At 41.8% G+C, this 144,179-nt stretch overlaps 2 protein-coding genes and 1 long non-coding RNA gene across 3 annotated transcripts; 1 reads left to right on the top strand and 2 right to left on the bottom strand.

The window, feature by feature from the left end:
• Positions 1 to 25,161: 25,161 nt before the first annotated feature.
• On the bottom strand, positions 25,162 to 78,620 carry LOC125638717 (cytosolic phospholipase A2 epsilon-like). Its single transcript, XM_048854799.2, has 22 exons — positions 78,478 to 78,620; positions 75,806 to 75,867; positions 74,365 to 74,483; positions 71,948 to 72,020; positions 54,468 to 54,604; positions 50,790 to 50,921; positions 49,699 to 49,739; positions 48,756 to 48,798; positions 47,672 to 47,735; positions 45,859 to 46,019; positions 45,636 to 45,719; positions 41,401 to 41,438; positions 40,539 to 40,674; positions 39,648 to 39,784; positions 38,547 to 38,769; positions 36,180 to 36,294; positions 34,566 to 34,703; positions 32,398 to 32,505; positions 30,008 to 30,199; positions 28,984 to 29,150; positions 27,842 to 28,028; positions 25,162 to 25,400 (listed from the first exon to the last, which is right to left on the bottom strand). Exons 1-22 carry the CDS (start codon positions 78,618 to 78,620, stop codon positions 25,162 to 25,164), a joined length of 2,739 nt encoding a protein of 912 aa, XP_048710756.1.
• Positions 78,621 to 82,685: 4,065 nt separating this feature from the next.
• On the bottom strand, positions 82,686 to 125,103 carry LOC125638809 (cytosolic phospholipase A2 epsilon-like). Its single transcript, XM_048854964.2, has 20 exons — positions 124,879 to 125,103; positions 124,480 to 124,552; positions 117,000 to 117,136; positions 115,997 to 116,128; positions 113,309 to 113,349; positions 109,599 to 109,641; positions 108,918 to 108,981; positions 106,457 to 106,623; positions 106,235 to 106,309; positions 105,480 to 105,517; positions 101,281 to 101,428; positions 99,598 to 99,734; positions 98,638 to 98,860; positions 97,200 to 97,314; positions 94,187 to 94,324; positions 91,790 to 91,897; positions 90,589 to 90,780; positions 89,884 to 90,053; positions 86,892 to 87,078; positions 82,686 to 85,203 (listed from the first exon to the last, which is right to left on the bottom strand). Exons 2-20 carry the CDS (start codon positions 124,505 to 124,507, stop codon positions 84,956 to 84,958), a joined length of 2,391 nt encoding a protein of 796 aa, XP_048710921.1. The 5' UTR covers positions 124,508 to 124,552; positions 124,879 to 125,103; the 3' UTR covers positions 82,686 to 84,955.
• On the top strand, positions 122,437 to 122,761 carry LOC125638810 (uncharacterized). Its single transcript, XR_007357295.2, has 2 exons — positions 122,437 to 122,535; positions 122,627 to 122,761. It is a non-coding gene; the product is annotated as an uncharacterized LOC125638810 (long non-coding RNA).
• Positions 125,104 to 144,179: the final 19,076 nt, after the last annotated feature.

The raw sequence follows: 144,179 nt of genomic DNA, 5'->3' as shown, positions 1-144,179 counted from the left end.
ATCCACCTTATAGTGCATTCATCCAGCCCATACTTCTTTAACTTGCTGGCAAGAATACTGTGGGAGACCATGTCAAAAGCTTTGCTAAAGTCAAGGAACAACACGTCCACCACTTTCCCTCATCCACAGAGCCCGTTATCTCATCATAGAAGGCAATTAGATTAGTCAGACATGACTTGCCCTTGGTGAATCCATGCTGACTGTTCCTGATCACTTTCCTCTCCTCTAAGTGCTTCAGAATTGATTCCTTGAGGACCTGCTCCATGATTTTTCCAGGGACTGAGGTGAAGCTGACTGGCCTATAGTTCCCAGGATCCTCCTTCTTCCCTTTTTTAAAGATGGGCACTACATTAGCCTTTTTCCAGTCATCCGGGACTTCCCCCGATCACCATGAGTTTTCAAAGATAATGGCCAATGGCTCTGCAATCACATCCGCCAACTCCTTTAGCACTCTCGGATGCAGCGCATCCGGCCCCATGGACTTGTGCTCGTCCAACTTTTCTAAATAGTCCCGAACCACTTCTTTCTCCACAGAGGGCTGGTCACCTCCTCCCCACGCTGTGCTGCCCAGTGCAGTAGTCTGGGAGCTGACCTTGTTCGTGAAGACAGAGGCAAAAAAAGCATTGAGTACATTAGCTTTTTCCACATCCTCTGTCACTAGGTTGCCTCCATCATTCAGTAAGGGGCCCACACTTTCCTTGACTTTCTTCTTGTTGCTAACATACCTGAAGAAACCCTTCTTGTTACTCTTAACATCTCTTGCTAGCTGCAACTCCAGGTGTGATTTGGCCTTCCTGATTTCACTCCTGCATCCCCGAGCAATATTTTTATATTCTTCCCTGGTCATTTGTCCAATCTTCCACTTCTTCTAAGCTTCTTTTTTGTGTTCAAGATCAGCAAGGATTTCACTATTAAGCCAAGCTGGTCGCCTGCCATATTTACTATTCTTTCTACACATGCTTTGTCCCTGTAACCTCAATAAGGATTCTTTAAAATACAGCCAGCTCCCCTGGACTCCTTTCCCCCTCATGTTATTCTCCCAGGGATCCTGCCCATCAGTTCCCTGAGGGAGTCAAAGTCTGCTTTTCTGAAGTTTAGGGTCCGTATTCTGCTGCTCTCCTTTCTTCCCTGTGTCAGGATCCTGAACTCGACCATCTCATGGTCACTGCCTCCCAGGTTCCCATCCACTTTAGCTTCCCCTACTAATTCTTTCCGGTTTGTGAGCAGCAGGTCAAGAAAGGACTTTTATGTAGGGACTGTCCAGGTTGGCCGATGTACATAGCAGAGGGGCATTGTTGGCACATGATGGCGTATATTATATTGGTGAACATGCAGGTGAATGAACCAGTGATGGTGTGGCTGATCTAGTTAGGTCCTGTGATGTGTCGCTGGTGTGGATATGTGGGCAGAATAGGCATCGAGGTTTGTTGCATGGATTGGTTCCTGAGTTAGAGTTACTGAACTGTAGCTCACGAAAGCTCATGCTCAAATAAATTGGTTAGTCTCTAAGGTGCCACAAGTACTCCTTTTCTTTTTGCGAATACAGACTAACATGGCTGTTACTCTGAAACCTATGGTGCGGTGTGTAGTTGCTGGTAAGAATATGCTTCAGGTTGGTGGGTTGTCTGTGGGCGAAGACTGGCCTGCCTCCCAAGGCCTGTGAAAGTGAGAGATTGTTGTCCAGGATGGGTTATAGATCACTGATAACGCGTTGGAGAGGTTTTAGCTGAGGACTGTATGGGATGGCTAGTGGAGTTCTGTTGATTTCTTTCTTGGGCTTGTCTCGCAGCAGGAGGCTTCTGGGTACGCATCTAGCTCTGTTGATCTGTTTCCTTATTTCCTCGTGTGGGTATCATAGTTTTGAGAATGCTTGGTGAAGATCTTGTGGGTGTTGGTCTCTGTCGGAGGGGTTGGAGCAAATGCGGCTGTACCTCAGCGTTTGGCTGTAGACAATGGAGCGTGAGGTGTGTCTGGGATGGAAGCTGGAGGCATGAAGGCAGGCAGAGCGGTCAGTGGGTTTTCATTATAGGGTGGTGTTAACTGATAGGTTCATCAGCTGCTATTGTTAGTATGCTCTATAAATATCTTCGTTGTGTTGTGAATTTGGAGGAGGGGCTTCTAGAACATAAGAGGCTGTAGCTTTTGATGCATGCGTGACCAAAATGCATGGATCTGTGAAGATACCCAGAAAATGTTTTGGGGCCTACTTGCTCATACTGTCTCTAGCAGAAGCTTGAGTTGTTTACGATGTAACTGCACACTACAACACACATGAACAAACCATGTTTTACAGTTGCAAAGTAGCCAAACAAAATAGAAGAAATATAGACTAGGGAAGAGGTCACAGCTTGGATTAGACAGTTCCAAGATTGGTGGGAGATGTGCTGGACTTTAGCCAAATGAATAGGAATTGTGATTTTGAAGAAACAAACAACGCTTTACCTTGAGTTAAAACAACACCCTATTGTTTGTACAAACATGTCAGTTTCCTATTTGTATAATGAAAGACCCTATGAGGATGCGCCATTTCCTTACAATAAGAAAGGGAAAAATCACAGGGAAAAGCAAGAGAAGCTAAGAATGTTTATTAGCTGGGAGAGAGGGAGCTACAGCAAGCAACAACCAACTGCAAAATGCCCACTTTAGGGAAGCAAGGGCTTTTCTCTTCCAGATATATAGGGCTAATTACCAGAAAGGCAAGCTGGGTGACCCTATATTGGAGACAGTCAGAAGTTATCAGGCACTCACAATGTATATAACAGTAGCCTCTATGTGCCGGATGGACAGGGATACAGGGGCAGAGTTATGGTTAGAATCTGAACTGTAGGATTTTCCAAAATTATTGTGTTTACTGGTTCATTTTGCTTTTTTAAACTGGACCAGCCTGTTAAGATTGTTTTGAAGGATGCAGAGGAGGGAGACAACCTTATATCTGCTTTAACAATTTGTCTGTATCTCTACTTCCATCTCTCACTTTCATTTTTTCTCTTTTCCATTTTCTTTCCGATTATCTGGTTTTTTTTCTCCCATTTAATTCATCACCTCTCCATCTGTCTCTCCCACTTTGTCCTCTGTTTTTTCAGTACTTACCAGGTCTTCTATGTCTCTCCTTTCCATTATCTCCTTTTCCAAAAGACCTTAGTTTTCCACCTCTGGCTCTAGGCTCTCTCTCATAACTATTTTCCTCCCCAGCCCACCTCAACCCCTTATTATTTCCCTCCATTGCCAAGTCCCCTCCATAACTCTCTTTTTCAATTTTCTTCAGGTATTGCTTATCCTTTCCCCCTCTTTCAGGTCTCCTGCCATTCTCCCCTCCATATAATTTTCTCCCTTGGGTCTTCCAAGTCTCTCTCCCTCTCTTTTTCCCCTTGCTTCTCCAAAGCAGTGGGAAACCCAGAATGTGCAAGTCTGAACAATGTGAGAGAGGCCAATGGTCAAACGGTAGATTTGGAGTCATGCACAGAGGTGACAGATGAAGTCACCAAAGTGGATGAGATCATTCAGAGATAAGATATGGTGGAAGGAAAGAAAAAAGCCCTGGACAGAACCCTGTGGGACATCAGTAAAAAGGAAGAGAATTAGGTGTTGGAAAGCAAGTTGAAGGTGAGAAATCTGAGGTAACAAGACACTTCAAAGAATTTGGTCAAAGAGGAGAGAGATTGGGTGGTAGTTAGAGAGGGTTTTCTAAAGATAGGAAAGAGTATGGAATGTTTGAGGAGAGGAAAAGAAGCCACATGATAGAGAGAAATTAAGGATGAATAATAGGGGAAGGATGATAAATGGTGTGAGGAAGATCAGGATGTGCGAGAAGATGTTACCTGTTAGTCCACCTACCAGAAGTTGAGAATGGGGAAGCTGTTTCTGGCTGAAAGGGAGGCACTTGTGCCCTCCCATTGCTCATTCTCTCTCAGGTCGCACGTTGGGGTATTATATGCAGGCAGATGGTTTTACATTTTTAAAAGTTTTAGTGTGAAAACATAACGTATTGTTTCCAATGGCATCTGTACAGGTGTCACAAATTCCAAATGGCACCACAGACAGGCTCAGAGCTGGGTGCTGAGAAACTTATGGCCCACCTCACTCTTACTGTTAATAGCCTTTGCATCATCACTCTTTTCATGACTCTTTTCAGTATATAACAAGAAGGATGGAAGCAAAATGATACTATGGACCAGTGTGGACATAACTATAGTACAAGTCGCTTGTAAATTTCTTTATTTTCGTCCTAATCCATGACAGATGAACAGTTACCCAGAGCTATCCTCTGGGATCTCTCACAAACTAAGAAACAAATCCCAATGGTCACGCCACCCCCACCGCCCGCCCTGAGATCCTGCATGAGAGAGCCTGGAAGGTGATTAGAGGGATGAGGGAGCATGGGTGATGAGTGAACGTGCAATTGGGGGAGGCTAGCCCCCCATCCCCTCCCCCTCTGCCCAAGGTCCCTCCTCCACTTCTGCCCCCGCTTCCCCCACCCGAACCTAGAGCACACATACTCCCACCCCATAGCCACACACCCCAGCCCTAGCGCACTGAGTGGGCACCACGGCCGGAGTGCCCCCAGTCTCAGAGCACCCAAAGCCCCAGAATGTTGGGTGGGTGGCATGGTCCCAGTGCCCCCAGCACCAGGTGGACAGACAGGTGGAATGGCGTGGCTCCAGCCCCAGCCCCAGGCCTGCAAGCAGTGGCTCCAGCCTGCCTGCCCTATCCTCTTGGCCACAGAAAAACGGGAAGGGAACTGGAAGCAGGCAGGAGGAGGCCTGGGGACAGAGCATGGGTGGGCCCACACCAGGCTATTTGGGGAGGCACAGCCTTCCCCTGCCTATGTTACCCGCCATCTATGTGAGGGAGCTTGGCACAGCCAGGGAGGGCAGGGGAGAAAGCCCGGGGATGGTATCAGTGGCAGGAGGAGTCTGGAGGGCGGCTGAGTGGGAACCTGGAGCAGCCTCCGTTTAGTCCCATCTCCCAACTAGCTTCCACGGTCCATTCCCCATTCTGTCTCCCCTTTTACCCCAGCACCTCCGTTCTCTTTCCCCTTTCAGTGCCCCCTACTCTGTCCCTCACCTCCCAAGTTCCCACACCACCATCTCCCTGGTAGCAACATTCATTGACTGCCTTCTCTTCTCCAGTGTCTGGGCACCAGAAGGAACAGCGATAATGGAGGCAGACAGGCGATTTCAGATTTGGTGCCACAATGGTCCCTGAGAAATGGGAGGAAGAACTACATTTGTAGGCCTGCCAGATGCCTGAAATTGCAGCTGGGGCACAGGCGCAAGATGCATGACACTTGTCAACCCTGAATGCGTGCCTCTGCACTGAGACCTCGCTAGCCATTACCATGCTCTTCCTGTCATTTGGCCAAGCCCCTGCCTCATCAATCACTGCAGCTCTCGGAAGGCAGGCAGATGGTTGGTATCCGTTCCTTCTTGTTGGTCACATTTCTTGATACTTCATTCTACCCTCAGCTTGACTCTCAGGAGCCCCCTCAGGCTCCCTGGGGATTTGTCTTAAGTACAAATGATATTGTATTAGAACATGACTTTAAGGAGTCATGTTAACACGCTGCTGACCACTGCCTCGCACAGAAGGCAGACAAAGGCCAGTCACATTCAGCACTGTGTCAGCTAATTGTGGTTGAACCTGCTATCAGTGGACTTTATGACTAGCTGACATTTTACTAACCATGACTTGTGATCAGGGCAGGGATGAAGTCATTGTCAGCATAGTGTTGGTGAGCCTGACTCTTCAAGATCATGTTCTAACACAATACAATTTTATCGGGAACAGTACTATCAATCATAAGAGATCAAAAATCATGAGTCAGACCCTCAAAAACCATGAGATTAAAAAAACCTTATGATTTTGGGCCCACTATTTTTTGTCTGCCTTTTGATTTTTGAGCTGCCCCTTCTGATCCCCAGTGTGTGTGTGGCAATTAGTGGTGCCCATTCTCCCACATTTATTGGGTGAGGTGATTTTGGTCCCTGGTGCAGGAGCTCTCACCCACACATTTGCCCATCCCCATCAGTTTTCTAGTGTAAGCTCATCCTTAATACAGCTTTGTTGTACAGTTGAATATGTTAGTTGCCTTGTAATGTCTCATTTTTAAACAAGTTTACAGTATACTAAATGTATTCTTTAATAATAGTTTTCAGTGTTCCATATTTATTGCGCATATCCAATGTTAAAGTAGATTGAATAGTCGTAGTGCATTTATCTTCACTTGACATCTGTACTTTATAAATGTGTGTAATTAATTTTGAAACAGTTTGATCTGCTGATTTTAAAGATATATTAATGTGTACTATATTTTCTAAACATCACGAAATGCTATTTATTAACTTAAAATAAATTTAAATCTATTTCTAAATTGATTCAGTAATACAAAAATATTCTAAAAGTTTGCATTGGTTCAGTGAAGCTCAGTCAAGGTGTCCATGATATTGGTCATACTTTTGTTAACTTCGCTGGGATCTGGGATAACCACTTAGCTGAGATGAACTGCAATCTAAGGAAAATCCAAGTAGTCTGTGCATCTGAATTGATCATTCGACAGCACACTTTGGCCCCTCCTTATGGTAAAAGTTATACAAATATCTTTCAAAAAATATTAAGGCACTTGGAATGGCATCTGTTTTTCCTGTTGTCTTTTCTGTTTGATTGTTGTACGCAATGCCTGAAGACAGGTTTCAGAGTAGCAGCCATGTTAGTCTGTGTTCGCAAAAAGAAAAGGAGTACTTGTGGCACCTTAGAGACTAACCAATTTATTTGAGCATGAGCTTTCATGAGCTACATGAGCTTTCATGATGCATCCGATGAAGTAAGCTGTAGCTCATGAAAGCTTATGCTCAAATAAATTGGTTAGTCTCTAAGGTGCCACAAGTACTCCTTCTCTTTTTGCGAATGCCTGAAGAGTTAGTTATCTGTTATTCTGCATGTTGTAGCTGGTCAGAATCACCAGCTTGTCAAAATCCTCTTCCTTTTCCTGAAAGCTTTTTTAGACAATAAGGAGGAAAGCAACTGGTCCTGAGCTGTGTGCCCCACTCACTATGTCCAGTGACAGTACAATGTATTCAGAACTGCCTGCCCTGGCTGAGGGAAGCTGTAGTGATGTTGACAACAAGCCAGATAGCACTGTCTCTACCCCTTTCCCACTCCACCTCCTCTTCCTTGTCATGCTATTTCCCTGTTTCTGATAGTGCTATCCTTATGTCTCTCTTTCTTGGGGACTAGTAGCAGCAGCAGTGCCATTCTTGCCCATAAATCTCATGCTGTCACTGCCAGGAGCTGCCCAAGTCAGGCTGTGAACATGTGCCCGAACTTCCAGTTGTACATGTTACACAAGTTCACTGAACAAAGAAGTGTGCTGCCCTTGATCAGCTGTCTACCACATAGGCTTGGCCCTTTCTTTTCAGTTTTTAGTTTGTTTAAAGTTTCCCAGGAATTCATCTGTGCTTATTACAAAAATTTTAAAAGTGAAAATCAATGTAAACAATTAATGTCACGGTTTTCTGGGTAAATATCGGGCTTAGTATTAGGGGAACTGGAGGACAGAACAGCATTCAAGTACTTCTGACATGGCAGCTCAGTAACCTGGACAGCCCATCTCTTCTTCCAGAGGAGGCCTGGAAGCAGAACAGGTGGAGGAGGCAAGGGCTTCATCTCATCATGCTTCCTTCTCCATCACTTCTGCTTCCTGGAGCCACTATCTTTCCTTCCAGAGCAGGGAGTCAGGTCCAGGGGGATCCCCCTAGGGTCTGCCAGGTTACCAAGGCACCATCTTTCCTTCTAGAGTTGGGATCAGGGTTCAGGGAGTTCCAGCACTTCCAGGTGAAAAACTGGTAACAACCAAATAATAGCTTGTGCAAAACCCAGGACATTTTCAGTAAATAAATAAATAAAAACAGTAAGATCTTAAAACAAAGGTCCTTAGACATAGACTACAGAAGAAATACCAGGCCACCTCCATTGGCTCTGAATGGAGGCAGTAGTGAGGGGACCAGAACCATGTAATGCAGCACACTTGAGCCAAGAGAAAGAGCATCCTCACTCAGCTAACTCAGCCCTGTCATTCACGGAGCCAGACTTCCATCACCTAGATTCCTGGAGCTGGGAAATGAGGATCCAAGGATGGAGCTACAGAGCTTGCAAATCTTGTAAGGGCAAAGATACCCAGCCAGTTAATCACGGTCTTTGCATTACTGAATTTTGTACAGAAAACTGAAAGTGTTGAACAGTTTTATTATCAAGTGTGCCAGCAAATATGGGAACAAATTGGAAGGGGCAGGGAGGTAGCAGAGAGAGAATTCAGTGAGTCAACCTGAGGCCTTACTGGCAATGGGTGGGACACCCGTGACCTTGGCAATATACCCAGTGGTAGCATGGAATCTAGTGCACATGACAAAGTCAGTGTTTAACGCTAGAAGGAACCACCAAACCATCTAGTCTGATCTCCTGCATCTCACAAACCACCAACTCCACCCAGCACCCACATATTAAACCCAACAACCCAAATTAGACCAAAGAATTACAATTCACAGGAAACTAAACTGTTATGTCTGTCAGCTTAGAAAGCACCAGCCACAAGAGTGATTGGCCAGAGCTCAGTATTTCTCTATTTACTGACATCTGCTTTCTGCTGAGCATGTATGGAAGGCATACCTGTGAGGTGGAGAACTCTCATCCTCATATGAGAGTTCTCTGCCTCACAGAAGTCAAAAGTCACAATCCTCGCTTACATTAGCACACTATTCTAATGCTTCTCTTACCATCCAGTTACCTACAACTGTTCTCCCACAGAGGATAGTTAGCACAGAGGGGAATGTGGCATCCTCCCATATTGGACTATGAGCCTCTACTATTTCTCAAGGTCCACCTCCCTCTTTTGGCTTTTAAATATCAACTTTGGGCTTTTATGAGTTCTTTAAGTGTCATTCCTAGCCTAAGTTGTGCTGTGCCCAATGCCCACTCAAGACTGCATATGTCTATCTGCTGATATTTCAGCCTTTGCATTCATGAAGGGGCACAGTGCAAAAGAAGACAGTCCCACACTTATCATGAAATATTGTAAGTATATGAATAAAATCTCAGGACTGGATGACTTCTTCTCTCCTTTCTGTCTGCACTTGTGAAGCTGGGTGAGTTACATATCTTTTAGCTCATCCCGCTCATGAGGTATGTATGTGCTGAATTTCTTTTGCCTGACTGCCAATGCTGTGCTGCCTGCTGCCCATCTTCTAGCCACTTCCAGTCACATACTTCTGTCACTGTTGTGCCTTCCTTAATCTGAGTACCCCCTGCATCTTTGCCACTATTCTCATGAAGGAGACACTTGTAATTTATAAAAATAGAACAATGCTCACTTCTCTTGCACTTTGCCTTTTCTTGTGTCTTCTCACTCCCCCGCTCATCACCCCTCAGCTTTTAGCCTTTTTAGTTCCAGATTTAAGTTTCTCCTAAGATTCCTGAATATCTTCCTAATAATGACATTCCCAGAGACCTGATCAACATTTGAATATTAAGATATTCACACTTCCCTAATGCCTGCTTTCACTGGTGTAGCCTTGTTACATTTTACCTGTAATATAAGGAGACACCTTAGTGTTATAACCCTGAACTGTCATAAGGTGGCACCTGTCCCCTGTCTCTGCCTCATCTACTCTAAATCTCTCTCCAGATCTGATTTGGAAATCTCTCCCACCCCAATCCCTTTCCTACTCCTCTTAATTTCTCTGTCCTATTTGCCATTCATTTCTGTAAGAGTTTTGGATGCAGTACGTATGAACATCAGTTGCATTTTTAAAGACCATTACTGTTGTGCTTAATCATGCTGATGTGTATTCACCTGCCCTTTAATGCTAAATAGCTACTACTCAGGGTTAGAAATGGGCAGTAGGGGAGCTATAATGTAAGTAAGCATCTTAAATCCAGAGACCTGGGATATGAACGGGTGTGGTGGCAACTCCGGCATTATGCAATATCAAATCAAGCAGAGCTGCATTAAAACCCAGCAGCTGCCTTTCATCTTTTACTGGCAGTTGCGTGCTTTACCAGATGCCAAAACACAACTGATTTCATCACAGTAGCAAGATTAAAAATGCAAATGAATCATGATAAGACTATGCAAAATATTTTCGATAAATGATGAAACTACTCAAAATTTCCATATTTTGTAACAATTTCAATGATTTTTTGCTTTAAAATACAGTAGGCCCATTCTGAGTTAAGCTTGACTTTGAAATTCAAGGTTCCAAATTTGACTGATTATGTTTCAGATGTGAAAATACATTAAGCTGGGGGGGGTGTTTGGAGGAAGGGGAGAAACAAACTTCATAGATCAGAATTGCCTGAAATGATGAGTGAAAACTGTTTGAAATGTAATTTCAATATTTTTCACCATTTAGCACAGCCTTAACCACTATTTGAAAAACTTTGATGACATTTCAAATGTTTGATTTTTTTTAAGTTTATGCTGCTTTTAAAAAAACTGCATACAGTTTTCATGAAAACTTTTGGCAACAATATTTAATCTACATATTGATCATTTTTGAGCAGCTCTATAAATTAGTACTAGTGAAGACTCCTTGCCTCTTGAACAGGAATCAGTGGGCAGGACTGCCTTGCACGCCCTCCACGCAGGGCTACAGCCCCTTCCCTGTACAATTGCCAGCGCTGATTGAAAGCAGGGAAACAGGCTACATCACCCTCTACTCACGCACATCCACTTACCATCAGTAAACAGACAAGAAGAATTTTAATATAGCTTTCAGATTCCTTTGTTAAAGATTCAAGTCAGGAAATGAAAAATATCAAACTTCTCATAGTAGTGTTGACTTAAATTTGGTGTACACACAAAGTTGCACTGGTTTAACTAAAGATGTGATGTTAAACCATTTTAGTTAAAACATGTCAACTTTGTGTGTGAGCACCCACATTTTCAGTTTGTTATGTATTGCAGAGTTCTGTATTGACAAAGCATAACTGCCTCAGAGAAATGGTCACTGGAAAAACTAGGTTTCAGCAGGTGCGGAGGCGTGGGATGGAGCTGTTGGAAAGTGAGAAGGTGTGGTAGGCAGTTTGGAACTGTGAAATAAACTCTTTAGTTTGATGTTTCTGCTTAACATGGTCAATATTAACAATGCTATCATTAGTATTACTATTGTTAATATTAATAATAATGATATTTAAAAGTCATCTATATATTTAAGAGTTAGCACCTCATCACCTACTTGAGATGACCAGAGCAGTTCACACTTCTCAGAGCTATCATTTCAGGCTGTCTGAAGACTCAGGGCTCGTCTACACATATAGTTGTTCCTGATTAACTTCACGTGTAGACACTCTTATTCCAGATTATGAGAGTCACACATTAGGAGTTGAGCAAATCATTGGGTTTTCAGTTCAGTTGCCAAATTTGCGGGGGGAACCCCTAGGAAAACAGTCTGATTGTTTTTGTTGTTTTTGTTTTGTTTTTTGTTTTTTTGTTTGTTTACTTGCCACAGCAAGAAACAGAAATTTTTTGTTTTGGATAGAAACAAAAAATACACTACACAAATACAAAACAAAACAAAACAAAAAACCCAAAATGAAACTACATTTTATCTCCTCTTTCATTTTCTTTAGTTTTCATGGTGGTTTTTGATCCAAATAAATTTTTTTCAGTTTCTCATTTTGTTTTGGGGTTTTTTCACACTTTAAAAAAAATATGTACAGTTAAATTCCTAAATGAAAGGTAATAGGTAGAATCGGCAAGTTTTTAAGAGCCACCTCTCTAGTTATCAATATACAGCGCAGGCAAATGTTTTACTTGTCACAGATCTAGCAAGTGCTCTAATAAGTCTACAAATGGCTAGAAAGTTTAATTATTGTTTCACAGGTATATCTGCAGGCCAAGAAAGGAAATACAAGAGAAGAGGGTATTTCTTGTTGGGTCTGTAACTACTATTTGCCAAATACTTCTTCTCTCACTTCATTTCAGATCTTTCCACAGCAGATATTATTTGCTGATTGCTAAACCGATTTCTGCTGTAGCTTCCCACGTTAATATTAATTTCACAGGAGGAGAAGTTCTTTATCAAGAATCTTTGTGTCTCTTCCTCAGTTTGCCTCTTGGTCTTTTCCCATTCCATGCTTTCTTTGGGAGCCTATTATCCATGGGAAGGTGCAGATGTGCTTCCGTAGAGACTGCTTCAAATTGTTTGAGCAATCTCTTTGTGCATGATTTTATCTTGCCATTTTATGTGCGTAACAGCTTGAAGCAGCCATTTGTGAAATATTTTCCAGTTCTTCAATGTGCAGGTGCTAACTTGCCTGTATTTTGTAAAGAAAGGCAAGAATGACTATAGTATGACAAACATAGACCTTGGTAATGTTTTGAGTGATATTCTGCTGTGTCTAACCCAGATGGTACAATTTTCAGAATGAAAAATAGGTCATGAGAAATTCCAAAATTTTGGGGGGGAAATTCTGTTTTAGAACAAAAAGGAAAAGTTTTGAAATTTCCTGTGGCAGGAAATTTAAAAAAAAAATCATTTTGAAATAATCAAAAGGAAATTCCCTCTGAGAGCCCAAGCTCCAAGGTTCCTGGCTCAGCAGTGGCTCCCAGGGCTTCCACATTCCCAACTCGACATTCCAAGACCAGCAGGGACCACTATGACCATTGATAGAACTTCCTGAATAGAACTTCCCCAAAATAATTCTTAGAGCACATCTTTTAGAAAAAATCCAATCTTGATTTAAAAATGGCCAGTGATGGCAAATCCATCACAACCCTTGGTGAATTGTTCCAGTGGTTAATTATCCCCATTCAGGTACTTCTAGAGTCTAGACTAATCAAGTCACTCTTTAACCTTCTCTTTGTTAAGCTAAATAGATTTAGCTCTTTGAGTCTATCACTACAAGGCATGTTTTCTAATCCTTTAATCATTCTTGTAGCTCTTCTCTGAACCCTCTCCAGTTTTTTTCAACATCGCCTTTGAATTGTGGGCACCAGAACACAATATTCCAGAAGTGGTCACACCAATGCCAAATACAGAAGTCAAATAACTTCTCTACTCCCACTCGATATTCACTTGTTTAGGCATCCAAGGATCACATTAGTCTTTTTAGCCACAGCATCACACTCAGAGCTTATGTTCAGCTGATTATCCACCACGACTCCCAAATCTTTTTCAGAGTCATTGCTTCCCAAGGTGGAGTCAGTGATGGTTTCATGTTTTCTTTCAGGTCATTAATAAAAATGTCAAATCGAGTAGGGCCAAGAACAGATCCCTGCAGGAACCCACTAGAAACACACCCATCCAATGACAATTCCCTTTACAATTACATTTTAAGATGCATCAGTTAGCCAACTGTTAATCCATTTAATGTGTGGCATGTTAATTTTATATCTTTTTTTTTAAATCAAAATGTCATGCAGTACCAATTCAAATGCCTTCCAGAAGTCTAAGTATATTACATCAACATTACTGCCTTCATCAGGCAAACTGTAATCTCATCAAAAAGAATATTAAGTTAGTCTGTTATGCATAAACCTATATTGACTGGCATTCATTACATTATCCTTTTTAATTCTTGATTAATCGAGTCCTGTATCAGCTTTTCCATTATCTTCCCCAGGATCAATGTCAGACTGTCATGCCTATGATTACCCAGGTCATCTCATTTACTGTGTTTAAATATTAGCACAACATGAGCTTCTTCCAGTATTCTGGAACTTTCCCAGTGTCCCAAGGCTTATTGAAAAATCAACATTTACAGTGCAGTGAGCTCCTCAGCCACCTCTTCTAAAATTCTTGGCTTCAAGTTATCTGGGCCTGCTGATTTTAAAGCGTCTAACTTTAGTAGCTGCTGTTTAACATCCTCCCAATGTACTAATGGAATGGAAAGAGTGTTATCATCATCATCATGATATAAGGCTGGAAGCCCTGGAACTCCTGGAGCCTCTGACCCTGGGATAGACCACATGGCCACTTGTCATGGACCCTGGAAGCCCTGAGGTCCCAAATTAAAGGCAGTCTACCTGGCAGGCTGCCGAGGAGCCAGGCAGATGAGCTGGCAGGAAATCAGGAGGGTTTCAAAACCTGCCTGTGTTCCATTGAAAGAGTCATTGAAATCTGCACATTCCTGCAAAAGATTTTGATTTCAATGAATCAGCATTTTCAGATGAAAAAAATGTTCCATTGGAAAGTTTCTGACCAGCTCTAAAAACAGGTCTTATATAAATGTACCTTGACCAATGAGGCACTTATATTCCCTGGTTATGAGACACATCAATTTTTGAGCACCAGAGGTAAAGTCATTGCCTCTCTGTCCACAGTACTCCCTATTACACTTTGTCTGACATCAATTATACAAAGTTAAAATAAAATATGAATTTACATAGTTACATCCTTCTGAAAATGCTCAAGAAGCAGATCAGATGAGAGAGAATACACATTAATATCTACCACAAATCTGAACAGCTGAAGCCCTGAATCTCAGCATGCAGCTCCATACACAAGCTGACTGTTTGAAAAACAGCAAATCAGAGATGTACAGGCAAGCTACACTGCAGCAAGACTGACTGGATAGTTAATATATTTAGCTCAGCTCCTGCTAACTGTTGAACCAGTTCCCAAGTATACAACACTAAGTATATGTATGGGAGACAGGCTTTGTCATGGAGCTATATTACCGCTTACACAATCAGATCTGCAAATAGGAGGCAATAGGCAAGTACAGTCACCAGGCACAAAAGTCAGGAGGCAGTTCTATGAAAGGGCAGTTGTCACCCAGCAAGGGACTGGTCCGAAACCAATTGTCTAATGTTCCTACAACTTTCTCACTACCATAACAGCAGGGTACATTCTTGCCATGCAGTGAGGCACTCACAAAACATGCCACTTAGCAGAGAGTTCTACAGGATGATAGACCATTAGCACAGGAGGCCTGTGTCAGCAACCGGTGCATAAATGTGTGCCTATTCAGTGCCTATTACACACACACACACATACCCTTGCTAGTATGTCAACCTGGAATTACCATGCTAACATCACCAACAAGTACATGGACTCCACAGAAGACAAAGATGGAAAGTGGAAAGGAATAGTCACAGTATTTGGGCCTAGAACTTAGACACCTAAGCCACCTTATTATCAAAGAGAGGTTTCCACTTGTGAGTCACAAGCAAAGCTAAGTGTCCCCAAACAGCTTGGACTTAGGCGCCTATCTCCGCAAGAGGGGCTCAGCTTAGGACACAGCCCTCTCACTGGTGTCTCTCACTGACTTGTTTAGGTGGCTCCCCTACTAGTGTGCTGAGTTTTGTGGATCACACTCTAAGGTGCCTAAGTCATTCCTTGTGAAAATGAGAGCGGCACATGCCTCATGCCACACAAAGTGGTGGCGGTGCCAATGTTCCTCTTGTAACGTTTAGTTCAGTGTCTAGAGCACTCGCCTGGGATATGGAAGACCTTGGTTCAATTCCCTCCTCAGCTTGTTGGGGAAAAAGGAATTCACAAGAGCCAACTTTCCAAAGTGCTGGGGGGGTGCTTGACCCCCAGCTCTGCCCCAGGCCCCACCCCCACTCCACCCCTTCCCCTAAGGTCCCACCCCCACCATGCCTCTTCCTGCTCCTGCTCCACCCTCACCCTGCCTCTTCCCACCCCTGCATCTTCCCACCCCCACTCCACCTCTTCTCACCCCGTTCCACCTCCTCCCCCAAGCGCAGTGTGTCCTCGCTCCTCCCCCTTTCCCCCCCAGATCCTCCTGCACACCGCAAAATAGCTGATTGCAGTGGGGAGAGATGCTCAGGGAGGATGGGGAAGGTTCCGATTGGCGGGGCCCGTGGGCAGGCAGGAGGTGCTGGTGGGAGGGAGGGGTTCTGAAAGGGGGACTGCCAGTGAGTGCTGAGCACCCACCGTTCTTTCCCCCGTGGACGCTCCAGCCCCACAGCAGTGCTCTAATGGCTGGGCTGTGGGATATTCTGATTTGGGGGTGGAGGGGCTCCCTGAATCGCTGTGGATAAATAGTGAAAGAGTGATTGGCTCCCAGAGGTTGTAGTTCAGGTGTCTCATGGCCCCATTCTCCTTTACGGGCCAGGTTCCTCAGCCAGACTGCATCTCCCATGATGCACCACAGCAGCTCAGTAGGAGGGTAAACCATAGTGCCGCATGGGAGCTGTAGCCTGGCAGGAAGCCTGGCCAATAGAGTAGAATGGAGGCATGAGGCACTGCAGTGGCATTTCTCAGTTGAAATTTTCAGTTTTAAGCCAAAAGTTTTCAGCTTCCGAGCTTGTGCCAAAAAGTCAAAATATTCGGTGGGGACAAAAAAGCCATCTTCTGACCAGCTCCGCTTCCAAGTGAAATTTGGGGCTACCAAAGAACAGAAGCTCATCAGCACTGATATAAACCAAACCAGCTGACTGGCAGTGAGAGCTCTAAGACCTCCAGGTTTGGTGAGGCTTCCTCCTCCATAAGATTTAATTAATCAATTAATTAATTAATTAACGTGTTGAGTTGGGCTGAATTTATCCAAAGATCTCGTGCATGAACTAATCAGCTCTGATGGTCCACAGGAGTTGAAAATGGATTTTAAACCCTCAAAAAACTACAAACCCAAATATAGCTGGAAGCAAATGCACTTTGTTTCTCTCAGTGAGCCTTGGAAGAACTATTTAGGAGGAAATGGGAAGACAGGAGAGGTCACATCATTACTGAAGCATATAATTAAATAGTAGCAGACTATAATCAGGCTTCCATTGTCATCACTGGAGGCAGCACCACACAGTAGCTAGTGCTGACTGAGCTGGAGGTAACAGTCACATCACTCATGGATGCCAATCTGGTGATGTGATCAGAGAAGCTTGGAAATGTATTGGGACTGATTTTCATTGACACCAACACCCTTTCCACCATTATGACAGCATAAAGTGACCTTAGTGTGCCTGAGAAGTCAACCCAAAGTCAGTAGGTGCTAATCATGCAATGAGCCAAAATTTGCAGTTACACCCCATACCACACCTAGTCAGGTCACAATTTGGACCTTGGTTAATTAGCCCATCAGTTTAATTGGCGATACCCAGAGTTCATTCACTCTGGGCTAAAAGCACAGAATTTAGTGGATTATAAGAGCTGTTCATTCGGATTGAAATATATTTATTTGGATGTATTTTCAAGATGTTCTTTGGTATCCAGAGCTAACGCATCAAATTTTGGACCTACTGCATCCACCAAGATGTTGAGAGCAGCCAGAGGTGCTGGAAGGACTGCAAGAGGGGGGAGATTGGCCCAGCCAGCCCTTTATGGTGGGCAAGACAGGCTAAATTTGAGTGAGTGGCAATGCAAGCTGGTGCATGGGGTCACTATGCCACACAAATTTGGCCAAGCCACCCCTCCATCATGAGGGAGGAATGGCCAGGCGAAGGGAAAGGGCTCCATTATGTCACCTGGTTCCAGTCACAGGTTACAAAATGGCTTCTAAAATACATAGGAGACAATTGTTAACAGGCCTATTTGAGGCCTTCTAACGACCCACATATCTATTTCTCCCCTCCCCGCCACCACCCCCACCTCAGACTCTTATGTCTGAGTGTTCCTTGGACGTTTCCTTTAGGATTTCCCTCTACCAGCTCAACCTCAGCATATCTAAGCAGTCACTGGTTTGGGATAACACACATGAGATGCATTGCAAGTTAGCAAACCAACAAAGTGCAGTTTCAAAGGCTTGTGCCCTTTCCTTTCCTCCTTCTTGACCATGAGACAGGCTGTGGAATGCTCAGGGTGAACTCCTGTCCCACTTCAAGTTAATGGCAAATATTCCATTCGCTCTAATGGGACCAAGATTTCATTCTTGTCTACGGGCAATGCTGGCATCTAGCCAACATTGGCTCTTCTCTGTTAGTGTCACCACAATGCCTTGTAATGCTACTTCCCACTATTAGGATAGTGCTATTGCAGATCAGGGACAGTAACCAGAATGGACCAAGATGTACTGGGGGCTTTTTCACATGCACGTCTTACTTCACCATTTCCCTTCCTTCACAGCAGAGTTACTTCTGGCCACAGGGTGGCGAGAAGAATTTGCTATTGTGGTAGAGGTAGAGGCTGACATTTTTAAAGCATATTAAAAACAAGGTGTGTAATAATAAAACTCAGGATTTGGCTGGTGTAAGAGCTTGTTAAAAATCAGCCACCATGTCTTGTTCTTACTGAAGCCAATGGCAGTACTGCTATTGGGAGTTTTGGTATGGACTTCAATAGGAGCAAAGTTAACTTTAGTTAATAAAAAAGCTTATTATAAATTAAGCCTGTCACATTAAAAAAACCCTCAGGATTGGACTAAGAAGAAGTCTATAAGAGCTCAGGCATTAGCAAAGGTAACACAGAGGCAAGTGTGATTTCTTTTTAAAAGTCATCTTTGACTCCTAAAATGAAAATCTTTTTCTCAGGAAAAAGGGTTGCTAAATACATAAAAGATTATGTGAACGAGACTGCTCATATGTTTCATTGGTAGCTTTTCAAAAGGATCAGCGTCAGGTGAAGGTTTCCCTCCATGAACTAAGACAGTGATTGGGTGAGAAGTCCCAGCTGAAGTTCCCAGTACTAGCAGAAGTATAGCTGTTGCCTCCAGTAACTCCATGCCTCATTCAGAAACAACCAAAATGAAATTAGCTTAAAGGACAACATCCCACCCTCGTTAGCTGAATGACTTTGCTGCATTTGAATGCAAATGAAAATAAAATTACATGTACACCATGCAAACTCCCCGGGAGTAATAATGCCTTATTGCAAAAAGACAGTCTTCCCATACTCCAGTTAAATTCTCGTGTGTGGGGAGGTCTGCGTTGGGATTCTGAACGAAAACTACCTAAAACATTAACCCACAGGAAACAAGCTTGTAATCATCAGAAACTGTGGACCACATTCTTCTTTCTGATCAGCCCCTTTGTGCTACTCAGGTAGCACAAGGGAGCTGAAATCTCTCTGTAACTGGCCAACAGAGAATTCCCTTAGTGGAGGAGAATTCTTAACTGGTGCCAAGCACTCCTGCACTAATATCTTTCAGTATAAAGGAGTCTGAGGAGAGGGAGGGGCTATTCTCCACTCCACTGAACCTGAGCTGGCATATGGCTCCTTATCAAACAGCTTTGACAGGCCTTTTCTGTTATTTTAAATCTCTCTGAATGGGGGAAATTGTGTGAAATTCAGGTTTCACAAGATGAAATATCATTGAAAGCAAAGGAAGCTCAGGGGAGTATACTGGCTGGCAAAGTATCATGAGTGCAAACTAAGTTTGAATCTCCAAACTCCAATAATTTATTTTAACATGGGGTCCACATCAGATCAAGTAGTTTTGAAAAGAAACTGTTGCACCCCAGGCAGTTTTTGTAGGAACAGCACATATGCTTATGAATGTCTTGGCACTGTCACAGAGCTGTGCCTTGTAAATCAAAAGTAGCTTTTGATGGCAATTGTACAAGTGTCAATGAACCAGTTTGTAAGATCTACAGAACCTTTAAGGTGGCAATTATCTCAGAGCAAAGTACAGTGTCCCATCTCCGACCGTTAGTGTCGCAGTCACAGATCGGCTACATGCCATCGTAGGCAGTCCCATCATACCATCTCCTCCAAAAATTTAACAAGCTCAGTCTTGAAACAATTTAGGTTTTTTGTCCCCACTGCTCCCCTTGGAAGGCTGTTCCAGAACTTCACCCCTCAGATGGTTAGAAGCCATCATCTAATTTCAAGCCTAAATTTGTTGATGGCTGGTTTATATCCATGTGTTCTTCTGTCCACACTCGTGTTTAACTTAAATAATTCTTCTCCCTCCCTGGTATATATCCGTCTGATGTATGTATAGAGAGCAATCGTATTTCCCCTGAGCCTTCGTTTTGTTAGGCTAAACAAGCCAAGCTCTTTGCATCTCCTCTATAAGGTAGGTTTCAGAGGAACAGCCGTGTTAGTCTGTATTCGCAAAAAGAAAAGGAGTACTTGTGGCACCTTAGAGACTAACCAATTTATTTGAGCATGAGCTTTCGTGAGCTACAGCTCACTTCATGATGAAGTGAGCTGTAGCTCACGAAAGCTCATGCTCAAATAAATTGGTTAGTCTCTAAGGTGCCACAAGTACTCCTTTTCTTTCTATAAGGTAGGTTTTCCATTCCCCTGATCATTCTAATAGCCCTTCTCTGTACTTTTCATACTGGAAGCGTGTAAAGGTGGTATAAAGCCAACTTTGCAATGCCCTCTTGAGACGTGTTGTGTAATCCTGTGGCTCAGGCAACACGCTCTGTATTAGACTCAATAGATTAAAGGGAAACTTTTGAATAATAATCTATATTGAAATATATGTATTTTCTAAATGTAGATACTTTTATTTGAATTACACACACACAGAAACTTCTTCGAGTGCTGTTTGAAAATGACCTCCCTTCCCTGTACAGCTCAGCCTTGTCCTTCCTCTCTGTGCCAGATTCTTTTCTTGAGTTGGCCAGTCCCATCCTCCAAACACATGCAGCTCTTGTGGGTTATCCCTCTCCCCTACACCATGTAGCCACTGAGCAATTCCCACCTCGCTCCTGCTTCCAGCTATTCCCACAACCCTTCAGAAATACTTTCCTTTATTTATTTTGCCTGGAAAATCCAGTTAATTTTTCAAAACAAATTCTAGTAAATATTTTACAGAAAAAAAAGCTGTTTCTCAATGGGCCACATTGCAGTCTGTGTTCTCCTGCACAAAGAGGACTGTAGGTGCATCACTTGTAAGTAAAAAGGGTTATGCAGATGCATACAGAGGAAAGAAGCAACATAGTGTACTCCTGGGTTACCTTGTAGAGCTACTGGCATCCACCCAGCATCAGCAATTCCTCTTTCATGGATCCTGGAGCATTGGGTCAGAGTTGGAGACTAGCCACTGAGGAGCAAAATGCTGCATATATAGTTTGACGCTAGTGTAGTTCAGATAATCTGCAGTGCATGTACACACACACACGGCATTCAGTTATACTCATTACTTTCGGAGCTACAAGGAACCTTTAAGGAACAACTGAGATACACTGCTCCACCTTTTGCAGATTTCTTATTCTAATTATTTTTACAGAGACCAAGCTGCAAGGGAATTCTTCTGTCTGTAGCACAATGACAAAAAATGCCAGAATGAATGCTGAAGTGTGCATACTGATAATAATATACACACGTGCATATGCATTTGTGACTATGGTGTCTATATATGTACTGGCTGCGGTTTTCAAAGCAGCACAGTAAAACTAATAGAAGATGTGTGGCTGAATCCCCTGCACTGCTTTGAAAATCTGAATCTGTATTTGCGTATGTGTATTGAAAGCGAAGAGGCAGAGACGGTGAGAAAAATTAACGTACGCCTGGGAAGGCTGCAGAATAAAAAATTAAAGTTACAAAGTTGTTTTGAATCAAATATTTCTGCTTTTGGTCACTGGTTTTATTTTTAATTAAACAACTGAAGACTTCAGTAACTTCAACTGAAGAAATAAATAGGCAAAGCATGTTTGTGCATGCATGAAAACTCCCAAATTTAAAAGTTGTCAGCAAAAAAAACAAAATAAAAAAAGTTTTCAGTTTTTGATTAAAAGGCAAAATTTTCCATGAAAAGTAGATATTTTCTGTGGACAATGTGACAATTGCAATCCCGATATTCCATTGGCAAATAGCTTCAGCAGAAAATTGGTTATTCCTTTTCTGTTCAGGCTGTTTTAAAAATGTTCAGGCTTTCAGTGTAGAGAGGAAGGATGGTCCCATGGTTAGGGCAATAGTCTAGGATACGGGAGTTCTGTTCTCTGCTCCGCAGACTTCCTGTGTGGCCTTGGCAAGTCACATAGCCTTTCTGTGCCTCAGTTTCCATTTTATAAATGGGAATAAGAGCACTTCCCTACCTCTCAAGGGTGTTCTGAGGACAACTACACTGAAAATTGGGGGGTGCTCAGATACTACAGTAGTGGGAGCCATATAAAAACCTGAGACAGTCAGGAAGCAGAAACAATTTCACATGACAGGTGACCACAACACCAAAAATAGCAAAAATGCTAAGAGCCAGATTCTGATACCACCCATGTTTAGTCCTGTCATAAGGTGGCCATTTCTCAGGTGCCCCCTCATGTCCTCAGGATGGCTCTGCTTCAAGGTCTCTCTTCCGGAGTCCCCAGTAACTCCTAGCAAGCTTTCCAGGTAAATTAACCCCTCAAGGGCTATTTATATAAATTATAAAAGTCTCACAATCATAATCCAGAATTCCCTAGCACCCTCCATCTTCCAAGTCCCAACAGTCCATCAACACACATATATGGCTCTGGCATCTCTCACTCCATTTAGATGTTCATATAGGCCCCCAGCGTCTCTCACCACACCTCACTTGTATGACTCTGATGTCTTTCACCACTTCACTTTCACCAGGGTAAGTGGGACAATCTTCATCACGGCCTTTCAAAGCTTTACCAGTGAAATAGGTCAGGAACCTTGTGCTGTGAGTAGAAAGATGGAGACAGGTAGCAAGGACCCAGTCTGGGGAAGAGGGGGCTGGAGTTAGGATTGGATAAATTAGCCTGTCATCTGAAGAGGAGGGGCTAGTCAGCAAAGGCCAGGAAAAGCATAATGTGGAACTGCAGGAAAATGTATGAGTTTATGCATTGTCTGTTGGATTGTTGCCATCTTGGTGGAGGCTGCAGCCTCATGGTATTTGGCATGCAATTTAATGTCCATCACATTCATATTTTGGTTACAATTATCTTTTAATCAGAGTTCGTTGTACACTAGATGCATGCATCAGTATGTGATGTTTGATTATTACTACCTTCTTTTCTTCAAGCACTTTTGTTGCTTGTGAATAATACATGAGTGTTTACAGAGGTAGATAAATGATCTTGTGTAGAAAACTCAGATTCATGTGTATCATTATAGCTGCTTTTTGATTTTTCAAGTGTGCTCCATCTCCTATTTCATGCTTACACACACATCATTTAATGTACTCACAGGCAGGGTATTGACTCAACTGTTCTTCGCTAAATGCAGTTTAGTTGTGATCACGGTTTAAAACACATTGTTTTGACAGTGTTATGAAAATTAATGGTCACTGCTTTTATTTTACAGAAGTCTCCTCAGCTGTTTCATTGCACATGCTCTGTGTCAGTCTACTGGATCAGCAGCTAGTCAATGACATATAGGACAGTATAATTATCAAGCTGTCATTTAATTATATACCAGTACACTTAGTAGCTGCATTTGATATTACATGATTGTATAGCAGCTAACCCTCCTGGTGCAGTCCACAGCTTACTGGTATTTTACTCCTTTCCCCTCTTGTGTATATGCATTAAGATATGATCTTAAGTAAAATGAACACATACTAGTTGTTGCCATAAGATTCCTGCTTCTCTCACTGTGCTGAACAAGAGCTAAGATGAGGTTGATCAAATTTCACTTTGGGCGGATACCTTCAGCACACACCCACATGAACAGGAAAAGAGAGACGCTGTCGGAGGCTGATGGTCTTCTTCAAACATCACAAGACTGGTCTGACTAATAAGCATGGGCGTAATTATAAACTTAAAGGCCACCATCAAACAAAACATTCATAAAAACAACAGGTGAAGGGCAACGTGCTGATGAAACTGTGAGGAAAGTGAATCTCCTTGATGCTCTATGCTACATTGAGTATAGCAATTCATGAAAGAATACACTTGACAGAGCTGTTTTTAAAAGGCTGGATATTATTTAATTCATGTGATAGGGAGAACAAAACTGAAACAAATGAATTTAATCAATAATGTCATATGATCCTCTTATGAATGGCGAGGATTTTATGGATTTTGTTAACATGGATGTCAGTGAAACAACAGGAGATTTTATAGCTGACAAGGTACTAGGCACTCTAAAGAGAACAGTTGCTGAAAATAGACAGATAGATGAGGAGGAGTTACACTGATTGCCCTATGCACACAGCAGTATCTTTGCATTTTCTCCAGAACAGTGAAATGGAGCCAGAAAAGTAGACTAGTCAGTGTGTGGGTAAAACTATTTGACAGAGAGTCAATTCACAGAGCAGACATTCCTGACTTAAACCAGAATTACTGAGGTTTTAAAAGATTATTTAAATGCTCGTTTACTGTGCTGTCATTTTTATTATGGCTTTTAAATGTGTATATTATGTATAGTATTTCATAAAATACCATGAACTGTCCTTTACTTAAAACAAATACCTAGGTCATGACTCAATTAACTCTATTTCCAGGAATGGCTACTTAATTGGAATGAATCAGAATCCACCAAAGCATCCCAAGTTAAACATCTATTGGTCTGGCCAAACATTAGAAAGCTTTAGTCACTCCCAAGTTGCAGAAGATAGAGCATTCAGGAGGATTAGAGCAACAAGGTGGGTGAGGTAATATTTTTTTACTGGACCAACTTCTGTTGGTGAGAGAGAAGTTTTCAAGCTTACACAGCGCTCTTCTTCAGGTCAGGGAAATGTACTCAGTATCACAGCTAAACACAAGGCGGAACATATTGTTTAGCATCGGTAGTTGACACATATTTCAAGGGATCATTCAAGGTAAAGTAACATGTTAGCACCTTACCAGTCAGAGGGGGGAAAGTGGCAGTGGGGGGAAGCTGGAGGGGAGAAGGATAGTGAGTTATAGATTGTTGTAATAAGCCATAAATCCAGTATTCAGTCCTTGACATTTACTGTCTAGCAAAGTTATGAATTTAAGCTCCCAGGCTCATCTTTCAAAGGAATTGTGCAGGTTTCCTTTGAGGATGAGGGCTGAGAGATCAGATATGGAATGATCGCTTTGTGAAAAGTGTTCACCACAGGTGATCGGGTATTTTTGTCTTTATAATTTTTCTGTGTGAACTCATTCAAAAGTATAGTGATTGTCTGGTTTCACCCACAAAGTTGTTATTGGGGCATTTAGTGCACTGGATAAGGTACATCACATATTGTGATAGGTATGTGTAGAACCCATGGATCTTGAAAGAAGTGTTGAGGGGGTGTTGATCATTGTAGCAGTGGAGATATGTCTGCAGGTTTTTCATCTGTTGTTGTGGCAGGGTCTGGTGCTGCTTTGAGTTAGTGTGTCCTGGTCCATGAGGATGATGATCTTGGAGAGATTGGGGGGTTGTTTGAAAGCCAGAAAAGGGGTTTCAGGAAAGATGTCTTTCAGGAGGATGACTGTGCTTGGGATGGGGACTGGGTCTGAGATTGTTTTCTCCTCCTCACCGCTGCATGCAAGGCCTGAAGAATCAAGTTTTCATTGTTCTGGATGTTGTAATTAGTCAGTTTCAGCAGCTTGTTGAAATCTTGTGCCTTCAGTGAGACCTCCCTTGTCGAATATGGGGAATAGAAACTGGAGACATCAACTTTGCCCAGTTCTATTTCTGATGCACTGCGTTCCACACCTGGGGAATGAAAAAAACAAAAACAATGGGTTTCACTACTGAGGCCCTGTTATACCCTATGTTATAGATCCATTTAATACACTGTGTCAAGAACAGCCCAGAGGGTGCTGACAGATTTAATTGCCAATCCAGTACTTTGATCTCTGGAACATCAGTCTCAAATCTGAAACCTAATGTGATGAGTGAGAGAATGAAGGTGACTGCATTGCTGTCAGCACCTCCTACTGTCCATGGAAAGTCATTTATAGGGGCCTTACAGGGGACTGCATGTCCACCACCCCATCTGGAGAGGAAGAGGTTTCAATGACAGTGAGGAAAAAATAAAATGGGACGTTGAGAGCAGGAAGAAGTAGAAAACTGGTATCTCCAGAAATTATCACAAAAAGAAAAATTGTGATTCATCCAGTAGTTTTGCAACACAAACAACCACCTCCTCAAACAGCCCACAGTACAAAGGACAAACAGCCTCCTCCCATGTCTGCTTCACCCCATAAGAAAAACCTTCCCAACAATCATCTGAAATCAATTTAAAAGATATGCTTTGCACTGCACTCTGAAGGCTGTTAAACTTGGACTTTGGAAGATGTCAACAAGGAGCACTTTTTCTCCAGACCTCAGTTGTGTGTGTAGAACCCACAGACACATCCTAAAGTCCTCAAGGTTTTATAAATGAAACCCTACACCTTGAATTTCTCCCACAGTGCATAGGAAGTGAGTACAATTCACAGACAACAGGTATAATGTGCTCACGTGAGCTCACTCCACCAAGCAGATGGCCCACTACATTTTGTACTTGCTGAAGTTTTTGAGTGGTCTGCAAAAGTATCCCTGAGCACAGCACAGTGCATTAGACTGAGCAGGAAATGACAAAGTCATGGATGATGGTCAGAGAAAGGCCATGTCATCTTAGCTAACTACAGACACAAAAAATAGTGGTACATACCCACATTCATATGATTAACATATCCTTTTTCAACATGACAGTTACCACTACTCCCTCATAATCCATGAGTAGATGACGGTCCAAAAGTATCCTAAAACTGTGAATTGTTGTGGCCAATAGAAGGAGCCATGGAGATTAGTATAGGAACCAAATTTTGTTTAAGGGGAAAAATTGTGAAGGCATACAATTGTTTTCTATGTCATCACTTGACACTTAATACCAGTTATACAGCAAGGTGAACAAAAAAAAAAAATTTCAAATGCTTAATCAAGTCTAATGATTCTGAATTTGCTCTGGTTTCCGAGTGGTAGCCATGTTAGTCGATATCAGCAAAAACAACAAGTAGTACTTGTGGCACCTTAGAGACTAACAAATTTATTTGGGCATAAGCTTTCGTGGGCTAACACCCACTTCATCAGTTCCTTGGATCTATTGCAAACTCTGCTAATCAGTTTCACCTCCTTCTTATCCAGATCCCTGTCGGAGGTAAACCCTGGAAAAACAAGAAAACTGCAGTACCCAAATCTGATGAAAAAAGTTACGTAAAGCTGAGTAACACCAACACATGGAGAAAATACAACCTCAACTGCCTCACCTTTTCCCACAGCTGCCTCAAGTAACTTACATGTTGAACACATGGTTTATACTGAAAGCCTAGCTCTCAGCCATCCAAGACTTAAATAACTTGTGCTGGCATTCCAACTTGTTCAACAAAGGCCTAAAAAACAAGTCATGGAATTAAAAAATATTGTAGAGGTGCCTGAACTTATATTAAACTGAATGTTTTCGTTAACCTTAATGGTAAACTTTTGTGGTCTTGATTTATTTACACTAATACTTGGTGAGATAACACCAAGTTTGAGTCAGACTGAGGTAAATGTGAGACTAAAATAAGGGAGGTTATATGGGACAAATGAGGAGAGCTGGGTGAAATTTTGCAAAGAACCTTTTTTTCAGTGAAAAATTCAGACTATAACACAGAAACATTTCATGAATTCGCATCAAATTCGCTGAATTGTTCATATGGGGGGGGGAAGTTCTGATATTTTTGAACGGAAACATTTTGATTCAAAACCATTTTTATTTTAAATGTCCTTTATTTTCATTTTTTAAAATTTTAAAATAAAAAAGCTTGAAATTGAAACAAAACATTTCATTTCAGATGAAACATTTCATTCAGCTTGCTTTTTTTTAAAAAAAAAAAAACTTTTCAATTTGTCACAAATTTTGAAAAAAATTGGTTTTGGTTGAATCCAAAACCAATTTTTATTTTTGCTTTCTGTGGAATTGCCAGAATTCTGAAAAATTTTGCCCAAACTCTATAAATGAGTGATATTACTGGCTGAAAGTGATCATTTAGAAGTAGTGATGTTGAAAGTAGAAAAAGGGACCCAGCCAAGAGACATGTTTATTAGTATGAAATAAAACACAAAGTTCTAGAGAGTGAGCAGGCTGCTCATGCTCACTGTAATGCAGTGACTGACTGCTGTTTACTTACCAGGTGCTATGTATCTTTGGAAGCTGTCATTCACGAGAGGGAAATAAAGCAGTATGGGAGCACCTGGGTTCTCTGCATCTTCAAACATATAACACTCCTTTAGATTCTTCCTTTCTTCCTCATTCAACACAGGCTTAGGAAATGGGATACCTTGCTCTGAGAAGTACGTAGAGGCCCGGTCCAGAGGCTAGATCACCGCAGAACAGAACAAACATTAGAACCAACAACAAGACAAAAGTCAGGACAGGATTGTACTGGTCTGCCAATAGGAATGCAAGTGACTGGAGACACATGGGTTACATTAAACGGGTTGCTGACAATACATTTTACTTTGTTCCTTGGAGGGCTGTCCAAAAATAATCTTACTGCACAAAACAGGAAACGTTTAGTATAGATTGTAAAGACCATTCAAAATTATACTATTCATTTAAAGACACTAGTGGCCAAGAGAGTTGTAAAACAGGAATTTGACTGGGAACAACACAGCAAGAATTCAAAGGAAAGAATGGTGTTACCAAAGATAATGTCTGCGTTCAATTATAGATGGGTCAGGGAGGTGGCCTGCAGATCTGGTTTAGACTCCGTTTCAGAGTTTGTGTTTGAGGACAAATCAGAAGTAGGACTCTCAGTCAGAATCTGATTCTAATGCACTGAAATCTAGTGAGCTGTTCTCATAAAACAAGTCTGACATTTAAATGGGAACACAAACAAGCATGTGAAGAATTTCTCCATTCATTAAATCACCCTTGGATAACTCAGGAAGTAAATAAATAAAAAAGACCAAATAAAGTTTTATCAATCACATGTGGACTGAAAATGAACATTCAAACCCTAATGGCTGTCAGAGAGGTGAATTTATTCCTTAAAATACAGGACAGGTTTCTGTCATCTCAACCATCACTACCCCTTAGTGTCATGCCACACAATGCCTTAATTAAATGTGGCGCATAGACCATTGTTCCCAAAACAGGGATGCATGCCACTATCTACAAAGTAGTTCAAATTAGATCAAGATTTTTCCTTCTGGAATCACCTTTCTCTTCTAATGTTTAAAAGTAGGAAATTACTAACATTGGCTAATAAAGACTTACAGACAAATGGCCATTACTGAAGAAAACAAAGGAGAAGCTGACCGCTCTTACCATTGTCTGTGATCCTCCACTGTAGTTTAAATGCAGAATGACGTCCACTTTCCTCTCTGGTCTCATAAGTGGTGGGTAACTGGTATCAAAGAAGAATGCAGTATCTACCAGCTCCAGATGCTCTGCAGTGTGTCTCAGTTGATTAGGCAAAGAGTCTAGCATAGTGTCTGAAAGGTAAGTATTTCTTATAAATGAACCACTGCAGGAGCAGATCTGCTACCTCTTGAATTTCAAGGGTCAGAGAGAAAAGAGAAATACAGCTCCCTTCCCTCCCAAGAAATGCACAATTTCTTTTGCTTGTGACAGCTATACCACTATAGCTTGTCCGTAGTTCTCAACATTTTTTGCACTTTGACCCCATGTTACAAGAGGGGAGAGTTTCAGGACCCCACCTCCTATCATTTCAGGACCCATTTTTATCTAGGCATAAAGAAAAGAAAAGCTGTTAAAATCTACCTGGAGCTATGGAACTCCCTTTCCCACTCTCCCAAAGGGCCATGACCCTCAGACTGAGAATCCATGCCTTGACATGGGTCCTCTCTGACATAGATGGTCATTCCATTTCTGGCATCCTCCTATTACTTCACCCCAGGCACTGGCTCTAGTAGCCAGCCTCTCCTAGGTTGAGAAGGCATTCCTTCTGACTGTCCATTCAGTCTCTTCTGTCTGGTCATCAAAATCGATGAATCATGCCAAACCTGAGAGAGCTTTTCCATGTGACCTACAACAAAATGAGTGGGGTCCCACCACACCAATTCCACTAAGCACTTTCAGCCCCAAACAATTCAATAGATGAATTGAATAGTTCTGTTAAAAATTAGCTTCAAGTTTTGCGATTTGGGGTGAAGGGATTAAAAAAATGAAGCTAATTAATTCTCCCTGTCCTATTCAGGAAAAAATAATGCGTGAATTAAACATAAAGCCCATTCAGTTCCCTCCAAGACAAACAGGTTTCCCTCACTAAATTTCAGACCCCCAAATTATCTCAAAGGAAGCCTCTCAAAATTGAGTGGCAGGACTATACCTTTCCATTTAGAAAACTGCTCATGCTGTGTGTACTCATTGTGCATCTGGAAACCCCTTAAGAAACTGTGGTACTTTGATACCGCTGGGCGATCCGTTAAAATATCTCGAAGTGCATTGGAAATGCCTCCTGCAGGAGTGTACATGCAAGTAGCCATCTCATGTGGCCTCTCAGGTAGATCAGGCTCTTCCTCTGAAGAAAGGTGGTAGAAATATCATAAATTATTCATGTTTTCGGGGCAGGTGAACGGGGAGATGTGGAATAGTCTTCTGCAATAGTAGTAATAATAATAATTTATTATTTATATAGTTTTCTAAATATGCACCTAAGGTCTGGATTCAAAGCCTGCTGAAGTCAATGGGAGTCTTTCAACAATGGGATTTAGATCAGGCTCTTCATGCACCTTCAGAATAAGGGCCGAGATTCAAATTAGACAACATTGTCATGATATTCTTTTCCTTGGGGGAAGCAATTGAAAGAACTGGCCCCGATTATTTCATCTCCCTTGATCTGGGTTTTCCGAGGACCCTTCGTGACACAGTTTCACTGCCTGTGGCGTATACTGGATCCTCAGACAGCTTCTGGGTGCTCAGGTAGCAGCAGCAGCCAAGAATACTTTTTCCCGTCTACACTTGGCTCTAAGGATATGACTTTTCTTTTGGATCTGGAGCTCTCTATTGGTACCCATTTTGTCAGCTCAGTACTGGATTATTGTAATGTATCTACATGGGACTACATTTCAAATTGATTCATAAAATTTGTTTAGTACACAATTTGGCAACCTTGAGCTTAGCAGTCTTTCCGACAGGGGTACATTACTCCTGTGCTCTGCATAGATTACCAATTTATCTTCTGTTTCAATTTAATGTGTTGATTTTAACCCTATAAAGACTAGATTTTAAAAAGTATCTCGGTGTCTAACTCTCATTTCAAAATCTGGCCCCAAATGGCTGTGTTTACCAGAGAGATTGCCAGTTTCTTAATAAGATAATTCTGCAGTGAGATCAGTGGAGGCCCTTGAGTTTAACCATGAAGGAGCTGCAGGCAAAGCATGATCGGTAAAGGGCCTTTAACTTTGGAACTTGCTTCCTCCCTTGGTCTAGTAAAGCTGGTGAACACTGCAAAACCTGTCTGTGTCCAAGCTTTTTAGAAGGGAGAATGCTGGGGAGATTGAAGGTTGGTTTAATAGGGGTGGAATCATTATTATTACTATTAGACTGTTGAGTAAGGAATATTCAAAATTTGTTTTTGGTTTATGTCTGGGATTATTGTTCTCTTTAACATACATGCACACAAAACTGTAGAAGGGCTCATCTGTAAAGGTCCAAATAAAATAGATATCTATACATTACAAAAAATAAAAACAACAACATTCAAATCCAGTAGGCCTAATGCCCATATTAATAGTTTCCTGGACCCAGTAAAACTAACATTTCCCTCACCTGCTCTACTTACTCCCACAGAACCCCAACACTAAGGGCAAGTCTACACTTAAAACGCTGGACCATCACAGCTGTAGCACTTCAGTGAAGGCACTGCTAACACCAACGGGAGAGGGTCTCCTAGTGGCATAGGTACTTCACCTCCACCTTCACAAGAGGTAGTAACTATATCAACAAGAGAAGCCCTCCCGTCAACATAGCGCTGTCTTCACCGGGGGTTATGTCAGTTTAATTGGATAGCTTGGGGGTGGATTTCATATGCTCATGAACAACATAGTTATAATGACAATTCCCTAGCGTAAGACCTGGCTTAGGAAAACTGGGGAAATAGACTGACTTTGTAACATGATCTCAAAGCCAGCAAATGCAGAGAAAAGGGGAGGCAAATTGTAGCATCAAAGACCCCTCATTGAAAATGCCCTGCTATCAGCCCCACCCATTTACACCCAAAGGTGTTAGCTTGTGCAGTCCAGCTGACCTTAGTTGCTGCTGTTTCACACAAGGAATAAGGTAGTGTCCAAGGTAGTCCCGGGAAAATGTTTAGAGTAAAAACCAACATTTTGAATTGTATCCGGAAACAAACTTGGGGGGCTAGCAGAGATTCCAGAACAGAGGCAAAATATGCTTTATGTGGGAAGCACCACTAAGTGCTTTCCTGCACGAACACTAAGTCCAGTAGAGGAAATTGTTCTTCCCAGTCTTTTGAGACTGCCTCATTTTCATTAGGCCCTACACTATGGCAACTCTCCTTCACCTAAAGAGTATCTTATTATTGCTGCTTCAAGATCAACCAAAGAGAGTGCTGCTCCGCAACACCAGGCACGGCTTACCCTTCCCGGTCCTGCCCTGGCCCTGAGACTGAGCACACTGCCAATGTGGGTATAGTGCTCACATCAGATGAGCATGCAGGACCAATCAAAACAAAATGGAAGGAAAAAACAGATGTACCTATTTCAGTCACTCTGTCTTGGGTCCATCTGTGCCAGAAGTCCTCTGAATTGTCAGCTGCATGCCATGCATCCAAGAGATTCTTGGAAAATACACTACTCCACATTCCTATCAAGGGGAAGAGATTTAATAGCAACTTATGAGTCCAAGTGAAGACTGAAGCATTTGTAGTGAACACGACCTTTTGTCCCTCCCCACAAATCTGTTCTAATTTGCTTTCTCATTTCTTTCTAATTTTAACATATAGCCCAGGCTTCTACAACTAGATTCCTGGAGCAGGAAAACAAGAATGTAAAGCAAGTCTTTCCTGAGGGTACAAAGTCTGCAGATCTTGTATGAGTGAAATTTGCAAAGCTGATTTGCACCCATATTTATAATCACTGCAAATTATCAAAATAAGACACCTCTGAAATTGGACTATCCCCTAGATCCAAATATTGGCACATTCCTCAATCCAGCTTTTGCTCCTCAGCTGTTGGAACTCTGTATTTCAATGAGAGAGATGGTTCAAAATTGGTAAAAACTACACAGGATATTTCAAAGTTGTTTCCACTTCATAGGGTTTGACCTGGAACAATTGCTTTTCTTTTTCCCTGAAATATATCTTTGACAAACTTTGAATTTTAATTTGTCCCCTTTCTCTTCTTTTTCTCCCTTTTTGTCACTGAATGCAATAGAATAAAAAATCTTCAAAGTCAGGGTCTCCCATTCCCAACTTATTTTGTTTTTTTTCTTTTGCCATTCTGTAACTTTTCCAAAGTGGAAAAAGTCTTGAAAAGTTACAGTGTGGCCAAAGGAAACATAGAAAAGTAAAAAAAGTGTGTGGGGTGAGGGAAGACCCTAGATATCAGTCATTCTACTGAATTCAGTAGCAAACAGAAATGGGAGGGTGGAAAAGTGGGAGGGAACATAGTTCAAAATATTTAGTTTGATAAAAACCCAGAAAATTTAAAATCACCTTTTTTCAAAAGTCTTTATTTTAATAGAAAGGCATTTTAATAAAAAAAAAATCAAATAAAAACTCTCTCTAATCAGCACTAATTCATGGAATCAGCCACAGAGGTTGTCATTAGAGCTCAGTGGGACATAGTTTTCCCATCCAACAAATATTTTTGAAAGTTCACATTTTTTTTCCCATTTCTGAACGTCAAAGATCTAAAAAATATTTACAAACCAAAATTTCAAATTTTCCCCCACTTTAGGTCAATTGAAACATTTTGTTTTGATAATTTTGAAATTTTTCATTTTGATTTCAACTTTTTTCTATTATTAAACTTTCTTTTATTTCCCCCCCACCGAATTAGATTACATTTCAAAACAAAAATCATTCTGAAGCAGAGAACCAGCATGTTTTGTTTTAAAAAAATGACAAAACGCTTTCCCATTTTGACAATTTCCACCTTTCCCCCCCCCCCCCCCCCTTGAGTCAGGAAAGTTGTCAAAACTGACCCTTTTTCACAGTTTCAGTTTGGACAAATCAGTATTATTCAATGAAAGCAATTTGTTAAAAAAATTCTGAGGTGCTCTTGTTCTTATCTCTCTAACTGCCAGAAAATGGCAGACTTTCTATATCTCTATTTATTCTCTTTTTTCAAATTTCTGTGGATATATAATTTTCTTTTATACCTTGCTTCTCCAACTTCTTTCATAACCCCCCTTTGCTACTATATGTTGTTTATTCATGTAACTATTCTTTAAATTCTTGAAGAGCTGTTAGCATACAGTTTGCGTAAAAGACATTACTACCGGGTTTAGATATGCTGCTAGTTATTGGGCTAAATTTTCAATATTATTGTGCTGTATTCCTCAGGGTTATAAATTAACAATAGAACTATGCCCTAAAGGGCTGAACCTCAGAGATTTGGAATATAAAAGTGTGTGATATGTTCTGCAAACTCAGGTGTTAAAGATGTATAAAATCTCACATCTACTCTGAATCTATCATTTGGAATCACAAGAAAATGAAACCAAGTGCAACTGTTTAGAACTATTAGGAAAATTTAGAATCACATTTAACTTTATCTGCTGCGCATTAAGATATAAAAACATTTTCTTCAGTTGATACTGCACCACTGCTGCCAGTCACAGAACAGTGGCTTGCCAGGCACTGATTTCCATAGCTATTAGTATTCTTATTAGGTAAACACTTTCCCAAGTGAATAAGACACCTTGCATGAAGCAGATCCGAGATTCTGGGAGCTTCTTCATCAGCCGGCCCATGAAGAACTCACTTCCAAAATCCTCTGCACGAATAAAGGCTCCATATTTCAGGAATCCCACCTCATAGGGAGTGAACTCCACCCACTCTGCAAACAGAGTCACAAATACCTATTTAACTGCAGTGGGTAACTAGTCATGGTGTTAGCTAGCAGGTAAAGAGAGTTAAAAGTAGAATAAACCTTCTGAGCTTCAGCTTTTCAAGGTGAACTATGTTATAGGAACCACCACTGTTTGCGACTAGCCATTTTTATTTACTATGAGTGCCACTGAAGGACATGGAGAGTGACTTGGGACTTAACAAATGGAGGGGGTAGCTCTGTCCTCAAAATGGACCACACAGTGGCCTTAATTCATTTTCAATTTACATGAGCTTTGTCACTGGAGGCACAAGGTCCACCCAGTTTGGGGGTTGGCAGTTCAAGGAACCCCAAACCCCTCCACGGGGGAGCCTGCAGTCAGTCACCCAAAGTAGCAGAAGAGAAGCATGGCTAGGAGCAATGGGGAGGAGTAATGAGTCAGCATGTCCCCATGGCAGCCTATAGTGACAGGGCTCCTATGCAGCTCCAACTGACAATTGAAGTAGCTCTCCCCTGACAGGACCTGAAGGTGGGCAGCATTGCAAACACTGGGGAGCATCTCCTGGGGCATAGCCACCCTTGCAAAGAGAATGGATGGGAACTGTCAGTGGAATGGGATTAGTGCTCTATGGATATAAACATTTTATTTCAAATGGGTAAAAGGTATATTTACAATTAATCTGGCAATGGTCAGAACAAACACTCATGTACCAAGTAAATGAGAGAGATACATATAGGGTGATATTTGTCCCCATGCAAGGGCCAGCAAGAGGTCTATGCATCACTTCAATCCCATGTACACCCTCTAAATCAGAATTATGAATGTGTCAAATGAAGACCGAGAATAGCGTAACACCACTTTATTTTCCACTTCCTGTCCATTTCAGATTAATTGATGGAGCAATACTGGATCTGAAAGAGAACATAGATTCAACTTCCTTTTCACCAAGGAAAGGGTTTGTTCCTCCAATGAAAGGGAGACCAGGATGTAATTTGGCTTCTATTCCTTTTGATTTGTCATGCAAAAGAAGCACTGAACTAGTGATAAGTGATCTCCAAAAGGTTCAGAGAATTAGTTTCTTTAAGGGCCTATAAGTTTAGATACGTAACTGAATATCCAGACCTCTGAGGTCTGCAAGTTGTGTCTGGAAATCTCATGAGAATGGGCTCTTACAAGATTTCAGCACTCCCTGCTTCCAATTAGGCTGAGGGAGAAATACTGGGAGAACATCTTATTTCATCATAATCCTGCACATTTAACTTCAGGTCCTGGCTAGATCCCAGTGTAGACGTGCACACACAAAAGGAAACACAATAATATATGTATGTTAAAGTATGCAAACTTTGTTAACCCTCCTAATAGGATTGTTTCAGTCACAGGGTGAAAGTTTGGAAGGTTCCTGTGTTATCTAATTGGTTTGTCCAAGCCTAAGTAGGACCTTCTTAGATTTAAACTCAGCTGTAATTCTGGAATATAGTCATTACCTCTAAAATCTTTAGTGGTAATGTTGTCCTTGACATTGAGAGCCAGGTAGATGGGCAGTGGGTTCTGACCCCAATTCACTGCCTGTTGCTGATCTGAGAGTTTATGCTCCTCTTTCTGTTTTTGAAGAAAAAATGGTTAACTGAGAAACAACAAAAATGACACAGGAACCTACTGTAATACTCACTTACAGAATCACAAAGCTCTATTGGGATACTGCAGGTACCGACTCCGGCACACACTGACAGGACTGAACTTTCTGCCAACCCCCACTCCTCCCTCAGGTCAGATCAACAACATAACACACAAGACAACAACTTAACACTAAGATAAGGCTATAGCTCCATGTACTGGTGGAGGTGCTGCCTACACTAATCATTGCACAACTATAACATCTTAGTTCGGAAGTCACTGAAATGTCTGAATTCCCTCCTAGGTTCTCCTCTATGTACTTCACTCACAGGAAGAGAGATTTGGGAAGAAGTCAGGGGCCTCTCAATGGTCTTGGTGAAGGTGGATCCTACTAACCAGCCTACACTCTATTTCAATGTGTGATACTAGAATTTGAAGACTACACAGTATATCTGTAGCATGGCATTTTCATGTATTGTGCAAAAAATAGGAGAGACAATGCTATTTCTACTGTTCTCCTATATTTTAATGTCATCTTTTTAAAATATGATTTTGTCAAGCCACCATGTCAATGACACTCTGCCTAAATTAATTCCAAAGTTTGGGGTTTTTTAGAAAAAGCCAATATTGAGTTACAGTAGAACCTCAGAGTTACGAACACCAGAGTTATGAATTATGTTATGGTTGACTAGTTATGAACTAGTCAACCAAACACCTCATTGGGAACTGGAAGTACACAATCAGACAGCACCAGAGACAAAAATAAAAAAGCAAATACAGTACAATATTGTGTTAAACTAAGAAATAAAGGGATAGCAGACCTTTTCTTCTGCATAGTAAAGTTTCAAAGCTGTATTAAGTTAATGTTTAGTTGTAAACTTTTGAAAGAACCACCATAAAGTTTTGTTCAGAGTTACAAACATTTCAGAGTTATGAACAACCTCTGTTCCCAAGGTGTTCGTAACTCTGGGGTTCTACTGTACCTATAGTGAAAAAAAAAGATCTGAAATGAAGTATATTTTTGAAATGATCTCTCAAAACAGCGAAACAGATTTTTATCAAATTTTATAAAATAACTTCTGGCCCGAGAAGAAGAATGAAAAATGTCACATGAAAAAGGGGCTTGGTTTTGCCCATTTAGTTTGAAAGGGCTTCTTTCACCATTAGTGTGGCAATACCACTGAGATTTTTCAAGCTTTGCTTGTGCACATCTTATGATAACTTTCAAAGTTAGCCACAGAAACACCTGCTTGAGATAAAATCCAAAACCACTGCCACAAGCTGACGAACAGCAATTTTAAAGGTCCTGTAAGTTTAAGGTCTGACAGAGCAATAGATCCACTATATTTTTTTAATGACTGTATTGAACATACAATGTATTTTAATACAGTTGAACCTCACTAACACACACCTTGCTAAATCACACCCCTTATAACCCCCACAAAAATTGACAGTCTTGCTCCAGTTCTCAGCAAAGATTTAATAGCCGATGCTGTAGGGGAACTTCAGGGCACTAAAATTTGTTTTTTGGGTTTTTTTTAAAAAATATGTTACAGAACATTTACTAGTATATGCAGTGTTGTTGTGGCTGTGTCGATCCCAGGATATTTGAGAGACAAGGTGGGTGAGGTGAGCTCTGGCTAACTGTCTCACTAACAGAAGTTGGTCCAATAAAAAATATTACCTCAGCCACCTTATCTCTTTAATTTACGAATATACTCTGGATTATTAGCCTATCAGTGGTTCTCAATCTTCTCTATACTGATACTCCTTTTCCACAACAAAAACTTACCCACCCACATCTGAATTCCCCTTTAATTTAGTCAGGATCTAGCCAGGTTGTCCTCTGCCATTTCGCTGCGTGAGAAGGGCAAGAGGGTTGCAACCCTTCAGGTTGTGAATCCCTGTCCTAAATAATTAACCTGAAACCACAGTTGAGAAAATAAATGAAAATGCAGTACGTGTTTCATTGCCCTTGATTTGTTATTCTTCTGTTTGTTCATTTATTCACTAAGTCACAAAATTTAGTAACTCACTCTGTATCTCTCTGTCATTAGCATGTGATCGTAAAGTCCTATTCTGTGCATGAGGTATTGATTTGCCATCAATCCAGTGGAATTTCTTTGAGTGAATAACTATAAAGATATTGAATGGCTCTCTCTTCCTAGGGTTTAATTTTCTCCTAATTTTTAGAAAGAGAACATAATCCTTACTGAAAAGAGGGATGTATACAGTACCTCATCATTCAACATGGATTCAATCATGAGCCCCCAGAGATCTATAAAAGATGTCTTGTATCCTGCTTGGGTGCGTTGACTCAGCTCCCTATGATAATTCTTCAGACTTTCCAAGGAAAAAGCACTCATTTTGGATTTGGATGCTTGCTTCCGAGCTTCAATGATTAGCTCCCCTAGATCCTTCTGTGACCAATCATCATCTTCATACAAGTTTGTCATGGTCCTGGGAACAGGAAATACCATGTTAAAGACAACAGCGAATTAGAATTAGGGGACTGTGAAACTCAACGGATCTATGTGGCAGAGCTTCATGCAACCTTTTTTCAGATTCACTTCACTTAAGCTAACTCACATCATTGATGTTTTGTTTAGAGTTTCAGAGATGAACAAATTCCAAAGCCCAGAGGGAAACTCATCTGACAACACTGGGTTTTGGGTCAAAGATGTGCAAAGCCACATGATTTCCAAGTTTCAACATGGTTTCCACCCAATGCAAAAAAAATTCAGTTGAGGTTCACTGTCAAAACTCAACACAGGTTTGCTTGAAACTTTACCCAGGATTGAGGAAATGTTCACAAATCTCTGGTAAACTCTCCTTGTTTCATCTGGTAATTTTTACTCCAGTCCATTCAGAATATATACTGTATGGTAGGCTATCCAGTGACTCCCCACTGATATTCATGAATGGGGTTAAATTACCTAAAACGATCATTATTTTTGCTAGCTGAAATCTAAGTGCCAGGAAAAGAACTATTAGCTAGAAAATAAGAAAAATTTAGGTGAAAATGTTCTGAAGTATCTATAGGAGCCTAAGTCTCATTTTCAAAGGTGACATGGGAGCCTAAATCTCATTGATTTTCAATGAGACTTAAGGTCCCAAGTGCCTAAATCATTTTTTAAAATGGGACTTAAGCAACTTTGAAAATTTTACCCTTAGGCCGTGTCTACAGGGACTGTAGCTGAATAGCTAGGATGCTGTAGCTATGCTGGCATAACGCTGTAGTGTATTTCCAAGCAAGATAACCTATTCCTTGAGCATTTCTCTCTCCCCCAGAAGCTTATAGAAGGATCAAATAAAATCTTATAAAATGAGCTCCTTACCATGTTGTCCCAGATGAGCCAGTGATGTATGAAACACAGTCGAGAACATTCAGTTTCTGAAGACCCAAAATGCTGCCATACATGGCTGTCAAAGCTCTTATCCCACCTCCTGTTGTTGTCACAGCCACAACTGGCACCTGTACAACACACAATGGCAGAAAGTTGGTGACAAACAACACTGAGGAGCATTAATGGTTAAAAAGGAGAAAGATAAACAAAAGGTGAGCAAAAAATAAATCTGATCTGTGAGTGGTTACAGCATTCCCATAAATTGTGGCACAGCAAAATAATACAAGAAGGGCGGCCCTGCATATGCTTCATTCTAAATTGTTTGATACTCTCCTTGCTGCTGAATACAGTGAAGTTCAGATTCTTCCATTGTCAAAGTGGGTTGGTTTTTTTAAAATATGTATGGTAATTGGGGTCAAACTCACAGCTCTGGGATTCTCCTAAACAGGGTATTCACCCGGAGGCCAACATAGGAATATAGGATTTGCCAGTCCAGACTAGAACATTGGTCTGTCAAACTTGAGACCTCCTTGGCCTGAACAGGACCTGGAGAGAAGACTTCCTCATGGAATGCCCTTCTCCTGGGCTGAATGGGGGACTGAAGGGGGTAGAACACTCATGTGCCTATTGTCCTGGCCTGGGGAAAGGAGAGAGAAGGATCCCCTAGGTATTGCCTTTCTACACAGGACACACGCTACTTTCTCAGTCCCCCTCCAACAGCACATCACTCATTGTAACCAGCACCAACAGTGACTCCCACTGAAAGACCATGAAAGACTCCCCATTGATTTCAGTGGGCTTTGGACCAGGCTTTTGGTACCCAACAGGACTCAGCATTCATCTGGGGCAATACAGGACACAAGATTCTTCTGCCTCAACTACCTCATGGTCCTTCAGATCCTCCTCTAGCCGAAGAACCTTCTTCAGAGCAGCAGCAACCAGTTTCTTCCGATTCTTCAGAAAATTCTGTTCCTCTGTGCACAGGTCAAATCCCAAACGTACATCTAGTTTTCTTGAGCTGTTAAACAGGCCCTGAGTCCTGAAGCCAAGGAAAACCCACAAATTATTATCTGTTGTAGTCAATTTCAAGTCTCTCTCTCTCTATATATATATATATATATATATATAACCTTGGATATGTTTACAGAAAAGACATTCCAACACCTCTGTATAGACAGACTAATGTAAGAAATGAGATAGAGAAAGCAATATGTGCTTAAATTTAATTCAATAAGTGGTCAATGGGACTAGAAGCATGTTTAAAGTTAAGCATGGGTTTATGTGCTTTGCTGGATCAGGGCCAAAAAGCTCAGCACCTTGCTGGGTAGAGCCCTAAACTGTGTACCATAGAAGAACAAGGCTGTGGGAAGGGAGATGATGCCAGACCAGCCAGTGTGTGTACAGATTTCTAATTGCTAGTTTGACTGGTGCTTCTATGGCATCTAATGAAAGAGTTGCATTAAAATGATTAGCCTATTCGCAATGTGCTGCGTTTCATGACATATTCTCATCTGCTGTTGAAATCAACTACAGGTTATTCTGTTTTGTTAAATGATTGCAGCAAGACATTATTCCCCAGCAAGGAAAGGGAAAAGCTCTGCTGACATTATCCACTTCCAAAGAATAAGTGCCCTTCTCTCGCAATTGACAGATCCCCATGCCTGGATGGAGCTCTACTGATTTCAGTTGGGCCCTGTGGGGATCTATCCACACAGATCCAAAAGCAAGATTGGGACTCTCTTACCATTCTTTTGTCTTCACATGCAAATCAAACGTTCTGGTCTGAAAACCAAGAAAGCGAAAATTATCAGAGTCATCATATTTTTAGGCTTGTGTCTCCTCTCAGTCTTGGGATGAGTTTTACCTGCTCCACAATTAGCACTGAAGCCACAGAGCCTGACCATCAATAATTCGAGAAATACAGTTATAGACAGACTCAAAACTAGAGCTGTGCGAATAACTGATTTTTCAGTTTACTGGACAATGCAAAACAAAAAATGGATTGGGGGAGGGGAATTGTTTCAAATAGACCCGAAATGAATTTTTTTCCAGTTTTTTGGCTAACTGAAAAGTTTTTAAAAATTGTTTTGGATTGAATTAAATGTTACAGTCAATCCAAAATAATACGCTTCACTTCCAAGTTTTTAAATCTTTTTTTACAACGAAAATTGAGGCAAATTTGGAAACAAAAAGTTATTTTGAATTGAAAAAATCAAAAGCCTTTCATTTCAAAAATGTATTTTTCTTTTTTTTTTTTAATTTATTGCGGGGGAGGATTTCAGCTGAAACTACACAGCATATTCAACACAAATTTGTGAAAAGTCTTCATCGACTCAAATTTGTATTTTTCATAAAAAAAGTTTCATCTGAAAAATTTCACACAGTTCTACTCAACACCACTAGTTAATCCTCAGTCTACTATTTTAACTCAATCTTTCCAATGTTTTCAGGCACCTGTACCAGTTTAAAAGACATAAGGCCTCAGCCAGTAATTGCCACCTTTAATTAAACTACGCATATCAATGTATGCTCTAAATACCAGACTAATTAGCCATGGACATGGGTTAATAATGGGCCAGAGCCTCAGCTATTATAAATCAGCGTAGTTCCATTGAGGTCAATGAGACTATGCTAATTTAGGCCATCTGAGATTCCAACCCTCTGGGTGCAAACTGATTTTTTACATTCATTTATCATACGTGTGTGTGTGTGTGTGTGTGTGTGTGGATTTCACTCTGGTTTGTGGTTTTAATTTGAACTCCATTTCTCTTGTCTTCACTGATGAAAAAGGAGGGAGTGGAAGAAGGAAGTAAATCCCTCCCCGAAGCTGGTAGAGTTAAGCTGATGCACAGAGCACAAAGAAATTCTCCTGTTACAGGAAAGTCTGGTAGCACCACCTTCTATTAAGGTTGCCCAAACTTCCCATTATAGACCCTGTGTTTTCAGTTGTTTGTAACTTTGCCAGGTTTTAATGTTTGAGCTAAAAATTTTCCATGCTGGGTTTCTGCCTCAGGATGAATATTTTTGGAAAGCTTCAGACAGTGCGGTTCAGCCATTTCCAGGAATGAGTTTAAGGAAAAATTATTTTTTTTGTTCATGTTAGAAAAATTCTTATAGTATTTTCATTGGAAGTTGCAGTGCCCCCATGCTTTGGAGCAGGGACTTGAAATTTGGCTTTTCTGTCAAGGATGTGCCATTTGTTATTCCCATGAAAATGCACCCAAATTTGACTAAATTCTAATTCTGTGAAACAAAAGCCAGACCAAGAAGAAAGACAAAAGTGGGATTTAGGGGGGTGGGGGGTGAGACTAGAACTGACTGGGCAAGGATACTGGGACTGGAAGGTGGGCCGGGGGAGACTGGGAGGCAGTGGGACACTCAAACTGACTGATTGCAGGAAGATTGGTTTTGAGGCTCTGAGTGGGTGGAGAATGGGACTGAGAGTTGGGGTGAAGATTGGGACTGGCTAGGCAAGGAGATTGGGATTGAAATGTGAAGACAGGGTGTGGAAAAGAGGGGACTAGGCCATGGACAGGTGGAAAGAGATGGAGGAGAAGGGATCAATCTTGGGGGGAATGGACAGAAGGATCTGTGACCACTAGACATGCTAACCTGCAGAGCTTGGAATGGAACCCAGCATTCCTGAATCTCTAAATTCCTCTGCTCTCAGCAAATATCTGTGAAACCCACTAGCAAAGGGCATGTGTCACATCCCCTTCTAGTGCTGTTCCATATAGAGGATGACAACCATTATTTTTCAGTTTGCCATTTTTAAAACATTGGAAATTACAATTACAAAAAAATCAGTAAAAGAATATTAAGTTTTCACTGTCAACCATTCACAAGTTAGGAAATGCCACAATTAAGGTTACCTGTGCAACCTTAATTTGGCCTTTTGTGCATCCACATTATGATACAGTCTTTAATTTTTGATTAAACTATTTTTCCCCACAGGACCCCTGGTTCATTCAGTGCTCAGAATGGATCTGCTCTGGGGATGCATCTGGGTAGTAAACTAAAGACAACCCCTCTGTGGGACCCCTGTCTCATTTGTTGCAGAAGCTGGAAGTGTAGTGAATGGTGTACAGAAGATTAGAAGATGAGAAAGGATAGTCTCATGGTTAAGGCAGTTGAATGCTGTCCTGAAGAACTGGATTCTAATCCCTGCCTGTTCTACAGAATTCCTATGTGTTGCTGAGCAATTAATTTAAACCAGATTTTTCACAGGTGGTCATGAATTGAGGTCCACCTTAAGACCTTGTGATCTGATTTGCAGAAGTGGGGACACTTTGGACTTCAATTCCACTCTATCTCAGTTCTCCATCTGTAAAATGGGGATAATAATAGCTGTTCCTCTTGCAGGGCTGTTGGGAACATAGGCGCCGACTCCATGGGTGCTCTGGGGCTGGAGCACCCATGGGGAAAAATTAATGGGTGCTCTGCACCCACCGGCAGCCAAGCTCGCTCCCCCCGCCCGCCCCACCTCACCTCACCTCCGCTCCACCTCCTCCCCTGAGCGCACCATGTTCCCGGTCCTCCGCCTACCTCCCAGCACTTGCCGCCGGCAAACTAGCAAGCTCTGGGAGGGATGGGGAGGAACAGGAATGTGGCACACTTCGGGGAGGAGGCGGGGCTGGGGCAGGGATTTGGGGAAGGAGTTGGAATGGGGGCGGGGCAGGGGTGGAGTTGGGTTGGGGCTGGGGACAGAGCGGGGTCAAGCACCCACCGGCACGATCAGAAGTCAGCGCATATGGTTGGGAGGATAAATTCATCAGTGTTTCTGAAACACATACTATTATGATGAGTAAGGCTACGTTTTAGACGCGGATATTTTTAGTAAAAGTCATGGACAGATCATGGGCAGTAAACAAAAATTCATGGCCCATGACTTGTACTATACCCCTGACTAAATCTTGGGAGTGTTATGGGTGGGCGTCCCAGAGGGTGAGGGGGGCCACAGGTGCTCGGGGGGCAGTCTAGGGAGCATCGCGAGTGCTGGGGGGAGGTCCAGGGGCACCACGGTTGCTCAGGTGGGAGCAGCCCGGGACCCCCACTGGTGCTGGGGCAGGGGTGTGGTTGGCGGGGCTTGCAGGCTCCCTACCCGGCTTCTCGGAAGTGGCAATATATGCCTCTCTATGCTCCTAGAACTGCAGCCAATGGGAGCTGCGGGGACGGTGCCTGTATGCAGAGGCAGCATGCTGAGCTAGGACATGCAAAGGGGATGTTGCCACTTGCGGGGAGCCCTCTCAGAGTAAGCACCGCACAGAGCCCTCACCCCCTTCCACGCCCCCAACCCCCAGCCCTGAGCCCCCCCACTAAAACTTCTCCTGCTGCTGCTAGGGTGGGCGGGGCAGGGCGTGGCCCAAGATTGCCCCAGCAACGGCCGATGCAACTGGCCCAGAGGCTGCCTGAGCTGCTCAGACAGCTCCGGAGCCATCCGCACCAGCTGCTGCAGAAGGCACAGAGGTCACAGAAAGTCCATGACCTCCTTGACAAACTTGCAGTCTTAGTGATGAGCACCATACAAAATCCCATGAGGAAATTAATAATTGTGTCTTTGGAGCAGGGTTTGAATAGTGGGGAGTAGATAAGGCTTGAGGCCACAAATTTAAAGAGGAGAGATCAAAATATTGAACAACTGCTTATTAAATGAGCACCATCCATCCTGTGAGCTGAATGAAGCAAAGGTCCTGTGGGAAAAAATAGCATGCAGTCATATAATTAAAAATGGTATTATAATGCATATGCTCAAGGGAACTGAACTGAAGTTATACAGGCAATCTTAATTCTGGTATCTCTTAACTTTCCAGTGCTTGACTTTGCAACCTTCATGTTCTTTTAACAAGTGAATGTGTCTGTGTGTACGCAACAACATGTAAACTGACTGGAGTTTAATGACAATGCAAAGTTATTTCCCTGTAAGTTGAAAGCATCCTGGTTTGGTATTTATTCTATAAAGATTGGTGGGTCAACACTCACCTCTCCTATTGTTACTTTATCTTGAATGGGAAGTGAATTCAGAGCTAGAGTCAGGGACTCACTTTCATCTTGACTTGAGGAAGACTAAAAAGAAAATGGTAGGGGAGGTTAATTGTAATACAACAAGGAGAAAATGGTTAAACATTTCGCCCCCATACTTCCAAGTCCCCAGAAAAGATAAACCGATGAGCTGTGTTCATAAAGGTCTGTAATGATAACGTACCACAGAGAGCTGTCTCATCTTTGGTAGTGCAATGCCCAGCTCTGAGTGATTATACTTGATATAGTGAAATCTGGCAGGAGAAGCAGGACAAAGGTAGGAGCTCAGTGAAAGGTTCTGGGTTCCTTCATAGGATCCTTCCACTGTAAATGCGAATTTTCTTTCTAAACAGGTGACAAAACAAACATTGAACCCATGATTATCACATCTTTAACTAATTTAAAACAACATTTCAGAGTTCTCTACATTAATTTCACAATGTGGATGCTGCTTAATAAGCCAACAGTGTTCCAAGACACCATATAAACCATGTATCCATAATGTTTTATAGCCATAAAAAACATTGTCTAGGGGCCCAGTCCTATGAGCACCATCAACTCCCAGTGAAGTCAATGAGGGGACTTGGCATCTCTCACAATCAGGCCATAAGGCATTTACACTGTAGAGTACAAGGGAGTTCCATATAAAAGGGATTCATGTAACTGGGAGGATTGCCCTATAAGAGAGTCATATTACACTCCAATACAGAAAAGCTCTTCTACTATACACTACACTCATTTTGACAGCCAGTGGTTTAGGTGACATAAACAATTATACTGATTTATCTGTGCATCTTGACTTCAGTTTTAGTTCCTCTATGAAACAATCTCGTTATATTCTAACGATCTGCACTATAATTCTTGCTTGGAGTGTTAGAGCATTGCAGTAGCAGTTCTTTCACTGCTGGTGAGATACCAGACATTCAAAACCCCTGGTTTCAGTTGATTATAACTTTATCTGGAAATTCCTGTTTCTGGAAGGGTGGGATTTTCAAACCAGCTCAGTGCTGGCATACCTCAGTTCACAGTGAAATCAAAGAGAATCCAACCCTTCATCTACTTGATTATTCTTCAGTTAGCTAGGGAGTGTTAAAACATTTTTAGCTCTTATGCAATGTTTTAGACACTTTTGGCACTCAGAGAATTCAAAAGTTTGTCTGTATAAACTTAAAAATTGGTATTTACAGTAGATAGGTTTGGTTTGGGCCAAACCTCTCCATTCTCTATGAACAACAGGAAAAGTACCACATCAATCCACATATTTAAGACTATATAGGCCAACCATGGAATCCCTAAAAGAATTTTCTCAGTCAAGGAACTTGGCTCTGATCTAGCATGAGAGCAAGTGTCCCTGACTTCAGTGTGAAGATCCACATGCTTACATGTTTTGTTGGATCAGGGACCAACACATGATATTTTAAAAGTTGCATTACAAATCCATAAGGCTATGGATATAGAGGAAACAAAATGGCTATGCACAGCCCAAGATGTGCAATGAGTATCTCAGGTAATATAGAGTATATTTCAGGTCTCAAACTGCTGGTATTTTTGTCTGAAAAGGGCAATTAGAAATTTTTAAATTGAGAAAAGAGCTTTGTTTCTCACCCCACATACTCCCATCTTCTCTGAACTCAAACACCTGGAGGCATTTCGCTCCAACTCTTGGAATAGATCAGGCATGGAAAATTTCCTCTCCATATATGAATGTTTCAGAAAACCATGAGCATCCGGCAACAGGATGCTGTGATGGAAACTATTCTGTTTAATTAACTACAGTTGGTGTTCAATTGTGAATGCTGTAATACTCCCTATAGGTTGTCTGATCATTTAGAACCTGATCCAAAGCCCATAGGACTCGATGGGAGTTTCTCCTTTCCTTTAAAACACCAAATGCCCTTACTGTAATGCATATCAACAAATCACCCCAGAAATGGTAGATACTGTTCTGTTGAAATTTTGCTATAAAATTTTAACCAGTTTCATCCGGAGGTACTAACCTGTGGATTCCTTCTTTATCCTCCCCTCATCCACCTGAACTTCCAAACAGGAAACTTCACGAGACTGTACCAGAGACAACAAATAAAAGATAGATAAAATGACACAAACAAAACTAAATCTGATTCCCCTGCTAGTCGCTTGCTATCCAGATAGGAAGGAGGTGGGGGTGTTGTGCAGACTGCAAGATCAGCCCCTGGGAGGACTAATTACTCCATGATGCTTTGCAACAGTTTCCAATGAAAGTCTCTGGAGAGACTCGTGTCTAGTCCTCAGCTGAAGGGATGGTGGCTTGAGACTTACTATATGACTTCTAGGATGGGTGTATATGGATGGAGAAAACAGAAGTATCCTCAGGCCTGCACCAAGGAGGCAATAGATTCCCCAGGAAAAAAAATGAGAGAAAGCTACTGAAATAACAGCTGTAATTGAAAGGACCAGCCACAGAAGAAGCTTTACAGTTATATAGATATATTGCTACCTCATACCAGCCACACTATCGGTAATGGTGTATGGGAAATCTCACAGCTAGTCCAATTTTAGCTTCTCCCAACAGGAGTCACTCTAGATAATGGAGCGGGAACACTGGCTGTGAGGATGCTCACAGCTGTGACACTCTGTGGGACTGTGGAGGAGCGCGGCTTGGGGCAGTTCACAGCTCTTCCAGTTCAGTTTCTCCTAACATGGGAGATGTGCGGGAGAGCGGACTGTCATGTTCACTGATTTTAGAGTAACAGCCGTGTTAGTCTGTATTTGCAAAAAGAAAAGGAGGACTTGTGGCACCTTAGAGACTAATCAATTTATTTGAGCATAAGCTTTCGTGAGCTACAGCTCACTTCATCCAATGCATCCGATGAAGTGAGTTGTAGCTCACGAAAGCTTATGCTCAAATAAATTGGTTAGTCTCTAAAGTGCCACAAGTACTCCTTTTCTTTTTGTCATGGTCACTGGGATCCAATGCCAGCCTATTTCTCAGAAGAGATTTTGTGTTGGAAGGATAACTGTGGGGCAACTCGTTCTCTGTTCAAAGCAGTATGATGTGCATTGCAATACAGTAGAGGAAAGATAATAGAAAATAAAAATTACCACTAATACACCATTGGTAGCAATGTTTTCAGGAAGATCTGGACTAAAAAGAAAGAAAGAAATATATTCAGTTCGTAACTAGTATTTAAATAATAATTTAAGGACATGAATTGCCATTTTTGTTCTTTATTTGTATTTTGCTTATTTTAATTTTTGTGTCACTCTTGGAAGTGTTGGGTCTGACAGCACAGGCTAGCAACAGGAGTAATTCTCAATGTGTGTTCCAGTTTTCCTCATATTCCTGTGAAACTCTAAATAGATCTGGCTTTTTAAAGCTCCTGCTATTCCAGTACTAGAGCTGTGCTGAGCAGAGACTGCTGATTGTGCCAAAAGAGGGTAGTTTTCAAATGTACATCAAGCTGAATTTGCTGACAGGTGGAAACCACTGAATATACTCCATTGGCCAAAAATATCCACACTTGACTCTGGAGGACCAGAGCTGAAAGGCTAATGAATTAGTCCAACATGTCATAATAAGCATAAGGAGACAATTTTTCCCCATTCACTCTGAACATCAATAGCAAAACTAAATTTAAAACTGAGATATACATGCCCATCTTATTATTTCACAGAAATGGGTTAGAAGCCTTTTTAGTACTTAAATCTGTTTTAAATGCCAAATACAGACCAACTGGTGGGGGAAATCAGCAGACATTCCTGCACTTCCCTCAATTTTCATTTTAGCTTTAAAATTCACCTTTATGCCTAAGTGTGACCTCATTAAAACAACATTGCCAACTATTTCACTACTCAATGCCATTCAGAAACATCCAGCTAATGTACTTGTCCAGTAAGGCTGAACATACACTATCAACTACATCCACATGGGTCTGGCCACGTGGCTTTAGGTGAAAGCAAGTGTACAAATCATGTTCCTTGTTGTTAATTGATCTCTGACGCCTCTAACAATTATGTTATTTGACAACACTTGGATTTTTCTCACCTGCTCTCCATTGTGAATTCAACCTCTAGCTCTTCCTTTCCCTAAAAATGGAAATGAATTAAGTCATTACATGATTACTCTTCTCCATAAAGATACTGTATAAATCTGACCCCTTGATATGCATAGAACTTCCGCAAAGTAACTTTTCCCTCATCTTGGTGCAAATGCAATGTGCTTCATTTTCTTCAGTTTCAATCTAATTTATATTATATCCATTATATTATTCTGCTTTCCAGTAGCTGATTTTCCCATTACCAGGAGAGGCTTTTGAAATAAGTCACACCTGTCACTCTCTTTTCCCTCTTTGGGGAATGATGAAGAGAGAGAAATATTTCTGAATGAGCAATAGACAGCTTCACCTGTCTTTGAAAACTTTCCTTACCTTAGCAGCAACAGTACCTAACCTGCTTGGTCACAATACACCACATAAGTCATCAGACATTAAACTTTCCTTTCAACTGACCTTACATTCTACTGACAATAATTTGTCACTTAAGAAAACATGAAATACGGGGCCCAATTTTCTGATATATGTACCCAAATCTGAATTTGGAGACTTAAATTATAAAATTGGCATTAATATTTCTCAGAGCACCCCAGCATAGAATCAGTTTGTATTTACCACAAAGACGTGGATTTAAGTCCTATTTAGACATTCATGTTTGAACATTGGGCTCACAGTACATAACTGCTGCATCAGTTGTTTCTGTGTCAGTGCAAAATAGATCCACAGATCAGAACCACTAGCTCCAACTGCAAAAGAGCCTCTAATGTCATTAGGGGTGAAACTACAGTCTTTGGCTGGTTCAGCCTTGCTATGAAGATCAGCAATAAGACAGACTTGGTCAACAGTGTCAGATTCTCACCAACATCCTTTAAACAACTGTGTGAAGGTGCTTGTCCACACTTTTATTTTAAATACAGAAACAATGTTGTGGTGTCTTACAATGAGGCAAGCTGAGAAGCTGATATGGGGAGATGGCTAATACTGTAAGTACACAGCAAGGAAAAAATAAGTTTGAACATTTACGGGGAAAACTGAGATAAGTGTATCCTTCTTATCAAGTTCTGCCTTTGATTTCAGTCCTCACCTGTGGATTCACCAGAAAGTTCAGCCGAACTGTTTCTCCAAGTTGGATTTTAGATACATCAAAAAAAACAGTGAGGAGATGGTCATCTGGAGTGTGTTCATCTTCATCACAGACTTTCAGCTCCAGGATATTCTAGAAACAAAAGTAAGATAATGCTTAAAAGTGTAGGAAACAGAAGTTCCAGCCCTCACAAGTGGGGAAATGAACTGCAGAATACATAGAATCATAGACCTTAAGGTCAGAAGGGACCATTTTGATCATCTAGTCTGACCTCCTGCACAACACAGACCACAGAATTTCACCCACCCACTCCTGTAACAAACCCCTAACCTATGTCTGAGCTATTGAAGTCCTCAAACCGTGGTTTAAAGACTTCAAGGTGCAGAGAATCCTCCAGCAAGTGACCCGTGCCCCATGCTGCAGAGGAAGGCAAAAACCCCCCAAGGCCTCTGCCAATATGCCCTGGAGGAAAATTCCTTCCTGATGCCAAATACGGCAATCAGCTAAACCCTGAGCATGTGGGCAAGACTCACCAGCCAGATACCCAGGAAAGAATTCTCTGTCGTAACTCATATCCCACCCCAGCTAACATCCCATCACAGGCTATTGGGCATATATACCGCTAATAGTCAAAGATCAATTAATTGCCAAAATTAGGCTATCCCATCATACCATTTCCTCCATAAACTTATCAAGCTTAGTCTTGAAGCCAGATAGGTCTTTTGCCCCCACTACTCCCCTTGGAAGGCTGTTCCAGAACTTCACTCCTCTGATGGTTAAAAACCTTTGTCTAATTTCAAGTCTAAACTTGCTGGTGGCTAGTTTATATCCATTTGTTCTTGTGTCCACATTGGTACTGAGCTTAAATAATTCCTCCCCCTCCCTGGTATTTATCCCTCTGATATATTTATAGAGAGCAATCATATCTCCCCTCTACCTTCTTTTAGTTAGGCTAAACAAGCCAAGCTCTTTGAGTCTCCTTTCATAAGACAGGTTTTCCATTCCTTGGATCATCCTAATAGCCCTTCTCTGTACCTGTTTCAGTTTGAATTCATCCTTCTTAAACAAAGGAGACCAGAACTGCACACAGTATTCCAGATGAGGTCTCACCAGTGCCTTGTATAATGGTACTAACACCTCCTTATCTCTACTGGAAATACCTCGCCTGATGCATCCCAAGACCACATTAGCTTTTTTCACAGCCGTATCACATTGGCGGCTCATAGTCATCCTGTGATCGACCAATACTCCGAGGTTCTTCTCCTCCTCTGTTACTTCCAAGTGATGCGTCCCCAACTTATAATAAAATGTTTTGTTATTAATCCCTAAATGCATGACCTTGCACTTATCACTATTAAATTTCATTCTATTACTATTACTCCAGTTTACAAGGTCATCCAGATCTTCCTGTATGATATCCCCATCCTTCTCTGTATTGGCAATACCTCCCAGCTTTGTGTCATCGGCAAACTTTATTAGCACATTCCCACTTTTTGTGCCAAGGTTAGTAAAAAAAAAGATTAAATAAGATTGGTCCCAAAACCAATCCCTGAGGAACTCCACTAGTAACCTCCTTCCAGCCTGACAGTTCACCTTTCAGTGTGACCCATCGTAGTCTCCCCTTTAACCAGTTCCTTAGCCACCTTTCAGTTTTCATGTTGATTCCCATCTTTTCCAATTTAATTAATAATTCCCCATGTGAAACCATATCAAATGCCTTACTGAAATCAAGGTAAATTAGATCCACTGCATTTCCTTTGTCTAAAAAATCTGTTACCTTCTCAAAGAAGGAGATCGGGTTGGTTTGGCACGAAATACCTTTTGTAAAACCATGTTGTATTTTGTCCCAATTACCATTGACCTCAATGTACTTAACTACTTCCTCCTTCAAATTTTTTTCCAAGACCTTGCATATTACAGATGTCAAACTAACAGGCCTGTAGTTATCTGGAACACCTTTTTTCCCTTTCTTAAAAATAGGAACTATGTTAGCAATTCTCCAATCATACGGTAGAACCCCTGAGTTTACATTAAAAAAATCTTGCTAATGGGCTTGCAATTTCGTTTGCCAGTTCCTTTAATATACTTGGATGAAGATTAACTGGGCCCCCCGATTTAGTCCCATTAAGCTGTTTGAGTTTGGCTTCTACCTCGGATGTGGTAATATCTACCTCCATATCCTCACTCCCATTTGTCAACCTAGCATTATCCCTAACTTCCTCATTAGCCTCATTAAAGACTGAGGCAAAGTATTTGTTTAGATATTAGGCCATGCCTAGTTTATCCTTAACCTCCACTCCATCCTCAGTGTTTAGCGGTCCCACTTCTTCTTTCTTTGTTTTCTTCTTATTTATATGACTATAGAACCTTTTACTATTGGTTTTAATTGCCTTTGCAAGGTCCAAACTCTACATGGCTTTTGGCCTTTCTCACTTTATCCCTACAAGTTCTGACCTCAATAAAGTAGCTTTCCTTGCTAATCCCTCCCATCTTCCACTCCTGGTAGGCTTTCTGCTTTTTCTTGGTCACCTCTCTGAGAAGAATTAAAAGGTGAGTGATAAAATGAGACAGAGAAAACAGGAAAGGGGATGTTTGGCAGTGACCCAGCTGTGAATAAATATATTTAAAGTCTAAATAAAATATTGCTTTGTTGCCTGCCCACTTTTAGTGTCAAAGGCTAGAAGTGTGGTCAAATAACACTCAGCTACCTTTACATGAATTAAGACATGCAACCTCTACTGAGTTGGCTCAAAGATTTATCTACAGTAATCCCTGCTATCCAAAAAACTATTCTTATCCCCTCTGTGAGAAAGAAATGGAAGATGTAATGTTACATAGTATACATATTATGGTAACCATTATATGGTTATTGCCAGGTATATCCACCCCAAGTACTATAGTGGGGCAGGGAAATTACTGTTAAGCTCCTGGTGATTACAGGATCAATCCATATTTATTTATTTCCAGTAATCCACACTGCAGGTCAGCTGGTGATTATTTTTATACCCAATAAATGTAATAGCTTATAATATAAAACGAACTAGTATAATTACTGCATAATTATATATGCCTTGTGCTCCTGCCTGCTGTGAGATGAAGAGGAAAGCAAAACTGCACAAAAATGTGTGATGGGGCTGTGCAGAGGGGAAAATAGTTACCCTAAATATTCTCCCTTTCTGCAAAACAATATGAGGCTTGCTAACCAGTTCGGAAGTGTAATTCAATTTGCCATCAGCGAGCAATGGTAGCTAGGTGGAGATACGTGTCCTCACATCTTGTACACAAAGGTTTAAAAAACTCTCTAGAGGCAGTAAAGTAGCTGAGTAGAAATGTGACATCTTGTGCAATACTAGTTGCTGCTCAAGTGTGGCCACACATCTTTTCCAGTATAACCAGCCCTTCCACATTACTTTGTTTGGTGTTCATGTGCTATGTGAATTCTAGTGTGCACAGTTCAACAGCCTAGGCCTTGCAGCTCAGCATCCAGGTTGGGCTGAGGGGTTTCCTAGTTTGAGGCTGCGGCACATAGCTGGGATACAAAGCAGCACTTTCATTGCTGTGAAAAGTCTCGTTTTACTATTTCAGAAATGGTCAGGGTGCAAGGGTCATTTGAGGAGTTTGGTTGGCAGGACTAGAGATCTACTAGCCCCTGACAACAAGGAGCTCACGGTGTCTTACCTTGACCTGACTCTGAATCCTGAAGTGGAAGGTTTCATTCCACACTGGGTTTTTGGAGTTCTTGACAGTTTTGGTCCGGGCCTTTTTGACTGAAGCAGTCGGTAGCCATAGGCTCACATAGCAATCAGACTGGGTTACTGTGTAAGAAAGGTACAGATTAAATGGAAATGAAGTAATATACTATATCTAGGGCTAATTTATTTATTGAATTTACTCTATGTATACATGGCGATCTAGATAATTCAGTACACTAAGGTAGCTGATGTTCCATCATGCCTGTCCAATATGGCGCCATTTGCCCCAACCAATTTTCTCTTTTTGCAAAACTATTAGCATTTTTAATTATTGGAAAAATAATGAATGAACTTAAACCTGTTCAAAATGCATAGCTATATTGTACTCTCTACCAAGGAGATAGAGAATCAAGTTTGTATGCTTTGCATTATCTGGGGCTTCAGAAAGGGTTAATAGTCTACAAATCATTGTGTATCAGAAAAGCTCTGCCCTGAACTGGTCTAGGAATCATCTCATGTTTGGCTCTCACTCTGAAGGAGAAAGGAAGGTGTAAGGATCCTCTTTTCTTTCGCCAGCCACACGACAGGATTTCTCCCTGAGTGCTTGCCAGAATTGGGAGGAAATGCATGGGCAGCATGGTCATCTATGCACCATGCCCCGCTCCCAATGTGCTTTGCTCTCTAAGCGGGTGCTCGTCTGGTCAGCCAGCTAGCATATTTTCTGCTGTCAGCAGTGTGTGCTGCTCCTAATCAAAGAAGTAGCATGTACACTTGGCAGTGCACTTCACTAGCCCCCTCTGCAACCATAGGATGCATGATCAGCTAAGAATCTCCCAATGCCAACTGGCAAGGGGATTACAAAAACTATCCTGGTCCTGGTATGTACATTCTAGTTCACCAACATATATCACGAGAAATCTTAAATGAAAGCCAGGGTCACACTGGTCATTAATATTGTTGTAAAAGGTAAGGAGTTATGTATCTATAGGGAAAATATGTTCCTAAAGTCTGTTTCAGGGCATAGCTGACAAACAGGTTTCCTGCCAAAAGATGCGTATTCACTTGTCTCTGTTGACATTTAAACTAAGTGTTGTAAGCCAACACAATGGAATCATAGAATCATAGAATCATAGAATATAAGGGTTGGAAGGGACCCCAGAAGGTCATCTAGTCCAACCCCCTGCTCAAAGCAGGACCAATTCCCAGTTAAATCATCCCAGCCAGGGCTTTGTCAAGCCTGACCTTAAAAACCTCTAAGGAAGGAGATTCTACCACCTCCCTAGGTAACGCATTCCAGTGTTTCACCACCCTCTTAGTGAAAAAGTTTTTCCTAATATCCAATCTAAACCTCCCCCACTGTAACTTGAGACCATTACTCCTCGTTCTGTCATCTGATACCATTGAGAACAGTCTAGAGCCATCCTCTTTGGAACCCCCTTTCAGGTAGTTGAAAACAGCTATCAAATCCCCCCTCATTCTTCTCTTCTGCAGGCTAAACAATCCCAGCTCCCTCAGCCTCTCCTCATAACTCATATGTTCCAGACCCCTAATCATTTTTGTTGCCCTTCGCTGGACTCTCTCCAATTTATCCACATCCTTCTTGAAGTGTGGGGCCCAAAACTGGACACAGTACTCCAGATGAGGCCTCACCAATGTCGAATAGAGGGGAACGATCACGTCCCTCGATCTGCTCGCTATGCCCCTACTTATACATCCCAAAATGCCATTGGCCTTCTTGGCAACAAGGGCACACTGCTGACTCATATCCAGCTTCTCGTCCACTGTCACCCCTAGGTCCTTTTCCGCAGAACTGCTGCCTAGACATTCGGTCCCTAGTCTGTAGCTGTGCATTGGGTTCTTCCGTCCTAAGTGCAGGACCCTGCACTTATCCTTATTGAACCTCATCAGATTTCTTTTGGCCCAATCCTCCAATTTGTCTAGGTCCTTCTGTATCCTATCCCTCCCCTCCAGCGTATCTACCACTCCTCCCAGTTTAGTATCATCCACAAATTTGCTGAGAGTGCAATCCACACCATCCTCCAGATCATTTATGAAGATATTGAACAAAACCGGCCCCAGGACCGACCCTTGGGGCACACCACTTGATACCGGCTGCCAACTAGACATGGAGCCATTGATCACTACCCGTTGAGCCCGACAATCTAGCCAGCTTTCTACCCACCTTGTAGTGCATTCATCCAGCCCATACTTCCTTAACTTGCTGACAAGAATACTGTGGGAGACCGTGTCAAAAGCTTTGCTAAAGTCAAGAAACAATACATCCACTGCTTTCCCTTCATCCACAGAACCAGTAATCTCATCATAGAAGGCGATTAGATTAGTCAGGCATGACCTTCCCTTGGTGAATCCATGCTGGCTGTTCCTGATCACTTTCCTCTCATGTAAGTGCTTCAGGATTGATTCTTTGAGGACCTGCTCCATGATTTTTCCAGGGACTGAAGTGAGGCTGACTGGCCTGTAGTTCCCAGGATCCTCCTTCTTCCCTTTTTTAAAGATTGGCACTACATTAGCCTTTTTCCAGTCATCCGGGACTTCCCCGGTTCGCCACGAGTTTTCAAAGATAATGGCCAATGGCTCTGCAATCACAGCCGCCAGTTCCTTCAGCACTCTCGGATGCAACTCGTCCGGCCCCATGGACTTGTGCACGTCCAGCTTTTCTAAAAAGTCCCTAACCACCTCTATCTCCACAGAGGGCTGGCCATCTCTTCCCCATTTTGTGATGCCCAGCGTAGCAGTCTGGGAGCTGACCTTGTTAGTGAAAACAGAGGCAAAAAAAGCATTGAGTACATTAGCTTTTTCCACATCCTCTGTCACTAGTTTGCCTCCCTCATTCAGTAAGGGGCCCACACATTCCTTGGCTTTCTTCGTGTTGCCAACATACCTGAAGAAACCCTTCTTGTTACTCTTGACATCTCTGGCTAGCTGCAGCTCCAGGTGCGATTTGGCCCTCCTGATAACATTCCTACATGCCCGAGCAATATTTTTATACTCTTCCCTGGTCATATGTCCAACCTTCCACTTCTTGTAAGCTTCTTTTTTATGTTTAAGATCCGCTAAGATTTCACCATTAAGCCAAGCTGGAAGCTCAGTTTACATTCAAAGTCAACAGGGGGATGTGAAATCAACAGGGAGGCAGTACACCAGAGAATAGGCTGCAGGGGGTTATTTGATTCTGGGTACAAACAATGAACTCTGGGGGAAATGAGCAGAAGGCAGGAAGACACCACTTTATCCTGCACCTAGGAAGTAATCGGGCAGTACACTTACAAATGGGATCACAAGCTGCCCTGGTTGAAATGCTGCAAAGGTCATTTGGGGTGAGATAAACTTCTTTAGATAGGAGGCTAACCTGTTAAGTTTAGTCTCTAGATATCGTATTATGATTTTATTTGATACATAACCTTTTGTTGTACTTTGCAAGTGGCTTTATTAATCTTCATCTTGTTGATTTCAGACCAATTCTCTAATTTGTCAAGGTCCTTTTGAATTCTAATCCTATCCTCCAAAGGGTTTACAACCACTCCCAGGTTGGAGTCATCTGCAAATTGTATAAGATTTCTCTTCATTCCATTATCCAAGTCATTAATGAAAATATTTACTAGTATCTGATCCAGGACAGATGCCTGGGGGAACCCACTAGATTCTTTCTCCTAGTTTGACAGCAAATCCCTGATAACTACTCTTTGAATACAGTTTTTCAACCAGTTTTGCACACGCCTTATGGTAATTTCCTCTAAACCACATCTCCTTAGTTTGCATATGAGAATGTCATGGGGGCCTCTATCAAAACCCTTACTAAAACCAAGATATATCATGTCTACAGCTTTCCCCTACCCTCTACGAGGCCAGTAATACTGTCAAAGAAGGAAATTAGGTTTGTTTGGCATGATTTGTTCTTGACAAATCCATGCTGGCTATTATTTGTAACCCTATTATCCGCTAGGTGCTTACAAATTGTTTAATGATTTGTTCCAGTATCTTTCCAGATTTGGAAATTAGACTGACTGGCCTGTTGCTCCCTGGGTCCTCTTTCTTCCACTTTTCAAAGATAGGAACTATGTTTGCCCTTCTCCAGTCCTCCGGGACCATACCAATTCTCCATGAGTTCTCAAAAGTCATAGCTAACAGCTCCGAGATTGTTCCAACTAGTTCCTTACGTACACTAAGCTGAACTTCATCAGGCCCTGGTGACTTGAATACATTTAATTTATCTAAATATTCTTTAACCTAGTCTTTCCCTATTTTGGTTTGCATTCTTTCCCCCTGGTTGTTAATATTGTGTGTTAGGTATCTGGTTCACAATTAACTTTTTTAGCGTAGACTGAAGCAAAACAGGCATTAAACACTTAATGCTTCTTGATGTCATCTGCTATTAGCTTTTCTTCCCTGCTAAGTAGAGGACTTACACTTTCCTTCACCTTTGCCTGTACTTCTCTGGTACAAAAAGAATTCTAAAAAATACGTGCTAATGTCTCAACAGTTTGATGCCTATTCTTAATCCAAAATGCTTTACCTTTGCCTTCCACTATTTTATGTCTGGAAAAATCAGTCCTTCCAGAATCAAAGACGACAGCATATGCTAGGTGCCTTCAACCACTGAATAGTGTCCATACAGACAGCACACCTAATACTGTAGAAGGCTACTGCAATATTGTATTACCTAAGCAAGGACTGATTTATGCCTGTCAAAGGCATCAGAATTGTTTTGGATGTTTAGTGCTGGGTGCAGAAACTGTTTGCTTTTTTGGGTGGGAGAGGCAGTATTTGGAGGAATGGCTAGTGTTGTATGTTGAGGTGGCTTCTCCTCTTCCTCTGTCAGGATAGTACAGTGCAGCTCTTAGTTGGTGCAGTCTGACCCAGTGGGTGAGCTCTTATGGCCCACTTGAGGGTCACAGCCAATTGGCTGGGAAGAACTGATCTATAGTTTTGTTGTGAATCAGCTGAGCATTGGTGGGTCAGCAGAGGGAAGTTTGGTGAGTCTATTGATGGTAATTCTACAGCTGCTCTTTTCTCCCTGCTCGGGGAGGCGATGGGTGGCCAACAGAGGAGAATCCAGGGCAGTTGGGAGAAATGCATCACAGAGGGAGGATTTCTGGGGCTGTTGGCAGGAGCAAAGCATTTCAAGGTAGTTGGAGTGGGTTATTGGAACCTACCAAGGTTCTACAGCCCAAAGAGCTGGGACAGCTGAAGCCTATATAGGGCTTGCCTGGGATGGGGGGCACACAGCATGGTACCAGGGATTGTCAGACTCTGCATTGCTACCCATTGAGGGAAAAAGAACTAAGTTTATTCTCAGGGCAGACTAAGGGCAGGGCTATACTACAGACCTTTGTCAGAATAACTACATCACTCAGCTGCATCATACTGACCTTAACCCCCCATATAGACAGCACTATGTTGGCAGGAGAGCTTCTCCCCCTAACATAGCTACCATCTCTCGTGGAGGTGGATTATCTATGCAGGCAGGAGAGCTCTCTCCCATCTGCACAGGAGCATCTTTTCTTAAGTGCTACACAGACACAAAGTTTTTAGTTTCAGAGTAGCAACTGTGTTAGTCTGTATTCACAAAAAAAAGGAGGACTTGTGGCACCTTAGAGACTAACAAATTTATTTGAGCATAAGCTTTCGTGAGCTACAGCTCACTTCATCAGATGCATTCAATAGCAATGTTTTTAGTGTAGACCTGCCCCAAGAGTCTCCGTGTCTTGATGAAATGAACAGAGTCATTAAGGAACTGCTTGAAACTGATCTGATTAGCAGGGTGTCCAGAGAGACAATGCAAGCTCCAATGACGCGTGGATTGACACTCTCAGCAGGGAAGCTGAGCAGAGACTCCAGCTGGAAAACAAAGGACTGAGAGGTGTGAGATTGGGCAATAAGTGTGGGCTCTGGAAGAACCATGTAGCTCTCCCCTGGGATTAATGAAATCAGAGAGACAGAGCCTGAAAATGGAACTCACTACAGTTTAGCTGATGAACTGTGGCTTGACCATAATGGTCTATGCTTTAAGCTTTATGTCTCTATAAGGCTACCATAAGGACTTTCAATGCTGTGGTCCAGTTGACTAATAAATCCTACTCTGTTTTGAAAACACTACTTGGGTGTCACTGCAAATACCCAGGGTGCATTAGTCCCTGAAGACTGTCCAAGTCACCATTAGGAACCTATCTCAGTTGGACTTGCTGAGTGTGAAGCAGGAGTGCTGAAGCCCACTCAGTCTAGGAGGCAGGGTGTGCCCTACCCAGAAGGATGGTTGAGACCCCTTGGGGATCTGCCACACTAAAGGAGTTGTTCCAAGAGACTGTTTAGAAGCTGGGGTATAGCACTGATCCTATGGATCTGTGACAACAGCATAGACAGCTGATCAGCTTTTTGTTGTAAGAGTACAGGATGACTGATTTAGCAAGACAAAGAATCCAATTCTAGATTGATAGAGCTTTCCACAGGTTGGCAAGGAAATGTGTTAGTGCTTGGTATGGTAATTGTGACCGATTCCTGCTTCTTTTGCTTACTGAGTATCCTTTTTTCTTACTAATACATCTGGCTTCACAACTTTCTGCAATGGGAACTCACCAAACTGATGTATTTGCTTCTGCAGGGTCGGTCAGAATGGAGAAGTCTCAGCTTTGAATCTTTATCCCTGCCGGCTCTTGATTTTTGCAAAAAATTTTAAAAATACTATAGAATAGACCCGATCAACATATTTTGCCCATGTTTTGAATTTTTGGGGAAAAAAATTACCACTCCATAAGCTGGTGAAAAAAACAGCAATCAAAAAACCCCACCAAAGTCATTGACATTTTTAACATTCTTGAACAGTTTGACTATGTAACATTTGCCTTGGGAACCTGCCGTCCTAGGGATGAGTCTAAGTCAGCAAAAGTACACTTTTATAAACCTAGTTTTATTACGGTTTGCGTAATTTCATTGTTTGCAATTTTATCTTGTCACCTGATTTCCATATGAGTCCAAAAGTGTAGCTGGATGAAATCTGTAAAACTCTGCTATGTGAGTGAAAATGTGCCCACGTTTCAAAGCAGCAGAGTAAGACGAGGGTGCTCTTTTGCATGGCATTGTGTTGGTTTCAATCTGGTTGTTTTAATTAGAGATGGGCTGATGCCACAACCTTCACATCTGGATTTGAATTTGCCCAAAATTCAGGGGTATTTGGTGTGGGGTTTTGCTTCAGTCGGTTATAGAATTATAGGCCAGCTATGAAATTTGGCTTCAGAACTGAGCTCCTTTATAGCTGAGGGATGTTCAGATCCAAGATTTCAGTATGGGATGATTTCTAGCACTACTCTGCTATATACCGATCATTCCCGAGCACTTCAGCTCCTTCCGGAACGATGAGGTCTCTCTACCTGGTAAAAGAATCAAAATTCTTTTTTTGATTGGGTTTATATGCACAGTACTTTACAAATATGACTTTGGCCCTTTTCACCATCATGACCATCCCAGGTCTTTTCCTAAAAAAGGCCATGTTAAAGCAGCTGTATGCTTGACACAGTCTAAGGGAAGTTGTATATGGATAAGAATAATCCTGTGGCAAAATTATACCCAAGTGTGAATGCATTTTGTTTCAGACAATAGGACACAAAGGTTAAATGTGAATCATAGGGTTACACTGTCCATTGTGCCCCACCCCTAAAACTGTATGAAGTGTACCCTAAAGAAAGAAGGTCTATTACTAATGGATGACTAGCCAGAGGAGACTGCTGCAAGTGGCATGGAGGAAACTGGTCATAAGTACAAATCACTATATATTGTTTATGAAGCTATTTGGAAAACTTTTCCATTTGAAATACACACCCACTCAAGTATTCAAGCTACAGTACAATGGACACACCCAAATCTGGATAAGCTGTGTCTTGTCTTATTTGGTTTTGCTTGTGCCTTTAAACTGTATATTCTATGGGTAGCCCTGACCTTTGGGAATCACAAGGTCAATGGTTTTACTCTTCCTTTCCTCAGTATTTGGAACTTGGAAGTGACAAAGCTATCTTGGGTCTGTCTGGTTTTTTGGTTTTTGTTTGCTGCCCTTTCCCTCATACAGATAGACAGGAAAGTGTAAACCCATTGCTATGGTTTAGCATTTCTGTGTAAGGCTCTTGCATTCTAAACCCTGCTCTGATTCTGATTCCTTCTGTGGCTCTTAGTCAAGTCATGTAACCTCTCTGCCTCAGTTCCCCGTCTGTAAAATGGGAAGAATAATATTTATCTCTCTTCCTCATAGGGGATGGAGGAGGTTGTGATGATGAATATGTCAGTGCTTGTAAAGTCTCACACATCCCAACACCTCCTCCAATGGTCCCAGTAGCTCCCATACCTGAGCTTATTTGGGGAACCAGACCAAGAAAAAAAATTAAATATTGGAAACAGCACAGAGGTTCCAGCACAAGTAGCTAAGCTCCTTATACCCTGCGGCAGGAGACCTGGAAGGAGCAAGGGGAAGCTGTCCTTGCCCCCTTTTTAATGTAAAAGGAGACATTTCATTTTTCAGTAACCCAAAGGATCACTTCATTGACCCTCCCCAAAATTCTCAGTCCAGCCTTGTCTATAGTGGTGTGATCATGCTTGGAGTTTGTGGAGAGCAATATATTGTTTCACAGGCCCACCCAAAAATATTTAGGGGCAGAGTCCTGTTATCTGTGTGGTCTTTACAGGCTACTGTACAGTGTTGTGCATATCTGCAGCTTTATATTCATGATAAACAATAGTAATTACATGTAATAGACAAGGGTCAGGAGATCTAGGTTCTATTCTTAGCTCTACCACAGTCCCTCTGGGTGACTTTAGACAGGTCACTAAACCTCTTTGTATTTCATTTCCCATCTGTAAAATATATCTCATAATACTTCCCTACTTCCCAGGAGTGTTATGAGGCTTAATGCATTCATGCTTGTGAGGTACTTTGAGATCCTCAGGTGGAAGGCACTATAGAAATGCCAAGAATTGCTGTTATTACATTTTCTGCATAGCTTTCTTTTGTATTCTACCATGCTAGATCCAGGTACTCACCAAAAGGAAAAATCAGTTATTCACTCAGCTCTAATCATGGTATATCCAGTCCCTAAAAGTGTGCGTGATGTGTCAGCCCTAGGATCAGTGTTGGGCAATATACTTTATTAGGCTATTAAACAAGTTACTAATTATCTTTCGGTATAGAAGCAGGGCTGGGTCTTAATTGCACGGTACCATCAGAGATCATTACAGCAACATGATCCAAGTCTGAAAATATCACATCAACACATATTGCTCAAGCCAATAATACCAATACTGGAGCAAGGAACCAAGTCTGATGTCCCCATAATAGGTATCACACAGAAACACACCTCATCAAACAAGTAATGATAAATAATAGTACTTGGCACTTTTATATCTTTCATTCAAGGATCTCAAAGCACTTGACATGGTGGGTCAACAAACCCCCTTTTTACAGATGGGGAACCCGAGGCAGAGTCATGAATAGAAAACAGGCTTCCATGCTTTTGTATACCCCTGCGAGTAGATATCTGTGCAATGTCACAACACCTCAAGCACAGCGTGCACCGCAGGAAACAATGCCTATCACTTTGGAATCTTATGTTTTTAGAACACTACAACAGTGTACAAGACCAGCATGTAAACTGAAAAAAAAAAAAAATCAAACATTGGAGGCCATATTTCTTCAAAGATTTCCAGTCACTCTGTAATTTTAAATTGGAGGTGATTCAGCTGCTGATCTAAGACAAACAGCATGGCAACAAATTATTATTATTGATGACCTTAGGCAATAATGTACTGCACACTGTATGAACCAGTACATAATGGTGGACAGCAGGACATTCCCCCAGTATGGCATGGATCAAGTGTAATTATAAAGTATGTATATATATTTCCATTTAATCTTCCATAGTGCTCATTTGCATGGATGCTATAAATAAGCAAATAGTGAATGTGCCTAAACACCCCAAAGTCAACCCATCAGGCCCAAAGGGACTGGTGCACCCAGCCCCTAATCAAGACCATGTGCCATTGTACAACCCCTTGCTTTAAAACCAGATCAGTTTTGTTGTGCCCAGATAACCCCACTCTCGCCCTCTTCCTGCTCCTAATCCCATGTGATCAATGAGCTGACAGAGAAATATTGAAATGTCAGTGACTTGCTGTATAAGTGATGTGCTTACTGCTTGTGGCTGCACACACCCAGTGTCCAAAGTTCACTGCCCTAGGATGATTCAAACAGCATGACAGACAGCTGCATCTTTGCACTACACAACTTTGTGTGCTGTGCATAAGAGCTGAATGTTAATCCTATAGCTAATATAGTGGGGAACCGTTCGAGGAGCAATAATGTGTACCAGTGTATGCCATTAGTACGGAATCATAGAAATGTTGGTCTGGAAGGGACTTGGAGAAATTCCTCAAGTCCAGCCCCCAGTGCTGAGTCAGAACCAAGTAAACCGAAACCATCCCTGACAGGTGTTTGTCTAGTCTGTTCTTCAAAATCTCCCATGACGGGCATTCCACAACCTCCCTTGGAAGCCCATTCCAGAGCTTAACTACCCTTAGAAAGTTTTTCCTAATATCTAACCTAAATCTCCCTTGCTGCAGATTAAGCCCATTATTTTTTGTTCTTCCTTCAGGGGACATGGAGAACAACTGATCACCGTCCTCTTTATAAGAGCCCTTAACATATTTGAAGCCTGTTTTCAGGTCTTTTTTCAGGACTAAACATGGCCAGTTTTTTTAACCTTTCCTCATAGGTCAGGTTTTCTAAACTTTTTGTCATTTTTGTTATTCTCCTCTGGACTTTCTCCAATTTGTCCACATCTTTCTTAATGTACTGGACACGGTACTCCAGTTAAGGTCTCATCACTGCCAGTTAGAATACTTTCCACGTCTTCCATAAGACTCTTCTTTTGATACCCTCCAAAATAATGCTAGCGCTTTTTTTTTTTCTTTCTTTTTTTGTAACTGCATCACACTGTTGTCTCACATTCAATTTGTGATCCACTATAAATCCCGGATCCTTTTCCAGAAGTAGCACCGCCTCGTCAGTTGTTCCCCATGTTGTAGCTGTGCCCCTCATTTCTCCTTCCTAACTGAAGTACTTTTCACTCAGTCGTTACTGAGTTTCATCTTGTTGAATTTAGACCAATTCTCCAATTTGTCAAGGTCCTTTTAAATTCTAATTCTGCTCTCCAAAGTGCTAGCAATCCCACCCAGCTTGGTGTCATCTACAGATTTTATAAGCACACTCTCCATTCCATTATACAAGTCATTAATAAAAATATTGACTAATGCTAGTCCCAGGGCAGACCCCTGCAGGCCCCCAGTAGATAGGCCGTGGCAGTTGGACAGCAAACCACTGATAACTATTCTTTGAGTATGGTCTTTCAAGCAGTTGTGCACCCACCTTATAATAATTTTTCTAAACCATATATCCCTAGTTTGCTTATGAGAATGTCATCTCGGACTCTGTCAAAAGCCTTACTAAAATCAAGATATCTCATGTCTACTGCTGCCCCCCGCCCTCCATCCACTAGGCCAGTAACCTTGTCAAAGAAGAAAATTAGGTTAGTTTGGCATGATTAGTTCTTGACAAATCCATGCTGGTGATTCCTTATAAACCTGTTGTCCTCTAGGTGCTTACAAATTGATTGATCAAAAATTGGTTCAAGTATCTTTTCAGTATCAAAGTTGGGCTGACTTGTCTATAATTCCCTGGTTCCTTTTTGTTCCACTTTTAAAAGATTGGTACTAAGATGCCAGTATACCTATGTATTGTTTATTATACTGCCAGCAACTGGGTCTCTGATTTTCCTAAATACTCACACCACTGGCAATAACAGCAGTGGTATTTTTGTGATATTTTCTGAGCAATGTTTATAGTGAGGTCTGGAGGGTCAGTGAATCCCATAAGGATTAAAATAATCTGCATTAATATCTAGTTATAAGCAACCAAGCCCAGACATGGTCTAAAACAAGTTATATGGCTATAATGTGGGGGCAGAGAGTATCTAGGGCACAGACAATGGGTCAAATTCACAGATGGTCAATGGTGTCGTCAGTTATATATTGGTAAACAGTTGCAAATTGGTATAAATAGGTGTAGCTTACATACCAATGGGACAGTGGAGGGTGTAGCAGGAGAGGGCATGAAGATGCAAGACAAAAAGTCTAAATAAAGACTTCAAATTGTCTTGGACAAAAGCTCTTCTATGCGGAATGAATACTCATTAAAACAACCATAAACAAATAGTGATTATAACTGCAATGTATCTACTTGGTGGGAGTTGCTAGTGAGCTATTGAGGGACAGGTGGTAGGAAAGGCCTTATTTAACACCTTCATTAATAATCTGGAAGAAAGAGTAATCAGATGCTATTCTATTGGGAGGAGTTCTAAACACCAGCTGAGACAGATAAATGATACAAAGAGATTAGAAACCTGAGCTGAAAATAACAAAATGAGATTCATCATGGAAAAATGCAGAGTAAAATACCTGGGAAAAAATAACCTTAAATACAGATATTCAGTGGGAGAAAATAGGCCAGAAAGCTCTGATGGATAAAGCCACCTGCAAGTGAAAATGGTCTGAACAGGAGAAGTAGCAGTCCCTCATTATCTGGCTCTTGGGCAATGACCTCTGGAATAGTCTGTTCACTTCTGGACACCACATTTCCCAAAAGACACCGACAAACTGAAGGGTGTTCCGAGAAGAGGAATAAAAATGGCAAAAGGGGGCAAGGACTGATTTATGAAGAATGATTTTAAAAGCTAAATACATACAGGTTGGTTCAGCAATAAGTAAGATAGATGTTTTATCTGCAAGTATCCATAGGAGAGAGAATTACTTATGGTCATACACCAGGGTTTAACTTGGGTGAATGAGATGAACCTAAGAGAAGAAAATGTAATCTCAATATTAGGAAACTGACACTGTGGAGAAATCTCCACATTGACACTGCGGAGAAATCACGGACAGTGGTGGAGCCTTATCCTTCCAGAATGTCAAAACTAGACCAAACAAAACACTAGGAAAATGTACTATAGGCAGATGACTTGGTGATCTAATGAAGTCTTCCATCTTTCTATGATTCTATGAAAACTGGTGAGGCTTGTGTTATTTTACATCTTCCTATTAATTTACTTATCCTGCTACACCCTCCCCTTTTGTTTCTTCACAGCATAAGTTACACCCAGCTGCCAACATGTAATTTACATCACCCTTTGTCACCTCTGAATTTGGCCCAAAGGGTTTAAACATTTTTTTTTAAAAGACAGACATATTTTAGTGAAAACCTGTTTAATTATAATAGTCTACCAATTTTTATGCATTTCATAGGGGCAGTTGTATTTTTGTCATAAGAGATCCCATTAGTACATACAAATTAGATGCAGTGAATTACAGAGGACAAATATTACTGAAATTAAATAGCAGTCATTTAGGCCCTGATTCTTCAGCTAGATCCATGCAGGTGAACCCATGGATTTAGTAGGAGCCCTGAGAACTTCAACAAGGCTCTGCACAGGGTCTGTCCTCATCGTTCTAGTTGCAAGATTGGGGCTCAATACAGAAATACTTCACAGAGGATTTTTTCAGGGCAATGTCTGTAGTATTGAGTACTAGGGATGGTGAGTGGGGAGTTCTGTGAATGTGGGCATGGAAGTCAGAATCACAAGTGCCACCATTTTTACTGTCCACATTTCAACCCTGTGGATTAGTCAGTTTTACTCACTCATCAGTAAACACAGATTATCTGCAACTCCTACTTGCAAAATGTTCTCAATACATCTCAAAACATCCTGAATCAGATACCAAAGGATGCCAAACCAATTTGTTTACAGCAGTAGCTTCCTGCATATTAATATCTGCCTCAGAAGAGGTGATGCTTTTTGTTTTCAGAACTTTGTTTCTTTTCCTTCTTGATCTTTTGCACCTTGGAAATTTTTCGCTGGGAGCCCGGTGTTCCCCATTTGAAGGATGTACCCAGTCCACCAAAGCTCTCCTTTCACAAGCTTCATTTCAGTGTTGTTTGTGCAACTTCTCATTATTCATGATTTCATCTTGCCACTTTGTGTGAATAATAGCTTAGAGGTGTTGTTGATTAAATGCTTTCAGCATTTATTTGCAGGCAATAACTTGTCTATGTTTCACAGAGTAAGGTAGAAAGGCTGCAGCATGGTAAACACACTTTGTGTCCAATACTGTTTTGGTTCCAGACTCCAGATTGCATTCTGCTGTTGTGTGAATATGCCTTTTATATTCAAGCAATGACTTTAACAGGCAGCATGATCTAGTACAATAAGTATAGGACTGGGAACCTGGAACTCCTGACTTCTAATCCTGGCTCTTCCACTGCCGAGTCCTTCATACAAAGATCTACTTGAACTAGGAAGGGCAGTAATCCAACTTTAGGCAACTCCCACAAAAAAGAAAATCAGATGTGAGGAAGGGATAAAAAGCATTGGCTTCCCTCCCTGAAGACATTTACGGAAAGGAAAAGAAAAGAGCTGGTGAAGGGGTATGGTAAAGTCAATTTCAGGCAAGTGGCCAGTGCCCATTAGAGGGGAATTGTGTGGAGATAAGGACCCAGAATTAGCTTGACAGGGTGAGATAGTCTTCAGGCCCATAGGCCATTTCAATCTCCTCAAACAGGATTGAGATGGGGGAGGAAGATCCTTTTCTGCTCTCAGAGAGGTCCTGAAGGCTTCTATTCAGACTCCTGCACTGGGCCATTGGGAGAAGGGGCCTGGGAACTCACACAGGAGTCCTCTTCCTTACACTGAGCAACAGGAAAAGCATCTTCAGGTAAAATTTCATGTTCCTGATTACTTCACTCTCCTTCCACAATGAGAGGGGAATCAGAAGGCTCTTCTTCACATCCATTTGTCAGTGGGGAAGCCTATAGGGGACTCAAACAAAACACCAGTATTGGGAAACTAAAACTTTTGGATGGTTGCAATCCTGCATCATTTTATCTGAACCAAGATAGTTCGGGCTGGTTCATGTAAAGGCATTTTGATTTTAGCCTCTCTATTTAAAATAGATTTACCAATACGAGACAAATCACCCCCTACTGTTTTCTGAAGAAGAGAAATCATCATTGTTCACAGCACTTTCTATTGTACTATGAATCGTATGTATTCTTTAAGAATATGACTAAAGTACTAATTTGCATAGTTATAACCTTCTGGGGCTTCTAGGAGAGTAACTGGGAATAAAAACAATTAGCCAAGTGAGGGCTCAATTATGCCTTGAAGGCACAGACCACACTGGGGGAAGGGCAGTGCCACACTGCCCAGTGGGAACTGCGGGAGGTAGTGTGTCTCCTAAAGAGAATGGTGCCTTTTCACTGAGGGTGACCAGAAAGTCCTGGAGATTGTCATTATGGACAACTCTCATAAATATAAAGGGAAGGGTAACCACCTTGCTGTATACAGTGCTATAAAATCCCTCCTGGCCAGAGGCAAAACCCTTTCACCTGTCAAGGGTTAAGAAGCTAAGATAACCTCACTGGCACCTGACCAAAATGACCAATGAGGGGACAAGATACTTTCAAATCTGGAGGGTGGGGAACAAAGGGTTTGTCTGTCTGGGTGATGCTTTTGCCGGGAACAGATCAGGAATGCAGCCTTACAACTCCTGTTAAGTTAGTAAGTAATCTAGCTAGAAATGCGTTAGATATCCTTTTGTTTAATGGTTGGTAAAATAAGCTGTGCTGGATGGAATGTATATTCCTGGTTTTGTGTCTTTTTGTAACTTAAGGTTTTGCCAAGAGGGATTCTCTATGTTTTGAATCTGATTACCCTGTAAGGTATTTACCATCCTGATTTTACAGAGGTGATTCTTTTACCTTTTCTTTAATTACAATTCTTCTTTTAAGAACCTGATTGATTTTTCATTGTTCTTAAGATCCAAGGCTTTGGGTCTGTATTCACCTGTACAAATTGGTGAGGATTCTTATCAACCCTTCCCCAGGAAAGGGGGTGTAGGGCTTGGGGGGATATTTTGGGGGAAGATATCTCCAAGTGGGCTCTTTCCCTGTTCTTTGTTTAAAATGCTTGGTGGTGGCAGCATAGGGTTCAAAAACAAGGCAAAGTTTGAACCTTGAGGAAGTTTTTAACCTAAGCTGGTAAGAATAAGCTTAGGGGGTCTTTCATGCAGGTCCCCACATCTGTACCCGAGAGTTCAGAGTGGGGAAGGAACCTTGACAACAACAGAAACTGTCCTCTCAGTACACAAACAAGAAACGTATAAACAAATTTACACCAACTGCTGGACTCTTTGAGAAAACACGCAACACACGATACTGGAAGAAATGTGAAATTAAATCTTAGCATTTTTCATTTAGTCATGTAATCTGTCTTAACCTATTTTGAACAACCTATTCTGAGCAGCTTCCATAATAGGAAGGTAAAGCACAAGATGCTGTTTTTATTAAAGCCATGAGTAAATTATTCCTACACATTTGCAGTAAGAAAATCACATAAGAGAAGAGAAGTGAATTAGATTCCTTTTCCTTCTCCTCTGGCAAAGTATCATCTATTCTCCTTAAACTAAGGTTATCTCAGAGGGAGGTAACGCCTCTGGGCAGAAACAGAAAGGAACGAGAAAGCTTTGCAAGGTCCCCCTCATTATTTTCCTCTGCATTATTTTGTCAAAGGCTGGGTTTTGCCCCCCTGAGAAAGATACTGGAGGTCTGGCCCATAAATCCTCTAGGATCTACTGTGGACACATGTCTATTCACATGAAGGCCTTGTGCCTCTGCATTGGCTTTGGACTCCCTGAAGCTCTACCTAGGCTTCCTGACATTGTGTCTCCTTGGAAGCCAGAAAGCAAGGGACCCTGAAGCTGGTGCCTCTCCTTCTGACCCCCACCTTCCTTAAAAGGGGTTCCTCAATCCAAAGAGCTTGTCACAGAAAGGGAAATAGTGCCTTTGGCTGTATTGTATTTCACAGTACACAGGAGATGAACATCCCCCCTCTCTACTCATGAATTCCTGGACCTGCAGACACCACTCTGTGCTCTTCAGAGGAATGGGGGTAGGGGGTGGAGAGGGACAGCACTGTGAGGGTGCTTGACCCTTCAACCATCTGCCTGGGGAGAGCCACACACAGAAGTTCCTGTCATGCATGGATCCTAAGGGCAGAGTATGGACTTTGGTTCTCTGGTGTGTTCCAAGGTACTTTTGAATCTGACAGTGCTATATGGTTTCGGTGGGACAAGACATTCTGCCAAAGCTTCTTCTGTACAATATGGTTACTGGATTTTAGAATTTCACTGACAAAGGCTCTTATAATATACAATGTCCTCCAAGTGTACACCTGGGATCTAGGTACAGCATAGGGATTCCTCTTTTCTTTTTTGTAACCTGTATGGTGTTTATGTTGCTTAGTTATACACCCAGTATTTTCACATCTATGAGGAAGCTCTGGGAACGGGAGAGATACTCACGCAGGTCAGCCTTCCGCAGATTTTTCATTCTGATAACTTTTACACTGAGCAAGTTGCAAGGAGAGGGCTCCATCTGTTGAACAATGACAAACAAAAGACATGGAATGAACATACACAGAGAGAGAAATGAAATCCAGAGTAAGCTGAGTCTGCTATTGTGTCATCTTAAATATTTCAATACTAATCACCAAAGAGTTTCTGGATGAAATTCTTCCTTGTGACATTCAGCTTCTTTCTCTGTGCAGGTTTAGGGCCATGTAGATCTGTGCTGTGCAGATTCTTCCCTTTTTTATTCTGATAGAGCTAGGGGAGGCTCCATTTTAGAGGTGTGAGGTTATTTATTATAACTTATTCCACTCACTAATTGTCAATAAAAAGAGCTGGGGAGAAAATTGTATTAACCAATCAATATGACAGGTGTGACGTAACATCTTATGATCCAATGACATGGAGATATATGATGGCTCATAAATTTATTTTGTTTTATCAATACCAGTTAATATATATAAAATAAAGATATCAGTTCCACTGATCTGTGCAAATTCAAAGGAAGTCATTTCACATCCACCATAACTTTAACAACAAACTAAATTCCAGCAGACTCTATTACTAACTCACTGAACAGCATCCTTTTGTTTTGGGTTTTATGCAATCATTCACAGCTAATCTGGTGGATTCCATGCAGAAGAAGCATAGTCTGTATAGGAATGAACAATATGTCTATTCCTTATTAAATCTTAAGTGATATTTTAAATATACTCTATATGGAGCTACAACTGAAAACCACATGGAAACTTCAACTATTTGAAAAATCTGCTGCCTCTCTTTTAGTTGAGCTTCTCCTAAGAAGCATATTGCATATCTTTCAGAGTCTGCAATGGCTGGCAGTTCATACCTAGGTGCAGCAATTCCAGGGACCTCCAAAGCTGAAAGCATTTTAATCTAAAGCTCTGATGCTAGTGGCTGTAAAAACTCATTCTCTGTGGATTGGCACAGAAGGGGGAACTGTAACACACACTAACCAGTGGGCTACACCCAAGTAGAGAATCTCCACAGAAACCATCACATTCTGACATGATGCAACTATTTGCATATTGTACAGTCAACAGGAGATAATGTAGCAGGACCAAAAATGCTAACATCAATACTGTTGACATTCTGCACCAGAGCCTCAGCTGATTCAAATCACCATAACTCCATTGATTTCAATAAAGCTATGCCAACTTACACCCTCTGAGGATCTGGCCCAGAATATTAACTAAAATGGGTCTCAAAGACTCAGACCCCTGTAGAACACAGGAAGTGAAACTGACATCTCTAGAATTCTCTCCCTCAGTATCCTTGGTTGGGCAACTTTTTCTTCAAAGAAGGAGCCAGAAAGAATATTTATCCTGGAAACACAGGGAAATCACTGGAAAACTGAATGGCACTTAACAATCCTGTCAGGAATGTGAGACATAAGGCTGACTTGGGAAAACTCTTATCTTGGGTAGGGATCAGAGAAACATGGCACCTGTCCACAAGCATGGGGGGGTGGAGGGTAGGGTGTTCCGTAAATGAATTTACTTTTAAAGGAATTACGATAGAAAATAATAAAAGTTCCATGCTCCAATCCACACACACACACACACACAAAGGAACTTCACAGTGAATAAAGGATAGAGGAAGGGATTCAAAGCAGAAACAAAAGGACATTTCACCTATGAAGCAGGGAATGCTGCTATCACTAATTAATTGTTCAACTTTTTGGTGATGAGCAAATTCAATCCCACCCTCCACCCCCACTAAAAACACACAGAAACCTAACCTGGTTTGTTCTCCTGGAACTTTTTGCATAAGATCAATTTTTTGCACCGTACTTGTGCACTGATTCATCTGATTTCTATTTACCTTTCACAATGGATTTCTTTGCTTGCTTCCTTTTTAAAGGAAGCAAGAGGAGACAGTAGCAACATTTAAAAGGAAACATCTTTTCAGTTTCAGTTGTTGGTATAAATCATAATTGCAGGGTCACATGTGGACCCCCAAATTTAGAGGCATTTATTAACCCCTTAACCTTTCCCACAGTTCCCCCTGTATATCACCACAGATGCATGAAAAACAGGGTCATTTTTGATTACGTAATTTCTTAAACTGTTCCCATCACCACGTCATCTGACTACCTATTTGACATAGAGCTACTGTATTAATTGATCAAGCTGGAGGTATAGAGCAAACACAAAACCCATCCAAGTGCCTTCGTTGCTATGAAAGATGGCATGGTAGGACAAAGGTTTCTCACAGCTGTAGCTAGAGAATAGCAGGTCTGCCTACCATCGATTGCATCTGTAGTTAAAGCAAAACTCTGAAAGCAGCACAAACTGCAGAAGCTGCGTGCACATCTGAATCTCAAATACTCTTATTTTGTTCTTTCTTACCTGGTACGAACTGGTAGATGACCCCATTGTGATCTTTGATGCATTCAAGTCAGAGGCTAAAGGTGGCCCTTGAGCGTAGGTCGCAGAGCTGACAGTGACTCCCAAAGCAGGTTTATACTCTTTAAACAGGTAGAAGTGAATGAGCAGGTGTTTTATAAACTGACTCAGAGCCCCACCCTTCCATGACTTCCAAAAATTAAGTAAGTCCCATCTCCTTTCTCTCATTAGGTGTGGGAACTGGAAAGATTTCCTTTGTAGGTTTAGTGATTGGCGGGGAAGGGACAATACAGCAAAAAAGGGCCCTATCCTTCCAATTATGGGTGCATAGCATATAAATAATGAATAAGATTTTATATTTATACAACCCCTTTGATTATAAATGATGCCAGAGTGCTTTTCAAAGTAAAAAGTGGGGGGGGGGGAGGGGGAGGTGCAATGTCATGGTAGTGGACTACTGTAGACCACCAAAACAAGAGGGGATGGAGGATGAGGCATTTCTAGAAGAGAAAACAAAAATAACCAAAACACAATACCTGGTAGTAATGGGGGACTCAAACTACACAGGTATCTGTAGGAAAAATAATATGGCAAAACACAAAATGCCCAATAAGTTTTGATAATGTACTGGGAACAACTTCTGGTTTCAGAAGGTGCAGGAGGTAACCAGAAGGACTGCCATTTTACACTTAATAGAAAGGAATGCACTGAGAATCTGAAGGTTGAAGGCAATTTGGGTGAAAGTAATCATGAAATGATAAAATTCTTGATCCTAAAGAAAAGAAGGAGAGAAAGCACCAGAACAAAGACAATGGACTTCAAAAAAGCAGAAACTTAGAGAACTGGTAGGTAAGGTCCAATGAGAAGAAAATCTATGGGATAAAGAAGTTCAGAATCGCTGGCAGCTTCTCAAGGAGACAATATTAAAGGTACAACAGCAAACTATCCCACATAAAGTAGAAACAGACAAAATGCTAAGGAAGAATATAACAAGCATATAGGAACAAAATCAGAAAGGCTAAGGCACAAAAGGAGTTACACCGGGCAAGGGACATGAAAGGAAATAAGGAGAAGTTCTATTCAAAGAAAAATGTAGGTCCTCTACTTAGAGGGAAAGGAGAGCTAATAACGGATGACATTAAGAAGGCTGCTGTATTTAATGCCTATTTTGCTTCAGTCTTCCCTAAAAAAGTAAATTGTGACCAGATACTTAACACAATTATTAACAGCAACAAGGGAGAAAGAATACAAGCCAAAATAGAGAAAGAACAGGTTAAAGAATATTTATATAAGTCAGATGTAGGCAAGTCTGCAGGACCTGATGAAATTCACTCTAGGGTACAAAAGGAACTAGCTGAAGCAATCTCAGAACTGCTAGTGATTATCTTTGGGAACTTATGGGTGAGGTCCCAGAGAACTGGAGAAGGCAAAACATAGTACCTACCTCTAAAATAGGGAACAAAAAGGAACCAGGGAACTATAGGCCAGTCGATCTCACTTCCAGATCTAGAAAGATATTGGAACAAATTATTAAAAAATTAATTTGTAAGCATCTAGAGCTTAATAGGGTTATAAAGAATAGTCCCCATGGATTTATCAAGAACAAATCATGGCAAACCTATCTAATTTCCTTCTTTGATAAGATTACTGGGCTAATGGATAGGGAGGAAGTTGCAGACATGATGTATCTTGATTTTAGTAAGGCTTTTGACACAGTCCCATGTGATATTCTCATAACCAAAATAGGGAAATATGGTCAAGGTGAAATAACTATAAGGTGAGTATAAAACAGGTTGGAAGACTATCTCAAAGAGTAGCTATCAATGGTTCTCTGTCAAACTGGGAGGGCTTATCTGGCAGGGTTCTACAGGGGTCTGTCCTGGGTCCAGTATGTAGTGTGAGGACAGAAACACAAAAACCCATGCTGTAAGCAGGAACTAGGGCACTTCCTAACCAAGACGTTCCTATTTTTATTAAGCTCCTCACTGCAACACATCTGTCTCTTCTCTGGTAATTGCGAAGGACTAGGAACTCTATAACCGCTCCACACCTCCCTTTCTTTATATTAAAAGATTAAAGCTTAATTGTACACCAATGGATATACACACAACAATTCAAAATAAACTTCAAATTCTTTAACATTATTTACACTACTATGTCCCTTCATCAGTTGCATTTAAATAGTCTTGAACAGCATTCTAAAGACAAAGTCTTTGAGGGGAATCTGATCTGTCTTCCACACCACGTTATCACTTCTCTTGAGTTTGTGCATGGAGTTCCCCACAGAGGGGGCTCGCTTCCTGATAGAGTACCTGCAGGTCCCAGATCCTCTCTTCATTGTGTTTGGAAAATATTGAAGATGAACCCAATTCCTCCAAAGAAATCCTCTTGGAATCTCCACTAGGTAGGATCTGGGAGTTTCCACCAACTTCTGAACAGTTCCAAATGTCTGGGCACTCTTGAGCCAAACTTTGTTCCCTGGTCTCAGTTCAGGTAGTGCTTTTGTTTCTGTGTGGAACACTAAAGTTTTGTTGTGGCAGGATTTTTATTTCAGCATCCTGTTTTCAAAATTCCTTCAGATCAGGCCATTTAGGTTTACGCTGTATTGGCACCACATATCAAAGTGTCCTTAGTCATCTTCCTGTCAGAATTCTGCTGGACATGGTCTGGACACAAGCTGAATTGACGGATATGCCAGGGGTACTTTATCGGGGTCCACTGATTTTTGTAGAAGTCTTTTTAAAGTTTTCACTGCTCTCTCTGCCTCCCTGTTGCTCTGTAGGTAATGTGGTCTACTAGTACAATGTTCAAAATCAAAGTCCTATGAAAATGCTAGGAATATTTCAGAGGTAAATTGAGGTTCATTATCAGATATAACTACAGGAACTCCATGTCTTGCAAATATTTTATTTAGTTTCTGTATGACTTGTGCTGATTAAGTCTGTGTAAGTAGAGCCAATTCAATACATCTGGAGCAGTAACTAACTACATAATGTATGTGTGTCCTTTCTAGAAAAACAAATCTGTGGTTTTACACTACCAAGAATGTGCGGTCCTTTCAGAAGCAAGCCATCACTCATTTGAATGTCATTTTGGTCCTACCAATAGGTTTCTTGGAAGTTGATTCCTTCAACCCCACCCTCTTTGGCAGAGTTGAGTCAGTTTCTGGCAAGTGTCATCCTTTAGTTGCTCATTTCTAATTTGCTGAAGTCAGCTGTCAATTCATGCTGGAATTTCTGCAACAACAAAGTAAACATAGACAGACATCTTTCTCTAAAGCCTTTTCTTCTTCCATTCGTGGCTGAACTATTGGGGGTCTAGATAGAGTGTCTGCTGCTTTGAGTGCTCTCCCTAGTACACTCAGTGTTGAAGGACATTTCATCAGATGCAGCTGAAATCTTTGAATCCTAGGTGGAAGATCATCCAGCTTTTGAATCCAATAATGCCACTAAGGGCTTGTTCCTATATTAAAATTCCAGTCAGACAGACATGCAGTGAACCATTCATAGGTGCAAGTGACTGCTACAACTTTCTTTTCCACTCAAGAATATAGCTGCCTGGTTTCTGTGAGGCTTCTCGATATGAACGCAACAGGTCTGCTTTTGTGTGAGTACTGCTCCTGAACCATGTAAAAATACGTCCACTGCTATCATTGTTGAATAGTTTACCAAATATTGTCCCAAAATAGATGGAGATGTCAGTAGTTCTTTTATGTTATTAAATGTGTTTTGTTGTGGGCTAGCCCAGATCCACATATTGTGACCGTTAAAGAAATATCTTAAGATTTCTTGGAAAGAATCTTGCAAAATGATTTGTCATGCCTAGAAACATTTTTGGGTTCAGTATGCCTGAATCCGGCTGAAGTACCTGTTTGCTAATTATGTGTCTGACAAATTTTATCTGCTCCTTTCCAAATTCACATTTCTCATTCAGAGTGAGGCCAGCTTGTTGGACGCATGTCAAAACTGCATGTAATCATTTTTCTCTCTCCTATATACCAACACATCATCTACATAGCAAAGGATGCCAGGCAAACCTGATATGATCTGAGTGATTCTCTTTTGGAAATGTTCTGGTGCTGAAGACATGCCAAATGGAAGATGATTAAAATAGTACCTTCCAAACGGGGTGATGAATGTAGTTAATGGTATTGATTCTTTTGCCTGGGGAATTTGCCAGAAGCATGCTATAGCATCTAACTTTGAGAAGATTTTGGCTTCTGATAACTGCGTTAATGTCTGGTCAACTGTAGGAAGCATGTCTTTCTCTGTACATAGAATCATAGAATATCAGGGTTGGAAGGGACCTCAAGCCAGGGCTTTGTCAAGCCTGACCTTAAAAACTTCTAAGGAAGGAGATTCTACCACCTCCCTAGGTAACGCATTCCAGTGTTTCACCACTCTGCTAGTGAAAAAGTTTTTCCTAATATCCAACCTAAACCTCCCCCACTGCAACTTGAGACCATTACTCCTTGTCCTGTCCTCTTCTACCACTGAGAATAGTCTAGAACCATCCTCTCTGGAACCACCTCTCAGGTAGTTGAAAGCAGCTATCAAATCCCCCCTCATTCTTCTCTTCTGCAGTCTAAACAATCCCAGTTCCCTCAGCCTCTCCTCATAAGTCATGTGTTCCAGACCCCTAATCATTTTTGTTGCCCTTCGCTGGACTCTCTCCAATTTATCCACATCCTTCTTGTAGTGTGGGGTCCAAAACTGGACACAGTACTCCAGATGAGGCCTCACCAATGCCGAATAGAGGGGGACGATCATGTCCCTTGATCTGCTCGCTATGCCCCTACTTATACATCCCAAAATGCCATTGGCCTTCTTGGCAACAAGGGCACACTGCTGACTCATATCCAGCTTCTCGTCCACTGTCACCCCTAGGTCCTTTTCCGCAGAACTGCTGCCTAGCCATTCGGTCCCTAGTCGGTAGCTGTGCATTGGGTTCTTCCGTCCTAAGTGCAGGACCCTACACTTATCCTTATTGAATCTCATCAGATTTCTTTTGGCCCAATCCTCCAATTTGTCAACATGCTTTTATTAAGTTGTGCAAGATCCACATTTGCATTTTGCCATTGTGCTTTCGTATTACAACCATCCCTGCACACCAGTCTCCTATCTGGGAAATAATCCCCATATCTTCCATTCTCTTTAATTTTTCTTTGACTTTCCCTAGCAAAGATATAGGGATATGACATGGGCTGTGAGAGCAAAGGGAGTCAATGATGGAACCAGTTTTATTTTGTACTCTCCTGGCAGCTTTCCTAGGCCTGTGAAAACGTGTGGCTACAACTTCAGTACAACTTGTGTTGTTGTGGTTGTTGTTGAATGTGGGTTTTGGGTTTGTCAAGGTTCCTTCCCCACTCTGAACTCTAGGGTACAGATGTGGGGACCTGCATGAAAACCTCCTAAGCTTACTTTTACCAGCTTAGGTTAAAACTTCCCCAAGGTACAAACTATTTTACCCTTTGCCCTTGGACTTCCACTGCCACCAACAAACTTTATCTGGGTTCCTGAAAAAACATAGTTTGGAAATGTCTTTCCCCCCAAAATCCTCCCAACCCTTGCACCCCACTTCCTGGGGAAGGTTTGGTAAAAATCCTCATCAATTTGCATAGGTGACCACAGACCCAAACCCTTGGATATGAGAACAATGAAAAAGCATTCAGTTTTCTTACAAGAAGACTTTTAATAGAAGTAAAAAAGAATCACCTCTGTAAAATCAAGATAGTAAATACCTTACAGGGTAATTAGATTCAAAACATAGAGAATCCCTCTAGGCAAAAACTTTAAGTTACAAAAAAGACACACAGACAGGAATATTCATTCTATTCAGCACAGCTATTTTCTCAGCCATTTAAAGAAATCATAATCTAACACATACCGAGCTAGATTACTTACTAAATTCTAAGACTCCATTCCTGTTCTGTCCCCGGCCAAAGCATCACACCGACAGACACAGACCCTCTGTTTTTCTCCCTCCTCCCAGCTTTTGAAAGTATTTTGTCTCCTCATTGGTCATTGTACTGGTGCCAGCAAGGTTACCTTTAGCTTCTTAAGCCTTTACAGGTGAAAGGATTTTTCCTCTGGCCAGGAGGGATTTTAAAGGTGATTACCCTTCCCTTTATATTTATGACAGGGTTGTTTTTTGTTTCTTTTGTTTTTTGCCATTAATGCTTTCCAGTTTCTCTGCTTGGTATAGTCCTTGTATTGCTGGCAACCCTAGTACAGGAGTCGTTTGTCCTTGTATTACATATTATTATTTTCTGCTTTCCCCACTCACTCACCACTCTGTTAGTCTGGATGGAGGGGTCTCTTTTCTTTCCTTTATTCCTTTAGAGAAAGGGATTCACTCATTCCTGACACCATGTAGCATAAGGATATAAACACAAAAAGCCACTCTAAGCAGCAACTCAAAAACTTCCTAATCAGAAAATTACCACATTTATTAAGCACTTCTGGAAAATTGGACTGGTTGGGGTTGTGTTATCTTTTGTTCTGGGAGGAGGGATGGTCCACTCATAACTCAAAATTAAATAAATCCAAAAATGTCAGACTTATTCTACATACTAAACTTCATCAAGGCTAGCAGACAAGACTTAACTTTTTGCACACCAATTTAGTATAATCTTATTAGAGGGGGGTCTCTAAATGTATTAGAACTTCCACAAGAGGTCTGGTGAATGTTACAAGCTCTTCTTTGATTTTTGTCTCCCTTTGCCTTTAAGTTTATCTCAGTGAATTTTCTGAAAAAAATCATAATTGTTCCCACCTTCATTCCCACCTGCCAACCTTGTAGGCCGCCAGCCACCAGAGCTCTTCCTTTGAGTTTTGCTCCTGACAGCTTCACCCTCCCATGCACTCCATCTGGAATCACTGCTCTCTGCCTCAGCAGCAGTGCCCTCACTGCCAAAGGGAAGGAAATGGTAGTCCCCCTGCCCTCTGCACATGAACTACAATTGTTTGCCACCATAGTGGCTATTGGAACCAGGGTCCAAACTGAAGCAGTCCTGAAGCTAGCCCTCAGCAGCTCCTGAATAGCTCCTGTGTCCATGTGCTTGCCCTCACGCTGGTACAAGGATGAATTCTGAAAGCTGTGGCGGATACAACATTCCCCAACAGCAACTTTGTCTTGACGGAGTCCCCTCAGAGGCAGCAGGGACTGAATGGTACCGAGATTCTTTCTTCCAGAAGTGAAATCTTCACCCTTTCACAAGGTAACACAGCACTATAGGAAATGCCACACTGGATTCTATTTTCAACAGTGGCCAGTACCTGAAGTTTATGGGGACATTGTAAAATTGAACTGGGTGAGGAAAGAGGTTCTGTTTTGTGGAAGAGTTTGATATTTCAAAATTTGGATTCATTCTGAATGAAAACCAAAAACTTAATCATTCTCCACAAAAGAGAATACAGCCCCAGGGCTGTCCTCCTGTGGGGCTGCCCCAGAGTCACACTGGAAGCACTAAGGTTGCCCTGTCTGTGGCAGTCTCCTGGTGGACTATCCTAGGGCCATAGACCCTGCAAGCACTGGGATTCATGACCCCGAGGCAGTCTGGATGGAGAGCTGAGCTGCCACAAAGTCATGGACCCTGGTGGTCCAAGCTCCCAAGGAGCTTGACAGGTAAGCATCTAGGAAAACGGTCAGGTTTCCAATAGACCCATCAGAAATTCAGCCAGATTGAACCTTCCCCACAAAATGATTCAATTTTGCTGAATCAACAAATTCAGACAAAAAATATTGTAGAAAAATTTTCCCCGTGTAAAACCCCCATATAGTACAATTTTGCAATAGTACGCTTGTGGGAAAAGATCCTTCCTAATTCCAGGCAGTGAGATATTGGCTTGTGCCCTGAAGCATGAGGATTGCTATCCGCATATGTTTATCCTATCTAGTATAACAATGGATGACATTCATAGTATTCACATAAATGTCCAGTCCCTTTCTAACTCATAATAAGCATTTTGTCTCAACAACATCTGTGGGAATGGGCACCACAGGTTATTTGTGAGTTTTGCAAGGTTCCCCTTGCTCTGGTGTTATGAAAAGGATAAATAGGAGCATCCAACTGATCTCTATATTGTACCATTTATTAATTTATATTCCTCTGTGATGTGTTCTCTTATTCATCTGCTCCCTAAATTAGAAACGGTGCTAATCTTTCAAATCTCTATTCATAGATGTAACTAAGTATTGAAAGGTAGCTGGCAAAATTATATAATAATAAATGAAGAGCATTCTGCCTATGCCATTGAAATAACTTCAACCTGAATCTTTCTGCAGTCTGTATTCCCCCATATGCAAAGAGTAAAACATGTACCTTCAGTCTGAATGTGTTTTATTTCCAATTAAGAAACAAACAACAAAAGTACATATACAGATTTCCATGAGAGAGTGAGCAACTGTTGCTGACTCTGTTATGTACCGAGTCTGTCCTGAAACACACAATTATGGCTGTCTCACAACCATCCCTGTCGCAGGCAGGGAGACTCCCCTACTTTTAAAGACGCAGAACACAAAAAAAACAGGATTACATCATACCCTTTCAAATCCATACCTACTGCATAACCACTACAATATGTAAATATTATGGCCCACTTCTCCTCATCCAATATTCAAGTAGTTCCAATTGACTGCCCCCCAACACTGTTTCTCTGAGCGAACAGACTTGTTTTTTGCCGTACCCAGAAAAGTCTTCTGGGTGAGCTAGAAGTAACCTGTCCATCCTGCCTGAGCATGAGCAAACACTCCCATTCTCACTGTCAGTTCTGACACACTGGCTCTGGGTTGGAAATATATATCAAGAGTATGAGCCCGTAAGCTGCAGCTAGAAAATGCCTCTGGTTTCGTTAGAGGCTCTGACAAGGCCTTATGGGCACCTCAGCCCTGTTGTTTAGTGCTAGCACTGGCTGCAGGAATAATTCATGATCTAGCTGCTGCAGGATTGTGGAAAGGTCGTCACAAGCAACTGTCAACCCACAAAATGTTTCTAGGATAGGTGAGGGAGAGGAACCACCCAGAGCAGCCCCCTAGAAGACCATTTATATCAAGGGTTGTGGCTACTTACCACCTCCTGAATATCAGGAAGAAGTTGAGGGGCCATCCAGCTCCAAAAGAGGTTATACTGGTGGGGAGGGGTATTTTAGGCCACTTGGGGAAGGGGAATAAAGGTGTTTCTACCTGACGGCTGGGCAAGTTGAACACTTGGGACCCATATATTTCTAGTCAACGTTTGGTCACACAAACAACATATCTTGAAAATCACTATCAAAGTTGGACTTTCCTAACAATCTGCATGCTGCCTTATGCATGGCACCCTTTGAAAAGATACACCTTGAAGTACTCCTTTAATAATGTCAGATTTCAGAGTAGCAGCTGTGTCAGTCTGTATTCGCAAAAAGAAAAGGCGTACTTGCGGCACCTTAGAGACTAACAAATTTATTTGAGCATAAGCTTTCGTGAGATACAGCTCACTTCATCTAAGGTGCCACAAGTACTCCTTTTCTTTTTGTGAATACAGACTAACATGGCTGCTACTCTGAAACCTGTCATTATGCAAGGCACGGAATTTAGCAGTATGGAGTGGAAATCTATCAACTTCATGAAAAAACTCGTACAGATACAGACAGACATCTTCCTTTCCAAATGCAAACAGATGGAGGCATCCGATGAAGTGAGCTGTAGCTCATGAAAGCTTATGCTCAAATAAATTTGTTAGTCTCTAAAGCACCACAAGTACTCCTTTTCTTTAATAATGTGTTATTTAATAATTTGTGTGGCAGTGAAAATGAGTTGAAACAAAAATTACTGAACCCAGTGGTGTTGTTTATGGACAGTAACGATTTCACAGATTTTATTTAAAGAACGCCAAAGAGTATTCAAACTGAAGTGCTAAGTGCAGCAGAGAGAGCCAACTGAAAAAAAACAGACGAGACAAATAATCAGATCAATGATGACAGACTCTTCTCCTGTGTGTCCACGACAATGAAATAGTGCCAGAAAAATGTATTCGCTATGTGCTATAAAGACTCCAATTCACAAAGCAGCATTTCTGACAGAAAACAAAGCAGAATTACTGACTTTTTAAAAGGATGATTTAGATACTGTTGTATTTTTGTGTGAGCATGTTAAAATACTTTTTAATGGGTTATGTATTTTATTAACATGGTGAAGTGCACTTCTTCAACTTTAAATGAATGTATCTCTGTGGATAAACTGATAAGGTAAGAAAACCTAAAATTTAACCTTGATGGTGTGAAATTTGGTTGCAACTGAACCAGCTGTAAAGTCTTGGTCATGACATTATTTAGCAAACTCTGTTTATTTGAACTGTCACTTAAATGGAATGAACTGGAGTCCACTGAGGCATCACAATGAGGCTACTACTAGATATATAACATTAGCAAGCCATCAGAAGGCTTTGGTCTCTCTACATAGTAGAAGACACAAGAAATATAATCCCAGGAGATTAAGTCTATTGGATAGTGACTATTTTATTTGCAGTTTCCTCCAGTCCACTACTGTGCGCAAGGCCCGAATAATCAAGTTTTCATTATTCAGGATATTGTAGTCAATCATTTTCACCAGAATGTCAAAATTCTCTTTGCTGAATGAGAGCTCCCTTGTAGTATTTGGGAGCTTGCTGTTTCCTCCGTTCCACTGCTGTGCGCAAGGCCTGAACAATCAAGTTCTCATTATTCAGGATATTGTAGTCAGTCATTTTCACCAGATTGTCAAAATTCTCTTCACTGAATGAGAGCTCCTTTGTAGTATATGGGGAAAGGGGACTAGAGACATCAACTTTCCCCTCCTCCATCTCTGTGGGGCTGCGTTCCACACCTAAGAAAAAAAAATGTTGCAAGTTTTACCAGTGAAACATTATTGCAGTTTGGAGCTTATATCAATTAACAAGGTGATAATTGGCCAGGGAGGGAGATTTCTCTCTAGCGAGATAGTTTGCAAAGTTAATTGCCATAGGGATGTGCAAGTTTCTCTAGCAAAATCAAGTTTTTCAATCTCTACATTACCACTCTCCAGAACTGACAAAAACCGTATTGCTGATAGGGTCAGGATAGGGAAGAACCCATTGTAACAACACTTACTACAGGTCAGCCCTATGAGTATCATTTACAGGAGACCTACATGATCTGCATATCTGCTTCCCCAATCTAGAAAGGAAGATGTCTCAATGGTAGTGATCAAAAACAAAATGGAATACTGAGAGCAGGAGAGAATGTAAAAGACAGGTGGCCACTCAAAAATGAATTATAATCCGTGAATCAATGACCCAGCCAACACTGGCTGGCCATACTGAAGGAAAAATGATGACCCATTCAGTGAGAAGATTGTTGATACTGTTGACTAATGTATGCTGGCTAGCATATATACATCTATTAATAATAGGTATTAGTAAGTATTCAGCACAAATAGCATTAAGCACAAATATTATAGCAGTTATATGGCCTAAATTGGCCTATGATTTTTATATAACGCTGGTCACTTATGCTAAGAATGTCTCATAACACATTGCATCCCCTGAAGTAAGTTTTGGCTTGAGCAATTAAGAAAGCTGTCAAGATCAGGACAGATGAGTGCTTTACCATAGCAACAGAAAGGGAGTTAGTCTCACAGGCCTGTACTGGAATGTCCCAAAGGAAAGAGAAGACATATGATTTGTCTACCCTAATACAAACCTAGGAGATGCCTTCATGCCTGAAATGCAGGTGTTCAGAACAAAGAGAAAGGGGTACATCATAGTACCAGAAAAACAAGGTAGAAAGCTGATTGGTTAAATCTAGTTCTAGATGATGTACACAGTATCTTTTATTTGTAAACCATCAGGGTATAAAAATACGGCTCATGGGGTGTAACTTTGTGAGCACACCTTCTGCATAAGGTGAATGTAACACTATTGCACAAGATGGCTTCTCTGAGAGTGGTATCACATAGAACCTATTTCCTGTACTATATTATTATTATTATTATTGAGTTATAGCAATAAACCTGACTGACATTGGTTATTTCGTCTCTTGAGTATATTTCATAACAAACCAGAGAGTGGTCAAGCAACTGACTATACAATTTATCAACAATGCTGAAAGAAAAGTTCTCAACCCCTCAAGACCCAAGTGTGTGACACAGGCCTTTAAATGTGTGTAAAAAACCCCCCGTTGATGTCAATGAAGCATGTAGTGGTGGCTGGGCTTTGCTTCAACAATATAGTGTTTCTCATAGCCTCCATTTTAAGGATCTGCATTTTTGATTCAGTTAATTTACATTTATACACAGCAAGACAACACCGTGTGTGAGAGATCAAAATAATCGTGTGGCCAAAATGAGCACTGTGCCTTATAATGATGGATGGTTGAGTGGCATTAACTCAGAGTGAAAATGGTATTTCTTGTCTGTGGAAAGGTTGATCGTATTGAAATGAGAAAGGAGGATACAGCCAGCAGAGTCTCATCAGATATGAAATGTGCAGGACAGGCTGATCAAGGAGATAACGTTACTGTCTGCTGATAACTTACCAGGAGCTTTGTATTTTTTGAAGGTGTCATTTACTAATGGGAAAAAAAGCACTAAAGGAGCTCTTGGACTCTCAGCATCTTCAAACAGATAGCACTCCTTTGGATTTTTCCTGTCTTCCTCACTCATCTCGATTCTGGGGAATGGGATTCCCTGCTCCGAGCAGTACTTCTCAATTAGGTCCAGAGGCTGAATCATCACAGAACAAAGATTTTAGAACTCAAAGAAGGGACAAAGACCAGGATTTCCTGAAACACAGTAACTAATGTTAAACTGCCTTTCAATATCTAAGGGGTTACACAGGAATTCCTATGGGAACACATGAGGATGGAGAAAGACTACATCATAGAATACTGATGTTGCAGTTTATTTTGCTCCCTGTAGCACTTTAAACAAAATGAGAAAGCAGTTACAGTAGTATAGATTCCACAGGCAGCTGAAAACTAAAGTATTAATTTAAATCTACTGCTGAGTAAGAGGATTCCATAAATAGATTTTGAAATGGAACATCAGAGAGAAAAGCAGAAAGAGTGTATGTATCTTTCTAAGATACTAATATGGGCCCCATCACCAAAGTATCTGAGCACCTCACAAGTTTTAATGTATTTAGCTTCACATCACCCCTCTGAGGTAGGCAAGTGCAATTATTCCCATCTTCACAGATCAGAGGATGAAGCACAGAAAAGCTAAGTGACCTGCCCAATGTATCACAAAGTCTGTGGGGAAGCAGGGAATTGAACCTGGACTTCCCAAAGCCTGGGTTAGTGCTCCAACTACCAGTCCATCCTTCATCAGGATAATTTATAACATGAAAAATTAGTTACTGAAAGACCTTGTAGAAATTTGAGTCCAAAGGTATTGAATTGTCCCATCTACCACAGAGTCAGCTGCCAGAAAACCTCAAATCATCTAATCAAAAAGGAAGTAATAGCCATATAATTACATGTAATTTTGTGATGAACACTCTCGCTATTAGAACTAGTCAGAAAACAGAAATTTTTCCTGTAAGCAATTTTGAATGACAAAAAAAAAATCATCTGAAATGTTTTAGTAAAAAAAAAATTCTGTTTTCTATATAGAAATGTTTGAACTGATTAAAAGTGTTTTTTTTTTGTTTCAAATCAACATTTCAAAATGAAACAATATTTTTCATTTCATTTAGACAACTTCACTCCTATGTGACAATGGAACTCTCCACAATAAGAGCAAAGCTTGTCTGTGCAGGATATACAACCTTCTCCGGGGTGATCCGAGACAGTGAAATGAACTCCCCCACAAACAGAGGACCCTCCACAAACAGTATGGAAACCTCACCACTTTCTGCTCCAAGTGCAAGAAGAATTTCTTTGATCTTGCCTTCTCTAATATGAATACAAATCAACAGGTACATTTCTTTAACAACCACCACCTACCAAACAAGACACACCATGCACTTCTCCCTCTGGGGATAAAATGAGAGAACAAACAGCATGTGACAGATGTGTAGTCACATTGCTTAATGCAATACTGGAACGGACTCAGATACTATGGTGATGAGCACAGTATGAAAACCTATATAGAATAGAACTTAAAATGTTCTTTTGTTTCAAGTTTTTGAGTTTCAGAAACCCAAAATGAAACATTTTAAGTCCAAAATTAAAACTGTCATTTCAAGTCACCATTTTGAAATAAAATGTTGTTTTGTTATGGTTTTTTATCAATCAAAAAGTTGAAATGACACAACTGTGTAAGTTGAAATAAAATGAAAAAATGAGTTTCATTTCAAAATGTTGATTTGTCATCGGAGATTTCATGTAGCAAAATCTAATTTTTGTTGGAATTGACATTTCCCCCCACAAAAAATTCAGTTTCAACAAAACTGCACTTTTTGGTAGGTATATTTTCTTCACAAGAAATTTTCATCAGCCTTAATAACTACTTTTTCTTATTGTGTGCACCTGCCAACTTCTTTTCCTAGTTTTCCTAGAAAATTACTGAGGAACTCTGAGAATATCTGCATAAATTATCTTCCGTGAATTTGTTGGAATAGGATAGCTTCATAGATTTCAAGGACAATTGTCATAAACTATTATCTGACCTCCTGCATAACACAGGCTGTAGGACTTCCCTGAATTAAGTCCTGCTTCAAAAGTACAATACACAGAATAGAAATATTTCCCAAACACCTCTATTGTTCAGCATTATTATTAACAATTCTACGATTTTGAACTAGTAATGGCCAATGCGTTGTTAGGATTCCTTGTCTTTCCAATATACTTTTAAAAACTCCTCCTTATTGTCCTTAATTCTGAAGGCCATAGAGTTCTCCCTATCAGATCAGCCATTAATAGACTTAGGAATTAAAACAGAGAATTAGAAGCACAGATAGATTCAATTAGATAGAGAATTTAGGCCACAATGTCTGAAACAAGGAGGTGTGCCATTGTCGAACTAGTAGTGTAAACTAAATGAAGTTTCATTCTTCTGGAATCAATTTCCTCTTCTACTATTGAAAAGTTAGTAATTTTGGCCACAGGTGCCGGCTTCTAATTTTCCCCAGGGGTGCTCAACCCATGCTCAGCCCCAGGTGATGATGGGGCTCACTGCAACCCTTCCCTCAAGGCCCCACCCCATCTCTTCCCTCCCCCGCTCCACCCCCACCGTGCCTCTTCCCCACCTCTTTCCACCCCCTCCTCTGAGCACGCCCCATACCTGCTCCTTCTCCTCCCTCCCAGCGCCTCCTACACATCACAGAACCGCTGTTCCGCCATGTGCAGGAGGTGCTGGGAGGGAGGGGAGGAGCTGATTGGCGGGGGCCATCGACAGGTGGGAGTGGGAGGGAAGGGGGAGCTTGGCTGCCACTGGGTGCTAAGCACCAGCTAATTTTTCTTCATGGGTACTTCTGCCCTGGAGCACCCACAGAGTAGGTGCCTATGATTTTGGCTACTAAATGCTAAAAGCTTTGAGGCAAATGGCCATAATGGAAAAACCAAAGGATAATTTGACTCTTCTCACCAACGTCTGTGATCCTCCACTGTAATTTAAATGCAGGATGACGTCCACTTTCCTCTGAGGTACCAAGAGTGGTGGGTAACTGGTATTGATAAAAAATCCAGTATCTGCCAGGGATAGAGGGTGCTGTGCTGTTTCAATTAGTTTGTTAGGGCAAGTGTCTATCACAGTGTCTGAAATACAAACATGTCCGGTTATAACTACCATAAGAATAGATTAGCTGCTTTCCTGATGATGATAATAAATGGGTCAAAGAGAAGAAAGGAGATCAAAGAAATGGGTCAAAGAGAAGAAATTCTGCCCCTACCCCGTTGCTTTCTTTGGGTGTTGACACATTGTTGTACCACAGCAGTTCAGCCTTGACTTAGAGGAACAAGTCTCTTGTTGTTCATTCCCTTCTTAGACTCCTCACTGTTTTCAGCCTTTTTGTCTATCTATTTTGCCCCTCCCCCTAACTTTGCAGTCACTGTGCCTGGTGACATGCAACCCAACAAAAAATTAACTAAGACCCACCAAAGCAATTTCATTATGAACATTCAGCCCTGCACAAGCCAACAGACTGAACTTTAGTTCAAACTTCAGAGCTTAAGGAAGGGGAGGTGGAATTTAAACATGAAATCTACATATTCTCCACAGCATGCAGCTCTCCTTGCTGCATTCCAAACCATCTCAAAATATACCACTGCAAATCATGCTTTATTACTGTGCCTTTCCATGTAGAAAAATGCTCATTCTCCAGGTACTCATTGTGAAACTGGAAGCCCCTTAGGAAATTGGGGAATTCTGCAATTGTTGGGCGCCCTGTTAAGACATCTCGGAAAGCAGTAGAAAGGGCGCCTGCAGGAGTCGACAGGCGAGTCGCTGTCTCATGAGGCCTTATGTGTAGAACAGGATCTTCCTCTGCAGAAAGGAGAAAAAAAATCTAAAATTCTTAGTTTGCCTAGATTAATTTGAGGGAGAGGGTTCTCTGCAGCAATAAAATAAATAATAATAATGCGATCATTCATAAATTGAATTTCTGGCAAATCCATAAAAAGGAGAGCTGCAATAAGCTAAGGCCTCGAGTCCAAATAAAACCAGAGTGGGAGCAGAATGATAAAGAAACCCCACAAAAACCCAGTAAATTAAATGAACTACTACCCACAAATATAACATTAAGTCTACAATTAAAACCGAATATTTTAAACCTAACTAGAATGGTGCCCCATTTGTAATTTGGTGCAGAGGTGCCGAATTTCTGATTTCTCAGGGGGTGCTCAACCCCAGCTCTGCCCCAGACCCCGTCCCCTCTCCACCTCTTCCCCCAAGGCCCCACCCCTCCCCACCTTTTCCCACCCCATTCCACCCCCTCCACGGAGCATTTCCCACTCTTGCTCCGCCTCTTCCTGCCCCCGCTCCCAGCACCTTCTGCCCACTGCTGAACAGCTGATCCACGTTCAGGAGGCACTGGGGAGTAGGGGGGAGGAGCAGATCAGCAGGACCTGCCAGCGGGTGGGAGGCGCTGGGGGGCAGGGGGAAGAACTGATCAGCAGGGCCCATCGGTGAGTGCTGAGCACCCACTATTTTTTTTCCTGTGGGTGCTCCAGCCCCGCAGTCCCTATGGAGTTGGCACTTGTGATTTGGTGTATGGTGCAGGGAATAGCATGCAGAGTCAAGGGCCCTCTGTGAAGACATCACTGCTCCCTGAACTTTTGAGGAGGTAACTTGGCAATTACCCTTGAATATTTTTCCTACGTGCTTTGTATCTCCCTTGCTCGAGGCAAAGCAGATCCTTAATCAAGCAAAGAGATTGCTTTAGAACAGGAGAACAATAGAAGATCCTGTTAATACCTTCCCTGCCCTTCCCCCCTCTGACCATGTATGGAAAAACAAAAACAGGTGAATGCGATAAAAAAGATAAGCCACCCACCAATGTCATTTACTCGGTCTCGAGTCCATCTGTACCAGAAGTCCTCTGAATCAAAGGCCAAATTCCAGAAATACATCACGTCGAAGGAAAATATACCGCTCCACATGCCTGTAAAGTGGAAGAGATGCAATTGAAACTAATTTGATGAAGTCTTGGAAGCCTTCTAACTGAAAACTGCCTTTTGTCCTACCCCTTGAACATTTCCTTCCAAATTTTATAGACATCTTTGTGGGCATAGTTCCAATACTTCAAACACTTACACATATGCTTAACCTTATTTGCATGAGTATTCCCATTGAAATCAAGTGTTTGCAAGACTGGGGCCTATCTGAGCTACTGTTATAACTACTTCAGCTGTAGGAACTTTAAATGCTAACTAGTTCCAAGTAAAGTCAGACACAGAAAATGTTAAATTGTTAAACTAACTCCATAGGTAGCAGTTTTCAACTTATCTTCCCATCTCAGCTTTGCAACTTCTTCATATTTCATCAGAAAAACATACGATTTTGTTCCTTTTTTAATACCTCAGTTTCTCTCTCCCTTTGCTATTATTTAATTGAATAACAATATTAGTTCTCTGAAGATTGCATTAAAAAGCTGCTTTGTATTCTACTGTTTCAGAACATTACTGTTCTGTTTAATTATGCTGATGTTTATTAGGCTATGTTTCAATGCTATGTTGCTATATTCATCAGGATTCAAATAAGAGCCAAGTGGAAAAGAATAGAATAAGTCAAAAGATTCTGTTTAATTTTTGGTCAAAATCTTGTTTTGATGAACATTTTCTCACAAGCTTTTGTTAAAAGTTAGCAATTGGACTATGCTGCAAAGTACACCCTGGCAGCCCCACCTGAACCTGACTACAAGGGTCGGGTGTGGGTCAGGTCCAATATGAAAACAAGTCAAAACTCTCAGGCTCAGGTCATGTTCGGATTAGGCTTTAAAATTAGGCCCGAGTAGACCTGAGTCTGAAGAGGACAACGCTGTAATGAGAAGAGATCCTGCTTCACATTACCATGCCACGCCTCCTGAACCCAACCCTGCTGCCACTGTCTCCCCTTTCATCCTTCCCTCCCAGGATTGTGCAGCAGCTTCAGGAAGCAAAACTCTTCCCTTCCGCCCTGTAGGCGGTCCCACACTTGGCTCACCTGCACAGGCTCCCCATTGTCTGTGTGGCGGCACCCGCAGGAGGTGGTGCAGGGAGCAGGGGGCTCACCCAGTGCTGCTGTGGCCCTGGGCAGGGAAGCCAGAGCGTGGAGCTGTCACAGATGGGGCACAATGCCAGGGAGCCTGGCAGCCACTAAGAGACAAACAGGAACTGGACCAGGCTCAGGGCAGCTGGAACTAATGTCGAAGGGGGAGAAGCCATGTCTGCTCCAGACAGAGAAACTTTCAAGGTCCCCCAGTGGACACAGTATCCCCCACATGCACTGAGAGATCCTGGGCCCCAGTGGAGATGCTCAGCACCATAAAAGCTGAAGTGGGGGGGCAAAAAGTGCCAGTGATTGCGAGGCAGCAGGGACTGCAAAGCCCAGCCCTGCCAGCCACTGCTCCCCAGTGCCACCTGACCACCTACCAGCTAGAGGATCTGGAGATCCTGTTGAGTGACCAGGGCCAGCCCTACAAGACCATGTGTGCTTGGTGTGAACAAAGGAGCCAACAGGGCAAGCGAGAGCAGCAGCCACCTCCTCCCTCCCCCCCACCCTGCCCATCTGACTGTTGCTCAGCTACTGACACACCCAGCCTGTACTGCAGTGCACCCCTGCAGCTCCAGCTACTACCACCATCCTCCCCCTGGGCACAGCCACAAGGGGTGCACAAGCTGTTGGCTCTGCAGGCAATGGCCTCACTTGCCCCCTCCCATTCTCTCCTACACCTTCTCCACCCCCGTTACACACGAGACCCTTGCAACCCGACCCAAATCCAACAGGACCTAACTACAAAAGTTGGGTTCAGGTCAGGTATGAAAACAACGCAACAATCTCAAGCTTGGGTCAGGTTCAAACTTGTTGTAGTCTGTTCAGTTTCAAGTCAGGCTTTAAAACTGAAAAGGGCTGAATTCCAGGTAACTGAGATATAAAAGGTAGCAAATGCCAATGTTGGACAAATGAACTCAAGTAAAGTTATATAGAATCTAGCAGCTGCCCTATGTTCGTGAGTTGCCTGGTTTCATAGCACAGTTCATAGCGTGTGCTATGAACACTATGAAACACTAGGACAATTTAAATTCACATGGAAAATCATTATCTGCTAGTGACATAGGTGATACCATACATAGATTTCTGGAAGGTGATTCCACACCAGTTTCACCAGTGATAGATCATTTGCTCACCAATGCCTAGTTATATACCCTGCTGTATTCTTATTAGGTTAACATTTGCTCTAGATAATCATCACCTTCCATGAAGCAAATCCGGCTTTCTGGGAACTTCTTCATCAGTCTTCCCATGAAAAATTCACTTCCAAAATCTTGTGAGCGAATAAATGCTCCATATTTCCAGAATCCCACCTCGTAGGGCGTGAACTCCAACCATTCTATAGAGAGAGCAACAAAAAAGGCTTTTACTGCAGTGCCCAGACTGTGGGAAAAGATACACATATCAGATGACTAGAAAAAGATCAAGTGGAATACACCTTCCAGCATCAATTTCTTGGTGTATAATTATAGTTTAAAAACCATACAACTTTGTTACTAGCTATATTTCTAATCAATACTGGTTGCAACGCTGATGAGCTAGAAAGCAATTTTCCTCATATCAGCAGGGGATGGTCCCTCCATGTACGGACTGAGGTCCATTAATACAGCAATTTGGGGGTGGGAGGAGCCTTGGAGCAAACAAAGCCATAAGTACTCAGCTATAGTTGTTCATCTATAAAGTTTTATATAGCTCATCTTCCCATTGGAAAATCATGCTTTAAGAGTCTTAAGTGCCTATGCTCCAACAATGAATAGTACTGAACAAACAAAGGAACAGTCCTATTCTGATTTGGATGACATAATTAAATCTATAACCTGTGAAGACAAGCTTATACTTCTGGGAGACTAGAATGCCAGAGTTGGAAAAGATAGTGAGGTTTGGAATGGTGTAATAAAGAATAATGGAGTCAGAAAAATAAACAGCAATGGTCTCTTCCTACTCAGCAAGTATGCTGAGCATGAGTTTGTTATTATCAACACAATCTTCAGGCAAGCCAACAGACATAAAACCTCTTGGATTCATCCGAGATCAAAGCACTGTCACCTGATTAATTATGCCATGATATGGCAAAGAGGCATTCAGGTCATCAAGATCACCAGAACAGTGCAAGGGGCAAACTGTTGAACTGACCACAGGCTGATCAGAGCCATTTTTAATGTACATGTTGTTCAGTGGAACAATGCTGAACAAGATTAAATCAAAATTGAACAAAGCAAAGCTGAGACATCCATTTCATCAACAAAAACTAAGGGAAAACTTAGAGGAAAAATATGATAGCATTACATCATCACCCAATCTACTCAAAAAGTGGAATATATTCAAATCAGCCATTCTTCAAGCCTCAGAAGAAACTAAGTAAAAATCAAAGATAGCACCAGGATTGGTTATATTAAACCAATGATGAAATCAAAAAGATCCTCAAGGAAAAGAAAAGATGTGTTTATATCTTGGCACAAAGACAAAGAATCGACATCAAAGAAAGATATGTTCAAATATCTGCAAGCCAAGGATCAAAGACAGCTTTATGTTCTACAGGATAACTGGTGTGAAAAGAGAGCAGAAGAAATACAGCAATATGCCAATACTAAGACCACAAAGTTGTTTTATGAGTCCCTGAAGACCATTTATGGCCCATTGAAATCCAGACTAGCGCCTTTAAAGAGTTCAGATGGATCTACCTTAATCAAGGACAAGAGGCGTGTCTGAAAAATATGTGCAGAACTTCACTGAGCTACTCAACCATCCCTCTATGGGCAACCAACAGGTGCTAGAGGAACCAACCCAGTACCCCATATATGAAGAAACTGACCAGCCATCTATCACTGAGGAAGTAAAAAAAGCTGTTGAATAAATGAAGTCAGGTAAGTCACCATGGTAAGACAGCATCCCAGCTGAAATCTTTGAACTTGCAGGCCCCAAAACTGTCAGCTATCTGGGAAGCCAAGGAAATTCCTCAGGACTTCAAAGATACAATCCTAGTTAATCTATACAACAATAAAGGCTACAAATCTGACTGTGGTAACTACCAGGATATCTCCCTGCTATCTATAGATAGTAAAATCCTTGCTTGCATTTTTCTCAGTCAGCTTGTGGAAACAGTATCACAGAAGTTTCTACCAGAGACCCAGTGTGAATTTGGAGCACCTCAGGCCTGATATTTGTTGAGAGGCAGATTTAGGAAAAATGCACTGAGCAAACCATTGAACTGTATGCTGTCTTTGTTGATCTAAAAAATTTTTTTTGACAAGATGAGTAGAAATGGCCTCTGGAACATTCTAGAGGGATAGGTCATGTTATCAGAATGGGCAATGACAGTCTCTGCCCCCCCCCCCAAATAAAAGTGCTCTGTGGTGAGCTGACACTTGGAAAATGCAGAAAGAGTGGTCAACAAAAACACTTCAAAGACATCCTTAGGCAGAAACTGACCTTATGCAGCGTAAATTGTTACAACTTTGAAGACATAGCCAAGGAGAGACCTGAATGGACAGCAACTATCAGTAAAGGTTGTAAATACTTTAAGGAAGACAGATGAAACAAAAGAATTTTTAAAGGACCAAGCATCATATCAAGTCTTAGTGGGAACCTGTGCATTCCTGTGTGAGACCTGTTCATGCTCCTCACAGATCAGAACTATACAGCCATGTGACAACGCACGTGATGCTGTGATGTCATCGTCAGATACAACAGACATACATTATAGCTGAGGTAACAGTTATTTCCTCCACTGATAAGAAGCCCAGTACTTCTATTTGCTTTCTCTCCTCTTGACTATTCATACTAAGCAAGCATAGTTAAATCAATGATAAATGAGATGTATATTTGATTGACATTATATTCAAAGGTTTACAGGTTTATCTGATGAATCCCGGGACTTCCTGATTCTACTAAATGCGTCTAGAAATCTCTCTGTCAAAAGATTTCTGGTACTTTTTGTAGTGAGGATGAACTCTGAACTTGACATATCTTGTGCTACAAATGAACTTTCATTTCCGGTCCAAGTCAGAACTCAAAAGACTAAAGGCATCAAACAAAAGCATTTAACATTTTTTAAAACTGTATCCACAGTTTTTTGAAGGTTAAAAAAGGTTAAAAAAAAGGTTAGTTTGGGGCTAGGAACAAAGGGTTATAATGTTAGTGGAACTGGTTTATCACACAAAATGAATGAAGATTTCTTAAAATATAAATCACATACTCTAAAATATCACCATTACCTCTAAAATCTTGAGCACTGTAGCTGTTTTTGAGGTTGATAGCCATGTAAATGGGCAGCGGATTCTGGCCCTCACTCATTGCCTGTTGCTGATCCGAGAGTTTATGGTTATCTTTCTGTTTTTGAAGAAAAATAATTAATAGGAAAAAATGGATCTGCATTTGAACTTTTATAATGTAACATCTGAACTTCAGCCAGGTTTTCTTTTATGCTCTCAACTCATTGGGATGTATACAAATGTTTGTCTAGGCTATTCCAAACTTGCCCAAAGTCCCAGGAACAGCAGCTATTCTTTGATGCTTACATGTTATTAAGAAATGTGATCAGTTTGATTGTGGATTCAAACAAGCACAGAGAGGGAAATTCATGGGAAGAGACAGGTGACTAGACTGCAGCAGGGACTGGAGCTGTCTAAGTTATGATCATCTTAGGCAGGTTATGCTGTAATATTCCAGATATATACGTGCTCAGGTATGGCATTATAGTGGATCTGATGCATTAAATGTCTTTGCTTGTGAAAAGAAATTACTAGGAAATAACCTATTTTAGTCAGTTTTCAAATACTGTTATTTCTAAACAAAATTTTTTCAACCTTGTTAATGGCACTCATCCTAAGGTGACATTGCCTCAAATTTTTAAAACATTTTGGAGTTATTCCAGCCCCAAATGATTTAATAAATCCATGCTTTACTTCCTTAACTGTTCTAAAATTCTTTAGCGATGCATATAAAACAATAAGACCTGGCCAATATTTGGTGAATATGTTTGACAAATTACACCATTTTCCATCCAAAAAAATGCATTTGCCAAATACTTTTTTAAAAACAGATTCAACTAGCTGCATAGCTGATCAAATACCATTTGGCAAATACATTCCTCAGTGAGTACAAGTGAAATCCATACAACAATACATTCAAGGAATATTCTTTTCTGCAATTCAACTAGCTCTAAAAACAACACTGAAAGAATATAAATAAGACAGTATTACAAACACATACGAAACAAATGGTCTGTGATGTAACTAGGATTTATGTCACCTTCTTGAAGCCAATTTTACAGTGTCAATTTAGTTTTCAACCAACAATGAATGTTTGAAGATATGCAATGTCCAAATAGGCATCTGAATTACAAAATGAATCCCACAGATTCAGATTTTTAAAAACAAAAAGTGTCAACCTAAGGCTGGCATGTTGGAATTTCTTGGCTCGAGCAGTTTAAGGTTCCATGGTACCCATAGGTCTGCCACATTTTTAAAGTGAGAACAGTGTTTGTATTTGAATATATAGTTGTATCTATCTACAACAAAAGATCCTAACAAATTCTTTGCATCAGTAACCCTACAGTATTGGTGGATGGGCCTCCCTTTCCAAGTTTATTTTCTGCGCATTCTTAGAGATAGAAGTTCATCAGGGCTCTGAAAAGAATGGTGTAGTCAATACCTCATCATGTAGTATGTATTCAACCATGAGCCCCCACAAGTCTATAAATGACGTGTTGTATCCTTGTTGGCACCGCTCTTTTAGCTCATTGTAATAGTACTTCAGACGGTCCAAGGTAAAACCTTTAATCTTGCATTTGGTCACATGCTTCCGAGCTTTATTGATCGCTTCCTCCAGATACTTCTGTGACCAGTTAGCATCTTCGTACAAGTTTGCCATAGTCCTGAGGAAGGGAGATAGGATGTTAAACAATAAGGGTAGGCCTACACTGGAAATGGAGATACAATTTCCAGCTTGGGCAGACATACTACCACAAACTCTCAGTGAGACAGCCTGCTAAAAACAGTAGTGTAGCTGAGGCTGCATGGACAGTGGGATGGGATAGCTGCCCTGAGTACACACCTAAGGTTTCAGATGGGATTGTTCTCATGGTGGCTAGCCCATCCTGCTGTCTGTGCAGCCATGGCTACGCTGGTAATTTTACTATGCTAAACCTAGCGCAGGTATGTCTACCCAAACTGGAAATTACACCTCCAACTCCACCGTAGGAAGGAATGGTCAGTGTGTATGGCCAGGATGTAAAATCCCTCCCCTTCATCTTCCTATCTCCAATCCTAGCTGAAAGACAAGATTCAGTATGATGGATCAAGAGTATAATTGACTAATACAGAAAGGTAATAGATGTTTAAATAAATATACATTCTTAACAATTATTTGAACTCTACTTCTGAGATCTAAGACATATACAGTATCCACTAGGTGGCACAGGCAGTTGGTCAGTGTGACTGCCCACCACTTAGCTTATAGTATTTTTGTTCTCGGTGTATACATAGGGAAATATGTGGGTTTATTTTTTATCTATAAAGTGTCACGCAAACAAACAGTGTTATATAAATAATAAATAAATAAATAGTGGCATGCAGAAAGATCAAATACAATTGTTGCTCATGTCCAGCTTACCATGTAGTGCCCGATAAACCAGTGATGTAAGAAATACTGTCCAAGATATTCAATTTCTGAAGACCCAACAGGCTGCCATACATTGCTGTTAATGATCTTGTCCCACCCCCTGTTGTCGTGATTGCCACCACTGGCACCTGCTCAACACACAGAGGAGAAGACAGGTGAAAAACAACTGAACGTCAGAAATAAGAAATGATTTGTATGAAGGATGGAAATGGTAAAGGCATGGATAATACCAATAAAAAAATGTCAGTTTGTGAGCAATTACATAATTCATGTTAACTACTTCCATTCCTATCTCCTAACTGAAGGCTCATATTCTGTTGCTTCAGATTTGTTTGTTTGTTTTTATTATACAATTGTTGACCAACTCACTATATTAGAATTCTCCTAACGAGCATCACCTGGAAGTCAGCATAAAAATATAGCCATTGCCCTACCAGAACAGTTAGTTAATCCACGATTCTATCTCTGACACTGGTCAGTGCTTCAGAAAAATGCACAACACCTTATAATAATTGGAATTGTGCAGTACAATATCATGGAGGTGCTTCCTGACCCCAACCTGATCATTACTTGATGTCCTCCTTAATTTACTAAGCCATTTACTTCCATAACATCCTGTGACAGTGAGTTGCATGGCTAATTATATGTTGCGTAGAAAGGTATGTTCATCTGCCTATTTAAATTTGTTACCCTTTAATTTCATCATGTGCTCTGCTGTTCTTTTGTCATGGAAAAGAGTAAATGAGTAGAGCTGGCTGGGAAACAGTTTTCCCGTCCCCCAATAATTTTTGAGAGGGCAAAATTTTTTGCAAATCAGTACCCCACCCTCCCACCCAAAAATCAGATTACGTCAATAGAAACATTTTGTTTCAACGTCGGTTTTGTTTTGATTTTGACCTTTGCAAAAAAAGTGTTAATTTTTTTTAGTGTAACTTGCCTAAAAGTTCAAAATGAAAAGTCATTTTGAACTAAAAAATGAAGTCAGCCAAATATCCCCCTTACAACAGACATATTCCCACCCTGCCTCCATCATACAAACTACCTCCACTCAGCAACCACAGACACTCCTCTAGCATTTACTGCAAACCTCCTGCCTGACAAGCATTTCCTTGATACAAATGAGCAGTGTACAAAAGGAACCTGTAACTCATGACATCAGGGAACTGTAGAGAGACTACTAGGGCTGTAAAGGCTTACGTCACCTGGCCTGCTCTGCCCCACCTCACTCACCATACTGCTACGACAGTTCCTATGCTCCCAGTCTCTCCTTCCAGAGATCTGGACCTGCCCTTGGCAGGTAACAGGAGGGAGAGGACACCTGCCCTGCATGGTGCTGGGGGTGTAGGTGGGTGGCTGAGACCCAGTACCCTGGACATCCTCAAACTTTTGCCTGGGGATGTGTGGGAGGGAGAAGGTACTGGCAAGCTGTACAACTCCTAGACTCATTTCTCCTGCTAGTGGTCAGCACCTATCCAGGGAGTATCGTCTCTGTTCAAAGCTACCAATAAATGCAGCCTAATATAACTGATTAATCCTGGAGCCACTCACTGCACTCCTTGAAAGCAAATAATCCATTGCTTGCTTCTAAGGCTTCCTGACTACTCGGAAGAACCAGCTGAGCGCAGCACTACCATTGGAAAGAGGGGGACACCCACAATTCAATTCCACACATACTTCATGGTCCTGCAGGTCCTCCTCTAGCTGGAGCACCTTCTTCACAGTAGCAGCAACATACTTCTTCCTTTTACACAGGAAAACCTGCTCCTCTGTGCACAAGTCAAACCCAAAGCGCACGTCCATGTCTTTTGGCCTGAAACACAAACTACAGCAAACGTCGTCGTCTTTGATTCCCATCCATCAACTCAGCAACGCCAAAAAGTGTATGCACATATATCATCACTTAGGACCTATATAGAGCAGACAATCAATAAACTCCATCATCAGACTTACACGACAGGCTATTTCCATACCTGTATAAAGACTGAGCAATGTAAGAAAGAGGGTGATATTTCTATTACCGGCATATGAGGAGCAACAATGTGGACAAAGGATAGGTCCCAGCATGTTTCAGGTTTCTTGCAAAAGTCACAAAGAAAATTGAGACAATTTGGGTATTTTTCATTTGCAGGGTCATTTTTAAACTCTTAGTATTTTTTCTGTGTCAATCTATTTCTCATCAAACCACCCTGAAAAATTCAAATAGCACTCCGAGTTTGCAGTTTCATCTTGTGTTTTTTGCCCTGGCAATGAGGTTGTTTACAAAATAAAGGTTTAGTGTTCCTGTTAAACTGAATTCTGCAACACAACCTTAACTGATACAGCTACCACTGCACCACATGGTCAAATTCTGCCCTCAGTTAACTCATGAAACCCCACTGACTTGTGTGCAGTTGTACAGGTGTAGTACTGTGTATAATCTACTTCTAGTAGAAAACAGCTGGATAACCCCACTCTGTGTGCACTTCTTACATTGGTAATGAACGAGTATGCTATGCAAGGTCAATGTTCTATTGTAATTTGTTTATATTACATTATCACCCAAAATGTGGTAGGTGTTGCCTCAATATATGCATGGAGAGCTTGCAATCTAAGGCACAGATCCTGCAAGACCTCCCCTCCCAAGTAGACCTCCATGGCCATTCGGGCTAATATAAGTGTCTGTCCTTGCAAACACTTAAGCACATGGACAATTCCAATGAATTTCCTCACATGAGTAAAATTAAGCATGTGCTTAAGTGTTTGCAGAATTGGGACTTAAAAGACAAAAACACAGATGGTGATTCATATCTGTGTGTTTGTCTTCAAAAATTGCTTCAGGATAGAATGTCAGAATTTCCCAAAAGGCTTTGGTCACATTGCCCTCTGGTGGGTGCAAACTACACAGGATATTAGCTGAAATGATAGTTCATGAGCATGGATGTTTCATGGAGTGACTACTATAATTTTCCATTCCCAGCCACTTTTGCAAAGCACACATCATTCACTTACCAAGTTTAATCTTTAAAAACAAAGTCATTTAAATGATTTTCTGAATGTAAAAATGTGTCTGAATGTTTTCAGAATGGTCGGGAAAAAACCCTCAGACCCCCAAAAAAGTCCCAAACAGCTGTATCTATTTTCTTCTGACTTTCTAATAAAGTTCACTTCTGGGTTGAGATTAAGCACACAGCTCTTCCTCATTTCTAGAAAGCGGAAGAGTATAATTCATGTGGTCCTTTTTCTTTGTGAACTACAGTACTGTCAAGACCTGAAAAACATTTTTAAGACTGCAGTGACATATGCTCTACCATGTCTCCTCTGATCAAGTCTGACTGAATAATAGTCTATGAGATATTTCAGTTATAGCCAGATAGGAAACTCTTTTCCATCCTGCAAAAAAATTCAAGATTTTGAAAATTTTTCCCATCTTGAATCAGGATGAAGAGTCAGAATCTCAAAAATTTTCAAAAAACAAAATCTGAAAAAATTTCAGTTGAGGCACTTTGTTTTGATAATTCTGAAACATTTTGTTTAGATTTTTGACCTTTTCAAAAACATTTTTAACAGTACTATAATTAGCTTGAATTTTTAAACAAAAAGACATTTCAGCCTGGAAAACGAATTTTTCATTAAGAAAATGTTGAAATGAAACATTTCAATAATTTCAAACCTTTTTTAAAAAAAATTTCAAGTCAAGAAGTTTGCTGAAACAGAAACTTTTCATGAGAAAGGGTCCATTTCAATTAATTGACATTTTCCAGTGAAACAATGTTTCGTCAAAAATTCCCAACCAGCTCTAATTCCAATATTACATATAATATTAGTTTTACCTAGCAAGATTATCAGTTCATCTGAGGAGAAGGGAAGCATCAGTCAGCGTGTGTTTAAATTTCAGATTGCTGGCTAACCTCTGTTTTATGAGCCCCATGAAAATAATGACCATACTGGCCCAGACTTGCTCATGCAGAGGGAATCTTTGCTTAGCCAGCCAGAGAAAGATTTCTCCAAGATAGGAGGCTTCTCCAGTGGCGTAGAGCCATCCTGGCAGTGCCTAAGCCACTCTCTCCCCTTGTCTAGAGCAGAGGGCATGGAAAGGGGAAATGGGGGATCACCAAGAATCCTTGCATCCCAGTGATTCCCAGCAGCCACAACAGCTCCTTCAGGCCATTGACACCTGGGTCTGACCTAGCTTAGAGCAGCACCAGCATTGGGAGACCACATAGGTGACTTAGTCACCTTTCCACCCTGCCCACACCTTGTGCTGGAAGACCTTCACCTGGACTCCAGAATCTGGCCAATTGTGTGTTATAATACAAACAACGTGTGCTCTTTTATGTTTGGTTGGTTTTTAAAATGCAGTTATTCTCCGAAAAGCAACTGCAGCTATGGCAGCATGGGATTCCATGTTTACTGTTTCAGTGATTCCATATCAAATGTGCTAAGTTTACAAGTAAAAAGTTTTTTCCCTGGCTTCTGGCCCTACAAATGCCCCCCGAAAGTCAAACTGTGTTCTTTTTTTCTTGTGCATCAGACCCAGTAATAAAGGTTCTGTCAGCCAAATTGTGCCTCAGTTACATCAGTGCAACCTCATTATCTTCACATTATGCTTTCAGTGATGCCTGTGCAGACACAACTGGTTGACTCTCAGTTAACATTTCCTTTGATGATGCATGAGAAGCAGTGGAACCTGTCTCGCTCTCTCTTGACTATTCTGGGGGTAAAGTGGTGCCCCTCCCCCCCAGTGTCCCCCTGGACCAAAAATGGTGTAGGAAAGATCACACATACTCTGGGAGTGATAGGACACAGGCAGTGCCTCCCTTTCCAACCCCAACCAGGCAACCTCGGGGGACAACTGCAGAGAGCTGGCAGCCAGAGACTCCAGCTGGTAGGCACAGAAGCTGTCAGCTTTGAAACACTACACATTCCAGTCAAAACTTTCACTGGCTGTTTGCTCTTGCTCCACCTCCCTCCTTGCGAACTCTTCACATGAGTGTCACTCCCACCTGACCCTCTCCTAGTCTGTCTCCCCTCCTCATGCCCTTCCCATTCCTTTTTATTTCCATTGAGCTGATCCCCTCCTAAGAAAACCCATTAAAAAAATCATGGAACTGACATGATGTTTGCTGCCACCACATTGTTCACTCCGCTTGTGTGTGATACCCCTTCACGCACTCTGTCTCGGTCTTGTCTATTCAGACAATATTTCTCATTGTTTCCTTATGCTCTCCCATCTGTCTGTATCCATCTGTCATCTCTGGTCTTAGACTGAGATTGTAAACTCCTTGGGGCAGGGATTGTCTTTGTCCTAAGTTTGTACAGCACCTAGCTCAGTGGGGTACTTGACCATGACTAAGGCTCCTACACACTGCGATAATACAATACAATACATAATTGATTCTGTCAAGTTAGCAAAACCAAAGAGGAGTACACATTACTTTAGTCTCAAAGGTCAGCAGATCTGACTGACAACAAACAGGGAACAGACCTGACAAAAATGTGCCAATTGTACACAGTCACTTTCAACACCGAATCATACTTTAAATGTTTGCAGAAGCTCTTGACATACTGTAAGTATATTTTTCCCAAAACAAAAAACAAAATAAAACACACACACAGAAGAAGAGGGCAGAGAGTTAAGCTGACAGTCATTAGCACTCTAAGGTTACGTCTATACTATGCAGCTTTTAGCGACACTGCCGACAAAAACTTCCATTCCCAATGAGCGGCATTAGTGTTGTTGGCCGGAGACAAAGCACTGTTCACACCAGCGCTTGTCATCCACAAAACTTTTATCTTTCAGAGGTGTATGTTTTTTAACACCTCTGAAGGACAGAAGTTTCGTCTTTCACTTGCCAGTGTAGATAGTGCCTAAGAACCAAGATAAGATATCTTACCAGTCTTTTGCCTTCACATGCAAGTCAAATGTTTTGTCCTGAAAATTAAGAAAGTAGATAAATTATCATCATATTTTTAAACCTTCCTTTCTCTTAGAGTGAGTTTTGCCTACTCTCCAATTAGCAATATCTGAAATGTCTAATTATAGCATATGCTCAAATAACTGCAAATGTATTTGCAGATAATGGAAAAATGCAAATGTACAATGGATACGGTAATAAGTGGAATAGTCTCATTCTATTTGGAGGTTTATTGTGGCAGGATGTTAGTAATAGAATGCAATATTAATTGTTAGTTTAATAAAATAGCATGTGTTAGGTATTACTTCTCCCTTTATATTCTATCAATAAATTATGATTGTCTTCAATATAATGAAGAAAATCAACACCGAAGGAACTGTAATTAAAGAATGTATACTGAAATTTCATTTTATCACCTACAATAATGAAAAGCCATTACCCCCATTTTTTATAAATGAATTCTGATACATGTGTGACAGAGGGATTTGTAGTCTTATAGATCATTTAAGTATAGAATCTTAAGGTTTCAGGTTTCAAATGGTTATTAGGACAAAAAAATTGATTGTTGCTATTTGGTACTTTAATAAGTAGTATGATGATTTTTTGAGCAATTTTTATAAACCTACATAATCAGCTACACTTTGCACTACAATTATCATGTTAATAACTTTCCCGTATTAGTAAAAACTTAAACATAGTTAAAATATTTATTCCAAGAGGTTTGCAGCACTCACCCTTGCTATTGTTATTTTCTTTTGCAAAGGGAGTGAATTTAGAGGCAGAGGCAGGGATTCTTCTTTATCTGAGGTCTGCTCAATTAAAAGAAAAGTGGAGATGGCGGTGATTTATCACAAAGAGAAAAGGGCTAACCCTCCCCAAAACACATGAATTAGATTGATGTTGTTGTTTACATTCTACTCCAAATGATATTTTCGTTAAGGCTAATGATAACATACAACACAGTAATGCATCTTCTTTGGCAGTGTAACATCCAGTTGTGTTTGTTTATTCTTGACATAGTGGAACAACACAGAATCTCTATTCCTGAGACTGGAGTCAGCGTCCAATGAAATCTTCTGGGTTTCTTCATAGGATCCTTTGACTGTAAGTGTGAGCTCTTCCTCTGAAGACAAAAGACAGTGAACAAGGAGAACCTTAACTGTAGGTGCCCAGAAACAAACTTTGCATGACTTATACACTGCATTCACTGAGAAGTTCTTTGCATCGTCCTCATAATAGTGGTTGCTTAGTAAATCTAGAGACTGCCCCCAAAAGATTCTAAAATCCCATAACAAATATTCAGGTAAATGAGGATTCAAATAATTCAGTGAGTCACTGAGTAAGTGCTTTAATTGGAGGACTCTAACCAAGATTTAGATTAGAATTTAGATTAGAAGGAATGTCATACTCCTTATAAAAGCCAAAGGTCCTAATTGCAAATCAAATAGAGTGATTTATCAGTGTCTTTCTGTGATAACAGCTCAGTAGCAATGGTGGGGGACTGGGATCAGCATTCATGTCGCACTCCCTGTCAATACCTGGCCCAGCCCAGGGAAGCTAATGATCCATCCAGCGGACCAAATTCAGTGATGAATCCTGGTCACGTGCCACCTGAAGCATGTTACACATACAGGAAGAAGCAGCAGCAATGGTGGTGTTATAGCTGAAATGATCCTTCCATTCAGTGGTGCCAATTCAGATACTTCTTGGAGATGAGGTGGGGGCAAATTCCACTCCTTCCTCCCCTGGCAGGGATCCCATTCTGGTTCCCACTCTCACAGAGACCCTAGGTCTCCTCAGCCAGAAAGTACCCTGTTTCTTATCCACACAGCTCATGAGCCAGTGCTGCCAGAAGTCAACTTCTCTGCGGACTCCCCTGCACTTCGCAGTACAGAAACAGACTTCCCACACACCAGATCGCAACACCCTTTGGCCTGTCTGCTCCTCAATCTGCATCGAGGAGCAGGCAGGTGAAATTTAAGCAGCATTACGAACCCATGTGACAGGTCACAACATCACTCACTGAAATTTGTCCTGGCAACCCCTCTATGTCTATAGAGGGGTGGCCGGGTCAAATTTCAGTGGCGTTGCAGCCACAGCAGTGATCCTGATTGCTTCACAGCAGCCCTTCTGATTTAGTACAGGACCACTGCTTAAAAATGCTTGAGCCATGGCCTCCCCCGCTTCACAGCCTATGGAATTTTGAGCAAGAGCAAAACCTTGCACAGACGCTTGCATCCCCACAGAGATGCTGTCACTGTTCTCCTATAGGATCAAGACCTAAGCCTCTATATTTCTTGTCACTTGTAGTTTTCCCCAGAAATTACCTTTCAGACACAAATTTCCGATTCCAGGGCTCAGAAATAGCTAATCAAAGCATTTGGCTTTCCTCCCCCACCCCCCTGCTCCTATTCATGAACTGTCTAACAACAGGTAATGATTTTTCAAAAATTGTTCAATGTGTAAATCTTGGGAAAGAACCCACCTATTGAAATGTGTACGCAAGGAGTATCAGAGATCCCTGCTACATTAAACAAGACTGATTTTATAAACATGGGCCCCATTCCTGCAATAAGATCTGTTTGTGTGGATCCCCACATCCACGTGTAATCTCATATTTAAATCCTTGAGACACTTTATTTTTGCTCAAACAACTAAAAAAAAACCTTTAAAAACCTTTGAATTGGTATGTGCACAGGCCTAAATGAAGTCTACAGATTAGGCCTTATTTGCAGAAATTTAGTTATGAAATAATATTTAAAAGGTCAATGTCAGGTCAAGTCTAGCCCCAAATTTACATTTCATACATAAAAGGTTCACAAAACCTAAAAACAACAGAAATTTTTCCACAATGTTTTGTTAAAATTTCAGCATAAACAGTATTCTTTGAATAAAGAAAAGGTGGTTGTGAGAGCCAAAATTTTAAATTTTCTGACTGTTGTTTGAGTCTCAAATGTAATGCTATTTTAGTGAGAGGGGTTTTGGGGCCTTTAAAGTATCATATGACAGTCAGTATCACCTACATAATCATAGAAATGTAAATGTAGGATTGGAAGGGACCTCAAGCGGTCATTAAGTCCAGCGCCCTGCATTGAGGCAGGACCATCCCTGACAGGTGTTTGTCCAATCTGTTCTTAATAACCTCCAATGATGGGGATTCCACAACCTCCCTTGGAAGCCTAGTCCAGTGTTTAACTACCCTTATAGCTGGCAAGTGGCTCCTAATATGTAATCTAAATCTCCCAAGGTGCAGATTAAGCCCATTATTTCTTGTCCTACTGTCAGTGAACAGGGAGAACAAATGAACACAGTCCTCTTTATAACAGCCCTTAATAATGGATTATTCATTTTCTAACTTTGATTATAACTACAGAATCATAACATACAAATAGCTAGTTAATGAAGAAATAACCTCACTTGTGGATTGTTGCTTTAGCTTCTTTGCCTGCCCATTAACTTCCAAACAGGAAACTTCACGTGACTGTAACAGAGATGACCAAATAAATGACAAAGAGTGACACAGATGGGGTTCTAAGTGAGTCACCGTGTTCTCCATTAACTCCTCTGGGTGATTAAGCAGTGACAACAAAGGGAATCATATCTAGTCCTTAGATGCAGGGACGGTGACAGTGACATATTGTTTCCATGTTGGGGAGTATAAAGGAGGAGAAAATAGGAGCATCTTACAAGTATGAACAGAAAAGTAATGTAACTCCTCAAGGGAGGGGGAATAATGGAATGGAAAGCTATTCAGATAGGGGTTTGTGTTTTTAGAGAGAATAGCTTGAGAGAAGCTGTTTGTGTGTGTTTTATCACTTTTAATAATTAAGCATTAACTACTTTAGGGAACAGCATAGGAGTAGTGACTAGCGAAATTCTCACGCCTGCATTAGGAGGTGGGAATACTGGGTGCTCACAGCTGCACCACTTTCAGTCTTTGGCAGAAGGTGACTCTGCTAGAATAGCAGAGAGATCCCAGCTATCCCAGTTCCAGGCTGTCTCTCCATAGGAGCGTGTGCTTCGAGCACCGGACAACACATTTTCCCAGTGCTAGCAGTTGTGTGGGACAGGAAAGATCACAGGAAATAAAAGGATTACCACTAGTACTCCATTAGTAATGATGTTTTCAGGACAGTCCAGACTACAAAACAAAATTAAAAATACAAATGTCATGATTAGTATTATTTAAATGACTAAGTGTATCAGACACAGACTTTCCCCCTCAACATTTATATTGCTCATTTACATTTATTTATTTATTTTAACTTATAGATGTCCCAGAAGAGGGAAGAGCACTAGAAGCCAGTTCTACCATATGGGTATTATGCAAGTTTCCACACACTTCTTTAACAGTGGAAAAGAGAAGTTGACCTTTAAAGCCCCTGATATTCCAGCCCTGGAACTGTGCCAAGCAGACGCTGTGCGCTGTGTCAGAGCATGCAGCGGTTTCTTACATACTCCATACTAAACCTCTGAAGAGTTTGAGATCATTAAATCGGTCTGAATGGTTCAAACCCAGGCCTCCATAGATGAAAACCTGATGCATTAATCCAAGATTCCATACTAGCACAATGGGGGGAGAATTTTCTATACTCGTTTTAAAGGTGAACAGCAAAATGGAAATGAAACTCAAAATAATGCCAGAGAGAGAGAGAAAGTAAAAATTTCCCCCTCTCTGATAAATAAGGCAATTCCTGATCTATTCAAGATATCATATAATGCATCATTCTTTGAAATTACAGTTGCAAACTCACATTTCAGCCATGTAACTCATGTTATTAGTGACATGTAGAACATAGTCATAATAATTTAGAGTCAGATCCTCAAGTTCATGTACATTGTTGCTCTATTGATTTAAATGAGAATCTGGCCGTTAAGTTTTAAATATGTTACCCAATATTCTTTCCTTTATCAGGCTAACTGTTAAATGGAGATATATAGGGAACATGAGCAGATAAAATCAGAGATGGATGGTATGTTATTCTGGAGGGTGTGTGGAAATGCCACAACCTGCGCCCTACACATTCGCAGTTACACAAAGACTATTCCAGGAAATGGACACCAAAGCTCCTGATATTTGGTTCCTGTGTTAGTAGTTAAAGTTGTAGTTAGACAGATACTGTCATTACAGTCCTTGTTTCTGGCAGGGGTGAGGAATTATGTTGTGTTTAATAAATACAAGATAAGATGGATTCCTAGCTAGATAAATATGTACTTTTTGAACTCTTTCATAGGAAGACCTGGCCTTCCCATTTTTCAATAGCTGCCACACACAGCTCAGTGGCCTCTTGATTCATGAGCCCACTCTGGACCCGATTCTGTTCTCAGATATGCTACTATAAATCTGGAGTACATGTACTGAAGACCATGAAGTTACAATGGTATAAAACCTGGGTGAGCTCAGGATCAGGCTACAAGTCTGGGTTTTCATGTCACCTGCCTCATCTCCTGAAAATTCCACTGTCCCGTGAACATGGTAAAGCATCCTTTCTAACACTTTATTGGAATAAAGAAACAATTATGAGTCCCAAAGCTACTTTGTCTGTCCCTCTCCTTCACTTTCAAGCTTCTACCCAGAACCTTCCTCAGTCCCACATCATGCCTGACTTCCTGCTTCAGATTTAAAGAAACAATATACATAAAGCTTCAGAAGCCACCATCCCCTGTGCCTGATGCTCTGATTTCCTTCTGCAGGACCCAAAACAGCTAACTAATGTAATCAGCTGCTCTTAGCACCATAGGGGAAACGTCTAGAAATAATATACCAGAGTTAAAGCAACTAAGGACTGTTTATTTACTAAAAACTGCAAAAAACATGCTTTCACCTTTTGCGATAATTATCTTTTAACATTCACATTTTACACAACTTTTTGTACATCTATTTACATTTATTTCTTCTATTTTACATGTTTTTTAAAAAATATTTTCCTTCACATTTCCAAACAAGGGAGGTGGTGTGTGTGACATGAAAGCCTTTGGAGGGGGGCTGAAGGGCCTTCAGTCTTCTAGGAACTGCAGCAGAAGCACCTCCTCAAGTTGGGATATCTGAAAGACAGACAGAAGGAAGAAAAATGTCAGAGGCAACAACCCATTGGGCCCTCGAGGTCCCTACAACCTCTTTATACACTGACAGTACCTTTTGGTTTGCCAGGATCTGCCACAAGTCCTTGCCTGCCCCCTGGTATCAGGGCCTAGGCTATATTAGATCACGGAGAAAGGGAATATTGGCCAAGCGAAGCCACCCAGCCAGCCTGGATCCTATCCCTTCAGCACCTCGCACAGGGTTGCCCTGTTTCTGGATCCTACCAGTGGAAACATGAAAGAGAAAGGAAACATGAGTATTGATTAAACACAAAGTTTAATACACAACAAAAATCAACACAAAAGAACCACCTAAATAAAAATGACTTACCTCCTCAGTCACTGCTACCCAGGGGCAAGCAGTTGTCACCCACACACAGGCCTGGGCTATGGGCCCACAGGCAGTTGGGCAATGTATCTGCCATAGCTTGGCTCAGCTGTTGGTGCAAAGGCAGTCTGCAGGTAAGCACATGCACAGCTACTTGGGCTGGTCAGAACCAAAGTATCTGGTTCTTGGACCGTACTATTGGTATTGATACTAAAAAGTGGGGCTCTGCAGGTAGTGGTGTAAGGAGTGGAGGCAGAAGGCTAGCGAGGGTTTTCATCATAGTAACAGAAACCAAACAACCAAAATCTTTTCTTCCCTTTAAATCAAAGTTAATTGGAATGAGTGCATAAAATGATTTTCATGTTGCTGTCTGGTGATGAAATAGTATGGAAAAGTCAAATAAACATTTTTTTAGAAGTCAAAAGGCATATCTTTCCCACTGATGTCACACAGCAGGCCAGACTCGTGAAATCAACAAAGGAAAATGTTAAAGGATCACTGTAATGTGCTGCAACCACCTTTCTGGGCCTGTGATTACACTTTCTAAATAAAGTTATTATTAGAAGATCTTGGTAAGAAAGTAACAGACCCATACAAGTAAGCTTTTCTTAATAGGAATCAACAAGACCTTGATTTAAGCTGGGGAGACAACAGTCAATAACCACATCAGGCAAAATTTCTTTACATGAACGATGATTAAGGCTACGATTATGTCCCGGAGGTCACGGAATCCATGACTTCCATTGACCTCCGTGACGTTTTCTGCCCAGGGGCTGGAGCTCCCAGCCAGTTCTGCCCCCATAGCTCCCAGCTCCCACCCTGGTGGGGGGACCCCGCAGCTGCCCAGACATGGACCCTGCGACAGACGGCGGGGGGACTCCCCACAGCTGCTGAGCTCCGGCGGCCAGCCAGCACACCCCGCAACTGTCCAGCAGCGGCAGCCAGGGCCAGCAGCTGGGGGACTCCACAGCTCCCTAGCACCGCAGCAGTGGAGCAACGGGGAGCCCTAGAGCAGCAGTGGGTGCTGAACCCGCCTACCCCTTTTGTCAGGGATACTTTTAGTGAAAGTCAGGGACAGGTCATGGGCTTCCGTGAATTTTTATTTATTGCCCGTGACCTGTCCCTGACTTTTACTAAAAATATCTGGGACAAAAACTTAATCTTGATGATACTTACATTACATGACAAGCTACCATACTCCAGTATGAAAATAAGTTGTGTACATCGTTCCACTCAAGAATCCATTAGAATTTGGAAAGACAAAATTCTGTTGGGTCTGAGTATTCCTTAGGAGGCAGCAGACACATGGAGCACATTCTCCATTGCCAAGTTATTACTTTCCAAATTGTTTTTTTTTTCTACCAGTTAGAGAGTCTATAACATTCAAGGTTTTACTCACATGTTCTGCAATATGAACTCCACCTCCAGCTCCTCCTGTTCCTGAAAATCAAAAAGAAGTGAATGAAGTCAATATGCAATAACCCTTCCCCATAAGGGTAACTTTGTGGATTGTATGAGCCTGGATCCACAGGTGTACAAAGAGACTGTATCGGCAGAAAAAAATTAGCAAAGGTTACTTTGAAAAAGATCCTTGCGCTCCAGTGGAAAGGAACATCACTGAATGAGGAAGACACATTCTTAACTCTCCTAGCTAACATATCTAGCACCTTACCACAAATGCCATCATTGTTAATTGGACATAAGACATTGGGCAGATCTATTTCCTGCCAAACACCCACCACCCCCACTATATTCTTCTTCTTCTCTGATTCCCATCCATCAGCTAAACCACAATGATTAAGCCAAATGAAGACTTTCCACCACTTTCTGTCTTGTACCAACTTCATGGCTTTCTTCACCTTTAAACCTTTTTGTTCCATGTCTAGTCAACACATCTTCTAGTCTAGTTCCTTGCACTTTGGTATGTATCACCATGTATGGTATCCTTTCCAAGTCCATTCTTGATACGTGTTCAAGCCATCGCAGTCATCTTTCTTGAATTTTCTGTAGTAGCATTATTTTTTGCCCTTGCCATTTTCTTATCACTCCACTTTTTATTTTCTGTGGTCTTGAAATTCTTGGTATGCCATTCAGCTTCAGCCAGTTCATATCTTCAGTCAATGACTTTCGTTCATCGGCTTTCCTCATACGCCAGCATTCTGACCCAGGCAGCAGTAATGGCACAATTCTCTCATATATGCTGATTTTCGTTTTTGTGGAAATGTGTTTAGCTTTCCAGATCTTAGCACTTTCCAAATGCAGGAGCAGTTAGACTGATGCTGCTTCTTCTGTCATCTTCACAAGTCCCATCCTTTGATATTAGTCTTCCAATGTACACACCTTTTTTCAATTGTTCTAGTTCTTTGTCTTTGACTTTGATCTTTTCCTCTTGTCTTCCAGTTGCCATAACATTTATCTTCTCTGTGCTGCTCTTCAGTCCAAATTTTCTGCTTTCCTGATCTACCTTGTCAGTTATTCTCTGTAAATCCTCCTTGATCAATGCTATGAGGTCAATATCACCTGGGATTCTAAGATTATTCACTGTCCTCCGATATAACATGACTTCTCCCATTTCATCTCTCAGTTGTACAGCCATTGTTACTTCCATATCAAGTTGAACAAATCTGGTGATAACAAGTCTCACTCCTATGGCCATCTTGAATCATTCTATCAGCTTCTTGTCTACTCTCACTGCACTCATCTACATACTGTAGACCAGGGTAATCAATAGGAGGACCACAGGCCAAATCCGGACTGCTAGACACTTTTGAATGGGCCCCCAAAATCTTTGTATTTACTTATCTTTTTTAATTATTATTTTCTCTGGAGTCTGGATCTTGACTATACCTTGACCAAGAAATTTGGACCTTGCCAAAAAATAATTGACTACCCCTGCTGCAGACATTTTCTATCACCTTGATCAACTTTTCAGAGATGCCAGACATTCCCAAGACTTGCCATAACCCTTTTTGGCAAATGCAAGTTTGAAGTTTATAAAGTTGTTGTAACAGGTTTGGTTCCCATAGAATATTCTATTTCTTCAATACCTGTCTTATTACAAAGAGATGATTTATTGTACTCTGTCCCAGTCTAAATCCACAACCTGTTCACCTGCAAGCATCAATTCCACATAGCTCTTTATTCTCTTCTGCAAATCTTGGTGAATGCTTTTCCCAGCACAGTCTTGTCTGTGAATCTTGTTGAATAGTTGGTGCATCATCTTTACTATGTGTTCCTCACCTACTTGCAGCAGCTCTACAATTATATTGTCACTCCCTGGCACCTTTTCGTTTTCAGCTTTCTATCAAAATCTTTTTTTCTTCTTCTAAGAATTCTGGCATCTGCTCTCCCTCATTAGTGCCGGGAAGCTTCCCCAGCACTATTTCATCACCTGTGTTCAGTACGTTGTACAGCTCTTCAGAATAGTCTTTCCCCAGCTATATATACTTTGTAAATTATCAAATAGGAAAATTCTTTGAAATACTGGGCCCAATTTCCAAAACAAAGCACCTAATCTGTATGCTGAAATCATGCCCTGGATTGCTTGAATCAACATGTAGGTGCCTTGGTGCCAATGTGAACATCCAGAGGTGGTATTTGGCTATTCTACTTAGGCTGCTCATGTTTGAACATTGAACTACCCACGTAAAAATGATCAGCTGTTTTTATACCAGTTTAATCCAAATTGTCTGGAAAGTCTGAGCAAACTAATTTATGGCAAACAAGTTACAACAGAGTAATTCTGAATAGTGCTTTCAGGTGCTCATAATCTCTGCAAAGTTCAACCTTTGCAAGTCAGTGGAGAGATTTTTTCCTAGAAAAAAACAAACCTGACCAACTGTATCAAACCACCCTCAACTTCCACTGGTCAAGAATGTTGAAATTCTGGCCAAACTCTTCATTATAATCATGACGGAATAAATTTTCAAGCAGATTTTTCCTGTAACAATCTAAGAAAGATTGATAGACGGAGGGGGGCAATCCAATCCACAGGAAGGACCAATAAAACACAGTACAAGAAAATATTTAGAAGGAAAACCACACAAGTGTCTCTTCCTTCAGTTCTCTCTATGATTTCATTGCTCACCTGGGGATTCAACACAAACTTCACACGAACTTTATAGCCAACTTGAAGTTTAGCTATGTCAAAAAGAACTGTGCAGAGTTCATCATCTTTGCTGAATCTGTCTTCATCACAGACTTTCAGCTCCAGAATGTTCTGGGAACAGAAGTAAAGGATTTTATAAATTATATAATTTCAAAGAACCCTGTTAGTAGGAAATCCTTGAGGCTATGCATGTTTAGTCTGTGCAGATAGCGCAAGTAGTAAAAGAAGGACTGGGAGAAATGAGAGAGTAAGACAGAATGGGTGATGACATGTTACGCTTATTCTGCTTTAAAGAAATAAACTGAGTAATAAGGGGGGAGGGATTGTACCCTCAGGCCATATGTATATTTCTCTAGAGTCTGATTCTGGGCCTATGTAACTATAGGGTTCTGAGTGAGAATAAAACATTGAAAAATGACCTAAAATAGTATTTCCATGCTTTAAAATGTCTCTGTTTTTAAGTCTATTATCTTGGTACCTTGTAGGACTAGAAGTTAGTTATGGGCCCCAGTAGGAGACTTAGAAACTTTCCCTTCCAATGGTGTAGGATGTTCACATTTAATCCTGCAGAATTCAAAGATATAGGACTTTACATATTCATAACAATGTTATGGCTAGGAAAGCAGTCACTGGCCCAGGATTGAATTTTGCCTGTCCTAGACCTCAGATGCAGGTAATTTTCTGGGGGAAGGAGGAGGAAGCATTTTTCAGATAGGTTGACTGGAAAATAAAATGGCTGCACCTTGAAACTGTCCAGGAGTTGGGAATGTTAGAATATGTCCTTGGGGAGATGAATTAATGGGCACAGGACAGGTGAGATATGCACACATCCCGTTAAGGGTCCTTCAAAGAGTTCTAATAAATGAGTGGGTATTAATTGTAGGGTGAAGTCTAAAGAAATTCTGGCTCAGTTTAGATCTGCAGGACCTATTTGGAGATGTTCAGATCCCTGACAGGAATGGGGAACTCTTGTGGATCATACCTTAACACGACTGTCAATCCTGTAGGAGAAGGTTTCATTCCAGATTGGATTTTTACAGTTTTTGATTGTTTTGGTCCGGACCCTTTGAGTTGAGGCAGTCGGCAGCCACAGTTCCACATAGCAATCAGACTGGCTTACTGTATAAAAGGAGGTAAATTATAAGTGAAGAGTCTACCCCATGTGCAGTATCACTGAAGGAATTAGTGCATCAGACTCATTTAAAACTTTGACGACGTGTAAAGAGAGAGAGTATAGTAGTTGATTTCTTCCCAAGTCTTTCTGAGACATGCAGCCCAGAAAGAGGAACAGATAGTACAATAAAGCAGTATATCCCCAAAAAAGAGAAACATCCTTGTGAAGGCATAAGGGATACCATTCCTCTGGGGTCAGCGGCCTGCAGCTGGCTGGCTGATTAGGCCCACCTACTGCACCTGAAAAAGATCTGGAACTTAATTAGCTGACCCTTATAAAAGAGGACAGCAAGAAATAGAGGGTGGACTGCAACACCTTCCAGAAAGCTGAGAGACCAGGAGCCATCTCCCAATGGACTGCTACTCGAGATATGCACTACAGAGAGGTATTGCTCCAAAAATCAAATGGACAGAAGGGAGTGTGTGGAGTCCTTCATTGCTGAGGCTCTGAGGTAAGAGCCAGGAAATTTTGGTTACTGAAGTTGCTGGCATGAGAGGGAGAATTGAGGGAGGGACTACTCGGCCTGCACAGAATTTTGAGGGAAGAGTCTGCAAGGTTTTGATTTCTTTGTTAAGTAGGCTTAAATAAAATAGCTAACCCTGCTGGAAACTGCTTCCCTAGATTCCTTCAGAGAGCTCAGACAGAGTTAACCCAGGGAGTGAGCTGACTCAACAAGAGCAAAGTCTGGTCTGGTAAGAGGCAGGTGCTATAAGATAGGTCCCCCAACCATTTTACAATCCACTAAACACACCTCTAGGCCCTTTTCCTGCTTCTATATATCTAACTAGCTTTTTTTTTAAAACATTTTTAATCAGAAAAATAATTATGTGCAAACACCTCCACATACACATACATTCATATTTACGCAAACCACTAAACTGTGTGTGTGTTAAAGTTGCTTTGCACATAACATACCTTACACAAAACTATAAAAGCAAGGGAATGAAAAGTGAAGGGATCTAACAGTATATATTTTCTACTCCTCCTCCTCCCAGAGAGAGAGAGACAGACAGACAGACTCCACCACTGGAACAACCATCATATACCACTGACAACACATATCACATGGCTAACTCTGCACTAGTGGGGATGCGAGCCTTCCCGCACTCCCTTCCCCAAACTCAGCACCAGACCTGACTGAAAATTTTTCACCAAAAATTGTTTTAGATAAAAAATGGAAATTTTCAACAAACTAAAACCAAAAATGCTTGGTTTTCATTTGTTAAAAAACAAGAAAATTGTCAATTTTGCAGCAAACACAAAATTGAGTGATAAATTTTGACAAAAATGGAACTATTCTTCAAAAAGTTTTGTGGGAAATAAAATGCATTTCCTGAGTACAGCATTTCCTGAGTACAGCATTTCCTGACCAGCTGTACTCACCACCAAAACCACTATATGCAAACCACACTTCCCTCCTACCATTACTTCTGCACAGATCTGAACAGAATCACCTGCAATGAAAACTCGTTTAAACTCTAGGAGGGGTGTGGGAGAATCCTGCAAGATATCTTCAGCGAATAGAAACTAAAGGTCAATAATTAACCAATCTGTAAAGATACCATCACAGTGGTCCCTTTTGGCCTTATAATCTATGAATCCTCTAGAGTAACATATAACGTAATTATCACTCAGGTGTGGGAACTAAGGGTGCAGGGAGTACTGCAGCACCCCCAGATTTTATGCAGGGTCCCCGCTGCCACGTATACACACACACATGGGGTCCCAGCTGCCAGTCCTGCACCTGGAACTCTGCTCTTGGCCCCGCCTCAGCCCCCTTACCCCTGTCTGAGTCGCCCCCTCTGGAAGACACGGCCTGCTCCTGGCCCCAGCTCGGGGTCAGGGGGGAGGCAGACAGGGGCAAGGGGGCTCACCCCCCACTATTAAAAGTGTTCCAGCACCACTGTTATCACTCTCTCACCTTAACAACACTTAATAATCACTCATCTTGATCTCCGCACAAGACCACACAAGTCAGAAGAGGCCAAGCTAGTGAACACAGGGTTAACCCCTGCATCATGCTCTCATCTTGTAACACTTTGTTGCTGGTATTACATATAATTCTTTTTGTGCCCAAGCTCAGGGTATTTCCCTTCTTTGTCCTTTACAAGATGCTAAAACTTTAGATTATTCCACCTTTAAAACCTGAGAATAAGACGTGCCTGACAGTGGTTTGACAGTTACATTACCAATGAGGCTAGGGTGACCAGAGGGCAAGTGTGAAAAATCAGGACGGGGTGGGGGGGTAATAGCTACCTAGAAACAGGGATCCGGCCCCGGCCCCTCAGGGCTTTGGAACCGGCCACAGGATTGCCACCCCTATGGCGCAGTGGGCCCCGCTGCGGGAAGCGGCCAGTACCACGTCCCTGAGGCCCCTGGGAAGGGGGGGCAGAGTGCTCCGCGCTGCTCTTGCCTGTGAGTACCTCCCCCAAAGCTCCCATTGGCCAGGAATGGGGATCCGCAGACAGGGGGAGCTTTGGGGGAGGTACCCACAGGCAAGTGCAGAGCACGGAGCCCTCTGCCCCCACCCCTAGGGGCTGCAGGGATGTGGTGCCGGCCGCTTCCTGGAGCGGTGCCGGCAGGCAGGGAGCCTGCCCTGACCCTAGTGTGCGCTGCTGCCACCCCAGAGATGCTCCAGGTAAGTGGCGCCGGGCCAGAACCCAAACACCTCCTGCACCTCGCTCCCCAACTCCCTGCCGAGCCCCCTGCCTGCACCCCAACCCCCACCACACTCCGCACTCCCTCCTGCACCCCAACCCTCTGCCTTGAGTCCTCTGCTGCACCCCTCCTGCACCCCAACCCCCTGCCCTGAGCCCCCCCCACACTCTGCACCCCTCCCTGCACCACTGCCCTGAGCCCCCTCCCACACTGTGCACCCCCTCCTGCACCCCAACCCCCTTCCCTGAGCCCCCTTGTACACCCCACATCCCTCCTCTGCCCCAACTCCTTGACCTGAGCCCCTTCCTGCACATCACATGCCGCACTCCCTCCCACACCCCTGCCCCAGCCCTACATTCATGGCCCTGCATGCAACTTCCCCACCCAGATATGGCCCTCAGGTCAAAAAGTTTGCCCACCCCTGCTATATAAGAAAAAGCCCCCAAAATTGGGACTGTCCCTATAAAATCGGGACATCTGGTCACCCTAAATGAGGCAAGGTGGATAAGGTGATATCTTTTATTGGACCAACTGTGAGTGAAAGAGACAAGCTTTTGAGATTACACTGAGCTCTTCTTCAGGTCTGAGAAATGTACACAGCTAAATAAAAGATGAAACAGATTGTTTAGCATAAGTAGTTAACACATATTTCAAGGGACCATTCAATGTGAAGTGGCTAATTAACACCTCTGCAGTCATAGTGGTTTTGTAGATCATTACAACAGAGACACTGGATTTATGGCTTAAGTCCATGACTTTTTAGTGTCGAGTGGTTGTTTTAACTACTCTTGCTAAACAATCTGTTCCACCTTGTATTTAGCTGCAACATTCTCAGTATATTTTCCAGACCTGAAAAAGAGCTCTGTGTAATTTTGAAAACTTGTCTTTTACCAACAAAAATTGGTCCAGTAAAACAGTGGTTCTCAACCTGGGGGCCACGAGCAGGTTTCAGGGGGGCTGCCAAATAGGGCCAGCGTTAGACTCGCTGGGGACCAGGGCAGAAATCTGAAGCCTTGCCACATGGGGCTGAAGCCCAGGTCCCTGAGCCCTGCCACTCAGGGATGAAGCCAAAGCCTTTGGAAATTAGCTTCACGGGGGGCCCTGGGCAATTGCCCTGCTTGCTGCCCACTAATGCCAGCCCTGGGTTTTATATGCAGAAAATCAATTGTTGTGGCACAGCTGGGCGGTGGAGTTTTTATAGCATGTTGGGCGGGCCTCAGAAAGAAAAAGGTTCAGAACCCCTGCAATAAAAGATATGACCTCACCAACCTTGTCTCTGTAACATGCTGGGCCCCACACAGCTACAACACCCTGCATACTACTTTACCAGTGTCATACTGTGGGTCAGGTAGGAGCAGAAAGCACAGTCACATGTGATTGCAGCAAAGGTTAGCAATAATCAGGAAGTGACCAAGCTAGTCAGCCCTACTTCTGGGTGTATTAATTACGCTCGAATTAACTGAGTGCCTTCTAGCACATGCCAAATCCAAAAACATTCTTCCCAAACCATGATTATTTAGACTTGTTTATAATCTTAATTTATAACACATATTAATATCAATAAGGCTGAATATAAATTTTAACAGAAGAACATGGTAAACGACCTGAACCTCCCAGTCTACCAACAAGATTATTCTGAGTCATATTCAGCAGGCTCTCTAACAATGTTTTTTTTTCTCGCTTTCTCTCTCTTTGATTTTGGGCTCTCTCTTTTTCTTCCCTTTGTTTTTATATCTGGCATTTTCCTTTTTCTTCTTTTCTTTATTTTACTTCTTTCTTTCTCTACCTTTCCACATTCTGTAGCTCAGGATTCTCTGAAGAACCTGATGCACTACTCAGAAATTCAGGAACAAAGTGACCACACAGATCATTATCTTTTGCATTGTCACATTTACCAATGGCATTTCAATAGGTTTCATTGCAGCCTGGGACTTGGGCCATACAAAACCTGCTCTGAGGAAAAGCAGCTCATACCTCCTGACTTGAGCATCAGCCATCTGCAAGCTCTCCCATTAGCAGGATATTTTTAAACCCAGAGGGGGACCAAATTCTTTGCTGGGATAGTCAAATTAGTATCCACACAGTGAGCTAACTTTATTTTCCACTTACTACAAGTTCCCTGCTTTCTAAGGCTATCAGTCTTTAATTTGCATCTAAATCCATCACTGATCTATTATCACAATCTTCAGAAAGCTACTTCTCACTAAGATGTATTAGAGGAGAAGATGGATCTGCATTCCCAATCCCAGGACTGCCATGATCAGACAAAGGTAGAACTCTGTTACCACTTCTATTGTGACAGGTTTCAGAGTAACAGCCATGTTAGTCTGTCTTTGCAAAAAGAAAAGGAGTACTTGTGGCACCTTAGAGACTAACCAATTTATTTGAGCGTGAGCTTTCGTGAGCTACAGCTCACTTCATTGGATGCATACCGTGGAAACTGCAGTAGACATTATATACACACAGAGACCATGAAACAATACCCCCTCCCACCCCACTGTCCTGCTGGTAATAGCTTATCTAAAGTGATCATCAAGTTGGGCCATTTCCAGAGCTTGTGTCGAGCCGTGGATTTTATCATTCTAACCTCTCTGTTTTAACTAACTTTACACCCAAGGTTTAGAAATAAACAAAACTTGGCTGTAAAATTTTGCTGTGCTGGAATAGAATACCTATTCTCTGATAGGTTTCAGAGGAACAGCCGTGTTAGTCTGTATTCGCAAAAAGAAAAGGAGTACTTGTGGCACCTTAGAGACTAACCAATTTATCTCCGATAGTGATTGTCAGCCTACAGAAAAAGACAATTCCCTTGTCTCTGCTCTGGGCCCAAATCAAAGCAAAAAACCTCCAACTACTTGGAAACCTGCTTACCAGCAGCCCAACGGAAAAAAAAAATTCCTTTTCAAACCTGTGCTCCTTGTAAAACAAAAAAATCAAAATCCTAAAAAAAAAACCCTGCCACTTTTGTCTCGAGGCAAATGGGTAGAACACCCCCCTCCCTATTTACTTTTAGGGGAAAAAAAAACAAACCTCTGGGTTGGAAGACTGTGAATTTCCCTGCAGGAGTTAAGTACCCTGCCTCCAGGCAAAGAAAACCTGCAATTCACAAAGATAATCCCCTTTTGTCTCAGCTCTGGCTCCAAAGCAGAGAGAAAACAAGCTGCTTTTCCAGCAGCTCCAAAGGAAAAACAATTTCCTTTTTAAAATCTGTATTTCTAGTTCAAAAAATCTCAACTCGATCTCAAATTGATTTCAGGTTAATCCCACCACTATGCGTGCTGGAAATGGCCCAACTTGATGATCACTTTAGATAAGCTATTACCAGCAGGACAGTGGGGTGGGAGGGGGTATTGTTTCATGGTCTCTGTGTGTATATAATGTCTACTGCAGTTTCCACGGTATGCATCCGATGAAGTGAGCTGTAGCTCACGAAAGCTCATGCTCAAATAAATTGGTTAGTCTCTAAGGTGCCACAAGTACTCCTTTTCTTTTCACTTCTATTGTGAAGGTTTCCTCTATGCTATTATCTCTAGTGCTGTGATCAAATAGTCACTGTTCTTTAATTACCTCTGCTGTGGACAGCTTCCTTTCCCTGATTCTTCTTCACTGTGCATCACTTCCACCTATTTTTAAGGTCCACACAGTGGCATATAGTGTTCTTTTTCCTGACTCTTATATTATTCAGCTTTGTGGGTGGTGAACCTTTTCCATGCATGTTGCATTTTACCACATCTTCTGCACGTAGCTTTCTCTTTTTTGTTACTTGTCTCGAAAATGTTCTATATGAAGAACTCGGGTGTGTTTTTCTTTGTGTTTATTTTTGAGCTTTGATGTTAAAGGAAATTGCATTAAAATTTGTATTATCTGGTTCCCCCCTTTGAGATTGTTTAGAGTTTACTCAGGTTTCTAAATGAAAAGTATGTCAATCAGTTCTTTACTCTTTCATACATGTCTTTCTGATTGGGATTGAGGCCTGATATTTTTTGAAAGAAAATCTGGCATAGTGAAATTTTTTTAATCCTAAAAACCACTGAATCATTTCACCCTTTTAACCCGTTTTGGGTAATCTATTGTCTTCCTTGTTGCAAATATAAATCCATAAAACTAACAAGAATAAAATATATTTTATCACAAAAAAATAATTCTTGCAAGTTTGCAGCAACAAAATACGCTAGCACAGACATAAAATAAAGATTATTCCTTTTCCTTTCACCCTAGAAAAATTATTGTATGTTAGAATTATTTACCCTAAGATTGTCTCTTTTTTCCTCCAGTTAGCTCTCAGATGCTGGAGTCTGATGTTTCTGTGGGTATCCTGTAGCACAAGGTACTGTTTTCTAGCACATAAAATAAATACAGACGATGGTAACTGGATCTAGGATTGAAATCTGACATTACAGTTGATAAGTATGGTAGTCCATGTAGACTGTAGTGTGTCAGGTACCTTATGCTTTTTAAAATCCTAGTTATACTTGGACACCCTTATGGGTACTTGTACTCTGACAGTAAACAGTGTGCTATGGGAGCTCTTGATGCCTGAGTACATCCCAATGACAATTATACTTTTATTATATACTCTCGTTGCTTTCAAGAGCTATGAAAAACAGCTAGGAACAGTAGAAATACTCACACAAGTCAGCCTTCCGGAGATTTCTCATTCTTATTATTTTTACATGGAGAAAGTTGATAGAAGTTACTTCTCTCTGCACAAGAATGATTAACAAGACAAACATATATTAAGATGTGTATTCATCAATAGACACGCATCTAATATAGAGAAATGAGACACATGATGGTATGGCATGGTACAAAGGCTTTATTGGCCTAAGTTTTCAATAACCACATTACTCAGGAGCAGAAAAGGCATAAGCGAGTTATTGATACTTAGGTCATCCAAAATAAGTGCTAATAAAACCTGTGTATTTTACCATCATTTTCTCAGTATATTTAACAGATTTTTTTTTTAAATCTACTCGAGCTAAAAATGTTAAATTGTATACCCTCTCTACATCTGTGAAACAAATCTTACCTGTTTGTACAGGGCCTAGCACAATGGGGATCCAACCTCATAAGCTTTGGACATCAACACAATATAAGTAATGAAACAGACCCTAGCCTCAGTTTCTCCTCTTTGAGCCGCTCTGACGTTTCAAAGAAGGACAGTTGTCATATGAACACAGCTTGGACTACCCATAGCATAGGTATGTAAAGGCAGCATAGTCCACCCACCCCTCTCCTGCGCACAGAATGTGGAAGAAGGCATGAAGAGGCGGAGTTGAAGCACAATGCACCCTAGCAATTCTCTGGCAGCAGAGCAGTTGCTAGGAAACATGCATAATTTAGAGCAATCCCTTTGCCCCAGCAGGTGAATCAGCTCTACATTTCCTCAGCGTGCCCAAACTCCACTCCACTGCACATTTATCCATAGAGAGCAAGATTCTGTGACAGCCTGGAGACAGACAGACACCCTTCATGGGGTCCAGAAACCCTACCATCCATACTCCAGTGCAGCAAAATTGAACTGAGAAAATATATATATATCCAAGGTCCTTCATGGCCACAGAAAGAACACTTTCAGTCTTTTTGTAGCAAAATTACAAACTCAAATTAAAATGATTCAAATGACATAGTGGTCTATGCAATGCAGGGTTCAAACTGCCAAACTTAAAAGTACACCATATAGCTTATCGTATATCCCAAAAATTAAAGTATTTAGTGCATCAACAAACATGAATGCCTTAGGGAAACACTGAACAATGTATTACTAATACCAAACATTCAGGACACTATTTATTTACTCATGTTATGATTTACATGATACTTATTCTATTCTAATGCATACGTGGAAAACATGGAGGAAAATACTCTGAAAAAAAGGCATACAAGGAAATACTCACATAAGCATATACATCTGTGAGATAGTAAAGGGAAACGAGCTACTCATAGTTAGGGATAACTGGAGCCAGAAAACAATTTAAAAAGTCAGACTTGTTTGACAAAACACCACCTTTTTCACAACTGCAAATGAAAAGGGGTAAGGCAAGATCACTTTCTGCTTGCAGAGCTCAACAAATATCAAATGGCCTCTGTGCAAACTGAGCACCTCCCAGATCCATCTCTGGAAAAGTGCTGTAGGTGGTGTCTGGCTGTATATTCTATTTATGTCCTTCACTGGCGATCTTGTGGTGCCATGGAAGTTTTGACATCTATGTGATCATTTGCCATGTAGCAGCATTCCTTGGTACATATGCTTCTGTATTTTTTGGTCTTCCATTCAAATAATATTTCTATACCAAGAAAGCCAACAAAACTGATTCATTGCTGTTGGAGGCAATTGCTGGGTTAGGCTTCAAATATCCTCATTTCCAGTCTTGTCCTTCCACTTGATATGGAGCAGTTGATGAAGATAACAAGAATCAAAAACATGAATCCATTGTTCTCCAGCCTTCTTCAGTGCCCGTGTTTCACTGCCATACACTGCAGTTAGTATAACTGTGGTTCTATAAATCCACAGCTCGCTGGCAAGTTTAATGACATGGCATCCCCACAGAGACCTCTAAAGGGGCTGAAAGATGGCAGCAGCTTCTGCTATTCAAGTAGCCACATTTTTGAGCATCCTCCAAGCACTGATTCTGACATTGCTCAAATATTTGACAATTGCCACCTGCGCAGCGTCATGCCTGGACAAGTTAATACTGAACTGGTTGTAATCTAGAACTGGAGGCTGCTTGATGGTAATGACCAGTGACTTCTTTTTATCCAGCTTATTAACCAGACCAATGCACGCTGCTCTTTCCCTAACTAATTCAGCCATCATCTGCAGCGATTCACCAAACTGAGCCTACAAGACAACATCATTGGCATATTTGAGATCTCAAAGCAGAACAACATTCAGCCCACGATGCCACTGTTAGCTCCTTCCTCAAGCTTATCCATCAGCCATTCAATGCCGATATTGCACATGGTAGCAAAGGCTGGGATACTCAGGGCGGCTTTAGACCAGATTGTTCCACTGTTAACCAGATCTGTACCTTGAGACAGCTTCTGAGAAGATGGATGAGTTTAATAAACCCCGTGCAGCACTTTTCAGATTTCCATCAGGCCTTTGATTCAGAGCATCATGCAAGTTCATGGGATCTGATGAGGTGACCCAGCATCCCTGGAAGGTAGATAGAATGGAAAGCTGCGTTCGAGTCAATGGTAGACACACGACATGGTTTTCTATCGCCACAGGAGTTTGGCACAGCTGTGTTCTGTCATCATCATTGTTCAATATTGGCACTGATTTGTTGATGGATAAGAAAGTTGAGGTGAGCTGGTCAAATAATATTGGGCAAAAAATGTACAGGGTTAATAATTTTGCCACATTTTTCAACTAAATTACTTGAGGTAAGGAAGTACTAGTTACTCAGGAAGTATTTACTGACTAGTACTTTTTACAGATAGGGAACTGAGGCATAGAGTTGCTAAGTGACTTGCCCGTGGACACATAGGAAGTCTATGGTGGAGCAGTTTATTGAATGCAGGTCTCTAAAGTCCAAGACTAATGCTCTAACCACAAACAATCGTTCTTCTCTTTATCAATAACCAACAACTTTTCAGTCTTCCGTTAACTCAACAATAACCCTATCATAGGCTAAGTTTGGACTCCAAAAGCCTCTGAGTTCATTGGTTACAAACACCTCAGCTTTCAGTCTCTGTATTTATTTTGGACATGGCTTACTACCTCATAAACAGGAAGCATGGAGTAATCACTATAATTACTACTGCCAGAATTGCGAAAAAATGAGGTTACAAACGCAGGGCCTGATCATACAGTCATACTTCATGCAGTTGTACCTCACGCAAAAGTCCCATTAATGTCTATGAACCTAATTGTGCAATGCTTACTTACACATTTATTTTCACCAAAGTCAATGGGACTACTCACATGCATAAGTGCTCATGTAAGAGTTGCACAAGTAGGTCCTAGGAGTGTTTTGTTAACTGATGACTCCAGGCTCAGGCCCATGGAGTCCCTCATGAACCCAGAAATTCTGGGATATTATCCTACACTGACAACTACCATTATGATTGTCCTTATCCTAATGACATTTAGTCAACATACCCTGACTGCTTGGTACTGTCAGATATTCCATACACAGATCCCAATAAGTCACCACTTATGAAAATATGGAGAGTGTCTTATGTGAAAAATAAAATGAAACGTGGGAAACATTTCTGCTATATCAAGAGAAAAGGGTAAATACCAAAGTAAAATTGCCTGCCAAACACAATACTTATGACAGAAAAGTATTATTCTTCTCTTCTATATTTCAAGATCTTTTAAAAACGAGAGAGAGAGAGAGAGCGCGCGCGCGCTAGGATGTGTGCTTCTTATTTAAAATATTATTAAAATAGAAGAGTAAAATACATAAAATGTTGATTCTGTGAAATCTGGAGCCCTTCAAGTGCAGACCACAGGCTCAGCTGTCTGTCTGTCAGGTAAGTTCAACTGCACTTAAAGCACACACCCCCGCCCCCCCATTTGCTGCTGTAACAAACTTATTTCTCTCCCCTCGGAGCGTCCCCTAATGGGGTTTGATTCGCTACTGCATTAAACAGAAATTCAATCGAGTTACACCAGTATGAAATTGGAGTAACACAGTGATGTATCAGGACCTGTCTTTTGTAAGGCTATGCAGACTACACTGGTTTCAGATTGCAAGACTTCTTGTGAAACTTTTCTTCACCTCTGATCTGCATAGGCCCATGCTCCAAGTTTCTCACTCTGATGGGTTCAAAATGCAAAGAGAAACTGACCTAGTCATTGCCATGATTCAGATGACTATGTGACAATACAGTGCTAATCTGCATGCTTCACATTCTTTTGACAGGGTGCAGTGCCTTAAGTAGCTGGATAATTATTAATTATTTTGCCTTTCAGCATGAGTGCCATGTTATTTTGGGTCACAACCAACAACTTTCCATCAAATAAATATGTTTTATGTCAGCCACCTGATCTGATTTAAGTATCATCTGTACTAAGCAAAACTGCAGGTTGCCCTCACAATCAAGTTTTAAAGCATGGCACGTCTCTGAAAAGGTAACTGTGTAAAAATGGCACCTTCTTATGTAACAGATCTACTTTGTGTATCCACAGTCACATCTGCCAACTTCAGTGACGAAAATAAGGTTTGAACTGCTTTTTATTCCTGAACAGCCAACACACCGGAGAGAAAAGGAGCTGGATCCTAGTCCATCTTGTGCATCATCAACAGAAACGTTAATACTAAGTTCAAATCAGTTATACCTGTGCAAGTCCCTAGAAGACAGAAGTCATAATTTAAAGACAATGGGATTGTAGGGGTGTCATGAGAGGAAATATTTGGACTACAGATCCATTAATAAGGTGATGAAGTGCATGGAACCCAGCTTGACACTGAGAGCCCAGGCTGGTAGTTAAAATAAATATGTTTTTTTACTTGTACACTGAGCACTCCTGGTTGGGATCACTTGATAGATAATAAACAAGGAACCCCACTGTACCATTTTTAAAGACAGGTTTCAGAGTAGCAGCCGTGTTAGTCTGTATTCGCAAAAAGAAAAGGAGTACTTGTGGCACCTTAGAGACTAACCAATTTATTTGAGTCACTTTTGAGAGAACTCTGCAGTTTAAATCCTCACTGCACTCTTGTATATATACTTCAAACCCAAGAAGTAAAGCACAAAATGATTCCAGATTGCAGATGTTGCCACTAGCAACGGGAGTCACTTCTCCATGAGACAAGGACCAAATCTCCACTTACTCAGGTGAGCTATAAATAGTCTCCAGGGACTCTCACACTGCAACCCCACAGAAACAGGCTCTAGAAGACCAGACTGAGTCTGCCATCACCGATGACCGGAGTGACCACTCCATGCAGTAAGGAACAAAACTCTTCTTCTAAAGACATCTAACACGTAGTCCCCACAGAGTTATCACAGCTGCCAGAAGCAGTGCGTCCAGAAGGAATGCACTCACATATTCCCTCAACAATATCACTGCCATCATATCCTCAGTTCCTTGTAACTTGTGCCACAACTTTACTCATCTGCATAGTTTCCAGTACACCAATCTCTCACTGAAACTACTTGGAAGCCTTTTTGTCTGTTCATTTCTTTAATTGTCTTCTCATTGTTAATGGATATGTTGCCTGCCCACTCTTTTGGATCATTTACCATCCTCAGTAATTGGCTAACCTCTTTCTGATCCCATTCTCCTCATTTCTTTTCATTACCATGCTTCTCTCACTCATCTCCTGACTTCTGACCCCAGATCTCCTGCCTTGTCTTGCCTTTTGCTTCTCCCATTCAGTTTTCAAATTTCACCATCCCACCCTATTTGGCAACCGTATTCTTTACTGTAAACTTTCCCCCTTGCTGCCACACCTGCTTCTCTCCCAGCTGCCCAGCATCCTCCTCACACTTCCTCCCTTTCTCATCATCACTGATCACGTCTGCCCAAAAGCTGGCCCTTCTGTCATCTCCTCTACTTCTCCTTCCCTCATATGCACTTCTCCATCCTCCTCACCCCATTGACTCCAGTCCTCCAGCCTCTTTCCAAGAAGACCAGTAAAACATTTATTTGTGAGACTTTTCTTCCACATATATGCTGTTAGCCAAAAAACTTCCTCCTTTCTCTATTACCAAATGAATGGATGTGCAGAGTTAAACACTTATGGCAGACACCAATTCCAAATTCCCACGCCAATTTCATGGTAAACTGTCAGGTCAAACTGAGCCCCAAGTTTAGATTTTGTGAAAAATAACTTTTGCTAAAGTTTAAACCAATAGAAATTCTTCTAGGATTCTTTTAAAACCACCAATGGTAATTAAGTTAAATTTTTTTTTAAATAAAAATATTTTCTGTAGTGTTTGTAACCCAGTTGTTATACCATGTGGCTAATGCATCAGAGGGAAACTGACTAGAAGCTAAAGAGTAACTGACTGATCTATTTTTGTTATTCACAATGAGGAAAAAAAACAACAAAAGTACAGACATCAAATATAAACAACAAACAGTAAACCTGTTTCCATTCTTTCCATTTTAAAAAACTGAGGTGCTATTTGGAACACAGGAAAGAAAATGTGGGTTCTAAAAGGGCTTCTAAATTTAACAACCAGCCAAAAGTGGCATGGGTGCTCTGGGGCTGGAGCACCCACGGGGAAAATTTGGTGGGTGCAGAGCACCCACCGGCAGCTCCCCTCCCTGCTCCCAGCCCCAGCTCACCTCCACTCCGCCTCCACCCTTGTGTTACACTCCGTCCTGCTCTGCTTCTCCGCCCCCCCCCCCCCCCCCGGCTTCCCGGGAATCAGCTGTTTGCTGGGGGTAGGGCGCGCAAGGAGGGCCACCCGCGCTGCAGCGGGTAACCCAGGGGCGCAGGGAAACCACTCCCCGCCCCAGCTCAACTCCACCTCCCTGTGCATGAGCATGAAGCCGCCATTTGCTTTTCTGCCCTCCCAGGCTTCCCGCACAAACAGCTGATTCGCAGGAAACTGGGGGGGCGGAGAAGCAGAGCGGGGCGGCGTGTTCAGGGGCGGAGGCAGAGCTGAAGTGAACTGAGGCAGGGCACGGAGCTACTTTTTTTTTTTTTTTAAATTTTCCCCGTGGGTGCTCCAGCCCCGGAGCACCCACGGGGTCGGCACCTAAGGCCCCACTTTTGATGTGATCAGTGAGGGGGAGCAGTCGCTCCCCCTGCCCCCCCCAGCTATGCTACCCCGCCCATAGGAGCCAGAGGGACCTGCCAGATGCTTCCCAGGAGCCACCCTAGGTAAGCACCGCCGGGACTCCCCACCTCACCCCCCCGGCAGGTCCCTCTGGCTCTTAGGGGTGGGCCAGGGCGAGCACCCACTACAGTGGCCCATGAGACCCTCCTGCCCAGTTCCAGGGGCAGTCAGGAGACAGGAGAGGGGGGTGGATGGGGCAGGGGTCCCGGGGGGCAGGCCATGACCTCCTCATGGGATGGTGAGGGAACCGGTTGTTAAGATTGTGGCAGCTCGTCACTGCCCCCATCCCTCTGTGAGCCTTCTTTCATTTTAAGCATTTTTTCTCTCAGCGTTCCCTGTCCTATCATTAGCCTCTAAATTCTCCAAGGGGGGGAACAAAGGTTAGGTACACCTAACACCAATAAACACATTTCTGACATGTTCCTTGTAGGGTATGCTTTAAAACGTTGTATTGTGTAGTGCACTTAAAGTGCTATGCCATAGCACTGCAACTCCAAAAAGCAAGTCAAATAAATTGAAATTAATAAATGAGAGGCTCCCCTTAAACAAATCCTGTCTCTGAAGTGTTGGAGACACAAAGCATGCATGTTCCTGCACCAAAATCAAAACACAGAGAGAGCAAGACATTTTAAAATGAACACAGAATAGATGAACTCGTGCCTAGATGCAATATGACAATGATAGGCACACATTAGAAATATCATAGACAGATAGATTAGACTGGTTAGATCCAACTGTTATACATACAGGTATTTCACCCCTAAAGTTAAATTGAATGGTGCTTAGCAAATATGTCACTACTCTTCCCACCCCAAACTGGATCTCAAACAGATTTTGTTCCTAACATTTTCTTATAATCAGCACTGGACAGCATTTAGTGACATTCCACCTGTTTAGTACCCACCTCTTTCATTTTTTGTCCTGGGATGCTGCTTAGGCCCTGAAAAATCAAGAGCAGAAATGGTTACATTTTAAAAAAATCTTCCATTTCTGCTTTTATTATAATTTCATATTTACAATCCCACGTTAAAACCAAATTTAAAGATACTCAATAAGCCCTCCGAGACCATGATAGTTCCCCACTGCACTGAACAGCAGGTTATTCTGCATAAACTTGTTTTAGTAATGTTGTTAGGCATACAGTTTAGTTACTACAACAACATGCAGTAGGAGGACAACCCTTGCAACTGAGGATACCTGAGGAACAGCAGACTTGCTCTTCCCAGATCCTCCCCACAGTTCAAGCAGAACTCTCGCCACTTCTTCTCATGTGAGACATCTGATTTAGAACCTCAAACAATTTTGTTGAGCTTTGGTGGGGTTTTCCTTACCTGATTGGAACTTGAATTTGATCCCATCACGGTCCCTGTTGCATACAAGTCAGCTGATAACGAGGGCACTTGAGTACTATGTCCCGCACAGCCAGCAGTGATTCCTGTACAGTCTTTACACTGGCAGAAGTGAACAAGCAGGTGTTTTATTAACTGACTCAGAGCCCCACCCCTCCATCATTTCCAAAAATTAAGCAATCTCTTCATCTTTTCCTCAGCCTATTAAGGCAAGTCTACTGAGTTAATGGAAGATGGGAATATTGATTTTGCAGCTGCCTTGATTTACCTTACTGAGGACACTGAGATCAGTGGGGCCTCATCCTCTCAAGTACAGCTTTCTAGCAAATAATAACGAACAATGCAGTACAGTTATACAGAACCTGCAATCCCCAAAGGATATCAGCACACACGGCCAATTAATTTTACAGCACTGAAAAGCATACTGGACACTTTACAGTACAACTATAAAGTCCCTGCCCTGAAACTTACAATCTATGTTAAGATATGACCAGTGGAGATGATAAACAGTAGGGAGGGGACAGGGTGAGGAAGGAAAAGGGTTACAGCAATAAGAACCTACAGCTTCACAGTAGGAATTTGCTAATCTTGTTGGTTCCGTTCAAAGGAATTAATATATTTAAATATAATCCAGCCCAGGAATAGTCCCTGCCAGCACTACACCTGAGAGACACCCTCTGAGGGACGATGGCTTCCCTACGTCCTCCATGCATCAAAGTGTAATAACTAAAGCTACTCAGGAATTTTTCAACAAAATGGTTTTTCAGTTGGAAAATGCCAATTTGTCTAAACCTAAACTTTCCATGGGAATGTGCCAGTTTCAACAGAGCTTTTGTCAGGGAAGGTTTCTCAGATCCAGGATGAAATTGCTGGTCAAAACCAAAGACAAATGGAGCACCCACTCCCCATCCGCAACAGCCTAGTCATTAGGATGCTTGCCTACAACATAGGAGATGCAGGTTCATGTCCCTACTCTGCCTAGTTCACCCTTCCCTCCCCACCTGCTCCAGGATTTTGGAAGCCCATACAAGTAAGTTATAGTTCCCTGCAGGGGCATGTAGTTAGTCCAAGTCACAATCTAGCTCAAGCTGACTGTTATTGTTCACTCACTTCTTGAGGGCATCAGAGAAAATCACTTCATAAACTATATACACCACCACTAAAATGCAGTCATCTGTAGGCTGGAGGCTAGCAACCAACAGCACAGCACTTGGGAAGGGATTAGGAGTGGCAATTTTGTCCAAGGACCACCCCTACTCTTACCAAAGTCGTTGGTGTATTTTTAGCATCTATGTAGTGCACACATGATCCCAGTTCATAAATAAGGCTGCGTTTATGTCATGGAGGTCATGGAAGTCACAGAATCCGTGACTTCCAGAGACCTCCGTGACATTCTCTGCTTCTCCTCCAGCGGCTGCGGGACTCCAGAACTGGCAGCCAGCGGGGCCCTGGCAGGGTTCTGGCGACAGCAGCAACAGGGGGCCCCCGTGAGGTTCCAGAAACAGGTGACAGACTCCTGAGGGGGCCTTCCTCAGGGTTCCAGTGACAGTGACAGCCTAACGCGGGGGGAGGGGGACACCTCGGGCAAGCAGCTGGGGCTGTCCTATTTTCCTCTTTGGGCAATATCGTCACCCTGCAGTTTCCAGCTGCCGCAGGCAGAGGGGAAATCCCATAGCTCCCAGCCACCAAGGTGGCAGGGGAAACAATGGAGCTTCCATGAATTTTTGTTTATTGCCTGTGACCTGTCTGTGACTTTTACTAACAATAACTATCACAAAATCTTAGCCTTATTCATAAGACCTCATCCCAAACATACACACACACACACACACACACACAGAGTACTTACTAATAGAGTAATGTCCCTGACTCCACAGTCATACACTACACAGACAGCTACAATCTGATGCAGACCCAATTTGAAGTATAAAAGCTCTGGATGAAAATCTGAATGTTCAGCCTCTGAAGGACTCCTTAGAAATGTATTTTAAAAGGACACTGAGCATCTGCATCCCAAAGAGAACCAAAACCTCCCCTTATCCCTGTTTCACAACACCTCCCTTAAACAAATCTATGTTAAATGATTATGAATAAATTTGGGTGGAGTACCCGCAATTGAGGTGCATTTTCCTTGTGCATCTTGTAAAACTGGTTTTTCTAGCCTTTGGATGAGGAATATTTCTCGAAAGGAAATTCAAGTCACCATCAGATCTTTCACTGGTAGTCTGTTGGTAGTAAAAATGCCAACAGACTCATTGGACAAACCATTTATCCTGGACCAAAGGGGATATGAGCCTTCTGCCCATGGCACAGACAGAACATATTTATTCCATTCTGACACTCAGAACAGAGATGGTACAGAACAGGGGGAGGGATAGCTCAGTGGTTTGAGCATTGGCCTGCTAAACCCGGGGTTGTGAGTTCAATCCTTGAGGGGATAATTTAGGGATCTGGGGCAAAAATTGGGGATTGGTCCTGCTTCAAGCAGGGGGTTGGACTAGATGGCCTCCTGAGGTCCCTTCCAACCGTGATAGTCTATGAACATTTATGTCATCTCATCTATTTCCCTGCCAATGCAGGAAAGTTTCCTCCATTACATTTTCCTGCACTTTGTTCAGTCTAGTTCTAAAGATCCATGAGATGGTACATTGACCATTTTCCTGGGAGATTATTCAGCAACCTCATCCATTTTACTCTCAGAAAGGGAAAATTTAGGCTGAATGTCAAGAAAACTTTCTTAATTCAAGCCCATTACTCATGCAACCTTTACTCATTCCTAACTAACAATGTCACCTCTTTGTGATAACTCTTTTCAAATATTTGTCGACTATGGCCAGGTCTGTGCTAGGAAATTACATCAGGATAACTATGTCACTCGGATGTAAAAAAATCTACACTCTGAGCAACGCAGGTAAACCAACCTAACCCACAGCATAGACAGCGCTATGTTGACGGGAGGGCTTCTCGCGGAGGCGGAGTACCTATGCCAATGGGAAAAGCCCCCCCATCAGCCTACTCGCATCTTCACTGAAGTGCTACAGTGTTTTAAGTGTAGACCTATGTACCCCCATTAATCATTGCTTACCCATGCTATACATATATATAGCTTTTTCCATCACAAAATCAAGTCCTCCAAACTCCTGTTCTTATTAGTAGTTCTTCTCTCAATACCCTCTAATTTATCAATAATGTCTCGTGAAGTGGGCCACAACCAAAAGCAATGCTCAGGCACAGGTCATATTAGATCCATGGAGAGAAAGAGAAATAAGACTATTCTCACCAACCCCATGATGCGATGTCCAAGTCAATGCACTCCAGATTTAGTCTAGCCATATTTTGGTGCCATATTGCATTGCAAACTAGTGCCTGCTTTGGTGTCCTCTTCTAGCTCCTAGGTGTCTTCCAGTATTGCTCAACAGCCCTAATTTACCTCTATGACCTGAAGAGCAGTAAGGAAAATTTCATATTTCTCTGATGAGCATTTACATATTTTCGTTTTCGTATGTGGGTTGTTACATTTATATGTGTCTATATTTATCTACATGCAGCTGCATTTGAGGCAATAAATTAATGTGGTATTTGTAATAACAATAATGCCTCTCTTATACAGTGCTTTTCATCAGTATATTTCAGTTGAGTGTAAAAGTGTATGACCTCAGCAGTATATATAAGTACCAAACTGGTTGCAATAATGCCTCACATGTTAAAGTCATCCTACAATTACAGCACATAGCACTTGAGATACTACAAGATTTTGGCAATGCCACTTTGTGATCATCCAGGGCTACGTAAATGTATGACTAATGGGGATTCCAAACAATGGTATTAGGGCAGGGAACAAGTGCAGCACCTCTGTGCTTAAACATAACCAGAAGGTAGTCAAATATCCAAATATATACAAGTGTTATAAAACCCCACTTAGGTTCCAAAATTAGAACCATGATATTGCCAGAAATAATAAATGTAATATGAAGTGATCAGGGTACTTACCGCATGATATCAAGAGGGTATGATCTGATCTCCAAACCTTACATGCAGTTTATGCTTTTCCAGTCAAAGTCAAGTGGGAAAGACAGCCAAGAAATCAAATGTATTATATACAATGGCAATCTATACAGAGAGATATACATACAATCAAAAGTGCTACCAGGCCTGATCACCCCATCCCACAGAGATGCGTACAAGATAGAGCTAAAGGGGGGTGAAATTGCTCCTGAATTATTCCTTTGGGGGAGAAGGGAGCTGGGAACAAGCTTCAAGGCATGTCTACAAAACCCACGGATCTCAGGAGATTAACAGGGGGCTAGGGACGTCTGCACAGAAGTCCTTCCACCCACCCTGCAACCCTATTCCATGGCAGTGCAGCTCCAACAGAACCACATGGTCAGTGCTTACAGAGAGCTGCTGCCCCATGGACCCTTCTGAAATTCACTCTGTACCTCCCACCCTATTAAGTCTGCACAACACTACCTTTAGAGGCCAGAGATTTTTCATTAGTATCAGAACAAATGGAAGCTTCCCCTTCCTCAGCAGAACTCTCCTGAACTTCATGTGGTTACCTTGATAAACCACTGGCATTATCAATCTCTGTTGATTTCTGGTATTCAATATTGTAACTGCAAGCAAGAAAGAGCTATGCCTACCACTGCATCCCTAATGCAATCAATGTAGATATGGCTGACTTGAGACCTCAGATTGCCACCAAAAGCTTGTGATTAGTAACTATGGAGAGCTTTTGACACTAGAGACATTTAACTTAACTAGGAGATCTTCAATGATCTAAAAATCAAAAAAAGAGTCCTACAAAAAGTGGAAAATAGGTTAAATTACAAAGGATGAATATAAACAAACAACACAAGTATGTAGGGAGAAAATTAGAAAGGCCAAGGCACAAAATGAGATCAGACTAGCTAGAAACACAAAGGGTAACAAGAAAACATTCAACAAAGACATTAGACACAAGAGGAAGACCAACAACAGGGCAGGCCCTTTACTCAACTAAATGAGGTCCAGGCTATTAGCAGTATCTGAGTGGAGTGGGGAGAGACCCTGGCTGATGAGCTGCTGAACTAGGATTTGTAGGAAGAAAGGCAAGGTACTGAGTAACAGTTTTGAGAATTCAGTTGCATTGAATGATTTATTTTTAAGTACTAGCCTAATTAGAGGATACTTTAGAGTGGTAACAGATTTTCACCTTCAGAGGAGCTGTTGACTAACCTCAGTTAAAAGAGGTGCATGGGCACTTGAATAGTTTTCAGTTGATAAGAAGGATATAGACCTCAGTCCTTCTACTCTCCTCAAGAAGGAACATGATGGATTTTTCTCATCTGAAAATCACCTGGCCCACCAGCTCCAAATACCTGTAATACAAGCTTCATCCCTTCGCAAATGCAATTCTAGACCCAAACTTTGGCCTGGACTGGGGAAGGCTAGCTGCCATCATTTCTGGCTGTCCCCACTCCATGGAATTCTGAGGTTCTCTCTCTCTCTCTCTCTGGATGAATGGTCCAAGGTCACCTTAATTTTCTGGGTTCTCTCGTTAGTCAGTGAAAGGTACTTCATACAGCTCTTTCTGTCTCCCCATCTCAATCCTCAGAAGACAGACACCACCAGCAACACCCTACGGTCCTAGGCAGATTTCAGCAGCATCATACTAATTCCTCTGATGTGGCTGAATCAGTTCACAAAAATACCAGACAATCAAAGATGAATCCCCATAGTTAACACTGGCAGCCATAAACTAGGAAGATTCCTCATCTCAATCAGTCTGAAAGGCATGTCTCTTTGATTACATTCCAATTACAGTCCCCTTATAGATTCCTCAGTTTCATGGCCAATCATCTTAATTTCCAGGAAAGGCTGGTTTGTGAGACGTTGGGCAGGTCCCTCCAGGTAGGATTTTCAAAGGCACTCAGCATCGGCCTAACTTTACTTCAATGGGAGCAGAGTTAGGCCAGCACTGAGTGCATTTGAAAATCCTACCCTTTAACTCTGTCAATTCCCCATCTTTAAAATGGTGGTCATAATACTTCCATCTTTTGTTTCTTTTGTCTAATTAGATTGTGTGCCTTTAGAGATAGTGAATGCCTCTTATTCTGTATTTGTCACGTCAGTTGGGGTCTTCAGCACTACAGTAGTACAAATAAATAAATAGCAGCAGCAACCCACAGAGAGAGAGACAGCAAAAGAAAAAGCCTCTTCCTTCCCAGACAAGAACTCAAATGCAAATTCATTATCAAGAATGCACAGAACAGCCAAGACAGCAAGCTCTGAACCTGATGAGATGGAGGAGTACTTCAGTCTCACACCTGGTGTTGGTTCCATGGTATCAATTCCATGCTCACCCTCTACAGTGTTTCCTTCTGGCATTCCTTGAAGAGGAAGAGAAGACATGGGCATGCTAATTTAGATACTTCTGGCAGTGAATAAATGTCTCAACTGCTAGCCTAACAGGTCCAACACTCTTAAAGTGGATTCCTCTGCCACATTGTTCTAGCTCATCCTAATTATTCATGGAAATTGCCAAATACAAATAACACCACACCTTGAGTGGGCAAAATACAAGGCCCAGTGCCAAGTGTTGCACCCAGGAAGTGGCGTTATATCAGCATAACATTCCCCGTAATGTCTTACTGGTATTATAAAATATACACTTTACTGATCATTATTCTTCAACCCTCCTGTATTGTTTACACTTGCCAGCATCTACATCAAAAGCACAAGAACAACTGTACCCTTCTCCTGTTGTGAGTAAAGATCTTTGGTGTTTGATTCACATTGCAGCTACAAGAAAAGGAGTACTAGTGGCACCTTAGAGACTAACCAATTTATTTGAGCGTAAGCTTTCGTGAGCTACAGCTCACTTCATCGGATGCATTCAGTGGAAAATACAGTGAGGAGATTTATATACACACAGAACATGAAAAAATGGGTGTTATCATACACATTGTAAGGAGAGTGATCACTTAAGATGAGCTATTACCAGCAGAAGAGCGGGGGAGGCGGGGGGAGAAAACCTTTTGTAGTGATAATCAAGGTGGGCCATTGCCAGCAGTTAACAGGAACATCTGAGGAGCAGTGGGGGGTTGGGGGTGGAAATAAACATGGGGAAATAGTTTTACTTTGTGTAATGATACATCCACTCCCAGTCTCTATTCAAGCCTAAGTTAATTGTATCCAGTTTGCAAATTAATTCCAATTCAGCAGTCTCTCGGAGTCTGTTTCTGAAGTTTTTTTGTTGAAGAATTGCAACTTTTAGGTCTGTAATCGAGTGACCAGAGAGATTGAAGTGTTCTCCAGCTGGTTTATGAATGTTATAATTCTTGATGTCTGATTTGTGTCCATTTATTCTTTTACGTAGAGACTGTCCAGTTTGACCAATGTACATGGCAGAGGGGCATTGCTGGCACATGATGGCATATATCACATTGGTAGATGTGCAGGTGAATGAGCCTCTGATAATGTGGCTGATGTGATTAGGCCCTATGATGGTGTCCCCTGAATAGATATGTGGAGACTGTTGGCAACGGGCTTTGTTGCAAGGATAGGTTCCTGGGTTAGTGGTTCTGTTGTGTGGTGTGTGGTTGCTGGTGAGTATTTGCTTCAGGTTGGGGGTTTGTCTGTAGGCAAGGACTGGCCTGTCTCCCAAGACTTGTGAGAGTGATGGGTCATCCTTCAGGATAGGTTGTAGATCCTTGATGATGTGTTGGAGAGGTTTTAGTTGGGGGCTGAAGGTGATGGCTAGCGGCGTTCTGTTATTTTCTTTGTTGGGCCTGTCCTGTTGTAGGTGACTTCTGGGTACTCTTCTGGCTCTGTCAATTTGTTTCTTCACTTCAGCAGGTGGGTATTGTAGTTGTAAGAATGCTTGATAGAGATCTTGTAGGTGTTTGTCTCTGTCTGAGGGGTTGGAGCAAATGCGGTTGTATCGTAGAGCTTGGCTGTAGACAATGGATCGTGTGGTGTGGTCTGGGTGAATGCTGGAGGCATGTAGGTAGGAATAGCGGTCAGTAGGTTTCCGGTATAGGGTGGTGTTTATGTGACCATCGCTTATTAGCACCATAGTGTCCAGGAAGTGGATCTCTTGTGTGGACTGGTCCAGGCTGAGGCTAATGGTGGGATGGAAATTGTTGAAATCATGGTGGAATTCCTCTAGGGCTTCTTTTCCATGGGTCCAGATGATGAAGATGTCATCAATATAGCGTAAGTACAGTAGGGGCATTAGGGGATGAGAGCTGAGGAAGCGTTGTTCTAAGTCAGCCATAAAAATGTTGGCATACTGTGGGGCCATGCGGGTACCCATAGCAGTGCTGCTGATATGAAGGTATACATTGTCCCCAAATGTGAAATAGGTATGGGTGAGGAAAAAGTCACAAAGTTCAGCCACCAGGTTTGCCGTGACATTATCGGGGATACTATTCCTGACGGCTTGTAGTCCATCTTTATGTGGAATGTTGGTGTAGAGGGCTTCTACATCCATAGTGGCCAGGATGGTGTTTTCAGGAAGATCACCGATGGACTGTAGTTTCCTCAGGAAGTCAGTGGTGTCTCGAAGATAGCTGGGAGTGCTGGTAGCATAGGGCCTGAGGAGGGAATTCCACCATGATTTCAACAATTTCCATCCCACCATCAACCTCAGCCTGGACCAGTCCACACAAGAGATCCACTTCCTGGACACTATGGTGCAATTTCCATTTTTTCATGTTCTGTGTGTATATAAATCTCCTCACTGTATTTTCCACTGAATGCATCCGATGAAGTGAGCTGTAGCTCACGAAAGTTTATGCTCAAATAAATTGGTTAGTCTCTAAGGTGCCACTAGTACTCCTTTTCTTTTTGCGAATACAGACTAACACGGCTGCTACTCTGAAACCTGTCATTGCAGCTTTAAAATTGACAATCAGCGTAAAACTCCTCTGGTTCTCTCTTGAGGCTCTAGAGAGGGGGTAGCAGGCAAGGAACTGTTCCATGCTCCCTTGCTTTTCCTGTTGGTGTCTGAGGGCACATACACTCCATGCCTCAGTGTAAGAACAGCCACAGGCTGCTGCTCACATATATGCTCAGCGCTATATCTTCTGCTGGTAGGAGGCTAATTTTTAAAAAAAATAAAACAAAAAAACCCACAGCTTTTCAGTCTGCTAACTGGGACTGCGGCTGAAGTGCCTCTCTATACATGGGATTGGATTTTAAATTCTGGGATAGTCCCAATCAAAACAGGTAATTGGCAAGTATGCACATTCTAAGCTGGTGAACTATATGTATAAAATAGCTGCTTCCTCTCAGTGCTCTGTGCAACCATTATTTTTCTCTCCTTCACTGTGAGATTCAGCACATCTTCTTCTGCCACCCCCTATGGGTGTGCATGCATATGCACTGTCAATTTTTCCTGTCTACTGATGGCTGGCTCGCTGTCAGAGGCATGCTGCAACTTGTAGATTGTTTTTATAGAACATATGGGGGAAGAACAAGATTCATTAAACACCATTCCATGGTCATGTGCTTTGCCTATTCAGTTTGGTAGAGAAGTTCAGACCAGAACAGATATATATGTGACTGAGTGTGGACACACGTACACACTCCACACCAGTCAGGCAAAGGGAAAAGCTAACTGTTGGTCTCTCAGAGAAATTAGAGGCTTTGCTGTTGACCTAAAGATCTCCATATCCTCCCAGCACCATGCAAAAGGCTCAATGATTGTATGACTGAGACCATTCTCCTTTGTTAATAGGAGTGGAGACAAAGTAGAGGCAAAATTCCACTTCTGGTGGATTATTGCAGCACACTCTACTTGCACTTACAAAAAGAGAAACATACAATTTATTTTTCAAAACCACATGCTAATAGTTTAACTGAATGACTGGGCTGCAATTAAGAATAGTAAAGGTGCTGCTGGCAAAATTATAAAAACAATATACAAAGTGCACTCAGCTCATGTCAGCAAAATAGCTAGGTAAGTGATTTCAATTGTTAAAGTCTGTAGTAAAGGATTAATAATGTGATATGCAGATTTGGATGTCCTGATATTGTGGTGATATTCAGACCCCTACATCTAAACACTCTGCTATTATGCCTTCCTGAGCATCTTCCTCCAAAGACCTCTCCCACTTCTTAGGTCATCAATGGAGAGTTTGCCTTATGATTAACGCTATGAGTCTCTCACGGAAGTCATGGAAGTCACAGATTCCGTGACTTTTCGTGACCTCTGTGACTTCTGCAGCAGCCAGCAGCAGCAGTTTGGGTGTGTGGGAGGGGGCTCAGGGCTAGGGGCAGGAAGTAGGGGTGCAGGGTGGTGCTTACCTCAGGGTGGGGGGCTCCCTCGCTCCCACTGGCATGGAAGTTCAGTTCCTAGGTGGAGGGGCCAGGGGGCTCTGACCCCGCAGCACCCATTGGCTGTGGTTCCTGGCCAATGGGAGCTGCGCAGGCGGTGCTTGTGGCAGGAGCAGCACCTGGCCCCTATGCCACCTAGGAACTGCAGGGACATGCAGGTATGGAGCCTGCCAGCCCCACCAATCCTCCCCCAACCCAGCACCAGCAGCGTTCCCGGGCCACATGCCACTGCCCGCCAGCACCAGTGGGGGTCCCGGGCTGCCCACCGCCCACCTCCCCCCCAGCACCAGCAGGGTCCTGGAGCACCTCCCCTAGCACCCGCAGTGCCTCCCAGACCACCCCCCCCAGAGCACCCACAGCCCCCTGCCCAAGTTTTACTTAGGGGTATATAGTAAAAGTCTTGGACAGGTCATGGACCGTGAATTTTCGTTTACTGCCTGTGACCTGTCCATGACTTTTTCTAAAAATACCAGTGATTAAAATGTAGACTTATTTATGATCTACAACCTATTTTGTAATCCTAACATTTCTTCCTTTCCTTCATCTTCCAAAGACCTCCAGGTGTGGTTCCTTCCCCACTTTCCCATCCTAAAAAGATCTTCAGGGGAGTTTGAGGCAACTTCTCTCTCTCCAGTTCTCCAGCACCACAAGCAGAGAACACTCCAGAGTTTCACTGTCCACCAGGTAACCCCATTAGTTAAGCTTGAGTGCACGGAACTCAGTAAAAAAATAAGTGAGTTTAAATAACAGTTTAAAATACTGAAATTTTTAATAAGCTTATGCATAGGTGTCTAGTATTTGTACTTCAGCTATCACACAGTGTGTGTTTATATATTCCCCTGAGAAGATCAAATGATTTTATAAACGTCCCCTGGGGAATTAAAATAGACCAGGTATCGAACGAACTTTT

Source organism: Caretta caretta, chromosome 6 (assembly GCF_965140235.1).
Source record: "Caretta caretta isolate rCarCar2 chromosome 6, rCarCar1.hap1, whole genome shotgun sequence".
In the NCBI taxonomy this organism is placed as follows: Eukaryota; Metazoa; Chordata; order Testudines; family Cheloniidae; genus Caretta; species Caretta caretta.
This window is presented reverse-complemented; position numbering and strand designations above follow the sequence as displayed.

Excerpts from the sequence above, each read along its gene's own strand:
- LOC125638717 (XM_048854799.2), bottom strand. The coding sequence starts at position 78,620 with ATGCTTCCTACAGTTGACCAGACATTAACGCAGTTATCAGAAGCCAAA. Across the intron at positions 40,675-41,400 it reads CATGTGAAGACAAAAGAATG|CTCAAGAAAACTAGATGTAC; the intron begins GTAAGAGAGTCC and ends CCTGTTTAACAG. Across the intron at positions 29,151-30,007 it reads GCAGTTTTCTAAATGGAAAG|ACACTATGCTAGACTCTTTG; the intron begins GTATAGTCCTGC and ends CTTACCTTTCAG.
- LOC125638809 (XM_048854964.2), bottom strand. The coding sequence starts at position 124,507 with ATGAGAAATCTCCGGAAGGCTGACTTGT. Across the intron at positions 106,624-108,917 it reads GCTAAAGCAACAATCCACAA|AGGAAGAGCTCACACTTACA; the intron begins GTGAGGTTATTT and ends TTTTGTCTTCAG. Across the intron at positions 105,518-106,234 it reads AGAAAATAACAATAGCAAGG|GACAAAACATTTGACTTGCA; the intron begins GTGAGTGCTGCA and ends CTTAATTTTCAG.